Source organism: Parambassis ranga, chromosome 10 (assembly GCF_900634625.1).
Source record: "Parambassis ranga chromosome 10, fParRan2.1, whole genome shotgun sequence".
Lineage (NCBI taxonomy): Eukaryota > Metazoa > Chordata > Actinopteri > Ambassidae > Parambassis > Parambassis ranga.
The window spans coordinates 841,105-981,963 of record NC_041031.1 but is presented as its reverse complement, the minus strand read 5'-3'; the positions used below and the strand labels follow the sequence as shown (position 1 = coordinate 981,963).

Genomic DNA, 140,859 nt, shown 5'->3' with positions numbered 1-140,859 from the left:
CAGTATCCGCAAATTACTTTGATTTTCTATAACTTCCTAACACATAAACACTTATGAAAATCACATTATTAAGCGATAAACACATATAAACATGAATACTTATATATCTGAACACACTGCATGTTAACACCATGCAGAATAAATTCTTTCACCCAACAATTCCCTCTTTTGAGCTCTTATAAGAGCTCACAACAAATCTTCCTCGTCGGCACCTGGCACGGGCACCTCTGCTGCCAGCAGAGGCATCTGATATGAAGGAGAATGAAAACCTGAATCCTTCTTTTCAATTGCTGACACAATTAACCTGTAACCTAAACAGTGCACACAGGGAATATAACAACAACAACCACATATAGTCAAAATACCCAAGAATGCTGCAAAAAAGTGATTAGTGACATACCATACTACCACCTTCCAGGGTCCCAGCACCCTAATCAGCCAGTCGTCCAGGGGGTTATCTATCCCTGAGTGCTCATGCAAGTACTGGAAAGAGTTCTCAAACCTTCTAAAGCTTTAGTGACCTTACCGTCGGGAGCAGTGTTATTGGGAATGAAAGTACAACACATTTCATCAAACATAGCACATACACCTCCTTTCTCTGCCAATAACATATCCAAAAACATCCGGTTCTGTACTGAAATCAAATCCCCATGCATCGTCTGGATATATTGGGGCAGGTTCAGTGTACAGGTGGGGCCTCGCTGATGCACAGGCAACACAATCTGACATATTTTGCTCCCTCACCTGTTTTACCATCCATCTGAACCAAATATTATCATCCTCATATCCAGTAGATAACGTTAATACATCGAACGGGGTGAGTTTAGTGTAATCATGGACTACAATGTCGGGTTAGGAGTCCCAACATTGGCCAGGCACTCCGGAAGATTTAACATAAGGGTTGTGGTCCAGGCCAGTAATTGATAACATAATGGGATTCTGCATGCAGCTCCAATCTCTTTGTATATGGAAATACCCACTGAACAAGATCCGCCCGCCTGAGGTGGTTTTAGCTTTTTTAGGTGCCCAATTTGTGTGCTGCCACCCCAATCCACAAACATAGACGCCCTACTGTCTCCACGACACATTATGTCCCCCGCAGTTGATTACTGCGCACAAATCAAAGATAAAAGAGAACTCTGAACCCTTATAGTAGTCTAACTCTATACCTCCCCTGTTTCTCACACATACATCTCCTCCTGTCCCTGGTGCTCTCCTCACCCTGCGTGTGCTGGGCCCTGGATTTGACTTACCATTGGATCCTGGAAAACTGACAAAATAAGTACACACGAAATTATGTTACACAGAAAAAGTCAAAGATACACTAACTACAGACATGAAAACACAAGCTCCCAACACCCTCCAGTTACCCCACAGTCCCATCTTGTCAGCCGGAGTCTTCTTGACACAGGAACTAGAACCTCTGCTCCTGAAACTTTAGACCTTCCTCTCAACAGCTGACCTTACTGATGACTGTGGTTCGTTTCCTGGTGGGGTGATGCGCTTAACTTCGCCTATCACCCTTAGTTGGAGTGATGCGCTTAACTTCGCCTATCACTCTTAGTCCCACGCTGATCCTGATGATTGCTCATGTATGTGTATTCACCGTCTCATCCTCTTCAACCAAGTAGGGTAGACTACCTACTGGTCACACTCTTGGTTTCAGGGGATTATTCTGCCCCTTTTATTTTATCCTCCTCCTGCTGCTGTTGGATGTCGCTCAGCGTTCTCCCTGGTTCTGTAGCTGGGGTGCACTGGCTCCAGTGATACCAGGTGTCTCCTTTGCCTTTCAGCCGCACCGCGTGGGAGGTGCGCTCCACCACCTGGTAAGGACCTGTCCACCGTGGCTCCGACCACTTTCTCTTTATCACCTTCAGGAGGACCCACTCAGCTGTGTGTGGCTCCTTCTGGACTCTCCATCTCTCCTTTCTCCTGTAATACAAATACTAACACCAAAGCTTTAAATTCATTATATTATGGTTTATATTAATACCATACTGCATACTTCTTCAGTCTCAGCCGGCCAGCTGGTCCAGGAAACTGTCGACCTGTAAGAAGCTCATAGGGTGTACATTATATGGCGTTATTAACAGAACATCAATACAATAGATAATACTTGAACCCATATAAATTTGGTCTGTGCACAGATTTTAGCCAATTTTTGTTTTAGGTTGTAGTTTCATCCTTTCCACTTTTCCCTGTAACTGTGGTTGATATACTGCACCATACCTATGTTTTAGGCCTAAAGTCTGCTCCACCTTTTCCAGGTCTACTCTTAAAATGAGATCCATTCTGGGAATCCATGCTGTGGAATGTAATAGTTAATCAAACAGTTTATTGTCCGGTTTAAAACTCAAATACATTAATACCTGTCTCACCCTCTTTTTTTCTGAAACAGAACACCATTCACAGCTCCACCTGTTTCAGAAACATCAAGATAAAAAGTAATCTAGGTGAGCCAGATCGGTATGGAAGTTGAGACAATGAAAGAGACAAGAGTACAGGAGGCACAAAACCTACATCAGTAAATGATGAAGACCAGATGTTATGTGGTAGTGTGGCTAACATCTCCTGAGCCTTATTATGCCTCTACTGTATGAATGGCAACCTAATAAGCTTTAAAGGATGAAGAATTCTAAACACCTATCCTCTGTGCCTATTCATTAGAAATAGCTTTACATTTCCTAACCATGGAGCCTAATTCTTTAATATTATGTGTGGTACAATGACTAAGCAAACAAGTGGCACACTATCATCTGCCATTTTGAGCCATTTAAAACTGTTCTGGTGTTAACTATACGTCAGCAGCTACTCCCTCCTCAGTCACAAACAATTTATCTGCTGTGATGGACCAATGTAGTCCCTCTCATTAGGAGGTAGAACCTCTCCTGATAGAAGAGATCCTCACACCTGTCATAGAAGAGAATAACCTACAGGGATCAGTGGACAGCCTATAGAGTCAAAAAGACATTATCCAGGGTTTCCACAGCTGGAATAGACTGAGGAGACCGCCCCCTTAAGGAGACTCAGGTAAAAACGAGTCCAGCAGATATCTTCACAAGACATCTGTATCATAGTGGTTCTCATCAGCCACTGTCCAGTTACTCCAACACTCTGGGAGCATAAAAAGTCTGTCCAGTAAGAAAAGTCACTATTAATCCATCTGGGGAGCACATAATGGAAGTTCCAGTTTTGATCAACAAGTCTCTGCTCATCAAATTCACTGGTGATGAGCTGGAGCAAATGTCTGTGGTGCTGCTAACACAGTTTCACAAGTTCTGTGAATGGCAAAGGTTTCCCAAAAGAAGCCAACCGATGAAATGATGTGAGATGCCGGTGTGATCTTTGACAGCCATTTCCCTGGGGAGGATACCAGGGAGCCCCTTGAGGTCACTGACGGGGCTGCTTGTAGTGACAGTCTCTTTCCCAGTGGCCAGGTTTTCCACAATAGAAGCAGTCACCTCCACTCAAACCGCTGTATCCACCCTTTCCATGCCCCCCTCCCCTACGGCCACCCTCTTTTCCCCTCCAGTTACCTCCTCTATGATATTGACCCCACCCACCTTGATAGTGGGGGCGGGTGACCCAAAATGGGGTTAAATACATATCAAGATTTCCCACAACTAGGGACTGTGGCTGAGGCGGGGGAGCAGGCTGAGGCTGAACCACCCTCTGTGATGCAGGGGTGTATTTCTTCATTTTCCTCTGATATGCTGCTTTCTTTCTAGCTTGAGCTAACTGCAGCTTTAATAATTGTGTCTGCAGCCCTTTCATCTCCATGGTCTCTGTGTCTGTGTGTAAATTCATATGGTGTACAACATGTCTCTCCCAAGCAATAGAGTCACTTCCTGGTAAATCAGGGTCATTTTTCTGGGCCTGCTGAAGCAACAGGGGAAGCCCCTCCTCTGTTGCCTGTCTGTACCAGTGCTGCTGGGCACCAGGTTGACTAGAGTTCACTCCTGTCTGTCTGTCTGTTACTCGCCCCCTCCCATCAGGGACAGTCATGATGGGGTACATCCAAGGAGGTGGGGTCTGAGGCGAAGCAGAAGCTACAGCAGAGGCTGGTGAATAGGCAGGCGGTATCTCCGCCCCTTGAGTTCCCTCGCTCTCTACTTCCTGTTTAATGTCAGTGGTACTACCAGACTCCTTACAATCATCATCTATGCAGCACAGATATGCCTGGTATAGAATCTTACGTCTCTCCTCATCAGCCTGCACTGCCTCCTTCAACTCAACTGTCTCTAACACTAATAATCTAATAATCTCCTCCTCTCTCTCTCTCTCTAGTTTAACTCTATTCTCCACTGTTGCAATCACACTTTTTAGTGGCTTTTATCATCTCCTTTCACTCCCTGCTCTGTCATTGCTGTACACACTGCTGCTTCCATCTCAGCTGCAGCCTTCTGTTGTCCCTCTGGTCCTGCCTGTCCGCAGCAACGGCTCAACATCTTACTCATCTGTTCATCAATTGTCTTCCACGTAGACATGATTACCACTCACCAAATCCTTCTTGCGTACCTGCTGTATGTTAAAAATGTACCTTCTATATGTGCCTTATTCTATCCCTCACTGTGACTCTGGCAACAGAGTCACACACCTTCGCTTAAACACACTTTCACACACACAGACACTCATTCAACCTGCAACACACACACTTAGGCCTACACACACACACTCACTTCTCCGACGGCACGGAGTAAACACCTTTCCTCGACGGCGCGAGGTCAAAACAATTAAACACAATTTTCAATACATAAAACACAACTTAAACAATAGGCTATATATTTTCTTCTCTTTTCTCTTTTCTCTTTTCTCGTGATCCTTTTTTTTGTCTTTATTATTTTGTGATCACTGTGACACTTTTCCTCTGTGTGACCCTTTTTTTTTATTTTTTAAGCTTTAGGCGGTCATCACTGTCGTTTCAGGGGTCATCAAATCCCACGGGCTTTCAACCGAGCTTTATCTATATTTGCGTCCAAATATAGCGGGGGATGCCACTCCCAATGACATAACGCTCATTCACGTTATTGTATTAACCCTTTTTTTATTATTTTTATTTTTAATTGGTTAATATCTCTCTCAGTGTCACTTTTCCTTTTTCTCTTTTACTTCATCTCATTTTCTCTTTTACTTCATCTCATTTTCTTTTACTTCACTTATTAAGACTTACAATCTGCCTCTTACAATTTGAACTCTAAAACACCGTACCCATCCCAGTGACTACTTAATTTAGATTGTCCAATGTGCAGAATTTTGATTAAACAGGTATCTGCTTACCTTGTTATTATTGGCCAGCCAGTAGTCACTCCGTCAGGCAAGATGTCATTTGACCCACACTCCTTTCGTGTCCCTGTTCGGGCGCCAAATTGTCGGGGTGAAAATCCCCTTGTTTCCTTCTGATCACCCCCTGAATTAGTTTGTGAGGAAGGAGCGGATAAATTCTGGTCTCAAAATTATAATTTATTAAACAATGAGGCAAATTCTGAGTCGCAGAGCTCTGGGTTGTTGCACACAAAGAACCAAACAAGAACAACACAAGAACAGGACAACCAACAAGAACAAACAACCACACAGCAACAACGAACAATGCAACAACAACTGGACATGGAATTCACACATTGATATACCCCATGGGCGTTCCTGCCTGCCGGCCCACGGGCATCTACCGCCCCCCTGCAGACCCTGGTTCATACAGCAACTAGACCATTAGTGTTTACTGCCAAATAAGGTAAAACTTCAATTCCTCAAATCTCATAGGTTGTGAGTCCAATCTGGGGGTGACCATAAAACTGGGTACTCAGGAGAAAAACACATTCCTTTAGAATCTGGCTTTTATCAGGTCAAAGGTGCTGCTGTCCTTAGTCTGAATTTATGACCATCTCGTACCAACCGGAGCTCTCTCCAGAGAGCAGAAAAACAACTGATCTCATCTGCCACAGCCTGAACTGCAGAAAACAACGTTATATGACATACTATGAAATTACTTATTAATACATTCAGTATCCGCAAATTACTTTGATTTTCTATAAAACTTCCTAACACATAAACACTTATGAAAATCACATTATTAAGCGATAAACACATATAAACATGAATACTTATATATCTGAACACACTGCATGTTAACACCATGCAGAATAAATTCTTTCACCCAACACTACCCATTCACCTCACTTTGTTGCCCTGCCTACATCACATGCATTGTCTCTGATTGGTTGTCCAATGTGTCCAGAGGGAGTTTATTCTGTGTCTGCTTGTACTGCCCCCTGGAAGTCCAACCTGAATCCACAGAGAGCAGAACAGAAAAAAGTTAGGATGGCTGGTCAGGCTCTGTTGAAATCGTCCATACATCTGTGGTGTGTGTTAAGGTTAGAAAGCTGAAAGGCATATCTCAGATGATCTGTGTACAGAAGCAACTTGAAGGCAACTTCAACAATCCTCTACAGCTTGTTTTCATGCACAGATAATAGCTTTGACATTTCTGATCCTCTGTGTGAGCGCTTCCTCCACACACACGTTGTATCATGTCTTCTACTAATGAAGTGTCTGTGTGTGTTAAATTACTGATGAAGGCTTCCAGCTCAAAGGCCTTTCATCATCACACCTCACATGACTTGAGTTTCATGGGGATACTGCTGAAATAAATGTTTCCTTCATGTGAGGATGAAGGTGCTGATTTTATTTCCCATTTCTTTTCTGTTCTTTTGTTCTCCAATGAGAAGCTTACTAGTCCGTTGTGATTTGATAGAAAGAGGATATCTGAAAAACGTCTTCCATTAAAGTTTAGTTAGGTTGGGGTGAGGTCCAATGACAAGTGGTGTCTCTTTGGGACAGATGAATACATCTTTGAAGGATCTTGAAACATTGTAAGGACATTTTTTAACTGTTTCTTTCCCTTGAATTACAAAGTGCTGCATGTGTTTATCAAGGTTGAAGTTGTATGAGCACAATCTTTACAGTGTACTTATTTATATCTAAAAATCCTTGTGAGATTTAAAGTCCCATTCCCTAAAAGTTTCTATTTAACATTTATTTTTGGCACCAGATCTACCTTTAGCCACAATAACAATAACTTCAATCGATGGTTTCCTGAATGTCCGTTTGGAAAAAGCATCTGTTTATCTATCTTGTATGACTTCATCAGTCTCTCGCATCTTTGTATTTTTCCTCAATGCATGTCCAGGTCCTGTGGCTGCAAAACAAGTCCAAATCATCAGTCCTCCACCACCGTGCCTGACACACTGAGCATGCTCAGTGAGGTCAGTAGGCTCTGACCTGTAGCTCTTGGTTTGTTGTGTTCCTCTGATCATTGCACGGTCTGATCTTGGAGTGAATCAGCTGGGACGTCCACTCCTGTGCAGACTGACAGCTGTCTTGAATGTCTCCACTCGTGAATAATCTTTCTCTCTGTAGACCGTTGAACTCCAAATAGTGTGAAATGGTTTTATAAGTCTTTCAGATTGATGCAGCACCAGCTGCTGCTCTAACACCATTGTTCATGTCTTTCTCTCTGGTCATTGTGCTAACACACACCTGACTGTTCAAAACATCTGTTCTTATAGAGGTCTGTACACCTGCTGATGATCAGCTCATCAAGGACTGACGATCAGCAGCACCTGCTGCAGCTCACCTATTAAATCCTATGGAAGCAGTAAGGGGGGTCGCAGTATGAGCACATTTTTTTCTATTTGGCTTCATTTTTATTAGCTCAGGGAAAATGTTATGAGTTGTATTTGCCTAATACCTATGAGGAAGATGTACTACTGCACTGTGAAACAACGCCCCCGGGATTTTTTTTATATATGGGAAAACACCCTTAATGTGCCAGGATGAGTGTAAATACATGCCACAGTAAACAAATGGAAGGCTCCTCTGTAGAAGGTGTGACTGCTGATTTGAATCCTTCACAGTGTTTTTCTTTGCATGAGGCAGAAAACAATCCCTGAACCTGACTGAACAAAGCACCTCATTCAGAAATCTTGGCATATGACTCAGAAAGGGCCTAGCTCCACTAAACTATGCCCATCACTTACGGTATGTTCGGCTGACTTTGTATTTGTGTGTAAAACTCTAGGTACAGAATTTGGAAAATGTGTGACTTTCACAAGAAATATCATTTAAAACTTTCTCCTCGCTCCTCCAATGTGCAGCAGCTCTGCTTCCTGCCTGCAGGGTTTCAGTCTGTTGCTCACAGTTCCTCTGTAGCAGCTCTATTAGCAGGCTCCTTCAGTGGAAAGCAGAGGATGCCTCGGGCCTGCAGAGCCGCTCTCAACTTTTCTCACCTGCAGATTGAGCGGAATGAGAGGCAGTAATGGAAGGCTCTGTGTGTTATTGTTATAGGAAGGAAAATACAAGATTTAAAAGTAACTTTTCAGTAATTTCCTGTAATAATGCTAGGGTTCAGGTCTGGATAAAGTCACTAGGGGAGCCTGAGGTGAAAATGAGCAATCGGCCTCACTTTAAAAAAGTTACTATGAGTCTTTATAAAGTAGAATTTGGATGATGTTTCCTGCTCCAGCAAACACTAGCATGTTCCCGGCAGGTGTGTTGTTCTGTCTAAATTACCTGATATGAAATGTGTGTAGTCAGGGCTCTGTTCCTGGGCCCTGCTCTCTCTATATAAATGTCACTCTTGGCTCCATTATACAAAGTGAAACACTTTATGAGCCAGTAACTTACTAATGAGGTAACCTCTAAACGTCTGTCCTGCATTTGTTGTCTGTTGGATGGTGTACACATTCCAGCAGACAACAGCCTGATGGCAGGCCAGCATGTTGCATGGAAGCCCAGCCTTGTTGTGTGAACACGTAAACAGTTCCATGATTACAGTAAGGGCCCCCAGTTTCTCACTGCTCTATGCATTATCTAACTGTAGGTAAAATTGCCAGAGGTTCATTCTCACCCTGTCCTTCATAATGTGTGGTCTCACTCAAAGCATCAACAACACACAGGCCTGCCAGCCATGAAACATCGCCTGAAGTAGGGGAGACACTTTTTACACTGTTATATATCTTAAAATGAGTTCATCAGATTGTTCAAAAATACTTACCAAATGAAAGAACAAAGTCTTGGGAACAAACTTTGTATTCATTTGGTTTTGATCTTTTCTGTGCAGACTTATCAGCATTTAAATAAGGGGTGCACACATGGGACATGCTGCCCCATTAGCGGGTAAGTTGTCACACCATTCGTCACACGTTTGGTATGAATAAAACAAGAACACTTCAGTTTAATTAAGATTCCAAATTAAATTCAGCTAGAAAAAGTTTGATTAATCAGTGAACTTGAATAAAAACTGGCCAACTTCACCTCCCTCAGTGACCTCAGCATCACGTCAGGTGCTGTGCGGCCATTTCCTGTTTTTCTGGTGTGATTCCTGACCATTTCTTCTCCTGTGAGTTTTTCTTTGTTCTTTCAAAAATCAATCACAAATTGAACAACCACTAACAGCAGATTCTCTGTGTCTATTATTGCATATACTCAAGTAGTGAGACAATTTGCCCCAAACAGCCATATTTGCTAATATCAGCCATATTTCAAAGTAAGCTTGAAGCAGCACTGTAACTAAAGTCTGGGGAAACACTTGATTCTCTCTTCTAACAGGTTCAAATGTTAAATAATTGATATTTGTGTCTTTAGAAGCATCTTGTGGGAGGTGCTCTGGGAGTATGGGGTCCGTGGCCCTCTGCTGAGGGCTGTTAGGTCCCTGTATGACAGGAGCAGGAGTTTGGTTCGCATTGCCGGCAGTAAGTCAGACCTGTTCCCAGTGCATGTTGGACTCCGTCAGGGCTGCCCTTTGTCACCGGTTCTGTTCATAATTTTTATGGACAGAATTTCTAGGCGCAGCGAGGGACCGGAGGGGATCTGGTTCGGGAACCATAGGATTTCATCTCTGCTTTTTGCAGATGATGTTGTCCTGTTGGCTTCATCGAGCCGGGACCTCCAGTGTGCACTGGGACGGTTTGCAGCCGAGTGTGAAGCGGCTGGGATGAGAATCAGCACTTCCAAGTCTGAGGCCATGGTTCTCGACCGGAAAAAGGTAGTTTGTCCTCTCTGGGTGGGAGGAGAGCTCCTGCCCCAAGTGGAGGAGTTTGTGTATCTCGGGGTCTCGTTCACAAGTGAGGGAAAAATGGAGCGGGAGATTGACAGACGGATCGGTGCAGCCTCCGCAGTAATGCGGTCGCTATACCGGTCTGTTGTGGTGAAGAAGGAGCTGAGCCGGTGAAGCTTTCGATTTACCGGTCAATCTACGTCCCTACCCTCACCTATGGTCATGAGCTTTGGGTAGTGACCGAAAGAATGAGATCGCGAATACAGGCGGCCGAAATGAGTTTCCTTCGAAGGGTGGCTGGGCGCTCCCTTAGAGATAGGGTGAGAAGCTCAGTCACCCGAGAGGAGCTCGGAGTAGAGCCACTGCTCCTCCACATCGAGAGGAGCCAGCTGAGGTGGCTCGGGCATCTGGTTCGGATGCCTCCTGGACGCCTCCCTGGGGAGGTGTTCCGGGCATGTCCCACTGGGAGGAGGCCCCGGGGAAGACCCAGGACGCGGTGGAGAGACTATGTCTCTCAGCTGGCCTGGGAACGCCTCGGGATTCCCCCAGAGGAGCTGGAGGAAGTGTCTGGTGAGAGGGAAGTCTGGGTGTCCCTGCTTAGACTGCTGCCCCCGCGACCCGGCCCCGGATAAGCGGTTGAAGATGGATGGATGGATGGATTTGTGTCTTTAAGCAGACGATGACAAAAAATATTCAGTTGGTATTTTTTACTTTCATATGTGAAAAATGGGTGCTTTGCTTTTCCCAGACAGGATGTGACATCACATTATGTTTATACACAAAACTAGTATTCCACTTTTGAGTAGACCGCCTTTGTGATGAAGTTACAGCAACTTACCCGTGTGACAACAAGCCCCGGTCTCCCCTATATATATATATATATATATATATATATATATATATATATATATATATACTCTCACCAGTTCAGTTTGTTAGTGATAATGCATAGTGTTCTTCAAACAAAAGTTTCACACGGGCAACCCGAAGCCTTTGTGGCCGCTGAAAAGCTTTAACCCTGAACATTTGCTCAGTCCTCCTTTATGGAAGGAACTTGTGGGGAAATGGACAGGTGTGTTTTCTGACATTCAAAATGCGAGTGTGGAGGCTTCTGACGTCATGATTTGTCTTTCTGTTTGTTTGTGTTGTATTTCCTGTTTTATTTTGGTGGCTCCGTTGCCTTGTGTGTCTTGGGTTATCTTACTTCCTGTCTTTGTTCTCTTCCCCTCTTGTGATTGTCTCCTCTTAGCCTTTCATGTCATTTGAATTTGTTTTTTTTAATCAAACATATAGTTCTAGATAAAGGCTCCAGAATTAAATTTACATTTTTAGCTGCTGCCAGTGTTGCACAGCAGCCAACAGGAGAACATGTCATTTGACCAGTTTTCACCCATGATATCACAGGAGTGATTAAATAATAAAAACTTACATGTTACACAAACTCTCTCTCCTTCAATTAGTTACTTTATTGTGAAAAATAACTGTAAAGTAGGAGGACCTCTTTTTCTTCTTCTGTTGCCATGGTGACTTGTAGTATTACGGCTCTATTAATAATGTCTGTTCATAGTTGTGGTGTATGCGCTCAACTCAGAGTCAGCCTACCCAGAGTGAACTGAACTGGCACAAATTAGTTGTAACTCGGGGTAAATCAGCAGAGTTCACCTTTAAACTCAGAGTCTTTCTGAAACCGGCTCCTTTTGTGCCTTTTTGACCATAAAAGCTCACTTACCTGGGTCCTCATTTTAAAACCTTCAGCAGGGAGGTCTGGATGTACGCTGGATGGAGGGGGGAGAGACATGTTCATTTAGTCCAGTGCACATGTTGCAGTTTTTATCCATGTTTTTCAATTTAAAGCTTTTTCATGTCTAAACCTGATAACTTTACGTGGCCTTCAACTAGTCTGCCCTTCAAAGCAGAAGCTTTATTACACTGTGTTGATTGTGCACAGATCTTGTAAATATGTGTAGGTCCTCTAAAAACAGCATCTACCTTCAGATAAATGGACTGATGTGAGTAGATTGTCACATGTGATAAAAGGACTATTTTAGGCAGAGGTAGGTGTCCTGCTAGGTCTAAAGGTTGGGGGCCTTAGAGGAGAGAGGGACGAGGTGGAGGAGGGCTGGAGGAGGGCTGGAAGCACACAGAGAGTCATGATGTCTTGAAGGTCAACGCTGCCGCCTTCCTTCGGTCTATAGCTGTGTGAAGAAAACAGCAGGAAGGAGAACTGTTATTGGTGTGTGTGTGCGTGTGTGTGTGTGTGTAGGGAGCTTTGGTGTATAGTGCATATGCCAAAATTGATAGCAGATTGACCAATGCTTAGAAAATCCATCATAGAAACACTGTTCCCCTATGATTTATGCGCCTGATCACCAGGTTGCTTTGTTTCAATGCTCAGCCCTGGGTGCTAAAGCATGACATAGCATTGCAGCAACATGGCTGTGTCTGACACTGCTATCCATCTGCTTATATGGTCTGATACCACTGCTGCTGTCAAGTCATCAATAAAGATGACTCTCAGAAACAGCCACAGACATCTTGGCCATGACACAACAACCCCCATGTGTGATTGTTTTATTTTATCTTATTTATTTTATTTTACCCCAATGCTTCTTATTACATGTTACTTGTTTTATGTATGCACTAAATCACCAAGTCAAATTCAATGTGAAACCTCTTCACTTACACAATAAACACAAGTCTGATCCTGAGCTGGAATCATTCAGTGTCATAGCTTTGTCTACAGTTTTCCATGCGTGTCCATGTGTCTAACTCCTCCTCCCTAATGCTTGACAAGCTGGTGGGAATGTAACTTGACGTGACCGTGTTTGATTGGTTCAGTCACTGTGCGGTCAGATAAAGTTAATTAGTCTGTGGTGTGGTGTGATTGTTTAAAGAAACAGTCATTACTACTCATGCTGTTTGATATTCATGACTGGAATGGTAAAACCCCCTCTGCCTCTTTGCTGCTGCAGTGGGCATGTTTTCCTGTCAGCTGATGTTACATTCAGACATTCGGACATATTTTTACCTGCTTTTCAGGATTTCAGATTGGGTCAGTAAAGTTGTCTTTACCTTTGTCTGCTCTGCACTCTGCATATGTTAGGGCGTTGCATTGTCATACCACACACACACACACAGCAGGGAGGGAAGCACACCAGTGCCTATTAATGAGATGAAAACCATACAGCTAGTGTGTAAGGTTGCATGATATTGAATTAAGCATGCTGATATTGTGAGACTCATTTTGCCTAATTGCTGATATAACTATATTAACATTTCTTTCAAATATATCAAGCCTTTCCTGGAGTGATTTTAGCTCATAAATTGGTTAAACTTGGAAAGTTAAAGGAATGGCAACTTTGAATTAGTCCACTGGGGGCACCACGAGTATTTAGACATCATCTGATGTCTTTGTTGCCACTATTTATTATTTATAATATCTGTCCTAACATTGTGCATCCCCTGTAAAATGCTTTTATATAGTATTTAGCAGTATGTTTTTAATTATTTTGTGAGAGTGTGCAACAGTTGACTCAGAATCATCAGCTGACATGCTAACTACAGCTTGCTAATTCCCCTTAGTGAATTGTTGCGTTTGCTGATTTGCATTTCATTCATCTAGGCTCTGTTTCACAAAGCAGCAGGAGTGGAAATGCTGAGTATATTAAGCCTAAATAAAAGACCTTGGTTTACCATTTCAAAAAGAGTCAACCCCAAAAAAGAGGGGTGGGTCCAGCCCACTTCAGGAAGCGAGGGAACTTATAATCAGTCTGTTACCACAGTAACTTAGTGATAGTGGTTGGTGCATTGACATCAACTCATTGCTAGTTACTTCTTCACTGGTGGAGCAATAGATCCACTTCCTACATCGTATTTCCTCACTTCCTCTACACTGACTTAATAATCCTATGAGCCAATAAACACACACAGCTGTAGGTATAATTATAGCAGAGCACATCCTCCGAGCTATTCAAGGTACTGAACATTGATTAAAAATTGCTCCTTAAAAATACCAAGTGCACATTAATTGTAAATGAACAGAAGAAAGGTACATTAGTTGTAAAATTCTAGCAAAGGAAGAAACATGTATTGTCTTTCATATCAGCATTACACAGAATTGTTCCAACACCACTCACTTTAATAACACTGTGCTTCTGTTTGCCTCCTACAGGTTCAATTTAGCCACTTGCCATGATCCATTTACCCCACACCAGGGGCAATTTCAGACTTAATAAGATGAACCTGTGCTGTGCAGAATTAGCACACACAGACACACAGGTAGGGAGCTGCTGTGCACTTAGCTTGTGAAGCACTCTCACTACAGGTACCTGCTTCTGTTCTAAATACTGAAAATGGCCAAAACTGAGCTATCATGACAAAGTAGCTGTACTTCCTGGACCCTGCTGTGTGCATCCTCCGTGTTAACTATATAATATAATGAATACAGACTGACAGTCAGTAAGTCTTAATCTTTCTTAATGAAGCAAGTAAGTGTAAAGCTCCTCCTATTCTGTTCTCCACTAACCTGCTCATTTAAACCCATACCTGACTAACAGCCACACAGCAGCTACTTTATTCCATTTATGATGGATTGACACACTAAAAGTCTCTGTGTGCACATTTAAAGAGCAGAGCTTGTCTTTAAAAAACAAATCAGCCAATGAGTTGAACTGGTATAAGATAACACTAACTGTGTCTACAAAAACCACATCATTACAAAATGCAAAAAGCTCATTTAATACATTCATTTCATTACAGGAAAAGTTTAGCTGGAATAATATATGACACCCTATCCAGAGGAGTTTTCATTATGGCACTCAGGATATCTGCACAAATTCAATACCAAGCATGTGGAGCAGGGGGTCACATCTCTGCTGGTGCTGCTGGTGCCACAGCTGGTGCCACAGCAGGAAGTCCTACAGCACTCACTAGAAAGGTGGAGGTGCAGCTGAAATGAAGATCAGCACTTCCAAACCTGAGGCTGTGGTCCTATCCTGGAAAAGACAGCATGTTAACTCCAGGTGAAGGAGGGGGATCTGGGAAAAAGGGACAGGGAGATCGACTCCAGACTGGCTGCAGCCTCTGCAGCACTGTGGGCATTTTTCTGGGACACACTGGAGAAGAAGGAGCTGAGCCCGCAGGTCCAGAAGTTTGCATTCCTATCCTCACATATGGTCATGAAATCTGGGTAATGACTAAACGCAACATGGATTTTCTCCATATGGTGACTGGGCTAACTCTCCCACATCAGCTACGGAGTTCTGAGATCTAGAAGTAGTGAAGTTTTTCCTCCTCCACACTGAGAGGAGCAAGCTGGTTCAGGCATCTAAAAACTGCAATTGAGGTGGTGGCTATATTTAGGTTTCACAGTAGGCCTACATGTGTTTCAATATTTATTAATTATGGATAGATAAATAGGCACGACCATAACAGAAATCACATCCTGGCACTGCAGCTGATAGAAATTTGGTGCATGAGACCCAAACTGTGTCCCTGACAGTACTGATATCATTAAACCATGTCTGAGAGAGAAGAGACACTGAAGAACGAAGCCAAAGCTGGAACTACTCTCAACTGGATGCTGACCACTAACCTCCAGCACAGAGAATAGCTGTGTATACACCTCATTCAATGGGCTATGGGCTGTTTCAGCCACAGCCATCATTCATTTCTTATTTTTGTTTTATTTGTTTATTTTCTGTTTTATTTGCTGTTTATAGCTGCTAAAGTTAAAAACAACTGCTCAGGGCAGCCCTAGTTGGCAAACAGTTTTGGGAGGCTTAGCCAGTCTTGGATGCTATTTAGTCACTGTTAGCTGTTGCACTTTTATATTAATATCACTGTGGAGATTATTTCAGATGCAGAGTTTATTTTGTAGAGCATGACTTGGCTAGCATTAGCACTGCTTTCGGGCTATGGAACCGAGTGTGAGCCATTCAATGTAAATCTCATGTCAAACATCTCAGTCCCATGATAAATGTTGTGTACAACACATTCGAATTCAACGGACATGTACAAACGTCTGTTGAAGTGCCAGATCTAATATCCATCTTCAGAAAGGGCTCTGTACTAGAACAATCCAGATGAAGGCCTTCACACTCTATATAGCTTGTGAATGGGATTATGAGCTTGACTCCAGGAGCAGCACTCCTGACTGGTCAGAGGCCAGCGCTGCCATCTAATGCCACCCTCAGTGGCCCACACTGGCATAATGCCACCAGCCATCCCACCAGGCTTCATCTGAAACCCTCACAGTGTGTGTGTGGGTTAGTGTATGCATTCAGTCACAGCGCAAGCAATTTCCTGCCGCAGGATGCTGTCAGTCCACCTGATGGAGAAATACAATTAAGTTTCATTTTTACATTTAGCTCCAGCTTTTCAGTGGGGCTAAATTGTCAGCTGCCTCCTCACAGCATCAATCTGTTCTTTGTTGTTGGTTACCTCAACAGTCTTATATTGTCATTTCTTTTTTTTCACCAAACAGCTCCAGATTTTTCTGAAAATATGATGGCCATTGTGCCCAATTAAGAGATGCACACATGTCCAATTTTTTTAATAATATCCATCAGCCGTTTCTTTTTAGATTGTTCTGTTTATGCTGTTTGAAAATTGTTTTTTGGGGAAAAGGTTACTTATTTCCCCTCTTTTCATTTCTACAAAGACAAACACATTTCTTATGAAAGTCTGAATCGTCCGACTTTGATCTACAGTTCTCACTTTGAGAATTTTGACATAATGAAAGGACTATGCTTGCTGCCCACGCCGCATTACTGCTGGCTTCCTACTTGTGGAGTGTGTGTGCATATGTGTGTGAGCCTCTGAATTCAGCCGTGAGACAACAGTGCCCCCTGCAGCTTAAAGGAGAGCAAAGGCGTACAGTGTAATAAATCTATCTCTATCTATACAGACAGCGTGTGTGTGTTTGGTCCTTTGTATGCACCTCTCACTGTCTCTACAGTTTCTTCCTTAATGCGTTTTGAAGCCGGAGAATCATCAAAGTTAAAGCGTTAGTTTACACACTGAAAAAGAACCTGTGTACTTTGATGCTGAGATGGAGGTGCAGCGGCTGTATGGATTCTAGTTATGGATATTCTCAGGGTGACAGCTGAAAACAAGGTGGCAATAAAGACATCATCAGCCCATAAATGATGCAGGCACCACCCCCTGGATAAAAATAAATACATTTGGCAGCACAGTCAGGTCTAACACCTTCATGCAGCTCTGTCTGAGACCGGGGTTCATCTGTAATGAGCTGCCATGCATGAAGCGCCTGTAGTAGAAGCCTTTAGCGATCAGCTGAGGCTTATGGTGAAAGTGATGTTCACTGCAGTTGGATTTTTCTCACATTTTTTTATACAGAACAATTTGCTTGCAAAAGCATTTTTAGTGCTGAATTTGAAGCTGAGCTATCATGTCACAATGTGGCTACACTAATCTGGATTTTCTATTTTAAAGGCTCAAGCTGTAGCATCAAGAACAACAAAATCAGACTAATGACTGTCACTGTAATTTCTGATGATTTATCTCCTGTGTTCTGATTGATTTGAATTTTAAATCCCTTTTGTATTTTAATATTTGCAGCGCGTGTGTTGTCAGATGGATAAAGACGTATTCTTAATTTGCCGTACAGGTTTTCTGAAGTTGTAGCACAGTGATGCTAATTAGCATTTAAGTACTAGAAACCTCCTAATTGACTCACCATTGAGTGAACTACTGATTGTCTGTAGTAAATGAGTGGAGAACGATGTAATGTCAGCAGAAAACCAACATCTTCATCCCGTCATGATTTGCTTTTCTTTCTTGACTCCACCAAAGTGATTCATTCTTACCGAGCACATAAAAATAGGTCACAGACATAAAGTTTTACTTCTAAAATATGGTAAGTAATTTATCAAAGGCTGCTTTCCTAGGAGAAATGACTGCCTGTGACACTATAATGAACACTGGGCAGCACAGAAGTCGTTTTTTTTGTATGAAATCATCAAAGCTTTAAATGGATGTCATATATTCCATCATCACCCATACACATACACACAAAAATGTTTTGGTGTCTATATTCAGCTGGACTGGCCACTTTGATGGGCAGGTGCCCTCTTAGATAGGGAACTTTTGGCTTACATGGCCGCCCACCTCAGCTATATTTATGGTCCATCTTTTTGCTCATATCTGGATTAATAGGGAGTTTGGTGCCAAGATGGGGACTGCTCCACCCACACACTTCAAAACCTGAGTGAATTCACGGTCCATTTTTATTCACAGCCCATATAGGAAAACCTCATCCCACTGACAAAGCTTGTGGATTGTTTCTCCTGCGGCATCAGGGGGAAAATAACCTGAATCTGAAAACCCTGTGCAGCAGGTTCATAAGCATTACCTTCAGAAACCGACCAAGGAAACTGTTTGATTGACTGGAGGTGATTGGAAGAATCCTCTGTCATTCACCATCCAGGGTCTTCTATCACACAGATAAGCAAACTGCTGGATAGGAATCAAGCCGAAAAACATCCACATCTGAGGCAGTACTTCCTTGTGGGACACTGATCGGTCCAACATGAACTTCTCTGAGCTGGTGCTCTCACAAACCTTACAATACTTCAAATGCCTCACAAAGTAAGAAGTGTGTTCGTCATGCTACTGTTTGATTAGGATCACAGATTGGATTAGCCAACCACCACAAAGATGTGAACAGTAATTCAAGTGTCTGAAACCATGCCAGATTTATAAAACTGAGATTTCACCTGGATGTATGATGTAATGTAAAAATATGCCTACAGAACCTTTTGAAAGAAGTCAGAGTCTTAGAACAATAACAACTAAAATGACCTTTTCTTGTTGTCAGATGAGCAGTTGTAGACACATTGTGTATCCTTGGAAACTAAATACAGTTGTTGGGACAGGACCCAGCTTTGTAACATGCATCTGAAATCGACGTTTGGTGCAAGACTTCAATCCCAGGCCTCATCTGAAAGGCTAATGTCAACTTTAAAACTTTCCTCTGTTACTATCAGTTAAGTAAGTCATAGATTTGCATCTATTAGTGTCACTACAGTAGAGAAGTGCAGCTCCAGTGAAGGATGGTATTAACTAAGATCATTTATATTAGAATTACCAGTTTACACAATTTAATATTCTGCTCTTGTAACATAGTCAACCCATCACATACTTCAGTGACAGAGTGTGGAGGAGCCCACAGATTTGTGGAGCATTTTACACTTCCTGGTTTTAAGAGGTTCAAGGTTATAGAAAAAAAATGTCTTGAATGAGCCTTCTAGGTGGCTGTGAAAAGTTTGCAGACAGGCCACACTGTTCAGGCTTTATCCAGAAATTTTCATCTCCCAGCTATTCAAGCCAGATTCCATGCTGACTTGAGCCAAAGCTAATGTGGCACTGCAGGCTGACATTAACCCCCAGTGTGGGGAGTGCCCAGAGCATTTATCAAAGATCCAGACTTAATGAACATTGATCTGGATTCGGCTGACTGACAGCAGCTGTCTGCACTCCTGCCTTCAGCTTTGTCATCAATACTATCACAAACTCTAACCAGGCAGCTAAGAATGCTCTGAGAAAGATGATGTACTATCTAGGAACACCCCACACAGGTAGGATAATACATACCAGTGTTTGTCCAGCAGTAGTGCTACTTTTTCATACCACGCCGGTGTGACTGTATTTAGCTCTGGTCAGTATGGTCATAGATCTGGGAAGGTACAGTATGTTTAGTCCTGATCCTGATCCTGAGAACCTTTGGAGTGAACAGGTTTCATTAGAGCAGGCTGGGGAGCTAGTTGTATCAGATCCTTTGTCTGGTTTCTGGACATGCACACATAGTTTACATGTAAACACCTTAATCACTTACCACCACCGTGATGGCTAGCTGTATTTATAGTCATCATAAAAGTAAAGCAGGAGAACAACAGTTTGATCACTAGACCTGACATTATAAAGTCAGCTTGTTAATTATTTGCACCCAGGATCTTCTATTTATATTAATTGGCAGGAGGTCAGAACTTGCTTGATTTCTTACAAAAAAAGAACTATTTTAATCATGCAGCTTGGAAACTGCTGGTTATCATGAAGTCAATTCATATTTCAGTCACATTTGTAATAGCATGCTCTGTGTCTGACAACAGAAATAATATATACTGAGAATGAGGAAAGCTTCATCAGGACTTTAGCTGCATTACAGTACATTTATGTGTGCTGAGCAGTCCTCCTCTCCCTGGTACCCTTCCAACAAGTTCTTGATAGCATATGTAACTTACATAGTTGCTAGTATTAAGGTATTAAAGTGCACATGGAGTGTATGGGTCAAAAAGGAAGCTCTCAGAAGCAAACCACTGAAACACTCCCTTTAGCAGCTGAAGTCAAACTGAGGATGGGCCGAAAAATGTAGCCAACATGTGAGTTAGAACAAAGACATTCAGAGCACCTCATGAAGCACTTAAATAAGATGAAGCACTGATGTCCCACAGGGGGTGAACCCATCTTTGTACTTATATACCTGTATAACAAATGTGGTTTGGATTTCTCTGACTTTTATCTTGTGTGTTTTGTCAGAGGAGGTATTGCTAGTAAAGCTACAGAGGCTGTAGTATTTTGAAACGCTTCCAACTCGAGCTTCACATACACTTCAGAAGGCTTCACTGGAGAGTTCTGTCGGGTCTGGTAACCATTTATACATTAATTGAACTAAAAAACATGCTGTAAGACCTAACCATGATGACCTCAATAGGCTACATAAGGAACTTTATTTATATAGTGAGTCACAGTGAACTCTTGCTGCAAATACATAATGAGACCTTGTGTTCAAAGGACTACATGAATAAACAGTAGCTGCTGTCTGCTCCAACCCCAGAAACAAAACTCAGAGCTCACACAAATGTCATTCTCCCTTTTTGGTGGTTGCAGAAACACAGAAGCCATGACTAACAGTGAAAGGGCACGGGCAGTGTGGAGAGCAAAGGGTAGCATTTGAACTGTGCTGACAGATCTGCTGCTTCACTGACGCCTGAGCAAATAGACGATCACTCAGATGAAAGTGCTGTGTGATAAACAATGAGGTTTTTGAGGTTGAAAGGCAAAATGAGCTGTGAGGATGGAAGGGCAGAGGACGGCTGTATGTGAAGTGATGGCTGGAGGGGGCCGGCATTAGAAGGCTCTCTGGCAGGCTGCTGGGTGGAGTGCGCCACAGAGACAGAGTGCAGTAAGAAGACTTCAAGGTGTCTGCTGTGAATGTGAGACATTTAGTTGTCTCTGTGATGAGACACAGAGTGATTTTTTTTTCTTCTGGCACATTAACTGTCAGCCAGTCCAACACTCTGCCAACAGGCGCATGCTGAGAGAGAATTACACACTTTGATGTTGAAAAGAAGAGCGGCATTTTAACACAAACACCGTTTCAATGTGTGTGTACTTCTATCACTCATGTTGTGAAATGTGTTTCTAAAGTCACATTGTGGGAAACAGAATCCCCATAGGGACAAACACAAAGTCCACATGATGTCATGGTTCTCAAACTGTGGTGCCAGAAATCTTGAACAAAGAACTAAAATGAAATGTACAACCTCCATAATAGTTCAGTTTCCAAACAAAAATAAACCTGTGTGAGTCGACTGTAGTGTTGTGTTTCTTTGTCTAAAGAAAACTAAAGCAGTCCAAGAACCATGACTCAGGCCTGTGTTAGGCTGATGGCCAAAGCACAAAAGGATTGTGTTGTTCCAGCTAATTGAAAGCCCACAATCCACACACAAGTGGTGAACAGCAGCTGTGTTTAGAGCTAGCCAAAGAAACGACACATCAGGTAAAGTAGGCTGCCAAACAGTTCAAACACCGCCGTGTCACTGTGGGAGTCAGGCAGACTTGCGGGTTATGTGTGAGGATCTTAACAGCCCATTCACACAAACATTTTTCCCACTCTTTCATTGTTTACATGACTTCTGCCTTTGTGAGCTCCAGGATGCCATGTGGTTCTGAGATAAGTGGCGCATACGCACCTACCATGTTTAACAAAAACATGACTGCAATCCACGTTCTTTTTATTCTTTGTGGTCCATTTCAAGAGGTTTTAGCAGTGGGCAGGTGCTGGACAACATGATTGGTCTGCAGCTTTATATACATATAACTGTGATGCACTGTGTGTTCTGACACATTTTGCTTGCTTGCAGTCTAATACATATCCACTGACAGCTGCCATGGTAATCAGGTAACCAGTGTGATTCACTTCACCTGTAAACAGGTGGTCCAGTTTGACCTACATGATAGTTAATACAGTATTTTTCTTATAAATGATTCACTCATTTTTCACAAGAATGTTTCTTCTGTGTCCCAAAGGAGGTAGGACCCTGTAAACAGACAGGTCCAGCACTGGGGTTACATTTTGTATAAGGTTTTCTGTAAACAATTACAGTGACCTTTAGTTGCCCATCCAACTCAGCAGCACTCATGGTCCACCTTGTTTGCCATAGTTGGGTTAACCAGGAGTTTAGGTGGACTCAGACAAACCACTGGTGGTGACATGAAATCCCACATGTTATGGAGGCAGGGGGTCTCAGTTCAGCCAGGGAAACTAGGGATTTAGTACAAGCCAAGAGTGTGAATGTTATCATAGATGACCTCTCTTCCTGGCACGTGTCTCGTACATTTCCTGCCATCAGAACTTCACACCGTCCAACTTCACTATCCTCCATCATAGGGGTCATAGCTGGTTCAATAAAAGTCCTTTTAGAACTTTTAACTCTTGTTTTACTTTGCTGGATATTTGTTTGCACAGTTGTCATGGAGACTACTTTCCTGGAGCTCAGAGAAAAGCTAAAGTCATCTGAACGGCTCATTAATGCGTATTAACCTGAGACCTACATATGAGTGATTGGTGATGAACTGTACCCCCTCCGCCCACGCTCCATGTGGATGAGAATACACATATCATCTCTCAGATGTTTTATGAGCATTGCAAATCTATTCAGTTCCTCATTGTGTTGCACACTGTCACTCCCCAGCAGACTGTCACAAATCAATCCCGTCTTCCTTACCACAGCGCCTCATTGCTACTCTCCTCCCTGCCTCTCTCCCCACTGACACAGACTTCAAGACGCTCCGCTCCCTCACTCGTCTCTCCATCCATCTCCTCCATCTCTGCAGACTGGGGGGAGGAGTATATGAGTGCCATTTTTCAGCTCTGTGCGGAAATGATTATTCATCATTACTATTGACATTCTCATCATGGCAGCTGTCATCAGCAGTGAAGTGGCAGCTTCTGGAGTTCCTTCAGTCAAATTCACTTAAACAGCTGCTGTCCAAAGTAGAGCTATACAATATATCACTGACACACTCCTGCTGCTTCGACAAACTTCCCTGCAAGTGACTCTCTCAATAAATATTTAAAACAATTACAGCAGAATACACTTGGAATACCAAACTGCAGAAATAAACTAGACTCTATATACTGTAATGTAGTAAAATAAAACATTCTGATTAAATGGTACACCCGTCTAGAACCAGGTTGGACCCCCCTTTACCTTCAGAACTACCTCCTGTACGACAACCACCACAACAAAAAGTGTTTGATTAGACTGACATCGGCTGACTGTGAAGGCCAGAAATAGAGACTTATAAGACCCGGTCGCATTTTTCCAATCTTCTAATGTTCAATGTTCTTGAGCCCAGTGTGAATTGTAGCCTCTGTTTATTGTTCTTAGCTGAGTGGCACCAACGTGTTCTTCTGTTTCACGGTGTGTTCAGAGATGGTATTCTGCAGACCACCGGTTAAATCCAGCCCTTATTGGACTTCCTGTTGCCTTTTTGTTCGACCATTCTCCTCTGACCTCTGGCATCAACAGAGAGCTGCTGCTCATTTCTTTTTTTCAAACCATTCTCTGTAAACAGAGATGGTTGCGTGTGGAAATCCCAGCAGCTCAACAGTTTCTGTCACATTTCTTCCCCATTCTGATGCTCGCTTTGGACTGCAGCAGGTCGTCTTCACCATGTCTACATATGTAAATGCGTAAATGAGTTCCTGCCAGGGAAACAGGTGGAACTATACTAACTAGTATGTTCCATCTTTCTGTCTCTGTCCTGTGTTTGTGTGTCTGAGCTTGACTGCATGAGTGTAGGCAGGAGGTCTGACCACAAGTTGTTCTACATTAAGGTTCTGGTTGAACCTCTTACTCTCCTTATCCAGGGTCCTCCTGATGGCAGTAAGCCACTAGGTGGGGTCTGTGTTAATTTAGGTGTCCTTTTGCTCTTTACCAAGTCTAAATCTCGGCCTCCCTTTTGTCTGTGTTTGCACTATTTCTATGAACATGGCACTGCCATCATGTCTGAATCACAATGGAACATAAGGCAGCTAAGTGCTGTTATAAAAGACCCGGTTAATCATCCTGTGAATCAGTGTATTGTAATAATATCCTGTTGTATAACTTTTAAGCACATTTTAAGTCCATAACATTGTCCCACAATCTCTGCCTCATCTGCCTCGAGCTCATAACATTAAACCTTTATGTGATGCTGGTGGCTCTTCAGGGTTTATTTACTGATCACTCCTAACACATGATTCTGACACATCGCCCTCTTGTCATCACAGCTTTTATGAAGAAGTAAGACAAGTAGCAATAAATCACCAGACTGCATTTCACTTCACCCTGTACATCCTCGTATATTCATCACATCATAGCAGTGTTATGACATGTACCATGCGAGTTTATCTGAAGCAGCATTCATTTGAATTTGTTTACATTTTTCTTCTCTGTGCCACAGAAAACACTGAAGGATTGCTGTAACTGACAGATTTTGCACAAGGTTTAACATTCAAATTGCATACTTTTGTTTCTGTATATAATTTATATTTCTATTTGCTGTAAATATTGTCTATACTGTTTATTTTTAGAAGTATATGTTTAGTGTGCTGCGTGCCTGTATATTGCTGCTGGAATGGTGACATTTCCCAGCTTGGGATGAATAAAGTATTTCTATTCTGTTCTATTTTGTCAAACTGTTCACATTCACGTAATTATCAGTTTAATGAAGAAACTGACTGCTGTAAGGTTTTTCCCTGAACCACTGCCCTACTGTCCAACATATTGTGTGTAGGCCTTTTCCACAGCCTTCCTTTTTTATATCAATGGTTCATGCTTGTAAGGTTAGTTTTCAAAGCAGAAAATTATTATTTAGAATGAGTCACTCAGCCTTCACACTGGCAGTTTTGACAGTAAACCAAAAGATACCAAACAAATAGCACATAGGTAATGTCATAAACTGATTGGACAGCTTTTGATTGACATGTACTTTGTAATAATATGACCATTTCCCTCCTCTTTGCTCCATGTTTCTTACGACACCACATCCAGTTCTGTTAGTCCAATATGACCATCAACTTACGATAATTCAGGAAAGAGAAGACAGCTAAAGGTTATGGAGGAAGCTAAAAGGGACAGGACCAAATAGTCTGAGTAGAAAAAGATGCTTCAAAAACAACACAAGGAATAAACAAACTTTTGTTTAGAAGAAATATTAGCCCACAAAGTTGTTCTGAAACGATCAGATCTTATAGCACATAGATTTTCTCCTCCCCCTCAAACTGTGGAATGTCTTACTTTTTTTGCCATGCTTCATTTGCCTGAGCCGAGCCCGCTTACTTTTCATCTAACTCATTAAGGAACTTATGCATGTCAAGTTGTAAGTGCTGTCCACGCACACAGCCGCTGCCTCACAGCTTCCCAGTGTTAAGTGTGTGCACCCAGGCTGACACTGCCACGTCCCAGAGCAGCTTTTTAATTGGAGGTCCTCAGCTCTGATCTGAGACTGTACACCAGAGAAGCTTCTGAATCGACTGTCTGACTCACTGCTGAAGATGCTCTTTCACCGCTGACAGCAGACACTCTGAACGCTCCGAGCAATGCTCTTCAAAGGATTGTATAGCCACGAGGAAACAATGAAACAAGTAATGCTGGCATATACTGCATGAGCATAACAAACAGTACAGTTTTACTGGAGGCTCAGTCAAATCTCCTGCATTTTTTGACACTTCTGTGTTGGCTTCATCTCTCAGAGGTTGCAGCACTGACACCACATAGCCTAAATGTTTCAAACCCCCTCAATTGTTGTCTTGTCCTGGAGGGAAGCATGTCCTACATCCAACCTCATCTAGAATTGACCAAGTAGTTCGTAGAACGTCTTAACCAAGTAGTTTTTAATTCCTTAAAATGCAAAAGTGATATCCAGGTGATGTTCCCCACAGGTTCTAAGTCAGCAGTACTACAGAGGACAAAACCACCAACTCTGGAGCAAAGGCATAAGCATCATCCAACCCTCCTCTCTATCTACATCTGCCCCATGTCCTGGTCATTCACCTTAAACAGGGTTGTTTGTCATATCAAACAGTTGTGCTGTTTATGTGTAACGATGTGTTAGAACTGACAGTAAAAACTATGGACAGAGCTTCCGTGACGTCACCCATCTGTTTCTGAAGAGCCGGTTTGAGGCTCGGTGGGATGCTGTTGGCAGCGTCACGTCCACCAAAACTCCAAATATAGACAAAGAGGGGGAGCACGAGCAGACTTTAGAGGGACGGGCGATCATGGAAGCAGGAAACTCACGCTGTGATATGTCAACTGTCTGGCGCTCAACCAGCAACGCCCATAATTATGCAGAATTTAAGTCCGAATATAATTAAAATGAGTGAGTTGTAAAACAAATTCACCCCCTGTACAATTGACACTAGAAGAGAACCTATCATTTGAGACCAGAATGTTTTTTTGTACCAGGGTGCAAACGTTCATTTCTGCTGTGAAGTCGGCCATTTTAACATGGGAGTCTATGGGAAATGACTCCAGCCAGCCCCCAGCAGCTGCGGCGTGAACTACAAGTTTTTACACTTCCAAATGGGCTTCAAGTTTGAGCCCCTAAGGTTTTGCCTGGTCATAATGAAAAATCTTCTGAACATAGTGGGTCTTACTATTAGAAGATACAACATTATATAACGTTAAATGTTTAACATCAAGTAGGCCACTAGTGCTTCCATAAAATAAGGTGAGCTGCAGCAGGTGCTGCTGATGATCAGTCCTTGATGAGCTGATCATCAGCAGGTGTACAGACCTCTATAAAAACAGACATTTTAACAGTTTGCTCCTCTGGAACATTCAGGTGTGTGTTAACACAATGACAAGAGAGAAAGACATGAACAATGGTGTTAGAGCAGCAGCTGTTGCTGCATCAATCTGAAAGACTTATAAAACCATTTCACATTAGAATTAAGTGGAGACATTCAAGACAGCTGTCAGTCTGCACAGGAGTGGACGTCCCAGCTGATTCACTCCAAGATCAGACCGTGCAATGATCAGAGGAACACAACAAACCAAGAGCTACAGGTCAGAGCCTGCAGACCTCACTGAGCATGCTCAGTGTTAACGTGACAGCACAGTCACAGTTTGTTTGAAGGGTTACCAGGAGACAGACTCTTCTGTCTAAAAAGCTCATGGAAGCAGGACTGAGGTTCACTAAACTGCATCTGAACAAAGAACAGCACTTGTGGAACAATGTCCTATGGACACATGAGACCAAAGTGGAGCTGTTTGTCCTAATGATCACCACCATGTCTGCTGGAAACCAAACACACAAACACCTCATACACACTGTCAAGCACGGTGGTGGAGGACTGATGGTTTGGACCAGGACCTGGACACCTTGCAGTCACTGAGTGGACCATGAACTCCTCTGTATACCAGAGTGTTCTAGAGACAAATGTGATGGCATCTGTGGGACAGTTAAAGTTTGGTGGAAACTGGGTCATACAACAGAACAATGATCCAAAGCACTGCAGCTAATCTACATCAGGATGGGTGAAAATGGACTAGTCAAAGTCCAGACCTCAACCCAAAATGTTGCGGTGGGACATAAAGAGGGCTGTGCATAAGTGAAGATCGAGTATTTGGCGACATGTTTTTTTTTGGGGACCATTATTGTTAAATAAATAATGGCAGGGTGTAAAGTTGTATTCACCTGATACCAAGACACATCCGATTATTATGTATTAATTAAAAGAGGGGTACCAACACACCGGGTAACTGTATGCATTTTTCAGCTTATAACAAACTATATAATTAGCCAAATCATATAACATTTAACCCATTAAAGGCTTGCTCTCTCCTATGTCAGTAACGATTGAGCCTGACCTCTCCGAATTAATGAGCGCTCCGGGCAAAATGATACAGTTTGTTGGCATTACAGAACCAGTAGTTGGCACCGCTGAATGCAGCTAAACGGTTTGTAAAGCTGATGCCCACTCTGGAGTTTGGCAGACACTACTAGCCCAGGGAAAAAATAAAAACATTAAACAAGGAGCTCAGTACATTCATCTCACCCTGCAGGCGATGCTGCCTCAACATCTTGCCATCTGGCATGGACTCAGGACCAGAGCACCTCCACAGATGCCTGTCTCAGCTGCTTGAAAGACTCAAGTTGTGTAATAATCATGAAAATTATATCCCTGTGCATGTTGAGGGGGAAAAGCCGCAGCATGAGTAACTGCACACATCCCATTTCCAAAAAAAAACCCGGCTGGATGCTAAACCACACTCCAGAGCAAAGAATCAGCCTCCACACAAAGGTCCCCCATTCAATGTAGACCCCAGCTGGAGACTCAGCCATGATATGCAAGTAGAAATACAGTCACTGGCACTGCATTTATTGGACACTGCACTCATAACTGGCTGGACTTCAGTCTCCCACAGAGAGCCACTACAAATGAAAACTGATTCTGCCTGGAATTCTCTCCTCTGAGTTCCCATGCTTGTTGAAAATCTCCTCACAAGCCTGCAAACCAGTTAAAACTGTTGCTCTTGCTGCTGAAGCTAGGGTTGTACGAAACATGGGAGAAATCAGGCCCAATATTTACTACCCACTGAATAAAATCAGTCTTCCCTCCTTTTCCAAGAGTTTAAATGGAGGCAACTGGACTGTCTTCCCTCCATTTTCTAAATCTGCTTTGTTCTGTAGTACAGGGTCATGGCAGGAGCCTATCCCAGCAGTCAATGAGCAAAGGCAGGGTACACCCTAAAAAATTCACCCAGAGAAAACCCACACAGGCACAGAAAGAACATGCAAAATCTACACAAAAGGCCTCACAAAATGATTTACTTTTTACTTTGGCAGAAATAATGGCAAAGATCAAGGCAAGCCGTGGCCATTGTTGGGGACAGTGCACAATGCAAACAAGGTGCACATTAAGGTGTCTAAACCTTAAAAGCTGATGATGAACACAGTTTCACAAAAGATGCCTGAAGTGCAAAAAAAGCTTGATTATTAGACTAATCACGAAGAACAGAAAGGTCAAGGTGACAGGAGAAAATTACAAGTCACACAGCTACAAGGGGAGGCTAACATCTAAACAAAAAAAGTGTTTGAAGTGGTGAGTGAGTTAATCAACCCATATGGATGCAGAACAGATCAGGGACGGCAGGGACATGTCCACACTAATATCCAGGCTTTGTAGTTACAGTGATCCATACATGCAACTTCAGAGAGTTCAGCTGAGGACAGGATTGATCAGAATCTAACAGCGTGATGTGTGGACTCATTATGCAATGATGTGTCTCCTTCCTAATGTAGCAATTGTAGCCGCACAGCGACTTCATTAAATGTTCTCTGTACATGTGACAGGTCTGACAGGAACTGATGGAAAATACAATACAACACTGTCACATGCAGTCCTCATTTCTCTGTATTTTAAACTCATGGGTATACCATTATCTCCCTGCCCTCCTTTGTCTCCCTGTTGTGTATCATTAGCACAATAAATAATGCATTACCTTGTCAGTGAATGGTTGAGCTAAAGCATTTTGAAGCTATGCAGTTTATGATGTCATGGAAAGTCACAAAAGGAGTTATGCAGTAACAGCTAGCTGGTCTTATTACAATAATATAGATTAATTTAAATTCAGATGGTTACAGGATACAGGAAGTATGAGTGCATTAACATGATCTTATAGCTTGTACTTTAACATATGGCTAACATACTTTAACAATGTGTAGCTTGTGTTTTAGAAGCATGTGAATACATTAGTATGATGTGCACAAATGTGTTATGTTTGTAGGTGTAAGTGTAAGTTACCTTCCTAACACATTGCTAACATTAGTTTATGTATATATCAAGGGAAATCTGTTGTTTTAGCAGCAAGTATTTTGTTAGCATTTCATCCCCAGGTCGCATGTTGTGGTGCAAATGTGAGTGTGGATTTAGTTCTGTCAAATATATTTGATAAGTGCTGCCTCTTTCAAATCATGTCCTATGCAAACCTTCAGATTATGATTTTCATCAGGTGACATTTAAATGATAGTATGAGGTGGACTCTGACCTCTGTCTAAAGGATGTTTATGTAATTTAGGGATACAGATATGAAGATTAAAATTAATCCAAGACAACAATTTTCAGTCCTCAAAGAATAATACTTGAAAGAAAAACACTTACTGAACATGGGTTACGGCTAAAAGTTGATTTTACACCCCTTCAATCAAATAATGAATTCATTTTCTATTGTCTTACTCATTCTACTGGATTATTCTAACTGTCACTCATCGGGCTAATCCATTTTCCTGCAAACATAATTTATTTTTGTTAAATTGTTTTCACTCCACTTCCATGGGGAGCAATGAACAGCCAGGACTAGAATACTACTATGTACTTATATAATACTTATATTATATAATAATTTTCTCACGTTCCCTGCTGCTTCATGATCAGTCTGTTAATGAGTCATGACATGAAACACATTCATTGAGCTCATGTACACAACCTGCTCTGTGTCATCAGTCCAGGCTGCTGTGGGCATGTTTTCTTGGCCACTTAACAGCAATCAATTGCAGTCTGAATGCAGGCTTTCTGAGGAATGTTGAGTACTGTGCTTGTCCTTTTATAGCCACAGATTCTAATGGGTGGTGCAGAGTGTGTTAGAGCACAATCTCAGAGGAAGGTTTCCATCGTGTCATGAAGAGAGCAATAAAATGGCCATCCCAGTGTTAAATCAATGTGTTGTTTACAGACATTCTACCTGGACCTGCAGGGGGCAGTCACAAGATTTTATTGAAACATTCCAATCAACAAACATTAGATATATTAGGGCCCGAGTACAAACCTATTGAAATGCAAGGGGTTATAATAAACGCTTGCATTTCAAGATGCAGTATGCCGTGCTCGGGCCCTAATTATTCCCTATTCTTGTTCCGCCCACGGGATCCAATTTTGAACATGCTCAAAAACTCACCAAATTTGGCACAAAATTATCCCCCGATGAAAATCACAACCTGACACTGTCGCCATTGCCGGGCATGGCCCCATGGCTTTTGCAGCGCCCCCTAAAGTTTGAAAATATTCACCACAACTGCTACAGACATGAAACTCTGTACACTGACGTACCGCCTCACAACAAGAAAAAAAGCCTCTTGGACGAAAATTCCACGATGTACAGGAAGTCCGCCATTTTGAAAAAAACACACAATATTCCATTTTGCACTCCCCGCACTTTTGCGAACTCCTCCTAGGGGAATTGCTTGATATGGCTGAAAATTGGTGCACTTGCCCTTAAGAGGTTAGCAGAGGTGGGTAGTAACGTGCCACATTTACTTTGTTACTTTGTTACGTACTTTGTTTGTTTACTTGAGTAACTTTTTGGAAGAAAATTACTCATATGAGTAATTTAAATGTCTGATACTTTTTACTTTTACTTGAGTACATTTGTGAGCAAATAACGCTACTCTTACTCTGCTACATTGGCCAAACGTGGACTCGCTACTCATTACATGCATCTTTCTGCCTCAGCCCAGTGAAGCAGCGGAAGAATACCTCTGAGCAGCTGTGACCACCTGACCATGTTCCGCCAATCAAACTAGACCACAGGCTCCGCATGACCAATCAGACGTACCCATGCTGCAACTTGCATGCGCACACAAACTGTTTGCAACAGAAGACCTTATTTCGACAAGAACACATGCAGAGACAGTGGTGATAACCACACGAAAAATGGCAGAAGCAAGCGCCAGGACAGAAGAAGAGGACACGAAAGAAGACACAAATGCAGACGAACACCCCTGGCCTCACATTGGCAGCATGTTCAGCTTGCACAAACCTCAAAAAAACAGCTTTCTTATGCGGTGCCTGCTCTGCCTTCCAAAACAGACTTCGACATCAAACAACACACTTTAACACCCATATAAATATATAATATAATCTCTTAATGTTTTCAAACTTTAAAATCTCATTGATTTTCTCTCTCATTTCTTTATACAGAGAGTTAAAACTTGTGCAATACATTTATTTAAGTTTTGATACAAAATGACAAGAATTTACACATTTTATTTATTTTACTTTTGTCTGATTATTATACAAGGAATTAATATGATGTTACTTGAGTAGTTTTTTCACCCAGTACTTTTTTACTCTTACTTCAGTAGTTCAAATATTTGGAGGTCTACTTTTTACTTTTACTTACGTAAAATTATTTTAAAGTAGCTATACTACTACTCTACCCACCTCTGGAGGTTAGGGACCAAAAGTGATCAAAAAACGCAGCACTTCGTCACACGGTCTGGCTGTGGCGCCGCCACCATAAATAATAGATAAATAGATCTTTTTGTGGCTGTGTCTCCCTCATATTTTATCCTATGTGGATGAAACTTTACAGTCATGCTGAACATCTGAGTCTGCACACATTGATATTCTGATACGCTACAGTCACTGCGCCACCCACTGGCCGGAGGACCTTTCTTTTGTATATGTGTATTTTGGTGTACTCTTCTGCCCTGCAGACCACAGCCCATGCCAATACCAGGGGAGAGGAGCGGCGGCTGCGAGTCCCACGGATCGCAAGGAGTGCGAAGGCCCGTCATTGCAGCTGCAATTACTTGCAGCTTTAATTTGTATTAGACTCTTAGACTCTCCATCCATCCATCCATCCATCCATCCATCAATTGATTAATCCATCCATCCATCCATTGATTAATCCATCCATCTATCCATCCATTAATCTAACCATCCCAACTTATTACAGCTAATACAGTCTGGTCCTGCTACATGAACCTCTAGGTGAGACAGCGATTGGCATATCTCTTCAGTTTCGTTTGTGATTTTCTTTCTCTTTTTTTATGTGTCAGTGATAAAAATATCTTGTCAAACTCTCAGCCAGGAACATAAAAAACATGAATTTCAGGTGAAGACAAACATTTTTGCTGTCTGAGGTTGTCATACACCAAACCCTGAAATGGTTTGGTGGTCATATTCAGATCGATCATATTATTTGAACATCTGACATCGGTCATCTGAGCAATGAAATGCTTAAAACAAGACAGACAGGCAACTCCTAGCAAACTTAAGTACTAACAGAAACCAAACCAGAAACAGAAACAAATTAATTAATTAATTAATTAATTAATTAACAAAATATCAAAAATGTCAAAGAATATTGCACTATAAAAATACTATGTTCAACAGAAGTGACAGAATATATATATATATATATATATATATATATATATATATATATATATATATATATATATATATATATATATATATATATATATGCAAATGAGTGAGAATGGGAATGTGTAAATGGTGCTGTGCAACAGAACTACTGGTTAAGTAGTGTAATGGCTGAGGGGAAGAAACTGTTTTTTGAGTCTGATGGTCCAAGAGCGGATGCTGCAGTAGCGTCTACCAGACAGCAGCAGTGAAAAGAGTCTGTGGCTAGGATGAGTGGGGTCTGATTAATATCTGAGCTTTCCTGAGGCAGCATGTGTTGAAGATGGTTAGAGTGACAGCCGGTGATGCACTCCAAGTCCGAGCGACTTGCGTTCTGCAGCAGAGCAGCTACTGTACCAGGTGGTGATGGAGCCAGTCGGCACACTCCCTATGATGCCCCTGGAGAATGTGCAGAGGGCAGAGGTGCTCAGTCCAAATCTCTTCAGTCTCTTAAAGACTTAAAGACTTTTATGTGATGTCTTTGCCACTGCAGCGGAGGTGGAGGTGTGCACATCAGCGTGGACCAGGTTCTCGCTGATGTGCACACCTAGGAGTTTGACAGAGGAAAACCTTTCCACATCTGATCCCACAATGAAAATGGGGGCATGCCCTCTTTCCTTACTCTTTCCTTCCTGAAGTCAATGACCATCTCCTTGGTTTTGCAGACGTTGAGAAAGTGGTTATTGTCTTGGTACCATGTTTTCAGGGCATGATCTTCCTCTGCGGTCATTGTGGGAGCATGTGGGGCATCATCTGCGAACTTCAGAATGGCATTGGAACTGTACTAAAATAAAAACTAAATTAAAATTTGCTGCCCAAATTAACACTGGTGTAGAGGAGAGGGCTGAGAGAACAACCTTGAGGGGCACCAGTTCTCAGCATCAGTGTGGAGGAGGAGAAGCTGCCCATCTTCACCTTGTGGTCTGTCAGAAAGTTCAGAATCCAGTTACAGACCGATGAGTAGCTACAGTCCCAGGATCTTGAGCTTCTGAATGTGCTTCATAGGCACTATGGGGTTGAATTCTTTCTGTGTCCTTGGTGTCCTTCTGCTCCAAGTGGGAGAAGACAGTGTGCAGTGTCAGGGTGATGACACCATCTGTAGACCTGTTTGTCCTAAAAGCAAATTGGAAATACTTTATGATGGTAGAGATTAGTGCAATAGGGCGGTAGTCATGTAGTGGGGGATTTCATGGGAATGTGTCATTTGTCATGCGTGTCAATATTGTGAGTGTAAATGTGTTGTTCAGCATGGGACTTCATGCATCATGGCAGCTAAGAAAATGTAGGATAAGTTGAATGTGTGTGTGTGTGTGTGTGTGTGTGTGTGTCCTAGGCCATCCCCCTCAGCTTACACACCTGTGTACAATAACCTCATAAGCTGAAGCCATACATCTACCTCAGCATTACTTAGCCTTCATCAGCATGCTGGGCTGGCCACTCCCACATCACCTAAACAGCCTCCTGAACTCCTGTTCTCTGCCTACCATTTTTTCCATGATGGTACATAGTGCTTTTGTAGTTACCATCAGTTGTTCACTACTTTTGATCTCTGAGTTGATTCAAGAATGAAAGAAGCGGTTACGCGAGGAGAGAAGTAGGCCCCGTCCACATGGACACAAGCGTCGGTGTATACACAAAAGTATCGTATGAGCATTTCATCCACACGGATCTGTCGTTTCAGTAGTAAATTTCACAGTTTGTTAGAAGCGACGGCTCCGAAAGGCAAAAAACAAAAGAACTTTACAACCACAGAAATCAAAGCAACTGTGTCCAAGGTGGAAGCCAGAAAAGGAATACTTTTCAAGAGAGTCTCCTCAGGGGTGACAAAGTTGATAAAAAAAAAAACAACAAAGAAATGCATTGCAGTCCAAAAGACAAAGAAGGAGACTGGTGGAGGACAATTCTTACGTATTCCTTTATAAACTAGGACTGTTGAATATTTGATGACATCATGACAATGATGAGGGTAAAAGTGCCAATTTCATGGTTGTTTAATACATTTGGCCCATATAGTATTAGTTAATGATGAAATTAATGATATTTAAAAATGTTAATTAAATTAATTCATTTTATTGAATGTGGTTGGGGCACAGTGGTCCAGTGGTTAGCACAGCAAGAAGGTTCCTGGTTCGATAGCCTGCCTTTCGATTGACTGTCTGTTCTCCAGGTACCCTGGCTTCCTCCCACATTCTAAAGACCTGCTTGTTAGGACAGTTGGTCACTATAGTTGCCTGTAGGTGTGAGTGTAAGTGTGAATGGTTGTTTGTCTGTGTTTGTTGCCCTGTGATGGACTGGTGCCCTGTCCAGGGTGTACACTCACCCGTAGATAGCTGGGATAGGCTCTAAAAATTGTAAAATATAATGTATTATGTGTATTACTTGAAACACCCTTCTTTGCATTTAAAAGACAGCCCTCCATTCAGCACTGCTGTTTCTATGTTTTTCATTATGTCTAATCCCTGTGTGTCCAACAGCTACCTCGCCTGAAGCCTTCATCCGCTGCCAACCAGCTCTGAAGGACTGGAATGACATCAGCCCAGCCTCGGTACAAAGCTGACGGGTGTGGATGAAGGTGCTCAGAGTTTAAAGCAAGGCATCATGCATAGAGAGATACAACAAATGAAAGCCACACAGAGAAGAGCAGGCAACAAAAAGATGGCAGAATGAGGGAGTGACGTGAGAAGAAACATGGTGGAGGGGCTACTGAACGCAACAAGGACAGAGCACTTATGTTTAGAGCAGTTTGAAGCAGTTTATTCAGACTTCCAATTCTTTGATCCTGGCTCAGCTAAACAAGGTTACTTCACACCTCAAGTGTTTTGCGGATTTGAGGATATTCTTCAGTTCAAACTGATTAGGTCAAGGAAAAGTTAGGAAAAGTTCCCCGGGAAATCCTGTATCACTGAACTGTACATGGCCCCACTGGGGTCATGTGGTAATAAGAGATGTTTCTTGTAAAATCTGTGGTAGCGCATGAATATGTTGAGAAGATAAATGAATAAAGGGAAACAGGTATAAGGCCTCATTAAAGAAAGCAGAAAATGTATTCCAATTAACACTGTATGTAGCACAGGCTATTTAAAAAAATGAACGTAGAAAAGCATTATAATAATATAAATACACACCACTGAAACCATCTCAATCACACAAGTATGTCAGCCACAGGCCGAATTATGCAAAGTGTTGAAAAAATGTGTTAAAATAACAAGTGTGAGGTATTCAGTGTGACATTGTTTAACCTTTTTAACTTCAGTTCCAAATAGCACAGTGATCACACTTTTTTAATCAAACTCTGTATTTATATAGCTATTCTATATCCATAATCATCTAATTGCGCACACACTTGAACGACATATGTGTCACATATGAAGCTTAGTACAGCTTCTCTGACACATCCACACAGATGAATGTCACATTCAGTCCATAATCAGCAACATAGGAACAACATGGAACTGTCTCCTGCTGCAGTTTCAGTTTTGTTGTGATGGCGTGTTATAGTCATGCATGGATGCATAAAACACCAACATATAACTGAAAGAGAGTAATCTCAGTGTGGATAGAAATGACAGATGTCTTTGCTGTGTGCATGCTCGCTGCTGAGCCGGGGTGTGTGAGCGTTGTGTGAGCACAAAATTGCAAAGAAAGTAATGTGCAGGTCTGATCATCAGGCGAGAGCGAGAGGAGAAACAGAGGTGAGTGGGCAGATGCATCACACTTCACTCCCTGGATGAGAGCTCCATCAAACAAAACAGCCACATGGTGGAAAACCTCTAAAATAGTGCCAGGACCCCCTCATCCCTGTGAGAGAAAGGTGACGATGAGTAGGAGGAAGAAGAACGAGTCAGAGAGGCGATCCATAAAGTCTCTCGTTTAGAGAAGAAAGATGCTTCGATTTTGTGGGGAGTGGCGTCCTGAGTGGCTTTTGCAGGGCAGAGAATAGCAGTCCTCCAAAGAGTAGAGTAACGATTCACCGTGAGCGTCCTCAGAAACAGGCGAGAATGAGGTGGGTGTGAAAATGTGCAGTCCTATCCTTCTTATGGTTGAAGATACCAGAGGCAGGCTGTGTAGGCTACAGACAGGAAAGGGTAAGGAGGCGAGTGGAAGTTAAGAGTACCCACTGGTCACTTGTGATCTGAGGGAACATATGCAAATATTTTCTCAGGATTACACACAGGTTGTTGTTCCATTATTGCAGTTTCTCTTGGGGCACTTAATGCTTTGTATCAGGCATCAGCTACTGCATCCTGCTGCAGAACTCACCCCATTTGTAGCGTGGTCTCAACTCAACTCAACTCAACTCAACTCAACTCAATTCAATTCAATTCAACTCAATTCTTAGAGTAAGCATCTGGGTTACTTAAAGCAGGCGTTTTCTTGCCTGCGTTAAGCGCATCCATTTTGTCACTGTGGTGTCTAAGGTGGCCTAGTATTTCCTGAAAATGCTGCAAACTGTTGTCTTTCCAAAACTGTAGAGGTCTTTTATTTCCTTAGGTCATGTTGAAGGATCAAATGCTAAGAAATGATCACATGACTTGAGGGAGTCATATCTGATTTCAAACTCGTCAATTAACGCCCCAAGTCAGTTTGTCTTGTCTCTGTCAGCATCAGCATTAGAAACCATCCAGCAGAAGTGTGAACTGTCCAATGGCCACCATGAGTTCATCCTTCATTCTCCAGTGGTCAGCGTTTCCTTCTGAAACCTAACGGATGTGGTCTTCAAAATGTTGCAAATGACAAGCATGAAAGCACTGAAACGCTCTGTCCAGATATGCTGCTAGTCACTCTTATCACTTGGTTGCATTGCTTGATATTTTCAACAGTGTTTCATGCCTCCAGGCAGACTATCTGACATTATGAAACTCACCCAGTTTCACAGAGATGCCATTTTCTTCACAGAGCTTCTTCAGTGCAGATTTTTTTGCTCCACTTTTTTGTAAATACTACAACTGCAGCAGCTTGACCACAGAGCGATTCAATTTCTCACAACGAGGAATGTTGCGGTCAGCTGATTTTGCACATTTCTCCAGTGTGAACATGGTGCACATGGAGCCCACCACCACAGCATATTGACAGAGTGTTGGTACAATGCCGTTGAGAGCAGTCCTGTCAACAGTCAACTGTGTCGTCCAGTAAACCAAGCCTGTGTCTTCTCGGCTAGCTTGTTTATTAGCAATGGTGAGTGCCACATTCATGTGCTCCTTGCGCTCATCGTTAGCTTCAGGTCACGGCACATCTTGGAGCCACTTTTCTAAAAAAACAAGTCTTGGGCTCTAAATGCCTAAATGCCTGTGTTTTTGTGTGTAGTTGACAAACAACATGTGTAAGGTTAGTTGAGATAGTGGTGAGAATGTGACAGTCAAGTACGCAGATTCGTGTAGTAACACGCCTGTTTATAAAAGGCTGTACACCTGCTGATGATCAATTCATCAAGGCCTGATCATCAGCAGCACCTGCTGCAGCTCACCTAATTAAATCCTATGGAAGCAGTAAGGGGGGGGGGCAGTATTTTAACGTGTTTTTTTATTCTTTTTAGCTTAATTTGTGTAATATATATATACTAATATTCATTACAATCACAATCAGATTGATCATGTTTTTACATAAACAAACAATATAAAAAGTGGGGGTACATTTTTTAACATGACTGTAGCTTCAGTTCTCAGAGCTAGAAGTTGAATCTGACCCACAATTAAGGGTCTGTATTATTTCTTTATTCTGTATAATTTAGCCTTCATTATTAATAATAACAATAATAATAATAATAACAATAATATTAATAAATTACTATACTGTTGTTCATCTACACATGTAGTGAAGTTTAAAACTAGAGGTTTTAAACCTGAATTCAGCCATTTTTGTTTTTACATATAAATCAGGAGATGGTAATACACAGATAAACATGAGGGGAACTGACTACTGTACAGAAACATGCGTAATTCATTGTATTTATTGCACTATAAGATCAGTTTTTATACTATAAATTTCAACCAATTATGCCCATGTTATACATCCAGTCATTCCACAGTCATATAAATGCTATGCACCTGCTGTTATAGACGCCCTCAGCTCTCTCCACACCCCAGCTGTGGTTCTCTCTGTTTCAGTTGTGCTTAAACTCCCAGTCCTGACTTTCCATTCCATTTAACCTGATCAGTTCATTAGGAAAATGAAGCATGGGACCCTAATGAGGGCTTCTTAATGAGGGAGATCAAATCGCTTCTGTGAGCTCTGTGTTTAATTAGGAAGGGAGAGAGGGCAAGCTGAGAGCAGGGAGATGTGCCTTCAGTGTGTTCACACACCAACACTTGTTCATTTATTTTAGATATCCTGCAGCATGCCACTGAGATCTCTCTGAAAATGAGATTTATACATGAGGTGCTGAAAGTGTGATTGTGGGCATTGTTTATGGGTTAGTGTGATCATGTTAGCATGCTGATTTTAACATTTAGCTCCAAATACTGTGCCTACATTTGGACACAAAGAGCCAACACATTAGTGTCATTTTCCAGTGAGCCTGTAGAGCGGGGAGAATTAGGATTCCCTGTGACTTCCAGTTTGCTCATTAAACACACAAACAGGCTTCAATAAAATAATTATATGGTGGTTTTCACACACAAACCCCAGTCAAAATCTGGAGAGCCAGCCCTACTGAATGCTGTATTCACACTTTAGGGAGCTGGCAGCATGAAGTGGTGATGTCTGCTGCAACGGAATCATACATTTGTGTTCTCAGCTCATCCAGATGACGATGGAAGATTTCAGTGTCGTGTTGTGGACGTATAACGGAGCTTTAGACTTCAGACTGAAAGTAGAGTCTTTTCCTGTAGTTTGAAATGCTCAGAAAGAAAGACGTGTTCGTACTGGGTTTATCTTATTGCTCTAAAGAACTGATAGAAAACTCAAAGGCCTGCTGTGTTCTGGACTGTCAGTAAAACGTTCACTGCACAGGCCAGCAGGGCAGGTAGGAGGGTCTTACAGTAGCAAGAATTGTTTAGCATGTTGATGTGGCCTGATTCCTCACACAGGGAACCGTGCAAAGCACAGCGACAGAGATCATATGGTTAGAGTGGGTCAGCTGGTTATCAGGCACGTTTCTCACTTTGGTAGGTGCAAATGATAGATGCCAAATTTTGTCTGAGGCTGCAGTTTAGTCTTAAAGGGTTTTAGTTATAATTGATGTATGGTAGAGTTCAGAGGTACTTTGTTATACTTTGGCCTGGAGGAATTCTATGATTCCATTCTAACACTGATCATTAGCTTTAAACTAACACCTGCATTCACAGTGATATACGTTTTCCTCAGTGCCAGTCCATAGACACGGCCAGGGGAGCAAACACAACCAAACATTTCAGAGTTCAGTCAATGTGCTTAGCGTGTGTTCATGCAGGCCAACAAAGCATCCATCTGCATTATTACTACAGCTGTTTAGAGGATTCAGTTTGTTCCATTAGAGAGATTCAGAAGAATAATGAACTCATGGGAGTGAAACTTTGTGTGCTTGTACAGCGTAATTCATCTTTCTTCCTCTTCTTTTTTTTAAACTTCTTCCTGTTTTTTCCAGCCGGTTGGTTTGATAAACAGCCACTTATGAAAAGGAGAGGGTAGGAAGGAAGAAGGAGGCACACACACACACACACACACACACGCACGCACACACACACGCACACAGACACACACACACACGCACACAGACACACACACACACAGACACACACACACACAGACACACAGACACACACACACACGCACACACACACTCTCACATTCACACTCACACACACACTCTCACACACACTCTCACACACAGACACACACACAGACACACACACACTCTCACACACACTCTCACACACAGACACACACACATTCACACACACACACACGCACACACGCACACAGACACACACACACACACACACACAGACACACACACACACAGACACACACACACGCACACACACACACACACGCACACAGACACACGCACACAGACACACACACACACAGACACACGCACACACACACACACACACACAGACACACACACGCACACACACACGCACACACACAGACACACACAGACACACACACACGCACACACACGCACACACACACACACACACACACGCACACACACACCCACAGACACACACACACAGACACACACACACACACACACACACACACAGACACACACACAGACACACACACACACACACGCACACACACACACACACACACAGACACACACACAGACACACACACAAAGATGAGAGAGAGTTCTCATCTTTTAAACAAGAGTAAGTCTGAAGGCTCATATTTCATTAAGTGCTTATTATGAGGCTCTGTTGTCGGCCCTGCAACCTGCTATAATCTGTAAGCCATTACCGGTGCCTAAAAATAACCACGTTAACATGCACAGCTGCCAAGCCAACCGGCAAAATTTTAATAAACGTCATGTAACTGCCGCAACAATCAGATTTAATGGGCTTGAACCGCGGCGGCTCGGCTCTGCCCCACAGCACAGTTTGCATAAAGAACATGACACACAAACCCAATAAGGGCAGAATATTTGTTTCTTTTACATATTTCATTTCTAAGGTGCTGTTGTGTTTACAGTACTTCACATTTGGCTCAATATCGCTGAACGCTCTGCTGGGAAACATTGGTGCAGGGTAAAGTGAGGTGATATCAGGAGGAGAGCACGGAGCAGCACGGAGGGCCAGGAGACCCAACACGGTCGTTTTTATGAGGTGCAATAATAAAAGCTTTTTTATTTTTCACACGTCTTAAATTCTTTGGAGGCACGTTGAATTTTAATTTGATTTTATTTAAATAAAAATGATGCATGAGCTACATAAATTCTATTCATCTGCAAACAATGGATAACATTTTATGAAACGTTTTAATATCTGAGAGCAGAGAGGTCATATATCTTACAAGGAAAATATAACAGAAACCAAAATAATGACCCTCTGCTATGGAAGAGATCCCTTCATTCTGTGGCTGTTATTTATGATTTCCTGAGTTACAAAGGACGCCTGTAGTCACATCATATTACCGTATCTTGTTACTATGACAATCCTAGCACCTAAATGATCCTAAAGTGTGAAGGTAATGTTAATGTCCCGCCTCGGCTGCAGACTGCCTGATTTTAGCTTCTATCAAACGTGTGATATCCTGCAGCGTCAGTAATGGCAACACAGCTTTTGTTCAGGTTTTTTTTGTTGCATCTCAAAACACTCAAAAACCTTTCTGGCACAGTTTCGCTGTTGGTTACGAGTGATGGCCCATTTTCAGGTCTTTGAATATTTGTACTTGTATCAGACCCACTTCTAGTAACTAAATATTTTTTGTCACCATGGTGACGTCTTCTGAATGTAACGTGCATTCTCCATGGTACTGTATGCATGCACAGGGTCAATGCATTCTGGTAGAGTCATATTATACATTAAGAGATGGGGTATGTCCTCTACTTTGCACAAATGAATAGTGTGTGGTGTGATTTATCTCCTCTCGAAGCCTGTTAACTGATGTTATCAGTCTAAACTAAAGATCCCGAGCATGTCCTGTTGTTTTCCTTTAGAATTTGCTGCTGTAACGACTCATTGCCATCAATGATGACAAGCTGTCTTGGATCAGATGCAACAAATCAGACCCAAAACATGATTCTACAAAATGTTTCACTCATATTTATGAATTTATCAATTCTAAGGGGTTCAGAAACTGCCCAGCACAGCTGTATATGTATATGAATTCATTTGAACTTGATTGAATAAGCAGAAAACTGGAAGTAAAGAAAACACATTTGTTATTTCTTTACCGGGCTCGACCATGACCAGAACAACTCTGAACCTGTTTTTGCTCCATAAGTGCATCATTGGAGTGTTTTCTTCCTTCATGCTGTGGATGTGTGTGTGAAACTGCAGCCTGCCCTTGTAAAATAATCGGTGACAACTTGCGAAGGCCAAACAAGTGCTTGCATGTTATTCTCAGGGGGAATCTAAGTGTTAAATAGCAACACAGACCTCGGTGATTGCATTCACCTTTTTCAGCATAACCCCGTACGCAGAAACAGGCCGTTTCTCTCCTCCCCTGACACTCCCTGACAGCGCGTCACCCTCCAGCACCAAAGGAATCTACACAACACCTCCAAATGCATCCTCAGAGCTCATCCACTCCACACATTGATTCCAGCTGGTTTTGTTCCTGACAGCCCTCGCAACCTCCTGCAGCAACGGCCATGGGCAGACGGAAACAGATGAAGACATCAGTGCAGAAAGAGCGATAAATCAAACGATGAATCAAGAGATGTGAAGGCTGGAAACACCGGTGACACACCAAGTGAGGAGCCGGTCGGGCAGGAAGGAAAACATGTGAATGTGAGCAGAGGGCCAGAAAACTGTGACATGCAAGGTCGGCCTCTTCGTGGCCTCCATCCGACGCTTTTAGAGAATGCACCCTTTCAACTGGAGATGTCAAGCGGAAAATTCCAGCCGATTATAAAAACCTATTGGGAGAATGAGAGAGTGGGTTCATCACTGGCTTTGTGTGGCAAGATGTAGAGGCACTTCAGGTCTTCTGCTTTTTTCACCAGACCACTCAGCAATCTCCCACTAGAGAGCAGGAAAAATCAACCCCTATTCCGGCACAATATCCAAGAAACCTTGGCACACGTTAACTGTGCGAGAGGAAAGGGCAAAACGTTGTGATGACAACATACCACACTGTGTTGTATTTGAGGGATTTGTTATCAAGCAAATGTGGCTTTTTGATGGTGTTAGACTGTTTCTGAGATTTATCAGCATAGAGGTTACCAGCACACCACCACAGATGTACCGACGCTGGTAGTACCAGTAGCATCTGAGTCTGCCTAAAGCTCTGATTGTTCCATTTACAGGCAAAGTCATGGAACATGTAAGTGAAGCTGCGGTGGGTGGGCAGTCACAGAAACAGGAACCTTCCAATCTAACTCTTGACATTATTAAAACACGCGACTTAGATGAGTCGAGGTTGCTGCTTCGCTAAGGTCAACAGGTTTAGTGTTTCGATACCAAACTGTAGTCACACAACTTCACATCTGTGCCTCAGCCGAGTCAGCCCATACACAGACCCTAAGTCTGACACACACCTAAAACCTCTTGCAGCTGTGAAGCTGTATGCTCCAGACTGCTGGACTGCTGTCCAAGATCGTGAGTGTACTGCCTGTATGTATGTGCTAACACACACAGTTTTATTTCTCAATCCTGAGCATGTGCTTGGATGCCTTGGTAACCCCCGCAACAAACAAGTACCCAGATGTCCACACACATTTGCGACCTCCCTTCGTTAACATAAATGTCGGTCAGGTAGACACCTGCGTGACTGTGTCAGTATCACACATTTGACAGGTGTGCTGGTCCACATGCTCTGTATTTATCTTTAAATAAGCTGAAAAATAAGATTTCTGTCCACATGCACACTGCCCTAGTGCATGCTGGGAAATGTTTTCAGTCCTCTAATATGAAGCTTTTCAGCTTGTGTTTATAAATAAGCAGGTACAGGATGTGCAGGAGCAGATGGATGTACCGAGGATGAAGCAGACGCACACAGCTATATTTGCTGCATATGTTGTATGCAGCATTAAAAATGAGACATATGGTCAAACCTGCATAACAACAGCCCCTGTCCATCACTACTACCCATCTGAGAGGCATTTTCACTCCTCCATCAGCAGTGAGAGGTCAGGAAGAGGCAGCAGCGCAGATGGAAAAGAGTCTGTTTGAAACCTCACACAGGTCAGGGCCACCTCGTAGCTCCAGGTGGAGTCAGGAGAGCAGGCAGCAAGTCACCTCCACCACTACTTCTGCCTCACCTCTATCCTTCAACCTCTTCTTTTAGTTTTTTTTCTTCTTCTCACTCTTCTTCCACTCCCTTAGGCAGCACCTTCAGTCCATCAACACCTCTTCACAGAGAGAGGGAATCGATGGTGCTCAGGTCTGAGCGGTGGAGGAGGCATTGATCGCTCAGTCCCACCGACTGCCCTTTCTCTGTCTGCTCAGGAAGCTGGGGGGCAGGAAGTTTTAGGTCTGTTTCATGACATTTATCTAATTTTGGACCACTAGAGATTCAGCGAAGAAACATAACACACTGTATTTATCTACAGGACCACCGGAGGGGCTGGCTTCATGAAAGCCTCAGCAGTATGCTGCTATAATCCCTGGATTGTTGCTTTAGTTACTGAGGGACAGTGAGCATGTGTGAAGCAGCAGGTTGGTTTCAGGTTGCAGTGAATTTACTATTGCCTCTTTGGCATGTCTTTCAGATCCCACTCAGGCAGCAGGTACATGATGATTGACTTATTGATTGAAATATGAATTCATTGTGAATTACATATTATGCATCAAGTGTATGAAGGTTTTTTATATTAATACATTACAGACAATGGTGAGAATGAGTCAGCAGGAAGGTTCTCCTGATGAGTCGGGTCCTGTTCAAGGTTTCTTCCTGTTACAGGAGCTTCTCTTACCACTGTGGCTCCTAATTGCTCTGATTGTAAAATGCGCTGTATGAGCTGAATTGAATTAAATTGAATTAAATTGAGTTACTGTTGAGTTCAATGGTTGAAGCATTGTTCCATGTCAGTTATGTCAGTTTCCGGTTTTTTGCATTCAGACAATGGTACAGTCACAGAGAATAGTGTTTTAATTATTATTTTAATTTGACAAAAATCAGTCGTATGGTTACAATCCCTGTAAATGACTAAAATACTATATGGATAAAGAAAATAGAATAAATTTGCCTAAATTACGCTGACCGGCATCTAAGCCCCCTTCTCATAAAAATACTGTCAATCATTATATTAATTCGATTTAATTTCACATAAAAACTTGCGTATTATTTAGGCTTTTAGTGTTTTTATTAATTGATTAATTGTATGACTGAACACTGCTTTTATACAAATATTTAGCATTGAAATTGGACAGAAAATCTGAAATAAACAAATTTAAGTTTAGGGACTTTGAGTTTTATGTGATAAAATTGTAAACCATAAAAGATGCTTTTTTAAATTAAAATACTGCCATTACACTGGTAATGGTGCACATACATAAAAATCTGTTAACTATTTTTCATTTTAATTTAGATTTCAAACACTTATTATACAATATATATTCAAATAACCTATTTTTATACTTCAATTTTCAATCGTAAGGATACACTTTAATAGGCATGTAATTTTACAAATGTCATAAAGAATGAATGAGTCGTGTGACATTTTGGTAAACTAATCACATGACCACTTTTGTTTGTTTCTGTAGGAGCTGTGTTTAGGTTCCTTTGGAATCATGATATTCAGAATATTAGTTGTAATAATAGAGGGGGGGATAGTGCCAGACATTCCCCTCTGTTATTAATAAAGTGACTTCTCTCATAATCATCCTTCAGCATAGTCACAGATTTTTGCCAGACAATGTCTAAATTCTGCTCCTACTCCGCTGTTAGCTGCTGGCCATACCAACAGCTCAGCCTTAATTCCAGTCCATTGAGGGCTCTGTTTGTGTGTGGACCCCACACTTTGATCCCTCAGCCTCTGGATCACAGCTACATAACTACAGGTGGGTAAGAAGCGAGCAGAGATGTGAAGTTTTACTGATTTAGCTGTTCTTTTGCATTGTGTTGGCTGACATGACCCCGGATTACCCAGGCCTTCGGGAGATTATTAAACTGTCTGGATGTCTGGATGTCTGAAATGACTGCTTTGCATAAGCAAATAAAATTACCATTTGATATTAATGTCACTTGGGGAGGATTTAAGATTCACTCCTGCTTCTTATTATCATCAGGGGACTGGCATTTAGCTCCTGGAGCATCTCTCACCTCTTAAAAATGTGTTTATTCGCCGAATGTGTTCAGTGCAGAATTCCCAAATTAAACAGGAAGAATGTGAAAAGTGAATTGGGGGGGGGGTTTAAAGATGAATACAGTAGCACCATCTGGGTGTTGGGCTCACTGTAGGTTCAGGTACAGTTTCAGCATGGTGCTTTGGTGCCACCTAGTGTCTGTATGTATATAGATAAGGCATTTAAACCATACAGCAACCCAAATGTACACCCTCTTTAATCTGCACATAAGAGTCAGCCCTGTGGAACATCATTAATTTATCAACGTGATTTCCATTGCAATAAAAATGAAGTTTTCATTAATTTGGGATTTTGTTTTGCTCTCATTCAAATGACTGGGTGAGTTCTCCAGTCTAATCCGCTTTAGCTAATATTAGCGCACAAGTCCAAGGCCTAAATGTGCACGCATGAGGAGACACAGCTCAGATCCCTACTTAAACTACATTTAGGAGGATAAAAGCCCTGCTCTGGGTAATAACCCAGAAATATTACTGAGATTGGACAAACCGGCCCCTCAGTAAAAGAAACTCACGCACGCACAAACAGTTAGCACGCTCACTTCTGCTTTCTCAGCAAAGCTTTGTCAAACGAGGTGCAAAACTGCTGAGGAAATGGTGTGCTGTGTTTCAGGTCTTATCATGGCTCATACATTATATGTCGATGGAAGCACAAGTCACAACCTTTCCTTCTCACATCTCCATATAGTGTGATATCAGCACTGAACAGCAACTTCTATTTCTGTTCTGCATCAGCCAGGCACTTTTGTGCAGCTCTCTGTAAAAACCTCTGCATTTACACATTATCGACTCGCTATGAAGATTAATTACACAGCCCCAAATGCTGCCCTATTTCCTCCTCTCAGTGGATTAATTCAAGTATAGAGATGGGTTTTTTTAAGTTATGGAAGAAAGAAAGAAAATGTTTTTCTTAATGCACAGATGTTGAGACTACACTACCTCTACATTAAGCCTAGCAGTTCATTTCAGCAAATACCTGAGCATGAGGACACACAAGGTCACAGCTACAGAATAGCATGTGAGAATTAGTGCTGTTAATTCATTAAACATCAAATCAACCCTGACTCACCACTGCCTTCTTAGCTAACAACAGCTGGTTTATCCAAACCTGTGCTTTGGTAGAAGGGCAGTAATTTACTGCAGTCAGTGCAAACAATCCAGCACAGTATGTCTTCTCAGTCATGCACTTTTCTCACACAGCCAGGTAACCATATGTGCTGTACTTAAGAGGAAGAATGCAATCAAATTATTCATTTGTTTTTTCAAAAAAAGTGCTAACACCTTTCCGTTGACAGCCCTATAAGGTTATAAAGTTCCTCCATCATTTTATCAGGAATGTCTGTACACCTCTCTGTTAGGTTTAGACATCAGAACAACCGTACTTTGACAGGTTTCATGACTACCTGCTTACATGGTAACAGACCTCGTTAAAAACAGTTCACAGGTAGATTTTCTTCATCTCTTACCGCCCTCACTGTGTCTGTCATCATGTACACTGATCATTTCAATGCAGAATAACATGCCGGGTTCCACTTCTCCAAGCCAAGAACCAACATCTCACGTTGCAATGAGCAGAGACTCAACAGAACTGGCCTGTTGAAGACTGTTTACAGTCCAGCCTGCTGCTGTGGTGTGATGGTGTGGAAAATATTATGCTTCTTGGCACTTTTAGGTCCCATTATTACCAACAATCATGGTCAGAATCCTTAATTTCCTAACAGCTTCTTCCACAGGTAATTCAACTTTTGTGAAACACCTTTGGGATATGGTAGCCACAGTCACCACCACAGAGGAGGTGAGGAGGGAGTTCAGTTGCCTACGCCTGAACTCTGTGATGAAGTCACTGGACAGGCTGGTCCTGAAACACCCACGTGCCATCACCAGCCCCGCATTGGAGTGGAGGAAGCCATCATCTACCTGCTGCACAGAGCCCACACCTACTTGGAGGAGGCAGGCAACACTGTTAGAATCATGTTCTTTGATTTTTCCAGTGCGTGCAGACGGAACACCGTCTCAGACACTATTGTGAGCATAACTGGGGCACCCCAGGGCACAGTGTCTCCATTCCTGTTCACACTCTATACATCGGACTTCAGACACTGCTCACAGTCCTGCCACCTGCAGAAGATCTCGGATGACTCTGCCATTGTGGGCTGTACCAGCAGAGGTCGGGAGGCGGAGTATATGAGTGTGGTGGACAGCTTTGTGGAGTGGTGCGGACAGAACCACCTGCAGCTGAATGTCACAAAGACAAGAGAGCTGGTGGTGGACTTCAGGAAGCACCAGACACTCCCTAACCCGGTCAGCATCAAGGGTACCAACGTGGACATTGTGGACAGCTACAAATACCTGGGTGTCCACATTGACCACAAGCTGGACTGGTCCATGAACACGGATGCAGTGTACAAGAAGGTACAGTTGCCTGTATCTACTGAGGAGACTCAGGTCCTTTAACGTCTGCCAGACCATGCTGCAGATGTTTTACCACTCGGTGGTCTCCAGCTTCATCTTCTACGCTGTAGTGTGCTGGGGCAGCAGGATGAAGGCGGCCGACACCAACAGACTCAACAAGCTCATTAGGAAGGCTGGCTCGGTACTGGGAGTGGAGCTGGAGTCTGTGGTGGAGGTGACAGAGAGGAGGATACTGAGGAAACTCCTCAGTATTCGTAACAACACGTCTCACCCCCTGCACGACACACTGCTGTCCTACAGGAGCACATTCAGCGCTAGACTGAGACTACCGGAGAATATTCATAGTTCACTCAGTATACTGAGTATAATAACAGACCAAGTTTGTGAGGCTCAAAGACGCACGGGGACTCCACAAGGGGCAGTGCTCTGTCCTTTTGTGTTCACTTTCTAAAAGGAATGCTACCGGAGGTCTTAGGCCTGACAGTGGTCAGACACCAACATTAGGACTACTGCTGTGTTCTTTTTTCTCTGGCCCCCCTAATATGACCACCTGTATTTTAAATTTCTCTGTACTACTGTATTCCATAGTATTATTGTTTATGACACTAATGCTGAAAAAAACTAAAAACAGTACAGTTCTAATATAACCAACAGTATAATACTACTGTTAGAGGTTTTTTATTTCATCATATTCATAATGTAGGATGCAAGTACACCATATATCTCAGCCAGATAGCTCGTGGTTATTCTAGACTCTTTAAAAACTGATGCTGCCAAAACACACTGATTTGCCTCATTGTTGCTATTGTTGCATTGCATGTTCCATTGTCCAACTTTTACAAAGACAATTGAGCGTAGGGGTCCAGAAACATATGCACACTATGTACACTGAAGGGTGAAAGTATTTATTCTGCACGGTGTTCTCATGCAGGGTGTGTTCACATGTGTAGGAGTGTGTCCCTAACATGAAGTATTCATGTTAGGGACATGTGTATATGTGATTTTCATAAGTGTTTATGTGTTAAATCAAAGTAATTTGAGGATACTGAATGTATTAAGAAGTAATTTCATAGTGTGTCATATAACGTTGTTTTCTGCAGTTCAGGCTGTGGCAGATGAGATCAGGTGTTTTTCTGCTCTCTGGAGCTCCAGTTGGTACGAGATGGTCATAAATTCAGACTAAGGACAGCAGCACCTCTGACCTGATAAAAGCCAGATTCTAAAGGAATGTGTTTTTCTCCTGAGTGCCCAGTGTATGGTCATCTCCAGATCGGACTCACAACCTATGAGATTTAAGGAATTGAAGCTTTACCTTATTAGGGAATAAACACTAATGGTCTATTCGCTGTATGACCCAGGGTCTGCAGGGGGGGGGGGGGGGCAGTAGATGCCCCTGTGGGCCGGCAGGCGGGAACGCCCCTGTGGTAGAGCTCTGTGAATCTGCCTCATTGTTCAATAAATTGTAATCTTGAGACCAGAATGTATCCGCTCCTTCCTCACAAACCACACAAACCAACTCAGGGAGGTTTAGAAGAAACAAGGGGAGTTGTGAGTCATGTGCACTGAGTTCTGACTGGATTAAATATTAAATATTCATATTGTGACTTAAAGTTGAAAAGATGAATCAAATGAAATCAGCAGAAAGAACACACAAGGATTTTGACTGCTTCTCTGGTTTTTGAATACACAGTTAATGTTAAAGGTCGGGTAGGAGATTTCCTTCTGATGCACTTTTTGTTCAATTAGTCTAACTTCTTGTAACTTTATAATCCGATAGCAACCGATTAGTTCGGCAGTTTCGCTTTAAAACGAAGAATATGAATCATCTGAAGCTATAAAACGCTAAAAACATCAGCCAATCCTCCGGGTGGACCCTGTAGGAGTATTGGCTGGTTGTCACTCTCTTCCTGCTCTGTGCACCAGAGAGGTACGTGCATGATGGCTGAAGCCACAGACCGCAGCTCATCTTCAGGTGATGCGTCCATGTGATTGGAGGCGTGGCTTCAGGGTGAGCTCTGAGAGAAAGGGGCGTGTGTTTACTTTAAATCTGGCTGACTCTCTGAGTTTTAAAATCTCCTACCCTACCTTTAAGATTCACAGAAATCCGGATAAGGTCTGAAATGTGACCACAGACTTCTGCAACTAGTAAGTCTTTTAGGAACAAAGGGATCTGTGGCCTTTGTTCTTATTTATTCAATCAATTCTGAGCTATATTAAAAAATATTTACTACTTACTCTCCAAATAATAAATCTACACTTACAGAAATATCTGTACAGGGCAGAATCTTCTGTCTGAGTGACAGTAATGCACCATGTGATATATAACCCATTCCAGAACACAGATGGCTTAAAAGCACTGCGGCCCATCTAGAATGCAGGTGTTGGTTTTAAGCTCTAGAATATAGATTCTCATTTTAAAGCACATGCTAGACCACAGACACTGATTATGGTCACTGTAGCCTGCTGTGAATGTTAGTTTAATGGCATGGGGAGTCATTTTGGAACACATTTTACATCAGTGTAAGCCATACTGCAATGAAGATTTTACAGTACTACAGGGCACAAAGAGAGCATAGAGCACAAAGCACTGTGGGCCAAGCAGGGGCGTAGGAAGCATTAAAACTGTGTGTGTGTGTGGGGGGGGGGGGGTAGCTACGCCTGTGGAAGCCATTCTTCAGTGCTGTTGTGAGCAGAACACTGTTGAAATTCTAGAACATGTGCTTGTTGTAAGGCCCTGTGAGGCGTGCTAGAACATGATGGTGTTTTTAACACTGGGGCCATGACAGAGCACAGGCGCTTATTTTAAATCACTGTAGCCCATTCCAGAATGTGAACATAGATTTACGGTAATAGCATTGTAAGCAATGCCAGAACACGTGTGTTGATTTAAAGTGCTAGGACATTCTAGAGCACTGATTTTAAAACACTGTAGCCCATCCAAGAACATAGATGGTGATTTACAAGGGCCATTCTAGAACAATCATTAATGATCAGTTTAATAATTTAATGATAGTTCATTAATAATTGTTACCTCTTCCACACAGTTAGCCCCTTTAGAGTCGTTGTGGCTAAATAACAGCACAGCCAGTGAGCTGGAGTAAATATAACACTGCACATATACACTTTGACTGGAGCTTCCAAAATAGGTAATACCAGTAAATAGCCACCAGGTGGCAGCACAGATACAGCATTAAAAAAGTCCCTGATCACACTGCAAGGGCCCTGATGTGCTCCTGATGTGGCTGTGGGGAGACATCAGAGGAGATGTATTAGCAGAATGCTCTGTAGCATCACAGCAGGTACAGCAACTCTGCTTAACTTGAATGCACATTGTGCTTTATTTTGAAAGCTTTAGACTTAGAGTGGTGTGGAGGGGTGAAAAAGCGCCTCCTGTTTACCTTGGTGACAACTTGAAACACTTGTCAATATGAATATGTGTCATGTACCTGCCTGACTTGGTAAAAGCCATCGATGAGTTGTTCAGATGTGTTCGTATAAAGAAAACAGACCATTGTAGGATACATTTCACAAGTAGCCACATAACCAGCTTAACACATTTCAAGAGAGGCAATGGATCTCCTGGAGAGCATGCTGTGCATGAAAACAGATTTACAGCTTCTGAGCACGTTATTTTCCGCTGCTCTGACGTAGGTTCGATATCTGTATGTAAAGTGTACACAGGCCATGCAGCCTTGAAAACCCTGTTTGATGAGTAATTCACAGAAACCCGCCCTGGGTTCTGACCCTTCACCGAGTTATATAACAGCCTTTAAACAAACCTTAGGTCTCTGCCCACAGCAGGTTATGATCGTTGTTTAGTTTTTGCTCATGAGAAGTGTTCCTGGTTTTACTGAGTCCTGTCACGTCCTTTATTGAAGACAGCGCGGCGGGTCCAGGCCGGGCTGTTCTGATGCGGTTCAGTTCTGTGCGACATAACAGGAGAACACAGCATGCGGAACGGGCGTTGATGGGCATGCTACCTACGTCAGCAGTCGTCATCCCGTCAGGGGGAGCGCACTGAGTGCTGATTGGCTTGTTTAAGGGAAGCTGGAGGCCACTTCCGCCTCCCCGTGTGTGCGGCCGGAACCACTGATGACAGCAGGGGGGTGAGTGTTTGTGTCCTCCGTAAACTGAGGGATCTTCCGACTGAATATATCCACAGAGCAGCTCATGTGTTTCCAGCGACAGGCGTTCGTACGAAGCGTTTTGAATAGCGGCTCTGAACACAGTTTATCGCTCGGACAGAGCATCTCGGACCGGTCCATCAGGGAGCGGCCCCCCAGCAGCCGGTGTTCCGTGATGTAACGTTTGCCGGCTTCAGAGGTACGAAGGTAAAGTTCAGGCCTCGTGTCAGTCACGTTCTGGAGCGTCTCCTTTGTGGGCCCACACAGAGAACACTGCCGGTACCACACGGTTCTTTCCCAGGCGGCACAAACAGCATGAACCCGGCTCGTCGCTGCTCGGCCCTGTTCGGCCAGCTGTGTGTGTCCAGGACAGTGTCAGCCCTGGCGGGACCTCCGTGCTGTCACCCCGGTGTGGGAGAAGGAGGAGGGACCGAGCGGCGCACCCCGAGTGGACCCCCCGGCACCGTGACGGCGACAGGTAGTGTTACAGCTCGATTACACCGGGCCGAACTCTGTTCGGAACTGAAACACATGAAGCGGTTCACTCGGCACCGTTTGACGTTTTCCACGAGTCACAAGGTTTGTGAATGGAGCAGGGCCGGTTCTAGACCAGGGCCGGTTCTAGACCAGGGCCGGTTCTAGACCAGGGCCGGTTCTAGACAGGATGTATGAGGGGCAGTCCATGTGAAGGGTTGTCCTCTGGTCTTACAGTGACAGTATGGTCCTTGCTGATTGGGTTGTTAGCTGTATCCAAAGCCTGGGGAAGTGGACTGCACTTTGTCAGGCCTTTATCTTCAGACCTGTCCAACCTGTGAGTCCCACCTGAAGACTAAGCTTCTGCTGGTGTAGCACTGAGGCCCGCAGCCCCCTGACCACTATAAGGTGGATCCCTCAGGGGAACTGAAACATAAACATCCTTAGTCCAGATTTTATTCATCAACAACATTTATCTGGATGGTCTCATTCTCTAAAACATGTAATCTAAAGTAAGTTTACAAAGCTAAAAGGTCTTATGAATAAAAGTATCAGTAAAATAAATAAAGCCCAGCAGACAGGCTATAGATCATGTGATGTTTCCTCTTTTTATTATTTGTTTTATGTGTATTTTTTAAAGCACTCTACTCCTGTCCACTTTACAACCACAGCCTCCTGTTTCCCTTTGTAAAAACTTCCACATAAAATGGAGGCATTGCAGGGTCTGTGTCCTGCTGGAGCTGGAGTGGAAATAAAGTAAGCTGGCTTTGTAGAAACTGCAGTGGTGATCTGAAACAGATCAGTGTAGAACTACAGTGTGAGGCTTTAGCAGGGCTCTGTCAGACAGTCTGTCACATTCAGCGGACGTGGACACGTCTCTGTGCTTGTTGTAGAGCTGGGAGCATGCTCCACGAGAACAAAGAACTTTCTCCTCGCTCCCGAGGTGGCAAGAACAAGAACAAAGTTCGTTTCGGCGCGGAGTATTCACACTGGCCGAGATGCGTGTGTGCAGCTCCTTCAATGTCTTTCCTCTCCGTAACCACTGAAACCTGTCACTACACCGTTAGACCACGTGCTGACTCATTTGCATACGGACGCTGATTGGATGTTTACTCAGGGTGTGTGTGTGTGTGTGTGTGTGTGTGCTGCAGCCTGTGAATACACACAGTGGACGGACAGACGCGCTAATAAAAAGCCCCTTCTTGTCTACAGATGATCATTTTGTCAACGTGTAATATATTAAATTTGTGAGGGCTACATCACCGGGTACATCATACGTCTACATCATATTTAAATACTCGCTGGCATTAGGGACCTCAGCACAACGTGCAGATAATTTGATAAAAATTAGAAAAGGAAAAAAGGAAAGAGCAATATTTCCTAAAGTGCATCGCAGTGTATTTAAAACACTACCACACCTATCCAAAGAGCGGAGACATGCTAATTATCGATAGATTAATTATCTTAGATATTATCTTTGATGAATTTAAATGCATGGCATAAACACAGCACGTGGCTTTTCACCTTTATAACGCAGTGTTTGTCCAAAACAGGACAGAATGTCTTTTGCTCACAGATATTCAATCATTTTCCTGAACAAACAAATAACAGGATAAAAAGCTTTAGTTGGTTTGTTTGATTGGGTTGACTCATTTTTGCAGAAATATAATAGTTCACAAACCTTAAAGAATTATTGTATGCTCCAAAACAGGATTTCTTTTTTAGCCCTTTATGCTATCACCTCTGAAGCTGCTCTCGCTAGTGGAGCTATTTATTCCCCTGTAACTATGACACAGGATGATCTTCATGTCCTGGTCTGTGGCTCTAAGCTGTTACCGCTGTATTAATCTGTTCCACTGTCCTTTCTGCCACTGCAAACTGTGACACTGCATGTCTTATGTCACAGCAGCAATACTTAACCTTACACTGGAAGAGAGATCGGGTCTGAGAAAAAGGAGCTTATACCTGTTGAGAGGTGGTAATACCAAGGATGTGCTAGCTGATTTAATACCAAGGATGTGCGAGCTGATTTAACTGGGCGTTTGCCTTTCAGTGGTTGTAGATTCAGCTGCTGTTGATGATTCAGTGTGTCCTGTTCACACATGCAGCTCACAGCAGGACGCTGTCTGTGCCACACATGCTGTGGCTGCTCCAGATGAAGAGAGCAGGAGGCCAGCAGGAGGACAGGAACTCCTGGGGGAATAATGACATAAAAACATGTGTGCAGTGTTAAGGCAACATACAGGCGGGCAGAGGGCCAACAGTAAACCCCACAGCGTGACAGAGTAACTAGCTGCTGTGACACGTGACATTCACCAAAGTTAGAAGCAGGGAGCCCGTGGGTTAAAAGCCCATCTGAGTCAGGGTTCATTCAGACTTGACAGATCTTCGTGTCACTGGGAGACATGTTAGGTCTCTGGGTTAATGCCTGTGCTCAGGTCGCACATGCACTCTCACCCAGCCTGGGTTCACTGCTAATGGTTGCTTCAATGAGGTGCTTTAACAGTTTTGTGCCGTGGCTTCTGGAGGCTAAATCCGTCTCCTTGCTGGTCTTGCTGGCCTGCACTGTAATGGGATTGGTCAGAAGCAGTTGTATAACTGCCCAGTAAAGAAGAGCAATTAGGAAGCTGGCTTATAAAAAGGTGGCCAGATTCCAAAACTAAAAGAAGACGGTGAGGACTCATGTGAGCATAATGGCTCAGGACAGCTTAGAGGTGTAACGCCTTATATCCTAAACTACTAGTTTTTGCTTTAAAGGGCATCTCATCCACCATGCTCAGCTCACACATCACCCGTTTATTCAACTGAGAAGGCTACGTGTGAGGGAACTGTGGCCTGCAGGAACTACTACCAGGTCTTAGTGTGGCCCACAACCTAGAGCATGTCATGCACCAGTTAATGCCCTCTGTGTGTCTCCCTTAGTGTAATTCAACACTTCCAAAGACAGCTCTGTTTCTGATTGGTGTCACATACTGGCAGAACAAATCCCCCATTCACTTGCAGCTCTGATCTAATTTGTGACTCTGGTATTTTAGCTCCTAGGTATGTGGTTACCACAGCAGCGCTGGAGCGATTTGAAATGTGATCAGTGTGTAACTCACATGTGTTACTTTGCTCAGACCCTGCATCGGACCCGTGCCAACGTGTGCGTTCTGTCCTCACAGCTGAGAGCCAGTGTTGTCATTTCTGCTGCGTGGATTGTCAGCTGGGCTTTCTTTTGTTGATACGTACTGTGGCACATGTCGTTTATGTGTTGGCAGCTAAATTAAGAAAAGGTTTACTCAGTCTGAAGTCTACACTTCTGTTGACTGAGTGTGTGTGTAATACCCTCATTTCTAATTTGGGAAGTCAACTTTGGACATCTTGAGGAAAACAAAGTTAGTCCTTCAGAGACCTGCTATGAAGGTCCTCCTTTCCTGGGTCTTTGGACAACTATAGACCTCTGTGGCACAGAAGAATAGCATTTATCTTTTTTCATACACAGTTAGAATATGGTTAAGTATAGAGGTTTGTGATTTAAGGCTTTCTTCTGTCTTACTTGGTGGTCACACAGTGTGACATTCCAGTTTACTAAGTCTGCTCTCTAGACTGCCTACGCTGCACAGCTCTCATTCTGTGGTGTGTGTGTGTTTGTGAGTAAGGGGGAACATTCTTGAATGGTCAGTCACTGAGTCAACTCCTTCATCGCAATCACTGGTACTGTCTCATGAGAGTCACATTGTCGCTCCGTACCCACGTCCAGCATATTGTCTGCTCCGGCACAAAGAAAGGCGAGCGAGGGATGACGGGCAGGACAGAGCGAAGAGCTTTAGGCCGATAGTCTTTGGGCAGATTGGAAACCGATTGGAAACCGTGCACACTTCCCTTCATTGATTTTGTACCATGTAAGTATCTTTTGTTGGTGTGTGTAGGAGGTCAGAAACCTTATTGTTTAATGTGCTGCAGCCCTGTCTTCTGAGTGGATGGACTCAGGTCTGTGCCTGTTTTCAGGTTTAGATTTCACACACCTTGCTGTGATTAGAGTTCTGTGATTTCTTTTGGTTGAGTAAATATATTGTATGGCCGTAAACAGGCTGTATTATTTACCACTGCAGTGTTTGATTATGAATTTCTGTGTAAAACTCCCCTACAGCCACACAATATATGGCTGTATATGGCAGCATATGCTAAATAATACAGCCTGTTTGTCCAGTGCTTCGGTTTTGCCAATGTGTCACTGAGTCCTGGCAGTTTTGAGGGGTATGTCCCAAGGCAAAGATGGAAAACGGCTTTATTATTTAATAGTGACTGGCAGATGCTAAGTATTCTCTTCAAAGCTTCTCTTTGCTAGGGTGTGCACCATTTGGGTCTGTGGAACAAGCCACTTTCCACTGACGTTAGCCACTAGCTGCTAGCTCCAACCTCAGCCCATTGATCAGCACTGAGTGGTAACCCTGACAAAAGGTACACTTATAGAGCAGGTAGCTTTACTGTCCTCTGCTCTTCTTCTACAGACCAACTACTTTCAGTTAAAGTCAAGGTGTGTCACTGAGCCTTTGCAGTCATTGTGAGAAGTGGCTGAAAACAAAGGACCCTGTGTTGTTTTCATTTTATTTGTGTCTTGAAGCAGGGCTACTGCATTACAACATTCAGTAAATTGACATTTCTCAGCATTGTTGGCCAGCTAAGTAAAGTCACTTTTAATCTGTGCAGTTTGTTTTCAATAAGAAACAATGGTGCTAGTGTCAGAACACAGAACATGTTGTTGAAGCTGTGCTGTATTAGCAATGACAAGCCCACAATAGCAAGATATGATACATTCTAAAGTAGACTTGAAATGTAATAGATGGACAAACATGTTTGTAATGATGGATACAGTGCTAAAAATCCAAGGTTCTGCCTCCAAATGTTGGCATGACTGAAAAATAAATAGGTGAATGGTTATCAAATCCAAAAGTGGCACTCGCTGACACAAAATCAGATGAGTGAGTCCACTGGTGCCACTGATGTAACCAATGCTCTGTATCCTCACTCCACTGAGAACACATCCCCTTTGTGCGTACGTGTAAAAATACATACACACTATGGAGCCCTGCCATCCCCACCTGTTGGACAACGTGTCCATTCTTATCAAACCCGGCAACATCCTTATTCTGACACACACCTACTTACACCTACGCACCCCCACTGTGGCTTTTACCCTCCTCTGCCTCCTTCCAGTTCTTCACAGTCAGCATCTGTCATCACTATGACAACGGTGATACTGAAGAAACCTCATTGGTCCTTGTGTCTCTCTCCATGTCTGAGACAGGCTTACCATGTCTCCTAGCTCTGTAGAGGTCATTGTCACTGAGCCAGCAGGAGGGAGAGGGGGAGGGAGGGGAGGTGAGACAGATGAGTCATAGCATTGATGAACAGAGGGAGGGAGACGGGCAGGAGTGAATGACACAGACACAGAGGTCTGTCCTGCTCTTCAGACACACAAGCAGAGGGACGAAAGCCTTCGATCAAACATGGAGGGCATGGGTAAGACATGGATTCTTACTTCTAATGATAGGAGCAGTAGAACTGAAGTAAGAGGCCCTGCTCTCCAGTGTTAGAAATGCTGCTTGTTGTCCAGTCAGAAAGCAGCCGGTTAAACAGGATGGTGGGGTTAGACTGGCACCGGGGATGAGATAAGCAAGTGCTGTAGGATTGGACTCTCCTGGTGTACAGGATAATAGCCGTTGCCTTCAGTGGTACTGCTTCTGTCCATCTTCTTTCTATCTATACTTTTTTACACTTTCTGAAGCTACTATCCTGCTTTGCAATTTCATTGGCGTATTTGACTGGATCACTGTCAGATCTGGACCATCGCTGTCAGATCTGGACCATCAGATCTGGACCATCAGATCTGGACCATCACTGTCAGATCTGGACCATAGCTGTCAGATCTGGACCATCGCTGTCAGATCTGGACCATCAGATCTGGACCATCGCTGTCAGATCTGGACCATCAGATCTGGACCATCAGATCTGGACCATCACTGTCAGATCTGGACCATAGCTGTCAGATCTGGACCATAGCTGTCAGATCTGGACCATCACTGTCAGATCTGGACCATCGTCAGGTTGTCATAAGAGGGTTTGAAGTGATGCTTCTTCCTGCTGGTTTTCTGCATGCACTGATCCTCCAGCACTCATGCCTCCAAGTGTATGATGATGCTGAGCTTAAGCACAGTTTTGCTGTTTTGCTGTTGTTTCAAAATGGCCCTAAATCTAATTACAGGCCATGTGAATGCATTTAGCGGGGGTTGTGAGGTTATGTGGTGGAAAACTTGTCCAGTGATTTCAATTGATGGGGTTCTGAATGCCTTTCAGTTCCAAACTGTAGATTTTATGTGCAACCATTAATGGTCACACTGCTGAGGTTCTGGTTTCGGTTGGTTTGGTGCTGTATGTAATGAATGCTTTAGTTAGGAAAGGTGTACTCTTTGTCCTGTGTCTCTCAGTCTGTCCATGCTGTTCAACAAAGGAGACAGGAGTTAAAATGTGACTGTGGATGTCTAGTCGGAGTTTACTCCCCCACCTGGATGTACCAGTTAGTAAGATGTAAAACTGTTGAGCAAGCGGCAGCTAGCTGTTACAGATTGGTGCACTCAGAGTCTTCAATGACCTCTTGTTTCCTGTCCATCAGTTTGTCCAATGGGCAGCAGCAGCAGCAGCAGGCTGTTTGGTACCCTGGCCCAGTCGCTGAACAGCGCCCCCTTGGCCCAATCGGACCCATATTTGGAGGAGAGCCCAGACCCAGACCTAGACCAGAACCTGGCTGAGGTGGACCCGGACCAGCTGCTCAGAGAATGCGAGGAGGCCTTGCAGGGGCGTCCGGCACGGCCACACCGTGATCTGGTCTATCCGAGAGGCATGGCACCATACCACCACAACCACAACCCCTCCATACGGGTCATGCAGTGGAATATACTGGCACAAGGTAGAGAAATACAAAAAGTACATATAGAAATGATTAATGGTACAAGTTCACTTGGGTTTATTAGTAAATGTTGACAGATGTGAATGTGTGTCTTTCTAGCTCTTGGAGAGGGGAAGGATGGCTTCATCCGCTGTCCACTGGATGCCCTAAACTGGCATGAAAGAAAGTACCTGATCCTGGAAGAGATCCTCACCTACCGCCCGGACATCCTGTGCCTGCAGGAAGTGGACCACTACTACGACACTTTCCAGCCAATCATGGCCAGCCTGGGTTACCATGGCAGCTTCCTTCCAAAGCCTTGGTCTCCCTGTCTGGATGTGGAGCAGAACAACGGCCCCGATGGCTGCGCCCTCTTTTACCGCCGCTCCCGCTTCTCCCTCCAGGCCACAGCTCACCTGCGGCTGTCAGCCATGATGCTGCCCACCAACCAGGTAGCTATAGTCCAGACGCTGAACTGCCGGATGACAGGCCGCTGGCTGTGTGTGGCTGTCACCCACCTGAAAGCTCGTAGCGGCTGGGAGAGGCTGCGCAGTGCACAGGGTGCTGACCTGCTGCAGAACCTGCGAAGCATCACATCCCGTGGGGGCAGTCAGACGGAGGCGATGGGCGCCGTCCCTTTAGTAGTGTGCGGGGACTTTAACGCGGAGCCCTCAGAGGATGTTTACCGACGCTTCAGCTCCTCCCCTCTCGGCCTCAACTCTGCATACAAGCTGCTGAGCTCTGATGGACAGACAGAGCCTGCCTACACCACGTGGAAGATCCGCCCCTCTGGAGAGAGCTGCAGCACACTGGATTACATCTGGTATACCCATGATGCTTTGAGTGTGGAGAGCCTGTTGGACATTCCCACTGAGGAGCAGATTGGCCCAGACCGCCTCCCCTCATACCACTATCCCTCTGACCATTTATCACTGCTGTGTGACGTCAGCTTCAGGGAGGAGCCCCACAGGCTGATGTAGGACAGCACAGGACCGAAGGAAGGACTAGCTCTGCTACTTTTAGTCATGAAATACATGAACTAAAAAATCTTATAGGCTTGAGTTCTGTGGAGATCAGTGTATTTATTGAGAGCTGCTGTCCTGACGAGGAACTACCTCTGACATTATAGCTGACTTCCTGTACTGTCTGTTTTAGATGCCAAAGAGTCTTGGCATGTCCTCACAAAGGATTTTATTTACAATCAAAACCCCACATGAACCTGTGACTTCCTGTAATGTAGAGGTGAAGTCAGACTCTCACCTCACTGCTGGTGACAGTAACTTAGACCCAGAGGTGTGTTGAATGACCAGAGCCTTCTGGGGTTTTCTTTTTACTTAACTTCAGCTTAAAGGGCAGCTAGGAGATTCATTTGCTGAAGTTTGAACCCTGGAAACCAACTACAGACATTTATTAGGACAATTTCTTTCTGCTGTCTGTGGCTGGTAACCGCTAACATAGTACTTTTAAATTATTTAACATCGAGATATCACGAGTTTGTAATCATAACAGTGTTGTTTTGACTGCACTCAACACAGTAAAGTATATAAATAATAAAGTCATTATTTTAATTGTCCTGCATCATCTCCTGATTCTGAGTCTTCTGGTTTTACACACACCATGGAAAGGAGCCTCTCATACTTTTTTGGCACCAGAAACCCAAAATGCCGTATGTATCTATAGGATCTATAAGAATGCATTAGAATATTATAGCACTTTCAGCACTGATGACCTGAGAATCAGAAAACATATCTAGCAATGGATCCCAGTTTAAGGGTGACTTAAAATAAATGACTTAAAGATAAAGTCATAAAAAGTAGACACTTCAGAACTGGTTTTCTGTTTAAGGAAGGTGTTCATTAAAAGTTTTATTAGAAGCATATATACACAACTCTAAAGGGAAAAAAACACTTTTTTAGATTACAGCTGCTAATTTTTCTCTATGCAGCCACCGTCTTACCTCAGACCCGACTTCTCCCATGCAGCCGTGCATCTATGTGAAGATGAAGACGTGATCTCAGGAATTTGAGTCAGAATTTTTCATGTGACATCAAAAACATTTTGGCTGATCATTACTGTCGAGCAGCAGGACAGCGCCTCTCTGTGGCCACTAACAAGTGGGGATAATGATTCAGAATGAAACCACTTGAGACATTTAATTCACATGTGTCTTTTTATAATACATATTTCAGTAAAATCTACTTCAATACACTGATAGTACAAGAAAAAAATAGTATATTATACTTCAAATGTGGAGCACACCTTTAGTTCTTTTACCTAGACACAGACATCCTCGCACTCCCTTTGTGGAACAGTAAAAAAAGAGCAGAACGTGACAGTGCTGTGGGGTAACAGAAGTCTGCAGACAAACCATGAAAGACTGAAACAAACTACATCTGTACTGATACACACCTGCTCAGTATCAAAAATGCTTTTTACACTTCTGTTTACAACAAAGTCTTGTCAGGCTTTTATATTAGGTTACAAAAGACTTTTCATTTACAATCTAAGGCTGCCCATGTCATCTGAGCTCTGAAGGACCTCTGTGTGCGCCTGTCCCTTTGATCCTCTGTGGGGGCAGGCGTTTCCTTGGAGACCCGGCTGACACTGAGCCAAACAGGAAGCAGCTCTGCTCTCAGGGGGAGAGTGAGGTGTGGGATTTGCACTTCCTCAGCAGTGTCCACAGTTACTTCCTGAACCACCCCACCCTCCCCGGCCCTGGCTCAGGATTGGGGCTTTCAGGATGATGGGGCTTCTCCTGATGCTGCTGGCGGGACCGGGGGAGGCGGGGCCTCAGCTGCTGCCTCTGATTGTGCTGCTGCTTCTGGCTGACTGCTGGAGGGTTTTGGGGTCTGGGTGGGGGTTTTGGGAGGGGCGGACTGAGGCTGGCTGACCTGGACAGAAAGCTGTGGCAGTGGCTGGGCCACCGCCGCTGGTTTGGCCAGGATGAGCTGCGGTGCTGCCCGGCCTGCTGCTAGCTGGACTGTAGGAGCTGCTGCGGTGGTTTTGACAGTAGCCTGCGCTAGCTGTGTAGCGACAGGTTTAGCCTGGATTAGCTGCGTAACCTGGCCTGATGAGTTGGCCTGCATGAGCGTGGCCAGCTGGTTGGCTGGGATCGTGATGATGGTGATTTTCTCCCCTGCTTTGGAGCCGGCAGGCAGCATGGTGGGCAATGCCTGGATCACCAGTTTGGGGGGAGCGCTGGAGGGGGCGTTCGCTACAGTCACTGGGACTCCTGTGGCGGTAGTTAGGATGGGGGAGGAGTTTAATGTCACCTGACCTAGCGAGTTGGTCATGACCACTGGCATGGCTTGGAGGGGCCTGCACCAGAGGAGAAAGACAGAAGACAGTTCAGGGACATCATGCATACAGTTACCTGACATACAACATGAATTACACAAACTAACAACATAAACTACAACCAAAGGTGTCAATGTCGACTCACGGCTCACTTTCAAAGCACCTGTCACCACTGTGTGATCAGGTGTGTTTGTGTGTTAAATGGAGATCACTCAGATGAACTCCCCTGATCTCTTGGTCATCATCTATTAAAGCAGATGATATTTCTGGACAGTTTTGTCTAGAAAAGTACACACACAGTACCACTGGTTACCCGTATCCAGTTGCTGATGGTTCTATTTTGCCAGAACTGCAAGATGAACTTTTGAAGAATCGGCTGCTACACCGTAGAATCCCTTTACCTTCAATTTATTTGATTTAATTGCTTATAATGTGGTAACTAATGAATGTGGTCTCTGGGCCTCTCAAAATAAAAGCACAGCTGTCATGCAAGATCACTCAGCAGTCTGAAGGTTAGCTGTACAAATACCAAAGAACAGACCTCACAGACCTGGTGCCCGGGTTGCCGGGGATGACAGTGACATAGGTCTGCTGAGGCTGGGTAGCGGTGGCGGAGTTGGCACCCAGGCTGGCAGGGCCCTTCTGGTGAACCAGGTGCTGGCCGGACACCATGCCCTCGCCGTCATCCACCTCCTCGCCTTCATCCTCGTCATCAATCACCCGGATGTTTTTGGGCATGTCTTTGAACTGGTAGGCCAGCCGCTGACCTTCAACTTTGGCGAGGATGCCACGCTGGTAGTAATACCTGCACAAAGGAACAAATCATGGTTGATTTTTCAAGTTGTGTCCCATGTTCGACCGGTATTGTGATCCTGGTCCATTAGTATGCCGACCTCAGAGCTCGGCCCATGGTCTCGTAGTTCATGTCGGGTTTGTTCTTGTGCTTCCCCCACAGCTTGGAGACGGCCTTGGAGTCCACCAATTTGAAGATGCCCTTATCTCGCTGCATCCACTTGATGTATCTGGGACATGTGTTTTTATCCTGCAGCAGCTCCAGCAGAAACTCCCACAGATAGGTGGTGTTGCCTACAAGGACACAGTACAACGGCATGAAACCCAAGTCCAAATTTAAAGAGGAGTGCCAGTGAGTTCCAGACTTCAGAAATGAGGCTGAACCTTTTCCCTCCCTCGGTCTCTTCTTGATGCCGAGGTCGAAGGAGCCGTTGGAAGCAGGCTGATGTGTCTTGGGTTTACGTCCACCTGCATCCACACAGACACACACACGAAGCCATTCTTAATGTCATTACTCAGAGATTACTTTACTGATCTGAGAGAAATAAAAGCAGCACTGACCTCCTCTTTTCTTCTTGGCAGCAGGTTCACAATCAGGAGGGATAGGGAAGGACTCTTCCTCGATGGGGCCACACTCTGTGGACACCTCCACCACTGTCTCCATCATCACGTCCTCTGCTGGGGGACAAAACACAATGATTGTCTTGCTGCTGCAGCAGATGTAAAGATCTGTGATTGATCTGTATTACTGCCTGCAGGAGTGTGTGTATACAGCTGTGTAACTCTGATTAATGCTCGATTTGTCCATGCAAAGCACAGGTGTGAAGTATAATATTGTTATTATTTAAATGCTCCATTAAGTTGTTTAGAAGAAGCTACATGTTGGGTTGAATTTGTTTTGTTACAATACGTCCCAGAAACACACTCCACACACTCGAACATGTCACTTTGTTGTGGTGTTCTATGACACAAAGAGTCAGTTTTCTGCTATGACTGCAGTGTGTTCATTGGTCACTACAGTATAAAGTCCTGCGCCTGGCAGGACTTTATACTGTAGTGACCAATGCCCTAGAACTGTTTGGAACTAGAGGGTTAAAAAATTCAAGAAGGGATTCAAACAAGTCTGGATTTGACAAAGATTGGATGATGGCTGTAAGTCCCATCCCCAGGTGCATACCGTGTATGACTCGTATGCTCCTGTGTATTACAGGAAATGCGGTCGAGGTGTTACCTGTGTTGCGCTCATTGTGCAGTCCTCCAGGGGACTCCATATGCAGAAGAGCTTCAGCTGCTTCAAATGTTTTGTCAAAGCACACATCAGGACCCGACATTTCCACTGAGGAGCAGACAAAAACCTATCAGCACACACACCTACATGCTCACTGCAGACACAGTGGGACCTGTGGCCGAACACAAAGCAAAGGTCCTGTGTGGTGAGAAGAGGTTAAATAGACGATAGTTGGAGCGCTGCACCCTCGTCTGTTTTGAAACGTTAACTTCCTTGTTTGAGGACCGTAGAGGCAGTCTGTTCCTCCCTTCCTGTTTCCTGTAATCTGCTACAAACACTTCATAGTTCCTGGCAGCAGAGGGCAGTCTACATCAACAAATCTACACAGAGCACTTCTCATTAATGAGGAGGATGACACAAACACTCTAATTTCCTGCTCCAACATAATAATCCATAAATTCATCCCAGATTTACAAAGGTTTAATTCTCACCAGTCTCTCCCGCCTCGGTGACCACCTCCTGCTCCTCGGCCACATCCTGCATCAGGTACGTCTCATCATCATAGACCAGGACCTGGGCTGAGTAGCACTCCTCCACCTGGGCGCTGGGAACCTCCTCAACAATCACAGCCGGACAGCCCTCCTCCTGCAGCACCACTCCTTCCTCCTCCTCTTCCACATCCTCCTCCACGATTACAGCCTCTACATCCTGCTGGACAACTTCTTCCTCTTCCTCCTCCTCCTCAGCCGGATGCTGCTCACACATAATGAGAAAAATGACTTTTGTGCATTTGTAGTAATGCTGCAGGTGTGATGTATTCACTTCTAGGCCTGTGGTCTATGAAACTGAAATTCCCATTTGCCCTGGATTGTAGAGTCTGACTTGCTCAATTGTCAACAAAGAAATATGTCAAAGCATGTATCAGTGTCTTGGATATCTGTTCTTGGTGTCTCCTGGCAGCAAATCAGACATAAAATCTTAAAATCTCAAATCTCCCACCTTGGTTTCTTGGCTTGTTGGTTTCCGTGGTTGGTGTGTGATCAGCATTGATACTTTTTGATGCAGGGTATTAACCCTCAGGCTATTTTTTGATAGTAATTCCTCTCCTTATGTTTGTAGTCATTGTAGGCTCAGTTTTGGTTGCAATATAAAATCCTGCAGTTCTATGCACACAGCAGAATCCTGTGCAGTGTAACACAGTTATGAAGATATAAATCCATTATTCACTGCATTCTGCACATCAGCCAAACACTCATGACTGCTGGTCATCAAGCGAGTCTATCTGAAGTTATTCAGGACCAGAATGTTCAAGTTAACCAAGTCTTGCCAAGACGTAGCCTGAAAACGATCGTTAGCAACCAGTGTTAGCACTTTCTTCAGCTATTCAGCCATTCAACAACCCTATTAAAGCTCTCCAGCATCATAATGTGAAACCAGCAGGACCAGATGTAAGGCTGACAGAGAGGTCCTACTACAGCTTCATACTGTATGTTGGCGATTTAAACACGCCTGTAGCTAGAGCGTGACTGCACTGACAGCAGCTTACCTGCTGGGGCTCCTCCACCACGGTGACATACTCCACTATGTTCCCTCCACCGTCTGACACTACCACAGAGGTCATCACTCATTCCTACCAAAATAAATGCACATGGGGTTAGGATGGAGACGTGTATTGTGTGTTTGTGTCTATGTGTCTATGTGGTTATGTGAAAGTCTCGGAGGAACCTGCCCTCATGACTGAAAGGCAGTAATGTGGAGAATCAACAGTACCTCACACTCGGTGTATTTTACTTCACAAAAATGTCCATTATATTAATATAATTATATCCGGATTAGTAAGAAATGAACCTGAACTGCATCCAATGTGTTCTAGGATACGGAGTGTGTTTACATGTGAGTCGACTGGATGTGATGTGGTTTTTACAGCATTCTGTTCTGTATTGTAAACAGAGCATCCTGTTTGTGGTAAATCACCGTGTACAGATAATCAGACACCTGGATACTGTCTTGATCATATGAACAGAGATAAGACTAACCTGTAAGTGATACTTCTCTGCATACACCTCCACACACACAGCAACAACCTGCGCTACACTCATTCGTGACGTTTAGCTTCACTTGGTAAAATGTGCAGATCGGACGGGCTACAGTAACTACAATGCCATCATGAAGTAACGGTTTTTCTGACAGCTCGTTGTTTGTAGTCATTACATTCTCACGATGAGGGAATGTAAATAAAATGTGTCCGCCTGGCTAAATGCCAACACTGAAACTGAAAGTATGGGCTGACCTGCTGCTGTGTCCTTACGGTGCTGCACGGACACAGGCTAATGTTTACATTCTGAGCGGGATGTCTGCGCTCACTGAGCCTCGAGCTGCCACTTCAAACTTAGCTCATGTTTCCACCACAGCAGAAGGTCCGTTTATTTACTACAGCTCTCCGCGTGGGGGACCCCACTTACTGCACACCACAACAAAATGACTGCACTCTCCTTTAGAAATGATACTGCTCTCAGCATTATAACCGAGTATCAGCTAGCTAGTTGTTAGGATTGATGCAGTTAGCAGATAGCCAGCTAGCTAACATACACACCGCCTATAAAACATAATAACACGTACTAGGTTGTCACTGACTGGCTAACGGATCAAATACAGCACCTGTAGTGGGAGTGGTGACCCCTCAGAGCCCGCTGATATGTTAGTACAACACATTTCCTTGCCTTACCTTGTTTTGCTTTTGCTAGCGAAAAGTAAGCTCCACGGCTAGCGTTGGCTGGGCCCAACGTTAGCTAGCGTTAGCCGAGTTGACGAGGCCAAAACGCTGACTTCGTTTACATAAACAAGTGTTTGGAAGTCCTTCGTATGCGGGAAATCCCCGCGCGAACACCTATCGAAGGCTGCACTGGAAACAATGGGGTGTATGAGGACACAGGCCCAGAAGTCGTGTTTTGATTACTGCTCCTTTCTGCTAGCTCGTCGTTTTCCGGCGCGCCGCCTCTTCGCTACAAACGATCCAGCGGGTCTGCTCCTCCTCCTCCTCGTCCTTCCTTCAGGTTTATTGGCGGGTGATAAATAACTGTTTTGCGCATTGCTGCCATCAAGTGGTGCGGAGTTTGCATTACAACATTCAGATTTACTATATGAAAAGCATTGCTCTGAATTTCTGGAGAATCAGAGCAAGTCCGAGCTGTGCCTCTGTGTGTCAGCCTGTCACCATGGTAACAGCAGAGAAGACCTCAAAAACCACTCCAACTCTGAGAGCCTGGCGCGTGGAAACGATTCGGAATTAGAAAATTCTGAATACAAGTTTGATAGAGCAGCATCTAATGAGCGTTTTAAGACTAAAATGGAGTCTGTAGCTTGAGATTTGTAAGAGGAGATACATTTGGCAGGTGACCCTCGTTGAAGGGCTCTCTGAGACTCCCATGTTAAAAATGACACCGAAATTGCTTAATACTTGAAAAAAACTTGACCCGGAAAGTCCTCTGTGAGATGAACATTTTGATAGTTGAACAGCTGAAATCGATCAATGTATGCTGAAGATAGGCTGCGCCAAAAAACGTACGGAAGAATAACAAAGAAGAAGAAAGAGGGGGAAGAACAAGAGTTTGATTGCCTAGCAACAGCAATCAAACCAATAATACTCACCTTACAGTTACAGCTAAATAAGCAACATCCACTAAAAAATAAAAATAAAATCTCCCTGTTTTCCATCTGGATTGAAAAATAGAAATACATTTTTTAACATAGTGTGAACATCTTGGCATTATAATGGGTAATATATTTGATTTACTTTTATATGCATTTGATTGTTATGACACCATCCATTGTGCTGGGCCTCCTGTGTCTTTACCACATTCAGAAGTAGATTGTTTTGTGAAACCTTTTCATGGTAAAAATATGACAGACTCATGTTTTCATCCCTCTTTATTTAGCAAAAACAGGAGAAAGTGTCACAGTTTCTGTCCTCTGCTAAATCAAAGGCCTACTACAGAAAGCAACCTACCAGCACAGGGGACAGTCCTTTGTTCCCTCTAAACATGCACAATAACAACTCATGTTCCCTTCTTCCCTCAGTGACACAGGTCTGTTTTCACCCAAGCCAACAAAGCCAGAAGCTCAGAGTAAATACAAGAGCCTTAAAAGCATTTCATCACACGTACTGCAACACAAACACCAACACACCGATGTCTTTATGTACTTGCTGCAAGCATTTAAATTACATACCAGGATTGACAGCTAGCAACAAAACAAGAAAAAAAAGGATGCTGCTGCATTGATTTCCCTATCGTCTCCCTCTAAGCTACACTTAAACATCTTTAAAATCACAAGTACACTGTTCATGATCCTTACCGTTTCCTTCCATCTGTCAGTGGCCAAGGAGGATACAGGGATGTGAGAAGGACAAGTGTGCAAAAGAGGTTCCCTAATAGTTCGTACATTCAGACTTTCATAATGTAGGAGGAAATGTGAGTGCTGGTTTTTACAGGTGTCACACCATCAGTCTGAACCTGATACAAGCAGTGATTGCGTGTCAAATTAACAAGATTTGGTGAAAGAGCTTCTGAAAAAAGCTTGTGTTGTTGGCTTTGCACCGTGATGGCATCATGAGGAGGTCTGTAGTGTTGCTTTGTAAAACAAGGAAAACTGAGGTAGCAAGGAGGCTACATGGGCTCAGGTTAAAGCGTTTCTTCAAGTGACGAGTGTAGCAGAAGAAAAAACCCCTGAGGTCGGGCGGGCTGAGGAACGCTGCTGGTTAACGTACCCGTCACCAGAAGAGACAACACTGTATTGGCTGTTCTGTGTGTTTAGGTTTAAGGGTGCGGCGGTGCATTTTATTTTCATACTGGAGTGATTTTTACTTTGAGGCAGTAAAATGTAACAGCGAGAGCTGTAAACAGATAATTCACAGAAAGTTATAGGAACTGTCATTGAAGTACTGACCGGGCTCACCTGGAACTTGAAAGTCAGTGTCACAGTAACGGCTGATAATACATCAGGTTTGAGGGCTCCATGAAGCAGGCATTGATCTAAACACTGTTTGGAACTATGTATTAGCTCCCTAATGTGAAGGGTTAAGGAGGAAGGGAAACGGAGAAAGGCACATTCTCTTCTTCTTTAGCAGGTAAGTCATCATTCAGGAGCTTGTTCACTGCAAAGGAAAGCACAGAAGTTTACCAGCACTGAACACGGTCTCCATGTTGCATGTTCCTGTTCTTCCCTTTTGACAGTGGACACAGAGGGTTAAGTTTGTCCACAGCCTATACACTATAGTTATCAAAATATTTAAAGGCTCAGTACCTTTTGATGAAACTACTGCATTTGCATCCTAAGAAGACGCCGCTTAGCCTGAGTGGTAGAGTGCAAAGAGCCACGTTAGACTGATCTAGCAGTCAGGTTTCATTGTATATCTACTCTACAGAACCAACAGGAAAATTAGATACAGGTCCAGATATGATGATGTGTGATGGAGAGATCAGTCTGAAATAAAAACCTGTCGTACCTCAGAGACAGGGGCGTCCTCCTCCTCTGGAGCTGGGATAACTCTACCAGTCATGGGTCCCACTCCCAGCACCTTGGGCCTCTTTTCCTCTTTAGGTGTTCCTTCAAGAACAACAACTATGTACTCTCTCTTGGGATCTTCTGCCGGAGTCTCCACGGGGGCTGCAGGTGCTTCTTCTACAACAGGACTGGCTACTACTTCCACAGCAGGGACTGCTACAGCTTCTTCCATGACTGTAGTGGTGACTGGTTCTTCAGCTAAAGCTGAGGGGACATCAGGCTCGGGGACTGATGCCTCAGGTGGTGCAAGTGCTTCTGAAACGACCAGGGCAGCCTCTACAGGTGCAGGGGCCTCTTCTACTGGGGCAGCCTCTACAGGTGCAGGGGCCTCTTCTACTGGGGCAGCCTCCACTGGAGCAGGGGCCTCTTCTACTGGGGCAGCCTCCACTGGAGCAGGGGCCTCTTCTACTGGGGCAGCCTCCACTGGAGCAGGGGCCTCTTCTACTGGGGCAGCCTCCACTGGAGCAGGGGCCTCTTCTACTGGGGCAGCCTCCACTGGAGCAGGGGCCTCTTCTACTGGGGCAGCCTCCACTGGAGCAGGGGCCTCTTCTACTGGGGCAGCCTCTACAGGAGCAGGGGCCTCTTCTACTGGGGCAGCCTCCACTGGAGCAGGGGCCTCTTCTACTGGGGCAGCCTCTACAGGTGCAGGGGCTTCTGTGACAGCTGGTGCAGCCTCTACAGGGACAGCCTCCACTGGAGCAGGGGCCTCTTCTACTGGGGCAGCCTCCACTGGAGCAGGGGCCTCTTCTACTGGGGCAGCCTCCACTGGAGCAGGGGCCTCTTCTACTGGGGCAGCCTCCACTGGCGCAGGGGCCTCTTCTACTGGGGCAGCCTCCACTGGCGCAGGGGCCTCTTCTACCGGAGCAGGGGCCTCTTCTACTGGGGCAGCCTCCACTGGAGCAGGGGCCTCTTCTACTGGGGCAGCCTCCACTGGAGCAGGGGCCTCTTCTACTGGGGCAGGGGCCTCTTCTACTGGGGCAGGGGCCTCTTCTACTGGGGCAGGGGCCTCTTCTACTGGGGCAGGGGCCTCTTCTACTGGGGCAGGGGCCTCTTCTACTGGGGCAGGGGCCTCTTCAATTGGTGCAACCTCCACTGGGGCAGGGGTTTCTTCAGCTACTGATGCAACCTCCACTGGGGCAGGGGCCTCTTCTACTGGGGGTCCTTCAGCTACTGGTGCAGCCTCCACTGGCACAGGGGCCTCCCCGACGGGTGCATGGACCTCTTCTGTGGGTGCAGGTTCTGCTGGTACTACTTCCTCAACAGGCTTTGTCTCAGCTGGTGTGGGCTCTTGAACCTCTTCAACAATGGATGGTACCTCTTCTTGAACTTCAGCTGTCTTGTCTTCCTGTAGAGTAGAGGCAGCTGCCAGCACTGCAACACAAAACCCAGCCATCCAAATGTCACTGATGCTCAACTTATATTTGCCACAGTTATCTCACAAGTGGAGGTAGTTAGCCAAGGTGAAGTAATTGGAAAAGCGTGACAATCTTTTGGTGATAAAAGGAGTTCTTGTAAATGTCTGGGGCGCCATGACTACATGCAGGTACATTATCAAGCCCCAAAGTGGACATCTGCCCATCTGGATGATTATTAACTATTGTTAACGACGGGAGGCCACCAGGCAAGTCTTACAACTGAGGAACAAACCGTCGCTGCTGTTTGAAAGGACAAAACTTGCAATCGCCATCATAATTAACACAATTAACTAAAAATCTAGGTCTGCTGCACAAAAATAAAGAGCTGTGTATGAAGAGTGAGGATGTTGGAGGCAGGGGTGGTGAGGAAGGAATACAGTGCATAGGGTGTTAGACTCATCTAAGGTAAGATAGCGAAAATAAAATACTTTTTATGTGTAAAAATAAATTCTGAGGATTAAAAAGGAGCCTAAAATGGAATGGCTAGTTATGTAAAAAGACCAATTCAGACAAATTAAAGACGGCAATAAACCTTTCCGTTTTGACAAAAACTTTATTGTATGGCTGGAAGAATTAAACCTTAAACTGTTCACAGTGCTCATCGTCCAGTTATAAGCTAAATAAAATATGATCACATATCGTTTTAATTACTTGGTAATTTAAAGTTTTCTCTGACTTAACGCTTCACATTAACACTAGAGGAAAGGAACACACTGCAGCAGTTACAGAGGTTGTACAGAGTCTCAGAGCCATTTTGTGTCGCTGCAGGATATACACAACTGTATGACAGTTTAACGATCAGCTCTGTGATAGCTGGCACAGCAGGACATTACAGAAGCTTGGAATAAAGAAAAACAGTCTCTGGGGCTTCACAACAACCATTGATATCACAGCGTTCTACCTTTGATTTAGCTTGGTGTAGTGCAGTGACTGGATATCGTGTTTATTGTCGATCTGCGTGAGTGATCACATTTATTTCTCCCATAACTGCAAACGAGCGTCACACCAGGACCTCACTGCCACTTTGGAAATGTCTGACTTTGGTGTGCAGCTGTAACTCCTGCCAAACAAGTATGTACGCCATGCATGGGATCTATGCTGCACACTGGAAGTCATTCATACCTGAACAAACACGTGCACATAGTGCTGCCCTTTTATAACCACTCCAATAAATACAAGAGCAAATATACATTTTTTGAAAGACAAAAGAATTCTCAGAGAGGTGAACCCAGACCCCTGAGGAGTAGCAGCTAGCCTCTAGTGGTTCCTAAGTCAGTGAGTGGAACTGAATGATTAACTGTTCCAGTGCTGTGGGGAAGAAAGACCTGTTGTCCAGAGCTCTTTAAAGTGGCTTTGAGATAGTCATGTGTGTGCGTGGTAGTGTGTGTCTCCCTGCAGTGAGTATGTGGACCCTCAGGCCTCAGAGGCAGCTGCCTCCTCCTCAGATGAAGAAGTCGTACCATTGCTTTCGGGCTCTGCGACTGCCTGGGCGGCCTCCTTGACGGCTTCGGCCACGTGGGCCACATCTTCGGCGATGGTCTCCACTTCCTGTGCTGCCTCGGCAACCACCTCAGCAGCCTCGACAACCGCCTCGGCGGCCTCAGCAACGACCTCGGCTACCTCCTCCACTACCGTCTCTGCAGCGCCAACCTCTTCTGCACCAACCTCTTCGACAGCCTCCTCAGCTGCTGCCTCCTCTCCTTCACCTGGAACACAAGACAGGTACAGGGGTGAATATTTGCAGAAAAGCCTGTTTACATGCTCAAGTTGAGGTTGGAGTGTGTGTTTTTACAGACACATGCAGTCTGAACTGCTGCACGACAGATGACACGTCACAAATGTGAGACATAACTTAATATTCACAAAAAACAACAAGTATATTAAATTAGTAGCCAGGTTTCCATCCAACAATGTACACATAGTGGGATCTCACCAACATGACTAAGGTGTCCATGCATTTGCTGATGTGTGTATCGTCTTGTACATCCTTTGTGCCCTCATTTCACAAGCTGTATCCAAAAGAAGCCCAGGAGGATGGAAACATGGCTACCATCAACTACAGCCTTCCTGTGTGTTTTCAATGATCCTGAGGGACTACTTCCTGACACGCCACTCCAAACCTGAAGCAAACCCACAGCTGACATTCACCACATTAACTGCATGCAAACTCAAAAGACAGGGAGGACGGCGAAGACGAGGGGGGGGGGGGGGGGGGGGGTGCAGGTTTAGGTGCAGGGTGGGGAGGGGGGGGGAGTGAAGTTGAATCTTGGCTCTTACCATCCAATTAACAACTATGGCTTATCTGGAGCTCTGAAAGTGAGTGTGACAGTGAGACACCGAGGCAGCCGAGGTAGGTTGTGCGTCTTTAATCTTTAAACCCTCCGACATTTACTCCACGTTTACACCGTGAACAAAAATACACCAAGCTGTGGGACACAGGACCATGGCTCAAACTGGACTCTGGGGCTGACAACTGTGAGTGAGAATAGCCTCCATATCGTCACATTGGTTTATGAAGGCTCCGTCTCTACCTCTATGTAATTTATTAACACTTTAAAGGGGGCATATTATGCAGCTTTGATATTGTATTTGGACACAGTTACCTAACACTATTGTGAACACAAAAAACTGTTTTTCTTCCCTTCCCTCATTTATCAAGTCCAGTCAGTCCGGTTTGCACCCTGGTAAAATCTGTACACCTGAACTTTGGTTTGATTATCAGGTGTATTCGTTACATTAGTAGGGCGGTTTTGAAAGGGAGCCTTTCCACTATTCATGCCAGTGTATGAAGGCTTGCAGTTCACCTAGAGGGCGCTCACTGAATGACGTGAACGGAGAAGAAGGTCCGACTGATTCCGGCCCCTTACATGATAGCTATTGAGTGGAAAGCAGTATCTCACTTTTGATTCATTTGGTTTTAGCAGGGTGAAAACCAGGGATATGTGGATACCGCAGGATGAGCCGTCATGAGACAAACTAGCCACAAAGGTGCGTAATATGCCACCATTAAATGTCTACAGAGAGCACAGAGACCTTTAGCTTCTGTTAGTGGAGGTTATCAGCACTCACAACACTGCATGCCAATGTGTTAGCATGGATGACTTTGTGTCCACATGTTGGTCATCTGTCTAATATTGCACACAAAGTACTAGGTGTTAAAACAGTACAATAATGGGCTCGACAAAAGAAAACCTGCGTCAAGTCCAATCATCTTCACAGATTTACACGTTAGCAATTAGCAGCAGTTAAAAAGTCAAAAAAAAAAGAAAAAGGTTCTTCATAGTATAGTCCGGGGTTTAGGTGTGTAGAGACAGTAGAGAAGGAAAGGAGGAGAGGGATTTTGATTTCCTGTTCAGATCCAAAGAGTCCAGTTCTAGGATGAATATCCATGCGGCCACAGAGGACCTTAGCTTTAGCATTACACTGGAAAGAGTAAAGACACAGAAAGTTAGAGAGAAGAGAAGAAATGTAAAAAAAGCTATGTTTAATTCACAGAACACCCTCAGTCTAGGCTAGCTGTGGATAACAGGTCGAAAACTGAAGCTCCTTGCAAGATGCACTGGTGATGTTAATGGCATGGGGTTCTATGTGATACAGTTAATTATGGCATGGTTGACTGGTTTGTCTCATTTAGAGAAGACAGAGGGAGAGAAATGAGGGGCCGAGTGGAATAACAGAGGGTTGGTGTGGTAACCAGGGCCAGGCCAAGGAGAGGTGAGATCACATGGGTGGACAAAGCTGCCAATGTATGCACAATAACTACACCCTAGCTTGATAGAGGGTCATGTGTGATACACATTTGTGTCCTAAACTGGCACACTCCTGCCTGAAAGCTACTTGAGCAGGTTAGGAAGCATGGAAGCCGTTTCCAGCATCGTGTCAATTTTTTTTTACACAAAGCGGCGAGTTGCACTCTTCATGTCTACATTTATTTATCAACACATGCATATCTGTTTGTTTTTAGAAGCTGAAGACAGCTCCCAGGTGACAGGAGCTGTGTAGCATTTCTACCTTTTTTGTTTTTTTGTTATATAGTAGACAATATTTACATTTCTATTGACTTCTTTACGCTAATGTCATCATTACAACCAGTCCCCGTTCAGGGTGTGTTCACTCTTAGAGAGCGATACTTTAATAAACGGGCTTCAGTCCACGTCTAAGTAACGCCCCGTACATATCAAACAGGATGTCATATCACAAAATTGGAAAAAAGGAGACCTGTATGCCTATGGAAAAAAACGAGCAGACAACAAGCAGCTTTTTAACATCTGGTCTGAAAACTGTACATCACAGCCGACACATTGACAGCACACCGCTCTGCTGTTGAAGGTCATATTATACGAGCTGTCCCATCACGTTAACCATGTGCATCTGTTGGTTCATTGTTAAAATGTGACTCAACAGACACAGCGGAGGACTGGATGTAGTTATTAATCTTTCCCCATGTGTATTTTGAGTTTCTTTCATTCTGTGCTGTACACGCTGCATCGGACCCCGTTACACTGACCAGGTCTGCATTCAGAATTGGCTTCGTTAGCGTTACTCTAACCTATTCACTACTACAGGATATTTCAGGCATTTGCTGATGTTGATCTGTCTCTTTTTTTAAAGCCATGTTCCTTCTGGTGTAATTACAGTTGGTAAAACATACAGTGATTAGTGTGACTGGGAGATTTTATTACACTTTTCATTCAGGATCTTGAAAATATTAGAAGGAAAATCAAGTCCATGCTTTTAACCCACACCAACATTTCAGTGAGCATTCAGAGCCGTCAGGCAGTAACAATGAATGAAGTGTGTGTGATGACACCACTTACCCTCTTCCTCACCTCGACCTGCATGCAAACAGAAACATCAGTTAGTGTCACATAGAAACACACAATCCCCCCACAGTAAATGAAACTTGCTCCAGAAACATTGCATCAACACTCCCAAACTACTCGGAGCAGCAGCTCTGCTTGGACCCAGCCTCAGGTAGACAGACACAGATCCAGCTCTGATTACCGACAGCACACAGTCAGTGTGTGGCTGCTGAGAGCGTCAGCATGCAGGCTCTCCTCATTCCCGACATGTCGAGCTTAAATAAACTCATCTTATCCATCTACAGCACAACAGAGGAAGCTAAGCATCAGCTAGCCAGAACAAATAAACATCCATCTATCTGATTCCAAGCACGCGTGTCATACATAAACAGCAGAGGCTATGAGAGCACAGACAGCAGACAGGGCTGCATTCATGCATTATTAGTCAAAGCGCCTCTTCTCAGTCTCAGATCCTATTAAATAGAAACATTCCAGGAACTTAACAGATTCCAACACATTCTTCCATCTAAATTCTTGTTAGTATCTGTTAAGACTGTCGTCAGCTGGGTGTTTAGGAAATAATCAAATCCATCAATGTGGTACATTCCTACTATAAGACATGTTCTTCAGCCATATTTAACACAACTGTGTGATGAACCTGTTATTACAGGCAGAGTGATGTATGCGTTCAGTGTGTCTGAACATCACTCACTTCTGGCAGTGGTAATCATTTAGGCTGTGTGAATGGACTACAACAAACAATGTCCTCTGATGGGCAGTGACTCTTAGAAACTAGGAATTTCATATTTAAGAAAACAGCAGTCAAGTATTCTCATCAAATGTCTGAATGACATACTGAACAGAGATGTTGCTGCTCATGGTGACAAGTCATTGCAGGACACATGAGAGTCCAGCATCAGAGTCCAGATATGAGGTCTGCAGTGGAGTGCATGTGTTATCTGAGCAGTGATATCAGGGTTCTTCCAGTCACACTTCAGTCATGTTTCTCTATGCCTGTATGGACACTCTCTGTTCATCACTCCTGTTCTTATTGGAACAGATGTGCGGTTCTAAACGAGATATATACAGTATCTCTCTGTGGCCATGTGACTCTGAAGAGAACCTAGCAAATCTGATGCACCGTGTAGCTAGGAATCCCAGACGGACAATGAGGTTGGCAAAATGCTCTTTATACAATGCTACAACTTCATATATTTTATTCACAAGGGACACTGTATTCAAAGAACTGCATTCTGTAACACAGAGGTAGACCTTTAGAATGAGGAGCTTCTTTTAGGTTGCTTACTGCACATCATTCTCTTCTCTGCCCCTTATGGGTTAGGGTTAGCTTAGCTTTAATATAGAGGCTGCAAATGCGTCCGCAAACTTTAGACCAAAAAAAGCAAAGTTAGAGAGAGTATGAAAGAAAAGTGCCGTGCTGGATCACTAATCACACTTTACTGCTAACCTGAAACAAGTCTGCAATGAAGACAGGGTGGACATGGCCCTGCCCTCCACACAATGTGAGGCACCAGGACCTCAAGACAAAAGCTGTCGTTACACACGGCGAGTAACTAACAGCATGTGATGTTTTAATTACTAGAGGATTATATCAAACCACTGCCTCTTCCTGCTCTGTGCACCAGAGAGGTACGTGGCTGAAGGCACAGACCACAGCTCATCTTCAGGTGATGCGCGTCCATGTGATTGGAGGCGTGGCTTCAGGGGGAGCTCCGAGAGAAAGGGGCGTGTGTTTACTTTGAAATCTGGCTGCCTCTCACTGAGCTTTAAAATCCTCTACTCTACCTTAAATGGAAGAGTTCCGACTCCCTTTGTAATACTGAAGCTAAATGTGCTGTGTATTGATGATAACATGACATTAGGCTTCTGCAATGTTAAATCATTGTTTCAAAATCCCAAGTAACTAACATCCTTCATTCTAATTCAGGTGTGCCACTGGGATGGGTCCGGGGACCAGCCCTACTCTTTTTTTATCTGTCAACTCTTTGTAATGCAATGATGGACACATTAATGTTTTTGCATTGTATGAGATGCATGCAGCTTGAACTGAACGTGCTCCATGGGCTCACTAAAAAGCCTACTTTTGACTGCAAAAACATGTCACGCACTGCAGCACAGCACAATCGAGGGAAGGATCTGGGGCCTCATTTATAACCACTGCATGCCATCTTTCACATCTAATATTACACGAATGAAACTAACATCAAGCAGCATTAAATAATTGCACAGTATTTGTAATAGTATTAATACCTTTAATACAGGAGTGATTGTAAAACCTTACATTTTATCTGTAATGTTTATTAATCGCTGTATTTGAAAGTCACACCACTTTGCAGCAGTACAATGACAAAAGGCTTTCATTATGTGTGTTACCACACACACACACACACACACACACACACACACACACACACACACACACACACACACACACACACACACACACACACACACACACACACACACACACAATGGAATTAGACAGGATGTGGAGCGTTTACTTCTTGTATGAGCCCTAACGTCTGTGGATGTTTTTAGTGTATTTCTGCCTGGTGTTTATGTAACATTTCGTATAAATGGGGCCACTGAGCAGACCATTAGTATATTATGCTTAGGTTACATTGGTTTAATGGCGCTGCGAAAGACTTACTCTTAGGTGGCCAAGGTTTGGGTGTCCATTCCGACTTGGGTCTGGCATTGATTTCTGCAATGCGCTCATTGAAGCGGTCTTTGTCCGTGGACACAGTGTGGACTGCCTGTGGAAACAGAGGAAGAGCTTATTGAAAGGTAGAAGAACCCCTCTAGGAGGTAACAGTACCACACTGGTTAGTGTGTGTAAATGTGAAGACACTTACATATGACAGACCAGCAGCGAAGGCTCCACCAACCAACAGGGCGTACACGATGTTCTCCCCAGATCCACCGGGAACCGACGACATGGGTCGCCTCTGCATCACTGGAGAGCATTAAAGTTCATGTTACATCCTGCCCAAACGTGTCCGACATCATTTCATAGCATTGTGTCACAACAAAGGCTTCATTAGCAGCAGTGATAGGTAGCTCACTATAGACACACTCTGCCGGCTCCGCAGTGAACCTGGAGCAAGGGACTAACATGCTGCAGAAATCCATCAGCCCTGTGAGTGGGAAAGGGACTGGAGTGAAAGCACTCTGCTCTCTGCTCACACCGTGCACTCCGATTGGATTTGGAGTGCCTTCAGAATGCCCAAAATATGCTTGTAACACTTTCTGCATTCTACACTTGTGTGAAAAAGGACATCGAGCCTATGGAGCAATAAAGCCGAGTGCTGGAGGATGTCAGCACACTGCTCCCCACACCACAGGAACACTGGCTCGTACTAAGCTCACTAACATACCGACGCCATGTTTTGATGGGTGCGCTGGGGACAGCACAGGTGTTAGTCACCGTCAGCTCATCTGTAGGTGGCTCCCTTATGGGTCGCTAACTGCAGATACTGAGGTCCTGCCAGTAACAGGGAGCCAGAGCCCACTGCTTCCTGAAATGTATTAACAGGATATTATAAAAATATGTGGCAACACATCTTCCCCTGAACATGGTCAGAGAACAGCTGCAGATGATGATGTTCTCCAGGAGAACTAAAAAAGGCCAGCATGAGATTTTGAATGATAACAGCAGCACCGAGTCTACACCCAGGTAGTGGGCCACAAAGCCCCGTCGTGTCCAGTGTTGTGGGTGTTAAACTCCTCATGCACCCAGGAGCTAATCCAGAGATCAAGTCCCACCACCCTGTTATTTATACCACCTAATCTGCTCTCAAAGGCAGGAGCGGGCTCGGGCTGAAGTGGTGACAGTCCATGACCAGGTCTGGAAGTCACAGGATTACAGCATGATATCCTGGGTAAGCTGTGGAGTGCCTGTGACACCGGGCTGCAGAATGACCCGGAGTTCAAAGGTCATCACGATAAAGATTAGGATTTACTAAAGAATGTAAAGTGTTATTGACACACACCTGAAGGCCAAACTCAGTACACCTGCCTTCTCTACATTCCTTAACACGTAGGTGTTGCACCTAAAATGAATAAACTCACTACTGAAAAACAAAATGGCGACATGTTGAACAGGAGTGGTGATTGAAGGAGTACAGCATATCCCTCCAAGCTGCTCCACGTCTCTCCGACATGGTGACACAACACTTCCGCCATGATGGCTCCGTCACGTCACCTGCCACCAACACGAGAAGCTGCCGCCACCGACCGGCGCGTGGCGCAGTCTCACTGCAGCAGCTCGTGCCTCTGCACTCTTTACGTTTGAACACCATCGCTCGAGCGCACCACGTGACCGTCAGCGGCAACCATGTTTCCACGCCACATACACTGATGAAGGTCACACGCGCCGAGACACGCAGCGCGACTTCAACACAAAGACACTAACATGACGGCACCCCACGGAGAAAGCGCCGCCGCCACGCTCCGTGGGTCGGGGAGGCTGGCGGTGGTCGGGGCGTGTTTCCAGTGATATAGAAGCTGTACTCATGTTTGAACACTGGCCCGCACACCGCGGACTGTAGGTCTCATCTGGAGGAAGTCTGCTGCCTTCACTGACACGCAGAGACCGTGTACATGAGACCACGATAAGAGACCGTGTACCGTTAATGTAAGACTGGCTGAGACACCTCCACCAAATAATGACAGAACTCAAATGAACCGTTTAAACCGCTCCACGCAGGCCGCAGGGCGCAGTCCGAGTGAAATGGCCGCGTTGACCTTCACGTAAAGCGGCAGCCATTGCCCCCGGTGCAGGGATGCAGAGGAATCCACACGAGGACACGGTGTACTATTACACGGGCAGCAGTCAAGAGGCCACGGCAGCGAGCGACAAGGAGAGACACACACGCGTGTTTGTGCTTAGTAATGAACAAAATAATAAACTCACCATCCCGGGGCAACCTGGTGGCTGCCGTCCGTGCCAAAGGCCCACACCTCTGCCAGGCTGCTCTGCAGGAAAACATCGCTGCTCTCCGGGGTACGCTCACACTGCAGCCGCTTCACACACTTCTGGATGAAGCTGTGCGCGGAGGAGGTGGAGGAGGAGGTGGAGGAGGAGGTGGAGGACAGACCTGCCCTCTGCGCGTTATGTGCGTGGTGCGGCCGTACGGCGGGTATGGAGGATAATTAGTGTCAAGTAGCAACAGAAGGAGAGCAGTTGGGGGGTTCATAGTGCCACATTGTGGCGTATCAAACACAAGCTTGGCCCGCTTTAAAGTTAAAGAATGGAACATGGAAACGCAGAGATGTCTGAACTACACATGTCTCTGATAATAGTGAAGCTTCATGGTAAATGGACCTGGCAGCTAATTTACCAGAGTAAACTGTGGACCGTAAAGAAGCTGACATTTGTAGTTGGCGTGTCATTGTTTATATAAACCATATATAAATAAATACACAGAGACAAAGCCAGTGTCCTTTCCACAACGAAGCATAAAGGCGGCGTAGTCCTCAGGCTGTTCACTGCTAAACCACCTCTAATAGTCATGTGTTCTGTGCAGAGGGTTAATGCCATCAGTCACTGTATCTGTAGCATGATATGACTGCTGTATGAGCACAGTATGGTCGAATAATATAAACCTGTCATACATTGATAACTGCATCCCACCTCTTAACGTTGGTTTTTCTAAGTGAGGGTATTTATAAGTCTAAAATCACATTCGTGTTGTTTTTTTCCAAAAACAGAACAACCTAAAGTGAGAATTGACACTGCTGCTTCTCCTCTACTGTGGCACTAAACACCCTCCATACCTCACAGGGTTTCAGGCCTACACCAGGAGAGGTCAAACAGCAGGAGGACAAGATGTTTACTAGAGTATGCACTATTTTAAATTCTTTGCATGTTGTCTAGTTAATTAAAAAACATTGATAGTATAGTATTATATACACATATAAGGGTGTCCTTTTTGGAGGTCAGATTCTTTGCTGCAGTGACACACTAATAATCTGCTAACATGAATAAAAGTCAAGGAAAATCCAAACATAGTTTTAACTTCATTTTGGTAACTATGAGAACATGGACCTGAATGTGTCCCGTGAGAGAAGGCCATCCTGTCCAAAGTCCACAAGCTAATCTCAAACAAAAGACATCAATATTGTTGTTGTAGCCTGTGTAGTGGTATACCGCTCAACTTTAAGGAGATGACATGTGATCATACTGTTGTTCAATAATGTGAAATAAACATTAAAAAAAGAAACTCCACTGGTGATACCAAACTGAGAATCAACTGTGTGAAACGTACAGAGGTGGCTCTGCCCCTTGCAGTAGAGGGCCCAGCGTGTAGAGCCCAGTCTAGGCAGTTGATTGGATGCCCTGCACCTCATTGATCAACCCTCAGATGTTCACCAGCTGACTCCCCCTGCTGGTCATTCCTCATAAATGCCAAAATGGCAGAGTCTTGGTATGACCTGACGGTGTTGGACTTTAAGTCTGAAATAAGCCAAAACAGGGCTTAAGTAGTTTAGCTGATCCATGTGTCATACTCTGAGTTAAACTCCCAGCCCCTAAATTCACTTCTGTATGTTCTGTATGTGCCTCAAACATCTGGTTGAAAGTGTGTAACATACTGTGCATTTCTGTTTATAGTCTCAAAGCCGATACAACATGATCACAATTAGTATTTCATATCATCAACATTTATTTTACATATAATACTTGATGAGGAATCATCAACAGGGAGAAACAAGCAGACCAACCAGGTGCATCCTACAGACGGGACCTATGACCTGCAAACCAAACAGACAGTGTCAGGTTTCATTTGTTCATCCACATACAGAGTTCATAGGTTCACACAGGATGACAGAAAGACGGTTTGATGCCATGTAAGTCATCTCTGACTTCTGTTGGCCTTTAGCACTGTCTGGTAGAACTGACTGATTAATTCCAACCTCTTCTTCCACAGATGTTTTAGACCATGATATCAATGTAAATATAAGACAGATGTTTTCTATGTAAGGTTTCATAGAAGCTCTTTTCTTTTAGGCACACTAACATGCTGGTATAGAGAAATACCTTGATATCACCCAACCCTATTATTTAGGACAATATATAATGAATCATGAAACAGCCATATATGGTGAGTCAATATTTAACTTTGATTTCTCCAATAAATGTTTTATGCTGTGGCCAGAGTGGTGGGACCACAGAGGGGGACAGGAGGGAAGTGGACAAACTGATTAGGAGCTCTGTTCTGGGCGGTCGTCTGGGCTCAGTGGACCCAGTGTTGGCCAAGCTGTCAAGCATCTGGGGCAATTCCTCTCACCCTGTACAAGACAGTGGAGACCCTGCTCCTTCAGCTGCAGACTGCTGCACCCACAGTGCACGCCAGCAGTCAGACTGCACCACATCCTTAGGCTAATACTGTGTGAGTCTTGTTCACATCTTGTACATATTAGCATAGCCTACTGTTTTTTAATAATCACTTTGGAATATCAACAGTGATCATTTCTCTCACTACACTACTAGTCCCACCCACAGTGTAATATTCCTATTGGAGTCTTTTTACTTTCTACTTTATTTTTCTGTTTTACAGTTCACTTCATATCTTTTTAGTTCCACTATTAGTATGTGCCGTTGTAATGGGGATCAATAAAGTCTTATCGAAACACTCACCTGCCATGTTTCAGACTTATTCCAGGCCATTCCTCACTTTGTACTCATGCACATCTGTGCTGTGCTGCTTGAAGAGCTGCAGGTGGGAGAGACAGGATCACAAGAGATTTGCATCTTCAAGCTGCTTCGATATGTAAGATCAGTTCTGTTGCAAATTCTGCACTCCGAGCCTAAAGAGATCATTAACTGAACATCGGTGATCTAAAGTCAATAAATATGCTGATTTTGAACCAAGCAATCAAAGGCACTACTTTGCATTTTAAAAAGAATATGAACTGGTTTAGAACAGAGTAATACATGTACTTTTTAGACGATTGTATGAATGAATGTTGGACTAATAACCAACCAAGCTGTACCAAAGATTCAGTCTGTCGACCTTCATCAGTAACAAGGAAACTGATGATTGCTAGTTTGTGCCTTCTACTAGGTTAAACAGACATGTTAGCAGACAGTAAACACGCTGCATGTGAATCCATGTGGTCATTTACCAGGGCCCAGATGAAAGCAGAACTTCCAAAGGCAAGACCCACTCTCAGCCAGTTGGGGTTGGCCGTGTCCGGCTTGGAGCTTGTGAATGCAGACCTTGATCCGGCTGAAAAACGACATCAACAACACAGAAAACACTGAATGAGCAGCTGTTTGCAGCAAGAAGAATCGATCTGACGCGGGGATAATGGAGCCATGTTTCAGTGGGCGAGGGCTGTAAAATCACTTTATTCTACAGCTTCCAGATGAAGGCCGAATTCAAAAATGACTTCCAAGTCACAGAAAACCGTTCAAACAAACACAAGTGAAATGGTTCGTTTTCCGGTAAAGAGAATAAGATCCGCACAGATTTGAACGGCACCTGGCGTGGACGCGTCTATAGTCCATGGAAGGGTAGAAACTGAATTATGGCCTTTAGTATCAAACTATTATGAAAATGTGTTAGCACTGGTGGGAAGAACATCTGCTGGGTGCGCTGGGTTCAGCAACACAGCCACAAAAACCCCTACTTAAAACACAGAATCACCGGAGCTGCGCTACAAGAATGCTAAAGCTAAGCTAAGCTAAGGTCAGGCTTCAACCTACAGCGTTCTCACCGTAAACAGCGAGATACTACGAGTGTTCTTTAAGAGCACACCAGCAGGTTCATTAGTTTGATCACCGCCTCACCTCTACTGATGAAAGCAGCTCTGGACAACAAGCGGTTAAAAGTCATTTTAGCTCCGGAGCAGCTCCTGTCATCCGATGGGCGATCCTGCTGCTCGGCGAGTGATTAAACCTCCTGACAGGTCTGACAGATCACAGAGAAGTCGAACTAAGGGGACGCTTGACTTTTGTGTATAACCTCAATAAATATGCTGATTTTAAAGCAAGCACTGTTTTGCGTTAACAAAAAAATATATGAATTTAAAAGTTGATATTACACCAAATTCCTTTTCAAAATTGAATTTTAATTTAATGTCGTCTTTATGAAATCCGATTAATCTGCCTATCTATATTCACTTGCATTAAACAAATTCAATATATATATAAATAATTGTATGAATTGAGAGCTATGATTTTCTTTCTACTTGACTTGAATTCAATGCGGTTTGATTAATAACTCACAAAATGTTGACATAATGTGGACTGTAAAATTCTCCGAAATGTAGCGCAGGCTTTATTTGATGAATTGCTGAATACTGTAAAAACCGTTATTGTTGTCAAACTCCGGTTAGTCCGCGGAGACCCGTCTGACACGCAGAGCAACCTGACCCGGAGGAGAAGCACGTCGGCCATTTTGCTCGGAAGGGGGCCTCGGCTTCAACACGTGAGAGAGAGGAGCCTGAAGAGACCGAACCAGTCCAGGATCTCTGCCTCCAACAGGATACTATTCATGTGTGAATCGACAGAGGCGTAGGAAGCCAGCACAATGCCCACGATCACGCTACCACCGAAGGAGAATGCTCTCTTCAAGAGAATTTTGGTAGGCAAACATCCCTGGGATAACGTTAGCTTGCTAGCTAATGCTAGTCTGCCAAGTAGCCGTCAGTTATTGCAGTCAGAGCAAGAAGCTAGGAGGCTAGCTAGTGAATTAAGCCAGGATTCAGTGTGCGCGGTGTTTCTAAAGCCTGGAGAACGGGCTGTAACACGGTGGGAGCAGCGCGGCGGGTCACCATCAGTCCGGTGGTGGTGAGCTGTGCTCTGGCCTTGCAGCACGTCCAAAGTGTATCAATGACAAAGCTGCTTAACACATGACGGACAAGTTCAGCTGTAGCAGCGCTAGCTGTCGAGTCAGTGGTAGTTTGGGAACTTATTCCGCGGCGCTGTCGGTGAAGTGTTGCTACATAGGTCTGTAGTTGTCCTAATAGTTGTTAGATCTGGTACATGCAGCTCCTCCGGAACATGCCGGATGTCACACCGAATGCTCCTTTACAATATCGAACACTGAACAGGTAACCTACTCCTGCTTCTTTAAGCTGGATCCATACTCCGCGAGACAAAGAGCGGAGAACGCGCTCCACGGGTGGTAAGAGATACAAAAAAAAGGTCTTTTCCGCACTGAGGTACCATACTCCGCGAGACGCGTGTGTGCAGAACTCCTCATACGGCCCGCCCACTAAACTATAAGGAAAGACTTTACTGAGTTTTTTAACACACCACAAGGACTTGTGCCATGGCAAGAGGGCATTATACAGAGAGGGTGCCTGCAACAGCGTGAGATGTCCGGCGATGAGTTGTGAAAATGCGACATTAAAAGTAACAATAGCAAAGATATACAGACATTGTTAACGAGCCTGTTATGCCCGGGTATGTAGGAGTATATAGAATGGTAACAGTCACCATCTGGTATGTGTGAATGGCTGTCTGGAGTTATTGGTGACAAATCACCCTGACTTGCCTTTCTTTCTTTCTTTTATTGCTCATCATGCAAACCGGTATGGTCTTATCTAAATCTGTTGAATCAGTGCTGTTTATACACCTACCTATATACCTGGAGAGGCTCTTGCGCTTCTCCACTTTCATCACGCCCACAATAAATTCTGACCAATCACAGCATGGTTGCCGCACAGCCTTGAAAGACAAAGTTCGGCCCGGACCCTGTGCACAGGAGTGCGGATCAGCGGGCGGTCAGAGACAAAAAATGACGTCATTTTGTGGGCGTAACGTCTGCAGGGGGGAAAAATGTCTTTGTCTCGCGGAGTATGGATCCAGCTTTATACCATGGCATACAGTGAACCCCTCAGGTCTTGTGGTAAGAACCAGGCGCCGGCATGGACACTCACCGATTACCCGTCCTTCCCTCCTGTCTCTGTAACACTGCTGTAGTGTGTGTTGGCAGCACGGAGGGGCTCTGAGCTCCTGCTGCCTGCTCTGTCCAGGCACATCCACCTGGCCTTGTCTGATCATCAGTACCACTGTCCCCCTTTGGCAGGACGGTCATCAGGCCGTAATGTGCTGCTTCTTCGCCCGCTGCATGAAGGACTTAGTTTGGATGCAGCAGGCAGCTTGTTGTTCCCAGCCACCCCTGTGCTGTAACATTGCCTTTGTCTTGTGTCCTACCTTGCAGAGATGTTATGAACACAAGCAGTACAGAAACGGCCTGAAGTTCTGCAAACACATCCTGGGTAACCCAAAGTTTGCCGAGCACGGAGGTAAGCAGGGAGTGGTGTCAGTCAGGTCCTCTTATGGCAGAGTGATTGTTTATTACACAGGATGCTAGCCGAGGATCATTGTGTAATTTTGTCTGGTTTATTTTACAACACTGTGTCACTCTGTACACACTGACATACTAAAATATACAGGATAAGGAAAACCCTGCGAACACACATGCACAATGTGGGCTCAACGCCTTGTTTCATTAAATAAGCACTGACGGTGATCTGATGATGACATACTTGCCTTTCAGCAACAGTTGTTTCACATTATAAAGCCATAACATGTTTATTATAAGGACTTGTGCTTCGCTGCTGCTCGTGCTTGCTCCATAGCATCATCTAAATTATGACCTCTGTGACTCTCAGCACTGTACACCTGCATGTACTCTAGACCAAGCTGACACAACATGAACACAAACCATTCCCCTCTGTGTTCTGTAGATCAGATCTTAATGAATACAGATTGTGATTCTGTGACAGACCAGTATTAGACTGACTTAGTGGTCAGGTTAAACACAAAGGAATGCTCCATTGTTTTAAACATCATGAGAATAGATTAGGTTACTGTTAAAGACAGCGCTGATGGAACCTGATTAATAAAACGGATCTGGAGGCTCACTGTGCTCAGTCTGGAAGTTTAGCTGTTCCCATTCTATTGCATTATGAACAGTTTCTTTGATATACTCTGTCACTGGAATACTTGGATGCTGAGGATTCCCAGGCCTTTCCTAGATTTGATGTTTCAGTATTTGAATCCATTGCATGCATTTTAATCCAGAGTGTAGGCTGCCAGCCTGACTGTTATCAGGCAGTCCGTGCTGGACGCAGCAGAAGGGTGGAGTCTGGTAAACCTACTTCTTTTACAATGAGACACATGAGGACACTACACACATACTTCCAAGTGTGTGGAGACATGAGATAAATCGGTTAATATGTTCACCCTCTGTAAAGTGTTACCTCTTCATGTAACAACAGTGGCATTGTTTTTAACATTCTGTAGGTTTTTTGCAGACTACAAGCTTTTATAGTGGTGAAATGTTTGGCATCTTCCTTCTCTCAGAAACACTGGCCATGAAGGGTTTAACCCTCAACTGTCTAGGCAAGAAGGAGGAAGCGTACGAGCTGGTGAGACGAGGTCTACGCAACGACCTCAGGAGCCATGTCTGTATCCTTTCATCGCTGCTAGCCTTTGTCTGACACATGGCTGTCACATGGCTGGAGTCTGCTGGTCCACTGTATGATCGGTCCATCTTTTTGTGCTAGTCCAGCCAAATTCTCACCACTTAACCTTAATATTATAGGTTTGTTATTAATCTGTTAGTTTTTGCAAAGATGTGTGTCTTCCTGAACGGCGTCACCCCCACAGGCTGGCATGTGTACGGCTTGCTGCAGCGCTCAGATAAAAAGTACGACGAGGCCATCAAGTGTTACCGCAATGCTCTGAAGTGGGACAAAGACAACCTGCAGATCCTCCGAGACCTGTCTCTGCTGCAGATCCAGATGAGAGATCTAGAGGGCTACAGGGTGAGAGATGTCTTACAGAGGACGGTGCTGCTGCACAAGACGCTTGCACCTGTGTGACGGTTCTGTTTCTCTGCAGGAGACTCGGTACCAGCTGCTGCAGCTCCGCCCAGCCCAGCGGGCCTCGTGGATCGGCTATGCTGTGGCTTATCACCTGTTAGAGGACTTTGAAATGGCTGCTAAGATTGTTGAGGAGTTCCGCAAGACCCAGCAGGTGGGCTTCCCAACACTGTGTTATGTTATGGTACTTTGTTGTGTTTAAAAAGGTGAAGACAAAAAAGATGGAAGTATAGAGAATAAGCTCAAATATGTGGACTGGATAGACGAATACTGCTTAAAGCAGCAGGCTATCCATTGTAACTAACGGTGAAGAATCATTTATTATTACAGGTAAGTTTCTATAGTTTCATTTTGACCATCTTTTAAAAATGTATTTTACAACATACCTGCAAGTTTTGGCATTCGGGCAGTTCCCGTTCATTCCATAGGACTGTGTATAGTCTTCCTCTTACTCCTTCTTCATGTGTACATTTTTGTCCAGACATCTCCAGACAAGGTTGACTACGAGTACAGTGAACTGCTGCTGTATCAGAACCAAGTTCTGAGGGAAGCCGGCCTGCACAAGGAAGCCCTCGATCACCTCAACAACTATGAGAAACAGATCTGTGACAAACTGGCTGTGGAGGAGACCAGAGGTGGGCGGCTGCTGTGTGTTTAGCCAGTCAGGTCTCCATGGGTAATGCGCTGTATTTGCTGTAACATTTGTTTACATGTGTCTGTAGGAGAGCTGCTGCTGAAGCTTGACAGGCCTGAGGAGGCATCAGAGGTCTACAGTAGACTTCAGGAGAGGAACCCAGAGAACTGGACCTACTACCAGGGTCTAGAAAACGCCCTAAAGCCAAGTAAGAGCCTCTGTATCAGGCCAACGTCACATATTGTAACACTGCTGCAGGATGCTGAAAACTGTGTGTGACTCTTCAGGCAGTGTAGAAGAGCAGCAGAAGATTTATGAGGATTCCTGGGTGAAGTTTCCAAAAGGCTTGGTCCCCCGAAGACTGCCTCTTAATTTCCTCACAGGTAAACACAGTCACAGCAGTGTTAAATGTGGACACAAGTCATGACACAGTCTACAAGTAAATGTTATCACCACCACCATTCATCTGGTGGACCACAGCTAGCAGCTGCCCATATGTGGCAGTTCAAATCTCACTTTGTTGTATGTGTTACTGTGTGTTGTGCTGGCCAGGGGACAAGTTTCGTGAATGTCTGGACAGCTACCTGAGGATGAACTTCAGCAAAGGCTGCCCACCCGTCTTCACTACTCTCAAATCACTGTACACCGACAAAGCAAAGGTCAGCAGCATGGCCTTTCAAACGTGCATGTTGAAATACCCGCCTCCTTCAAGCCTGTAAACACGGCTCTCTCCTCATGCAGGTTACGATTATTGAAGAATTAGTCGTTGGCTTTGAAACCAGTTTAAAAAGCTGTCGAATGTTTAGTGAAAACGGTGAGTACTGCGCATCCAATTATTGTACACAGTCCACGGAGCCTGGTGCTGAGTTGTGACTGTAAATGTGTGTACAGATGATGGGAAGGAGGAGCCCCCCACCACCCTGTTGTGGGTACAGTATTTCCTGGCACAGCACTTTGACTTCATAGGCCAGCCCAACCTTGCTCTAGAGTACATCAACGCTGCCATCGACAGCACGCCCACACTCATCGAGCTCTTCCTCATCAAAGCCAAGATCTACAAGGTTCAACACAAACGTAGTATGAACACACACCGTGCACTCTGCTCCATCTAACTGGCGTCCCCTTCTCTGCAGCATGCAGGCAACATAAAGGAAGCAGTGCGGTGGATGGACGAGGCCCAGGCCCTGGACACCGCTGACCGCTTCATCAACTCCAAGTGTGCCAAGTACATGCTGAAGGCCTGCCTCGTCAAGGAAGCTGAAGAAATGTGCTCCAAGTTCACTCGGGTGAGGAAGGATGGGATATGTCTCTAAATGGACGTCTGCTCGTGAGATATTGTGTCTTTTCTCTTTGTTTCCAACAATGTGAAGTAACGGTCCAGATGTCTCGTCTCTGTCCTCCTCACCTCATTAACTGTCTGTGTGTATCATAATTTGTGTTTGTGGTTTCAGGAGGGGACATCTGCAGTGGAGAACCTGAACGAGATGCAGTGCATGTGGTTCCAGACGGAATGTGCCTTGGCCTACAAGGCCATGAACAAGTTTGGAGAGGCCCTGAAGAAGTGCCATGAAATAGAAAGGGTGGGTTTATTCTCTGAATCAAAGTGTTTAGGTAGTGTTTAGAGGTCTTAGTATGAGGCAAGTACAACTTCAGATGAACACTGTCACTGTTTCATGAGTTGAGGCCAAAAAGAAAACAGTAAAAATATGTCTTGGCCCTTCTGCTGCTATAGGATCTAGTTAGATAGTGGATTCGGGCCTAATACTGAAACCCACTACAATCAAATGATTTTGTATTATACAAATAGAAAGCAGAGGGGCACTAACCTTTGAACGTGGCTATGTTTTTGTCTCAAAGTGCTGTCATTTACATTTGTCTCATCTCCTGTTAGCATTTTGTGGAGATCACTGACGACCAGTTCGATTTCCACACATACTGCATGAGGAAGATGACCCTGCGCTCCTATGTGGACCTGCTGAAGCTAGAGGACGTCCTGCGGCAGCACCCCTTTTACTACAAAGCTGCTCGAACCGCCATCCAGATCTACCTGGCCCTGCACGACAAACCACTGACCGACGACAACAAGGAGAGCCAGGCAGACACCGGTCAGACTGTGTGTGTGTGTTACAAACTAGTACCACTCCTGGTCACAGAATGTTTAACCAGACGTTTGATATTGTAAATTACAACACTACCAAGCCAAAAAGCTATGGGTAGCATGCTAGTGTGAACAGACATTACTTCCAGGCATTACTTCCTTTTAGACTTGTACAGGATAAAAACGTCCTGAGATCTGAAGAAGGCGGCGAGGTCTCAGTTCTAAATAACACTAGTCTTTTCACCCACATGCATTGGTATTAAATATTGCATATGTATGTGTACAAAGTGTTTGATCAGAGCTGTCAGATGACGCCTGATGTTGAGTTTGGTTGGCCTTGTTTTATTTCACTTCATCACTACAGGATACACAGAACGTGATCCAAGTAATGACAGAAGATATTTGTTCTTTGTAGAGAATCTGACGGACAAAGAGCTGAAGAAGCTGCGCAACAAGCAGCGAAGAGCCCAAAAGAAAGCCCAGTTAGAAGAGGAGAAGAAGAATGCAGAAAAGGAGAAGCAGCTGAAGAACCAGAAGAAGAAGAAGGAGGATGATGACGAGGAGATAGGAGGGCCGAAAGAGGAGCTGATACCGGACAAACTGGCCAAGGTAGGCTCATACTGACTGTGTTGGTGCTGGAATATCAGATAAATAATGGGAGATTACTTGTGTCTTTTGCCAGCCTGAGAATCCTCTTGAAGAGGCAGTCAAGTTCCTGATCCCACTCAAGAACCTAGTGCGTAACAAGATTGAGACTCACCTCCTGGCCTTTGAGATCTACTTCAGGAAAGGTCGGGTGGATTTGGCCAGTGTGTAGATCACACACACCACCTGCACTAAGGTTGAACTAACTTTCCATGTTTTCTATAGAGAAGTACCTGCTGATGCTGCAGTCAGTGAAGAGAGCTGTAGCCATAGAGCCTTCCAACCCATGGCTGCACCAGTGTCTAGTGCGCTTCTTCAAAGGAGGTGAGCACAGTGCACTAAAGAACTGGGGGGTAGGGGTCGGTGAGTGCTCTGCACTGCTCCTCATTAAGCTGTGTTCATGGTGCTTGCAGTGAGTGAGAGTGCAGACCTGGCAGAGGCGGTGAGGACGGTGCTGAAGCAGGAGATCTCCAGGCTGTTTGGAGAGAGCAACCCTCAGAGCTTCAACAAGAACTACCTGAGCCAGCACTCCAACTCCATCCCACACCGGCTGGCTGGTACACCACACACACAGACTTACACTAGAGTTGCACTAATTCCAGGTCCTAACCATGGCAGCTAAGCTTAGGTGAATACTAACCAGACACATGAAAGCAAAACGCATCGTCTCACTTCTTTATAGTGCAATGTGTGTAGTCACATAAGGTGCATTCAGTTGATGTCAAGACTGAGCCCTAGCCTTAGCTTTCTCATTGCATTGCAACGTTTTTCGGGGAGGGCCAGATGTGATAATGTGAAAGTCTCCGAGGCCAACAGTCCCAGATGGCATCATTTTAAACAAAATAACATTTTAGCCTCCAGATGAACGGATCAGAACATGTTGTCTAAATTTACAGCATAAGTGTAAAACATTCAGAAACTGTGTGATAATTGAGCAACAGACAAGTTAGTGACTCTACTGTAAAGGTGACCATATATGGCAGGTCTGGTTTAGGAGCAGCAGCAGACCTTAAATTGGCCCGCGGGCCGTAGTTTGGACGCTCTAGGCTCTAGGTGATTTGCAGCCAGTAAAGTGACATGAACAGGTGGAGAGGGTCTTCTAAAACGGCTCCTTTTTGGAGTGAAGCATTATGGGAACTCAACCCAAGCTCCCACAAGTTAGCATCCTTAATGATGGCTCTGTTTGCTGGATGCTGATTGGTTAAAAAAGTGACCAGACATTTCAGGCACTGCCCCGTGTGGCAGCAAACCGTTATAACAGAAGGGACATCTGTGTGGCAACCTTAGTCCTCTCTTATTCAGAGCTGTTGGATGAAGCTAAACAAGTGTTTTGCAACTATTCTTTGTGCTGAAAGTGTGCGTGTGTGCTCTGCTCCCAGCTGCGAAGATGATGGTGTACCTGGAGCCTTCTTCTGACAAGATGGCCTGTGAGATAGCTACGGCCCTAGATGAGTCTCTCTCCGGAAGTAGCATCCAGGTTTGTGTTGTCTTATCAGCGGCTACATTATCAATCACACCTGTGCGTCAGCAATAACCGACTTGTACGTGTTCGTGCTGCAGATCTGCACCGAGGTGCTGGAGGCCCTGCGTGACGGCCAGCTGGGCGACGGCCAGCAGAAGGCCGCAGAGGCTTACCGTGCCGCCTGCCATAAGATCTACCCCTACTGCCTGGCCTTCATGCCTCCCGGTTACCAAGACAACAGCACCACAATTAGTGCCAACGGTGATCTGTCGGCAGGAGAACACGACGACATGGCGAACGAAATGTAAGCTCGGAAAGAAGAGGGGAGGAGACAGAGGAGGAGGTGCGAGCACACAGCCAGACGCCTTAGTACGTCAACACACCCAATACCCCACCCTCTCTTCCAGTCCCCAGGCTATGGCTGCAGTGAGTCGCCCCCCCACATTGCACTGATCTAGATGGACTGAGCGCCACAGGAGAGATGGCAAAGGGAGCTGGCACATGCAAGAAGATGATGCCCATGTAACTTTTTTAAACCATAAAAGGCCCTCAGAACAGTCGTTCTGTAACTGACAAAAATACGGATAAATACAGTACGGAGAGGCAAGAGAGGATTCTGGGAAAAGTGGACATTGGCTCACTAAGACGGCTTCTGTAAACACAGTCTAGGTTTTCTATAACTCCTGTGTTTTCACGCCATGTCCTTCTTGTAGGTGCATCTGCTTCTCACGTTTTTAAAAGTAATTTATATATTACAAACTGACTAAAGGATTAATAAAACAATGTTTGCAAAACCAAATGCTGATGTTGATGATTGTCTGTAAAAACATTTACACAATTTTCTGAGATGTTGTTCTGAGCAGCTGCAGTTCTCTCATCCAACCACAAGAGGGTGCAGTCTGCACCCAACAAGACCTTCCAGACTGGACTGAGCGAGCTGCAGGCCCTACAACAGTGTACATTTTTATTGAATGGCAAAAGAAGTGTTTCAAATTCTTACATTCTTTTACTCCACTATCTTCAAGATGCTTGATTTTAGCCTTTTCTTAGCATGGGACCTTCCATCTTGGCACGTTTCAAGCTACACAGTCATGGGAACCCAATCAGCAACCTGTGAGAAACTACTGCTGGTATCTGTGGGTGTGTTTCTGGTTGTAATGTCATCGACTATCAGCCTGTGACAGACATAATTAACATTAAAAGGTGCCTGTTCCTTCCAAACGGTTTCCAGGACGACGTCCCACGTCAATATGACGAGCCATGTGGTACATCAGTGATTTATATACACTGCTCCAAAACAAAATAAAGGGAACACTTAAAGAACACAATGTGACTCCGAGTCAGTCACACTTCTGTGAACTCAGCCTGTCCAGTTAGGGAGCAGCACTGATTGTGAATCAGTTTCAGCTGCTGTTGTGCAAATGAACAGAGAGTAGAGGTAGCATGAGGCGGTGTCTACAACCACAGAAGCTGCTCAGGTAGTGCAGCTCATCCAGGATGGAACATCAATGAGAGCTGTGGCAGGAAGGTCTGCTGTGTCTGTCAGCACCGTGTCCAGAGCATGGAGGGGATACCAGGAGACAGGCCAGTACACCAGGAGACATGGAGGGGGCCGTAGGAGGGCAACAACCCAGCAGCAGGACTGCTACCTCCTCTTTTGTTCAAGAAGGAGCAGGAGGAGCACTGCCAGAGCCCTGCAACATGACCTCCAGCAGGCCCTATGTTTCTGCTCAGACTGTCAGAAACAGACTCCATGAGGACGTTGGGCCCTCATACCACCTATGAGGGCCCAACGTCCACAGGTGGGGCTAGGAAGAGATCATCAGACCCATTGTGAGACCATATGCTGGTGCAGTGGGCCCTGGGTTCCTTCTGATGATGACAATGCTAGGCCTCATGTGGCTGAAGTGTGTCAGCAGTTCTTGCATGATGAAGGCATTGATGCTATGGACCGGCCTAATGAGGGCTGAATCATAGGTTCATGAGTGTTTGAATGTGCATAAAGACCTTACCGTACAGACACTGAATGCTGAGAGAGGACTGTTCTGCCAGACTGCATGTATCCAGAGTCTGGATGGGGATCAAGAGTGAAGGTGTTGCGTTGGGCACTGTGTTATTATAATGGCCCTCAATCGTGATGCTGGTGTGCTGGCTCTATAGTTTTACTGAAATGAATTAACTAGTCAAACTCAATCACAAGGATAAAGCCTTAAAACATGTTTTGCATTTCGGTTTATTGGCAACATGTAAAGCATATAGCTTTGGTCTTCCTGCTGAGCTGTCACAGTTTGGACCTCTGCATGTCTGTGTCCTGAGCCTCTGTCTGTCCAGTGCTCTGTGAGCTGAGAAAGGTGTGGTCTTGGTTCAGGAAGGTAGTGATGAACTCTGGGAAATGTCTCTTTAGGACCACCTCCAGGAACATGTCTGCTGCTGTGTGCAACCGCTGCTCTTCCCTGAAGAAGAAACACAGACAAGATAAGATCATTTCATATGATAATACATATTACCATTGATATTAAGTAAAAACCGCAGTTAGAGAAAAACATTTTTAAAAATTATTATAGTGGTTTTTGTATTGGGCAAATACAGACAACCGAGAATGTCTTTCACTGTGCTGTTATTTATTTAGCAAACATGAAGAAAAAATAAATACAAAATAAAAAACATAGTACCACAGCTTGTAGATCCACCTTTAGCAGCAATAACCTAAAAGTAATTTCCACCAAGCTTTAACTGTCCCACAGATGGATTCACATTTGTCTCAAGAACACTCTGGTATACAGAGGAGTTCATGGTCCACTGAGTGACTGCAAGGTGTCCAGGTCCTGGTCCAAACCATCAGTCCTCCACCACCGTGCTTGACAGTGTGTATGAGGTGTTTGTGTGTTTGGTTTCCAGCAGACATGGTGGTGATCATTAAGACCAAACAGCTCCACGTTGGTCTCATGTGTCCATAGGACATTGTTCCTCAAGTGCTGTTCTTTGTTCAGATGCAGTTTAGTGAACCTCAGTCCTGCTTCCATGAGCTTTTTAGACAGAAGAGTCTGTCTCCTGGTAACCCTTCAAACAAACTGTGACTGTGCTGTCACGTTAACACTGAGCATGCTCAGTGAGGTCTGTAGGCTCTGACCTGTAGCTCTTGGTTTGTTGTGTTCCTCTGATCATTGCACGGTCTGATCTTGGAGTGAATCAGCTGGGACGTCCACTCCTGTGCAGACTGACAGCTGTCTTGAATGTCTCCACTTGTGAATAATCTTTCTCTCTGTAGACCGTTGAACTCTAATGTGAAATGGTTTTATAAGTCTTGATGTGCAGCAATTCACCAAGGACTGACGATCAGCAGCACCTGCTGCAGCTCACCTAATTTAATCCTACTGGAGTAGTAAGGGGGGGACGCAGTATTGAAGAGTTTTCTTGGCTTCATTTCTGTAAAATAAATAAGGACAAAAGTCATCCTGAGTGTTTTCACCCTGCAATTCTACCGCCCCTCAGCTGAGTGTTTGCTTCAAATAACAGTGCAGGACTCATTAAGTTGGTATTTTACTTCCTGCAGTGACACAGGAAGTTGCAGGTAGAGCTTGTTCAGATAAAGAATAACCATAAAGCATAACCATAAAGAATAACCATAGAAAGCGGATAACTAAGCGCCCACACATATATCCATATATTAAAATGTACTTGACTCAAAGGTCCACAGAGTGATTCTCTTTATCTCCGCCCCATCTTCTATCCTCTATTACAGAAATGAACCATGTGTTTCTGATACATTGCTCCATGTACATCAGCACAGTCCACCATTTTCTAATCTTTGTTAAAATCAAGCAACACACAAAGGACTAGGATGTCCTCAGTGTGCTGATCCCTGTCCCTGGACAACTCCAGCTCAGTGTCAGTGGTCTCCATCCACTGACACCTGACACCAGAACACTTGCTGGCCCTCATAGGTCCCTGCCTCGATGGCCCCGTCTTCCACTCTCTCGTCAGCGCTGTCATCTGTGACTTCGTCCTCATTGTATTGGGAGCTGTATAAGCTTTCGTCGTCCACGACTGGCATCTGTAGACCTTTGGCGCAGGCCTCCACGAGGGACTGAAAGCCTGCGTGTCCTTCGTCAGCACTGTCATCGGTGTCTTCATCATCATTTTGGAGGTCGAATAAGATTTCATTGTCCACATTTGGCATCCGCAGCTGTTCCCCGCAGGTGTCTGTGAATTCCTTCTGCTTTACCAGAGCACAGGAGTGTGACGTCGTTATCCCCAGTTTGCTCAGCCTTTTAAAGACGTCCTTCTTTGCCCCGCCATGCTGCAGGACACTGTCTATATAATATGCAAAAGCAGCCAGGCGGGGCTCCCTTCCCCTTAAAGCTACAGCAGCAGCCGCACAGATGGTGTAGGGAGACTGGTTGGTGATCAGAGAAAGTATGGAGAATATGAACGGTGACATGTGCTGGAGATCTGACAGCAAGTTTGCAAATGAAAACGCCTTCAAATCCGCCACCTTAGTCCGCCACAGCATGAAGCCTTTGTAAGGGTTACACAGAGCTTTGCTCTCATCCTCTATGACTTTGAGGATGATGTGCTTCAGGTGTCCAAACAGCTCCTTGTGTCTGACCAACAGGTTAGCAGCTGTCCTCCAATTCTCCTTGGTGATGTTTTCCACAATCCCTCCTGTGTTGGCTTTACAGACAAACCTTTCAACCCGCTGAGACGGGTAGTGAATGAGGACCTGGAAGACAAAACACAGCCTCCATTAGTGAAGTGTGCATAATGCAATGTTTCCTCTTCTATCTCTGTTTTCTGTTGATCACGTTGATCACGTGGGGCTCCATTCTATCGTTGTACCACCAGTGGGCACCTGTTCAAACCCTGTTTGGACTTCACAGGGTTAAGTTAAGAGTCAGATCCTTGGCATGATTTTTCAGTTGGATCTTTTCATGTAAGCTTTACCATAATGGTATTAGGTCTTTTCTTTATGTGTGTGTGCGATCTTTGTGATATAAATGTAACTTTTTAAAGAGTCTGACTGAGTACCAGCCTTAATGTGTATAGATGCTGATGAAGTGTAAATGTATCGGTCATCATTCTATGAAATCTGTGTGTGCAGACTATGACGTGTTATTCTTTTGATCATGATGAGGATGATGAGGATGATGCTTTTGTTGGGACCCATCCCCACCTCCCAGACTCTCCCTGGACACAGGAAGAACCTGAGGTGGCCTCTCCTCCTGGCTAACGACACATTCTGAAACCTTCAGCTTACCTCGGTCTGACTTCTCCGTGTGGGCATCTCAGTAGTCGGTCTGGACAGCTTCCGAGTTACAGAGGTCTGGCAGGGGGCTGGAGCTGAAGCTGGAGCCGGGGTAGGACTACCTGAGGGCGGACTGGGACACAGTCTTTTACTCGGTGTCTCTGGAGGAGAGATGTCCACCTCCCGCTTCTCTACTTTGATCAACCCCGCCTCCACGTAGGGTTTGACATCGGCTGACGTGGACGCTTCTTGAACGGGCTCTCTCTCTGCTTCTTGCCATCTTCTAAAAACTGCAAAATCACTTTCCATCCTCACAAGCAAGCGACAACACGACCTGCAGATCCGACACGACCTGGACCTGTCTTTAACCAGCAGCAAACCCAGCGCCCCCAGCCGCTCGCACACACTTTTCTCCTTTAGTAATTTATTACACTCGAATATTTTGCGGGTGTTTGAGAGAATGCCTTTAATCCGCAGACTCTCCCTGCAGAACCGGCAGAAATCATCCACCGACATGGCCACTGTTTGGTAAACAGCTCCTGTCCCCCTTTCACTTCCGTGTTGCGTCTTCTTCTTCTCTCTCTTTTATCACGACTGTGACACCGCTTGTAGTGCATTAGCGCCACCTTCTGTAGCCTGCAGACCTCACTGAGCATGCGCAGTGTTAATGTGACGGCACAATTAGAAGACTGAACAAGAACAGTTTGTTTGAAGGGTACCAGGAGAAAGAGCACATGGAGGCAGGAGTGGAGCGGGGCTTATCGTTGACCACAGGTTTACTAGAGGTTGTTTTTGATCAATAATAAATGTGAGAGATATAATCCTATAACAGATTGTCCTTTCTGTCCAGGATGACTCACCACGTGGTTCAGTGTGATATAGTCATCCTACTCAGACTAATTCAAACTTTTTGTACTGAATCCTAACGCCTTCATCAGCTGAATATTACTGTAAATATAATTCACCACAGTCACATGATACTGGTCCATGGTGGATCCCTGGCTGGAGTGTGCTACAGATCTGTCCTACAGAGGCTTACCTTAGAGAAGGACGGAGAGTTCTGAGCTCTACGATGAGATCCTTGCTGAGGTCAGTCACCAGACGCCTGCTCACCACCCTGCTGTCGTCCTCCAGCTGAGTCTGATGGCGGATCCACTGCCACACCTGGCACACACACGTGAGTATGACAGCTGGAAATCTTTGAAGGATTTTGAACATGTTCTTTGAACCTTAATTCAAATTATGTAGGTATAGTCCAACAAACACCGCTGGACCCACCTGTGATCTGGAAATCTCTGCTGTGGCTGAATCCTCCACCTGACCTCTGTAGAAGAAGTGGCCTTTACCTAGAAAACAGTTCTACAGTCAGCCTGCACCGTCCGGTACATTCTGCCTGAGGATTATGTCCATGTACCCGAGAGCCAGGCATCAATGAAGAGGACACCAACAGCAATGTTGTGCTTCAGACCATACAGAGTAACTCCTCCCTACAGAGAAACATAACACATCATCATACATATATACTGGCCCTTTAAGCATTTGTGATGTTTGTGAAGTGTCTTTCTCACTGCGGGCATGGACAGCAGGTCATCCGGAGTCACTGAGACGTCATGTCGGAGCTGGTGAAGCTGGTTGTCACCCTCAGTGTGGAGCGTGAAGAGCTGGAAGAGGGGACACTGGTCACTGTGTATGCACAGAGAGGCGTATGTGGCTCATGAAGCGGTGCTTACCTTTTGCATGGGCTCAATCAGGTTCAGGTCATACACCATGAAACCGTCCACTCCTGCACTGATCTCCAACAGCTTCAGTCTGAGGACGGGGAGGCAACAGTGTCCACATGTCAGGTCCCTTATGTCTGTCAAGGTACACTAGGTAATGTAAACTACACACTTACCCTTTTGTACACACACACACACACACACACAGAAACACACACACAAAAGTTCACTGACATTTCCACACCAATGGGGAAACTTCTGAGGTTAAGTGTCTTGCCTAAGGACACATAGGGCTTTCGGAGGACATTATGATACCACATAAATAAATCAATAAATCAGTGGATGAAAATGAAAGTTGTATTTTTTGATGATTGTTTTTACCTAAAGAACGTCTATTTTATTTTATTTCATTAAACCTATAGATCAGGGTGTCATGACCTGGTGTTTATTTATGGTTTTGTTTTCCTTGTTTTGGGTTTTTAGTTTAATCTGTGTTTAGTTGTTGTTATTTTCCTGTAGTTCTGGTGTTTTGTTTCCTTGGGTTTGTGTTTTGTGTTCTAGTTGTCTAGTTGTCTAGTCTTGTTTTGTGTTCTAGTTGTCTAGTTGTCTAGTCTTGTTTTGTGTTCTAGTTGTCTAGTTGTCTAGTCTTGTTTTGTGTTTCTAGTTGTCTAGTCTTGTTTTGTGTTTCCTGTTTTACTTTGGTAGTCCTGTCCTCCCTGTGTATTGTCTTGAGTTTTGCTTCCTGTGTTTTCCCTCCTGGTTGATTACCAGCCCTGCCCTCATGTGCGTCACCTGTGCCTCGTTGTCTTCCCTGGTCCCCTTGTATATAGTCTGTGTCTTCCCCTTTGTCCTTGCTAGTTCGTCTCGTCTGTGTGGGCTTTGTGTCATTCTATGTCTCGTCCATGCCATGCCATGCTATGCTATGCTCCAGGTAGTTTCTTTGTTCATGTTATGTTTTTGAACCCTCGCTAAGTTTCCTAGTTTTGCTTTTCTAGTTTTGCCACGTGTAGTGTGATTTTCAGTTAGTTTTTTTTTACTTTACCTTTTGACCACGACAAGTGTGATTTTTAGTTTTGTATTGTTTTGCCCTCCTGGCTTTAAATAAAAGACTGTTTTTTGGATTTGAACCGCTCTGCGTCCTGCAACTGTGTCCACTCTCCTCACACAAACCCTGACACAGGGGTGGTTTTTGGCGAGGGCCACATAGACTTCCATAAGAAAAGCAATTTTCTTCAATAATATCAATATCAATAATCAATAATAATCAATAATAATAATATACATTGGAGACCACTGGCAAAGTATCTACCTTTACAGATATGCTCCTGTTACATTTTCATCACTGTAACAGTCTTTTGCTGTCATTTACATTTACTTACGCCTCTGTCCTCTCTTTGTGTGTCCATGTCTACTGAGTGTGTGTCATCTGGTCCTAAAAAAAATGTCAACTGCAGCACCGCGGTAACATCTGAATACCGCACATTTCAGCATAGTCACGCAGCATGTAGTAGTGAAAGTAGGTGGCATGATGCAGTACAGCAGCGTGGAAAAGACACGGAGGGTTGGGAAGATGTTTCCCATAATGCCGTGCTAACAGCGGACTTTTTCTGCCTTTGTTTAATATTGGCTGCACGGTCCCGCGGGCCGTACTTTGCCCAGGTCTGCTATAGGCAGAAGAAACATAGATAGATTACTATGATTACTGGGCCCAATGAGCCCAGGCCCAGGGGGCCCTGAAGCTTAAAGCTGTGCAACTATGTTATCCAAACTGATATCTTTGTGACTATCACTACTATGTATCCACCTGATATGTTAAGAGGGCCCTGTATGTTATGTTATGTGATTCATAGGGCCCCTCAATCAAATATCATGTGGCCGTGTTATTACCATGTGTCTTACCTTATCAGGTAACCTATGATATGTTAAGTCATATACCATGGTTATTCACCTGACTGGACCCACTCAGCCAACACTGGTTATGTGCAGGGGGCTCCAATCAAACAGGTTACAATATAGGATATGCATATATAGGCTCTTATTTATATAACACATGTTTTGGTTACTAACCCCTGATATTGGTTTTTTGTTGTTGCCACAACCTGTGTACCCCAGAGGGGTCTAGGGGGGCCCTTTGTATTGTCTGGGCCCAGGGGCCCATTGACCTGTAATCCGTCCCTGGATAGTGATGGTGCTGATTGGCATGAAAGTGGGATTAATGCAGCTTTTACAGTACAATATCTGTTCTCAAATCAAATGAAACTAACATTTCTTATTTATTGTCTGCCTGATGGGTGTCTCTACAGGAATGACCTAAAGTTCAAATTGTCTCATTTTATGAGGACAGAGATGCTCGTACCTTGTGACAGAGTCCGTCACTCTCCTGTAGGAGTCACTGTGTGGGTCCTGAGGCAGCAGCAGGGCAGCCATGCCACCTGTAGCCAACGCTCCACGCCGATGACACGTCTGAACCAGCAGGTCCATGTAGCAGCGCAGGAACCGCTTCTCCATGTTGACGTACTTGCTGCGGTCAGGCAGCAGGAAGGCCTGTCGGTGACCTGCAGGAGAGACACACCTGTGATCTGTCTTCAGTGATGACTTTAGCATCCTTAAAGGCCGTAGTGTGTGTCTCACCAAACTTGTTGACAAAAGAGGCTGAGTAGTCCCAGATGCCACAGTTGAGTCCTGCAGAATGGTCCCGCAGCTCATAGAGAATCTCCTCCATCTCAAACGCTGCCAACACGTTTTCAATCAGCACTGTTGCCTTGATGCTACCCAGTGGAAGGCCCAGCTACACACAGAGCCATGCCCAAGAGTAAGTACTTTTCATTTGATGTTTTTTGTGATTGTGGAGGGTCTGAGTATTAAGGAATCCTCAGATGAAAGACTGTTGCTCCATTTATACGAGCTTCAATCTGCAAGCTTTAACCTAGAGGAGTTCACGGTCCACTCAATGACCAAATAGTGGAAGACCCACTACAATCTGATGATTTTATTATGGTTTATAAAAAAAGATGGATTAAAAGAACGAGTACTTGCTTTTGAATGTGGCTGTAATCATTATATGTTGTACATATGATCAGAGGATTTTTCTCATGGTTTTACACAATAAACATAGAATTAAAAGAGTGCATGAATGTTCTTGACTGTATGCATATGAGCGACTAAGTTATCATGTGGGGCTCTGCTATGTTAAAAGAACCAAACCCATATTGTACAGAATCAATGTGCAGACCTTGTGTTGTGTCCAGACAAATATTCTGTTCCACAGTCTGGCCTCCATGGAGGTCTCTACCTGGAGAACAAGGAGAAACAGCATCAAGTGATTTGGCCTTTAGAGGTTTTACCACAAGGTCAATATGTACGACTTATACAGGCTAGCTTTAGTGTGTGTGTTACTTTTGACAGGTAGAAAAAGGGACCACTCTTGTATTCAAACAGCGTTTTTCCACAGTGAAACATGAGGAGTCCAAAGTCAAAGAGAGGCCCAGGAACCTCCTTCCCCTCCACCTGGTAGAAGGAAAGTGAAGCATGTGTTACTACACAGTTACAGCCAAGCCTGCAGTCACATCATGTCTCACCATCATGTTGTGCTCCACCATGTTCCAAGCACGAGGACGCAACATCAGCACCGGAGCCTTCGATATGTGTGGGACATCTGCAAACAAACAGGAGGCAGGCTGACCCACAGTGAGTCCTGTAGCGCTTCCTGTATCAGGGATCGTTTGAAGTAAAGCACTTACTGGGGAACTGATTGTACACCGCCTTAATAACATTGTGGATGCCTTTGATCTGGTTGTAATATGTAGGGCAGTTCCCATCATCAAAGTCAACCTGAGGAGACCAAAGACAGGACAGTTGACAGAATACAGGCCCTAGAATGCAACTTGGATTTGTAACAGGGACAATCTGCAGGTTTACAGCTCCTTAAGGCTGGATGTACAAAAACATGGAGCCACAAACAACATAGCCACCAAGCTATAGGTGGAGCAGTGTTTCTCACCCTGCCCATAAAAAAAAAAATCACACTCACTGTTGGAACCAGCCTCAAGTGGCCACTGAAGGAATTGCAGTTTTTGGCACCGCTTTACTCTTATAACCCATAGTTTCTCCTCAAGGTTAACATCTTTAATAAAAAAACAAACAAAAGGGGGCTGCCAGACAGTACATTTGCATAAATAGCCTTACAGAAAAGAACGTAGTTGCAGAAGTTAAAATAAAGTAGGTACCGTATAAAAGTCGGGTCAAGCATCACACCTGACACTGAGCCAAATTCTCTGAAATTGGTACTGTTCATTAGGTCTGTGCAGGCGCAGTCTTTCCATTTGAATAACCGATACCCTCCTGCTGAGCCAATGAACAAAGGTAGGTGGTGCAGTAGACTTCCAGGTTAGGAGAATGAGTTTTTTAGCCACCACCATCCCTAGGTGCACAGCAACCTGTGTATCATCGTCTCAGCAGAGGATGACTAGATCATGATTGGGCGGAATGACTCTGGAATAGGCTTTTGACAACTGCTCAAATATAGCGGACCAAACATTTTGCAATATAGGACAGAACCAAAAGAGTGGTGCTAGTGAACCCTCAGCAATCACATATAGGAGACACAGATGAGAAAATAGGATTAAGCTTTGTCTTTGAGTAGTGGCCTCTGTGCAGCACCTTGTATTGAATCAACCTGTAACGTGAGTTAATAGAGCAACCGTGGACCCGAGACAGTGCCTCCTCCCAAAGTCCAAGTCTTTAGCCCAAGCCTCCCTGATCAAAGATCACCAAGTTAGTAAAAGAGCCTACAAGTTTTGATGTCCACTGTTCGGAGTCCGAGGACAGCAGGACGGTCTCAGGGAAAGGATGAGTGGGGGAGGCATTTCATTCAAATTTGGCCAACAAATGCGTCAGATGGATCCTTCACGGCCCAACACATCCAAGTATTCATTGTATGCCAGTGACAATTGGATTGTTTTTACATTAGAATACAGCAGACTTCATAATCTGAACTCTAAACAGGTGCAGCGCACCATGATAAACTGCAGTGCAACAAGGTTACACTGCTGAAGAGAAAACATTTCAATGTAAATCAACTGCAGATTGCTAGGCTATAGTAGCACTGCAGCACTATAAACAGAAAGCCTCCCTAGACCATCCCATAAATAGCCATTAATGCAACCATAGGCTGACTCCTTCAGAGGAGACAGCCCCTTATGGGAGGTCTATAAAGGCTGAACCTCTGTAGGCCAAGTCCTTGAACTGGGACAGATCACTCGTCGTATCTTGACAAATATCTTTTTACCCTCTTCCACTGCCTCACTAAGCTTTTCTGTATGAGCACATAAGACAGCTCTCATATGGGACCGTCTCAATATTAAACTCCTGTGTGATTGTTAGAATGGTGTATTAAGGGATTGATAGCCTCAGCGCTGAGGTGTGGTACCTGTATGCCTTGTGCAGGTGACTGCAGAGCTTTGAGGAAGCGCTGGGTATCACAGGGGGCCAAATCCCCAATATCCACGTGTCTCTTTTGGAGCCTCGGAGGGACAGGCAGCACCCTCCAGTCCGGGTCACTCCTGATGTACTTGGTGTCTTCCAGGAAGGTTGGTAGGTCACCTGAAAGATCAAGGTGGGTCTTTCTGGACACTCTCAGCTGCAGGATCTGAAAAAAAGACTCATCCTAGCACCTTCATTCTGTCACTAAGAAGGTTGATTTGACAGCTGTCCTACCTGATCCACCTCCTCATCAAATGTACAGATCAGCTCGCGCAGGAAGAGGAGAGAGTCAGTAGTGAAAAGTTGGGCATACTCTGCTTCCAGGCCTGAGGGTGGAGAAGACAGCTCCATGCTGACAGGATTCTGGGAGTCTGAATGATGGAAAACGTGGTGACAATTCTAGGAGCCTGAGAGAAGTCAGAGAACCTTTAACATAAATGAGAGGACGCCACATGGCAGTGACCACCAGACCAACAGATCCTCACAGAAAATAACAGCAGTCATTTTCCACATCACTGTGCCACATAAACCAACACAAATGATTTGTTTTTTGCCACTTTAAGACAAGACAATAAATCATTGAACAAACCTCACATGTTTATTGTGGTAACGTTGTATCTATTACTTTACTTCACTATTACTACGGTAATATTTTTTTTCCACATAACTTTCTGGAATGGCCATCTTTGGCCTTCAATCCTATAAACAGGATGATTTTATTTAGACTTAAAATAGATTTGCACATTTAAAGAGCTACCTAAGCAGCTCAAATCAAAACTCAGGTAAGACAGAATAACATGCAATATTATTGCACATATAATTTGTTAGAACACTGGATGGGATGGCTGCCAGGCATTTTTAACAAGCTTGTCTGTTGGCCACCACCGGTCCAGTTGTCTTGGATTCAAGCTACTATTCTGGTCATCAGAATATTTTAATTACATGAATGCTACATTATCCCAAATTCCCAGTGTCCTTCAGACACTTCTAATGCTGCAGGAGCCCGAAGCTGATCCAACTGTTAAAGTCTTGTTAGTTTGTAGTTAGCTTCCACAGAACATCTAACCAGCTGCTAATGTAAGTGGGATACTCACAGGCGTGCAGATCACAGGCTTCTGATCACAGGAGTGGACTTCGCCTCTGTACTCACTTTGGCCCCTATTTGAACAGGAAGATGTTTGTTTGTGTGCAGAGTTTAAAGTCCTAAGTGTTGAGCTGACTTTAAACCCTATGTTTTCTAAAAGTATGTATTTGTGATTTCAGATATTACCTGTAATTTTACTAAGATTATCATTTGTAACTGAATACTGTTAGATTACATCTCCCCTGTTCTGGTTCTAACGACCTTAACAAGCTTTACTTTGAAAATGTGACCGGAAGCTGCGTTCACTTCCGTTTCCGCTCTGCGCCGCCATTGACAGCTGCTGTTCTCCGGTTCTTCCATGCTGCAGGGTCGCAGGTTGTGTGAGTAGTGATAGAACCCGTTAATGAAAAGCCATGGAAGACAAGGCACAGGTTCAAGAAGCGATTAAGGTTCAAGGGGAGGTGGTTCGGAGGTTAAAGTCCGAGAAGGCGAGCAAAGAGCAGGTCAGTATGTGTGTGGTGTCATACGGCGTCTGTAACATGCGGTAATAGCATGTCCATTTAACAGAGGGGCTGCTACTGTCAGCTCTAAATACCTAGAAAGAAAACGTATTACGTTGTCCCTACCGGTGTTTTACTTCAGCCTTGACATGGCTAATGTTTAGCTTAACTTTACCTGACATGGTGCGACTAATAAGCCTCGTCGGCTACCCGGCGAATTAGCTAGCTAATGCTAATGCAGAGCAGCGGTGGTTGACTTATAAGTGAGCCCACTCAGGAGCCAGGTTGGCTAATTGTATCTGTAAATGGGCCTTTTCAGACATTTTGACACAGGACCTAGTTTCAATTGTGCCCATTTAACATGCTCAAAGGCCAGCTGACGCAACAAGCTGTCCTAACACAGACACACTGAGCAGACTCGGACACAGATAATAACATCCTAGTAAACGTACACGACCTCAAAGGGACTTCAGATCTGATTAATGATGCAGTTATTATTATGTAGCACAGTAAATCTGGGTGTCTTATCTGTGAGAATCTTTTATTTTGAAATGATGACCCCAGTGTTTGCTAGTGCTCATTGTATTTATGTTGGTCTGTGTGTGTGAAGTGTTATTGAGTGACAGTGACTTGCACCACCCAGACAACACATTGTAGCCTCAGCTTTACTTTATTCAGCTCAGTAAGCAAAGACCGGGGGTCCTCTTCTGTATTAGTGTGGACTCAAATCCTGAATTGATTCTGAATTGACTAGAGACACCATAAAGTGAAACAAAGTGACATTTATCTGAGGTGCAGGTGAAACCAATATGACTGTATACAAATACACTGAGCTGTTACAAAGCTTGAGACATGCGACCATATGTCCCCACACTGGTATCAGGACAGGGCCTATCTGTGTGTGATGATGGAGGATGCTCTGTTGGGCTGGCTGCTTTGATTGACTTGCTACATCTCATGTTTTATCCTTCACGCTGTGGTGGTGATGATGATGATGCGTCATGCCCCGCCCTCCCCTAGTGCTAGGGTTGCTTACTACTTTTCTCCTGTTCTTCCTGCCTGACCCTGGATGACCTGGGCCTGCCTCGTCCTTCATCATTGTCGTCATCGACCTCACCACCTGGGGAACTCCATTCTTCCTGCATGGCGCTTCTCATCTGACTCCCCCTGTCTCCCTGTTGATTGACCATGGGATTGGCTGCTGTGAATGGAAATGATGCTACAACCATGATGCACTCCTGAACTTTTGTCCGATATCTGGACTTGTTTTGTTTCACTTATTTTTCTATGCACTGTGGAATGAACATGCTGGGCGTGTTTTGTGTTCGTGCGTGCTCTGGTCTCGTGGGTTTTCGGGCTGCAACACGTATCCAACGTCTGCACTGTTTTTCTGGGATCACTGCGGCTCAGGTAGGCCTTAGTGTGTGAGGCACTTACAGTTTGTAAGTGTTGTAGTGTGTAAAAGCACTGAACTCTAAATGCGTATCTTTTGACTTGTAGATTGATGAAGAGGTAGCCAAACTGCTGGCGCTAAAGGCTCAGTTAGGAGACGATGGCAAACACCAGTTTGTTCTCAAAACAGCAAAGGTAAGACAATACTGCTATATTCTGACAGACTTTTCTGTTTACACACAGTGGTAAGCAAAGATGGCAGTCAGTGTTGAGGCACCTCCCTAGTCATCTCATTACATTGCTGGGTTTGTTTGTATGGGCTTTCTTTAACCAAGAATTCACCTAAAATACTTTAAAAGATGCAATTTGCTATAATCTAAGAATCAACAATGTCCAGTATTGTGTTGTGTTTGGAGCTATTTAAAGCTTCTTCGTGAAAGTAGACATGTTCACTGCCTGAAAATTCACAGGCTGAGACAGTTCTGTATGTTTTGTATGTGTAATGACAGAAGCTTGGTAAATAGTGTCTCTTTTGTTTTCGTTTTTTATTTCACTAATAGACGAGAAATGCATGTTGTGTTTCACATATACACCAGTGCCAGCACATTTTATTCGTATAATAAGTTATTAAATGTCTATTTTTTGGTGCAGACTTGGAAGACAAGGACAGAGCATAATTTGAAGCAATAACACACATTGCTGTTAATTTCTTTATGTACTAAGGCTGCAACTAAGTCACTCTTCAAATTCAGTGACAGTGATCTACAAACATATGGAAACTGCCAATGAAATACAAATGTTCTTATAAAAATGCAAAAGTTCAGAGGGTAGAGCCTGCAGGTAGAGGACAGTGGTGCTGTTGCGCCTGACTATAGTAACGTTTATGTCAATTTACAAACTTGTTTGTGGTTATGTAAATCATCCTGCGATGGACCTTTTGAAAATACCGATGTTAACCTCATTGAACAAGTTCTGTCTTGTTGAATTTACTAACTCAATCCAAACTGTATTTGTCACTCCGACTGCTGTTGTGTTTACTCCTCATTCTCTGTAGCAATCACTGGTTTTTATTGCAGTGCAGGAGGGAAAATATTTGTAGCACACAAACTTGCCCACCAGTGTACTGGGTCAGTTGCAAAATATGGCATGAAATGAATGCTGCTCTGCTGATACATATTCAGGTGACAGATGCAAATGTCTCCCTTGTTTTTGCTCAGGGAACACGAGACTACAACCCCAAGCAGATGGCCATCAGGGAGAAAGTCTTCAACACCATCATCAGCTGCTTTAAACGTCATGGAGCAGAGACCATCGACACACCTGTTTTTGAACTGAAGGTGGGTACCAGTTCATTCCTTTAAACCTGTTTGACGCTTGCATAACCATGGAAGTCCATTAATGCCTTGTTTGTGTAGGAAACGTTGACGGGGAAGTACGGAGAAGATTCCAAGCTCATCTATGACCTCAAAGATCAAGGAGGAGAGCTGCTGTCCCTCAGATATGACCTCACTGTATCCTTTAAATCACACACACAACTCCAATACACATCACATAGGTTTTTACCTATGTCACCTGTTTGTTTCTGAAGAGCTGTTTTGAGGCTCGGTCACAGGGCTCATGGACGCTCTGACCGCCGCCATGTTGGCAGCATCACAGTCCGCCAAAACTCCAAATATGGACAGAGAGGAGGAGCACGAGCGGAGTTGAAGAGGTCAGGCGATCTTGGAAGCAGGAAACTCACGCCGTGATACAGCAACCGCCTGTCAGTCAAAGCGGCAACGCCCATAATTTGCGTACTTTTAAGTCTGAATATAATTAAAACGAGTTAAATTCATCCCCCCCGTACAGTTGACACTAGAACAGAACTCATCATTTGAGACCAGAATGGTTTTTTTCTCTTCCCTTCATCCAAGCAGAGAACAGTGTGTTCTCCTTTACCTGCCCGCTTTCAGGTGCCCTTTGCCCGCTACCTTGCCATGAACAAGATAACCAACATCAAACGCTACCACATCGCTAAAGTCTATCGCCGCGACAACCCAGCCATGACTCGTGGACGCTACAGGGAGTTTTACCAGTGTGTAAGTCAGCCACTGATTTACTCCTGCAGGGAACCATTGAAAATGTTCTAGTTGTTCTCCTTTAGAACTCTGTGTGACTCTCTGAGTGTGTGCGTGTTTGTGTCCCAGGATTTCGACATTGCAGGACAGTATGACGCCATGATCCCGGATGCCGAGTGTCTGAAGATCGTCTATGAAATCCTCAGTGAACTGGAACTTGGAGACTTCCGTATTAAGGTTTGTTTCTCAGCTGAATAGAGTGAAGGTCAGACCTTGATCGGTCGATATCACCTCTTCGTCTTCCTTCAGGTGAACGACAGACGCATCCTTGACGGTATGTTTGCTGTGTGTGGTGTCCCAGACGACAAATTCCGCACCATCTGTTCAACAGTGGATAAACTGGACAAGGTATGAAGTGCACACTCCAAACCTTCAGGCTTCACATTCAACTCACAGTCAACCTTTGCCAAATTTGTAGATTCATACTCACTTCATGCTGTGCAGAGCCTCAGTTTAGTTTTTCTTATGATGTTTCTCATATACAGTGTTATGCAAAAGTCTGGGCAGGTCTGACAAATGAATCAAAGCAGTTCTGTGCTGCAACCTGTCATCTATAAAATCCCTACAGGTCTTAAAATGAACGTGATTACAAGGGTGCCCAAATGTATGCACTTGCCTATTTTTGTTAAAATGCACATAGGAATGTTTCTGTTGGGCCAATACCGTTATTTCACTACTGAAACGTTTCTGTTTCCATTAGGTTTAACATAGGTTACAATGAAGCTGTCTGCTTCAAAAGCTCAGCAAGTGACAAACGAATGCAGTGTTTTAACACTGTACAGTGGGCGTATTGTGCATATAGTGATGAGTAATTATAACGATCCATCTAAAGATTTCTTTTCTGTGTCAAAAACACAAAAGATTTTGGGTAGCCGTGGTTTTCTTTAATGACTGCACCATAAATAATGTGCGTACAGTGATCACGTTGCAGTGGATTGGTTATGTAATGCTCCCTCAAGTGGGATTACATGTTTGTAGGTCAACCAAAAAACTGGCATCACACTGGTTCCTTTAATAAAAAGCAAATGGGATTTCATTTTTTTGCTTTGTAGATTATTGCTGAAAATAAGCTCCATGGCAAACACATGTTTAATTCATTTTCCAGCAAGACTTTTTTCTACATGTTTGGAGCCTAAATATCAGAATCAGAATTCCTGTATTTATCCCCAAAGGGAAATTCTTTTTTGTTACAGACAAATACAATCAAAGATGAAATAGAAATATATAACACATATCTAAATACCTAGACAGCATTTAAATCCCTGAGTTGTATCTAAAGAACATATTTACTACTGTATAAAAACCTTTACATAGCAAAGAGCAGGACATGAATGTACCAGTATGAATGTACAGTGTCTGAGTGACTGTTACAGTTCAGAGTTCAGTAGTTTGATGGAGACAGGCAGGAATGATTTCCTGTGTCTCTCAGTGGTGCATCATGGGAGTCGAGTCTGTTGCTGAACGGGTTAGGGTTAGACTGCTGCCCCAGCAGACAACAGCATACATGATGGCACTGGCCACCACAGACTCAGAGAACATCCTCAGCATCGTCCTGCAGATGTTGAAGGACCTCAGCTGCCTCAGAAAGTAGAGGCGACTCTGGCCCTTCCTGTAAACAGTGTCCACGTTCTTACTCCAGTCCAGTTTGTGGTCCAAGTACACTCCCAGGTGTTTGTACTCCTCCAGCACCTCCACACTGACCCCTTTGATGCTGGTAGGGGTCACTGGAGCCTTGGTCCTCCTCAGATCCACCACTAGTTCCTTTGTCTCTGTCACATTGAGCAGTAGGTGGTTGCTCTCGCTCCAGGTGACAAAGTTATCCACCTGTACTCCCTCTCATCTCCACCAGTGATACATCCAGCCACTGCAGTCATCAGAGAGTTTCTGGAGGTGGCAGGTCTCTGTGCAGTAGGTGAAGTCTGTGGTGTAGAGAGTGAAGAGGAAGGGAGAGAGGACGGTCCCCTGTGGAGCCCCAGTGTTGCTGATCAGTCTGTCTGACATACAGCTCTGTAGGCGTACATACTATGGTCTGCCAGTCAGATAGTCCACCATCCAGGACACCAGTGGGGCATCCACCTGCATCGCTGTCAGCTTCTCAGCCAGCGGGGCCGGCCTGATGGTGTCAAAAGCACTCGAAAAATCAAAAAACATGATTCTCACAGCTTATCCAGGGCCATCTGGATGAGCTGTGGGGAAGAGAGGGCGGGTGAAGTGGCTGGTCGTCGCTCAGCTGAAGAAGTGTCGTTAACAGGGTGAACTGGGGTCACTGTATCAAATCTGAACAGATTCAGCTCATTGGCCCATTAACTCCACCCCTGCTGCTCGACCTGTAACCAGTGATGGTCCTCATGCCACTCCACACCTCTCTCGTTGTTCTGCTGAAGTTTCCACTCCAGCTTCCTCCTGGACTTCTCCTTGACCTCCTTGGTTTTTATTCTCAGGTCCTTCTGTGTAGCTCGCACCTCCTCCTGTTGCCCGCCCTGAACACCTTCTTCTTTCTGTTTAAAATGTCTTTAATGTCCTTAGTCACCCATGGCTTGTTGTTGGGGAAACAATTCACTGCCCTAACTGGTACAACAGTGTCCACACAGAAGTCTATGTATCCAGTGATGCACTCTGTGATCCCATCAATGTCCTGGCCGTGGGGGTTCACAGAGTGCCTGCCAATCCGTCACTTCAAAGCAGCCCTGAAGTGTCTCGTTTGCCTCGTCTGTCCATCTCCTCACAGTCTTTGAAGGCAGACAAGAGGCACATAGCAGGGGGTGGGATGAATCAGATTATGATCCGACCTGCAAGCATCTAAAGAATATGATGGATAGCTAAAGGTACATTATTAACAGACTACAACATTTAGCTTAGTCCCAGGCAGCCTTTGTAGTCTCATTTAGTGTATAGCCCTATGCTCTATGAGCTGTAGCAGCTGTTCACTTTGACAACAGCAGATTCTGTGAAATTATACCAACCTCTCACTTCTCAAACACTTCAGTGAATTAAATCGAAATGAATACTTCCAGTCAGTCATCATCACTTTCATCTTTCTGCTGCCTGTCTTTCAGATGCCTTGGGAGGATGTGAAGAAGGAGATGGTGAATGAGAAGGGTTTGTCAGAGGAGGCTGCCGACCTGATTGGAGGATATGTCAGCATGCAGGGTGAGATTTCCCCCTGATTTTCAGTATTTTACAGTTACCCTCTATTAATTCTATGTTTTCAAAAAGGAGTATTTTTATTTCATGTTACTACTTTCTCTGTGGACCAATCAGTAGTTACAGTAAGAGACGGATCCTTTTCACAGGGTTTGAATCTAGACGAAGAGTGAGTATTTACCTTTGTCTGCTGTCTTTGCAGGTGGAATGGACCTAGCAGAACGTCTCCTTCAGGACCAGAAACTCTCTCAGAGTAAGCAGGCCTGTGCTGGCCTGTCAGACATCAAGCTCCTCTTCAGCTACCTGCAGCTCTTCCAGGTCACAGACAAGGTGAGGTGTGCTGTTCTTCACTCTGCCCATAGATAGTGATATCTTCCTACACTTTAAATGTGTGACCATGCTTTTACGTTTCCATGTGTTTTTAGGTGGTGTTTGACCTCAGTTTGGCCCGAGGTCTGGACTATTACACAGGAATCATTTATGAGGCGGTGCTGACTCAAGCAGGCATGGCCCCAGTGACTAATGAAGCCCAAAACGGGGCAAACGCAGAAGAGAGTGTCAGCGTGGGCAGCGTGGCTGGAGGAGGCCGATACGACGGCCTGGTGGGCATGTTCGACCCAAAGGGCAGGAAGGTGCCCTGTGTGGGTGTAAGCATCGGCATTGAGAGGGTCTTCTCCATCATGGAGCAGAAGGCTGAGGTATGTGGCAGCCGATGTATCCACTTCACTGAAAAAGTCCAGAGTGTAACAGCGTGTTATAACTGTGTTATTCAGGCTTTAGCAGAGAAGGTCCGTACCACAGAGGTTCAAGTCATGGTGGCATCTGCTCAGAAGAACCTGCTGGAGGAGAGGCTCCGACTCGTCTCTGAGCTCTGGAATGCTGGCATTAAGGTCTGTGTCCATGTTCCATTTGTTGTTCCCTTGTTGTTCCCGATGTATGGGGAGAAGACAATAATATGACTTAATAAAATCAGTAACATCAATGAACATTTTCAAGCTTAATAAACATGAATTAAAGGTGATCATTGCAATTATACAATCAGCCAACCAACCTTTATTGGTGTGGTTAATGGCTTATAGTGAATTTACAGCAGAGCTGTGAAAGATCGCGGGCATCTGATGCGCTGTGTTTGTGTTGTGTGTGTAAATCCAGGCAGAGGTTATGTACAAGAAGAATCCAAAACTGCTGAGTCAACTGCAGCACTGCGAAGAGTCAGGGATCCCCCTAGTGGCCATACTGGGAGAACAGGAGCTGAAAGACGGAGTGGTCAAACTACGGGTGGTGGCTACCAGAGAGGAGGTCTGACTGATGCAGAACACAAACACTGTTACTCTGCACTAATGCATACACACAGATGAAGGACATGCACTACCTCTCTGTCTCCCCACAGGTGGATATTTCCAGGGCTGAGCTCATTGCTGAGATCAAGAAGAGGACCTCTGTGGCCTAGTCCCTTCCCTCTGTTCAGCTACAGCCCCTACCCCATCATCTAGCTGGTTCACTGACTCTACACCACCTTGTACAGATTTCCTGCTTCAGTCCAGTATAGAGCATGTTGTCATAGCAGCCACATGGACTGATGCTGAGTGTGTGCTGCTCATGTTGTTACAGAGCAGGAAGCCAAAAACAAGAAGGTGCCCTGGGAGCGGTGCAGCTTACATCAAGTAACGTGCTTTGAAGCTTCTTAAAGACATGTAGTCGCTTTCGGTGTCCACATGTTCAGTGGCGTGCTCCGGTGAACAGATCATACATGTAAAATTAAACACACCTGATGAGTCCAGGACCAAGGATGAGGCCAACATTTACTTTCTATATGATTAACTGCAGCTCAACTTCTAGCTCTTCTTTCTATATGTATCCAACATGCTTCCTGCCCAGTCTCTGAAATAAACGTTCTGCTCAGTACCACACTCTGCCTACATGCATACAGTTGTGTGGAAGGAATGCATAGAATTTACTCATGGATCACTAATGCAGTTTTAAGCCACACAGACACTATGGTTACACTTAGATTTTTTTAAAAGGTGGTATAACCTTAAAACCTTGCTCTAAATAAGAATATAAATCAGGGTGAATGGAAAGACCTCCTGATGTCAGTTTCCAATGGCAGAAGTGGTACCAGGCACTCTAATGCTGTCTTGTTGCAATGACTCCATGAGTCTTATGATAATCACTTAAATTTGCATGTGCAACAACCCCACTATGACAGCGGTGCGATTCCACAAATTAGATCCATGCAACCTTCCAGTCACATGATCAGTCGCCTGTCGATGTGATTACTCATGATGGACTCTGTTTTTTGTCACACCTCTATTTGACCAAAAGATGACGCAGGTAATGTTCAAGTCTGATAACATGTTGGACTGTGGGTACATCCCATTGGAAGCAGAGCGCAGACTTTTTGCATACAGTCAGTCTGTCGTCATTCTAATAAAGAATAACTGGGAACACAAAGCAACAACAGAATCAAACTTTCGTAACTCCTTTACTTAAAACATGCATAAAACACACTCCAAACAAGACAAACATGCTGGTACTCATGCAACACATGCAAAATCAACAAACTACATATAAGAGCAAATGTCTTTGAATAACATAACATAAGCAGACAGACTGCTGCAGAAGGATGAGCTGTTCAGGGAGTCAGCTGGTTGTTGTAAATCCTCAGCAGGACGTGCTTGGCTGCAGCCTTCCGAGCCTCCTCCATTGTGCTGCTGGCACTGGGTCCTGGCAAGACCATGACCAGACCGCTGTGTGCCACAGTGACCCCAGGAATATGTACCTTATAGGTGAAGAAGAGGAATCCATCTGGCCCGGTGTGACTGTAGTAAATCTCATACAGTGGCTGGCCAACCCCAGTCACCTCACACAGCTTCTGGAGGAATATCACTGGTGATGCTGCGAGCTCTGCATGCTCCTGGCAAGATGAGGAGGAGGGAGAGCAGCCTGGTGTAGGGTGCTGGGTGGCAGTAGGTCCACCTACTGCTCTACAAAACCCTGGAGGAGTGGAGGGACGGAAGGCCAGGCGTGGAGGCGGGACTGAGGGCTTCGAGTTCATTGGCTTTGGCGGAGATGGCAGCAGGCGCTTGGGAGTTTTATCAGTCAGCAGTGGCTTGTCAGGGTTCAGCTTCTCTCCTGACTGCCACTTGATGGAGATGTTCACTGCAAATCGCTTCCTGAATGCTTGACAGAGGAAGGCAGAAAACTTTTATCTTTATAATACAAAGAATGTCTTAAAGGTAGGAGTTTTCATTCTGATGCACTTTTAGTTAAATTAGTGTAACTTCTCTTTACAATCCCATAGCAAACGATGATACTCGATTTTTTTTCTGTAAAAAAAACATCTCCAAATGTCTGCTGGACAAGAGAATGAATCATAATATGAGACGGGTGTTAAAACTACTGATTTTAAAAATGTATAGATGTAGCGTGCGTCATGGTGGCGAGATTAGCATCAGAGCTATAGCAGCTTTAACACATGCAGCCTGGCAAGATGCAACCCTCAACATCACCGCATTGCTGTGGATTATGGGCAATTTCCTGTGCAATGCCCAAATGGACAGCAGCTAATGTTCAGTTGTATTTCTAAGTCCATACCACTGAGCCTGACCAACATTTTGGGGCAAACCAATTCAACCTAATCACTCGTGTATCTGTTCCTGCAACCCTTTGCCCTGGAAACATGTACAGACATGTCTGACAGTATTGGCAGATTACATCAATACATCTGTAGGGTTCCACTCAAAAACAAGAAGTAGCTCTCCTACCTTCCACCAGCACCTTCTTGGCCATAGACGCAGCATGATGGGATGAGAAGGCAACTATAGCAGACACCCCCTCGATGCCAGGTCCGGTCTTCAGGGACACTCTCTCCACCCCTTCTGCCACCAAGCGCAGCACCTGGCAGCAAACATTTATGGATATACTGATGTCAGTGAATACATGTTTGTCATCTTCTCATCTAGCCAAGACGAACGTGTCCCGTACCTGCAGCAGATCATCTTGCCTGGTGGAAGTTGGTAGGCCTCCAACACAGAGATGCCTCTTCTCCGTACTGCGATGGACACTGAGGTGGTAGCCGGGCTCCAGCATATAGCCATTGAGCAGGTGAATGGCCTCGTTAGCTGTGACAAACGAGCCATATTTTGCGTAGGCAAAGCCCCGGTTCTGGCCGCTGAAGTTCATCATGAGCCTGAACTCCCAAAGCGGCCCCACCGAGCTGAACAGAGGGATAAGCAGGTCCTCATAGGCGTCCCGTGGGATCTGGCTGATGAAGACCTCACAGTGGGCTCCTGGGGTGGGGCCATCCCAAACTACACAGGATATGGAGAGGAGAGAGGGCTGGCATTTGTCAGGGGTCTACCTGTGGCTGTATGTCAGTGACTGCAACTATATGGGCCCTCACACTCTGAGGATAACTATACATCTTACTACACAGAAAGGTTTTAAGTCTGGTCTTAAAGGTGGAGGTGGTGTCTGCTTCTCAGACCCAGATTGGAAACTGGTTCCATAGTAGCACTATCATTTGCATGACCTGCCAGAAACTGCTTGAACTAATGTCTTAGTTTTTGCTTTATTATATTTTGAGTAGTTCCTTCCTGTTGTGTTCTTTGCTGCTGTGATAAAACCATTTCTTTCTGTGAATCAGTAACATCTGTCTGTCTGTGTCACTGCTACATGTGTTGCCAGAGGTGGATCACAGTGTGGAGAACTGGTGAATTAGTACCCCTGTAGCACATGTAGCAGAGCTTCAGCTCAGCTCAGGGGGTGCACACGAGCCTGCTCAGCACACAGACATATGCATTTATCCTTTTTACTTTTATGTCTCCTGTATTTTGGGGCATTTGAATATGTATATAATAGAGTAACCCCTTCCTAGAAAACAATTCACAACAAAACTAATCTTCTCCAAACATCACACATCAGTGTAGTGTGGTGTGCTGGAGCTGAGCCTCACCCTCAGGTGGTCCTCCGTACTTCCTCTGGCCGTTAACTTGGGTCAGCTTTGTGTTGGTTGTCTTCAGCCAGGTCTCCAGGGCCTGCAGCCGCTCAAGGTTCAGCACCTGAGGTGAGAGGAGTGCAGTGTGTAGACTGAAACTAAATATACAGTAGCCTTCTTATAATGGGCTCAGAGGTTGGCACAGCTGTGTTCATTACTCCATTCTGGTTGACCAATCACAACATTATGCAATATGATATTTCTAAAATACAGGTTGTTCCCATGAGTAACCACCGACGGCCCATGCATGGCAATGTGACGATTATACATCAGTGACAGGGAAGCAAACACTGGAAACTACATGACAGCAAACCTGCAAGCTGACGTTTTTAAAAAGTCCTGAACTTCAGGACATGGACACCTACAATAAGGGACTCCACCCTGACCAATAGGAAGCGGTCCTCGTCTTCAGAGACATGCTCCAACGCTTGCTGAGCAGGAGCGCAGCAGCTGAAGGTGATTCAGTGTTGATCCTGACCTGACAGGCTGCTTCCACTGTGTCTTTGTTCCTGGACACAAGTGTTCCTTTTCATGTTTTTGAGCAGTGTACTTTCATTTCCACAGGTATAGACAGATTTATTTAAATGTGTTGGTTGTGCCCAAGTTACAGCTATGAAGCGAACAACATGGCGGTCCAAGCATAGGTAGACCTTCTCCACTATACACTGTCAGGAGGTCATTCTTATCAAACAGGCACCTACTTAGATACATACCAACACTTGAGAGGAAAGAAAAAGGTATTTGAAGCATGTTGGACTAAATGAAGGGCTTCAGTGGGTTAATGCTGCCTAATGAGCGCCAGGTGGGCAGGAAAGAACCTGTAACACGCTCCCAGAGTGCAGCAAAGTAACAACGCGTTTTACAGCAGTGACCTGTGAGCGTGGTGCTGGCTGTTGACTTTGTGTTCCGTTGTTGTCAGTTAAAACAAACACTGGCTCACCTGGCTCTGGTTGTCTTCCATCGTCCTCCACCGAAGCTGCTCTCTACACTCGGTAGGCCTTGAGCGCACTTGGAGCCGCCCCTCCCACACATGGACACATGGATGGAGCCACAGACGGACACACAAAGCCCAGCATCCACTGCAGGTTCAGCCATTCTAACGTTGCACAAAGTTAAAGTGACACGAGCTCAGCTGTGTAGAGTTCGCTGTAAAAGTCGTTATTCTCTAGGGTCAATTGTAGGAAAGTGACAACATGTTACAGTGGGACTTCAACACCCATAATGCACCATGTTTGGTACGTTCCTGCGTGCTAGGTAAAGTGAAGTTGAACTCAAAGCGGCTGCGCCCCATAGTGCGCTGACCGTTTGTATAGAAATGTGTGTGTTGTGTTACTTACACAACACGCAGGGAAGTTCAATTGTGTCTCCTTTACAAAGGTGTGAAGCCACTGTATAACTCACAGCGACGTCCTGAGCCCAACTGTGCAGAGAGGCTGTGCGCATTTACGCACATGGCACAGCAGCCCTCTGTCTGTCTCTGTCTCCCTCCCCCCTCTCTCTGTCTCTCTCCCTCTCTCTCTCCCCCTCTCTCTCTCTCCCTCTCTCTCTCTCCCTCTCTCTCTGTCTCTGTCTCCCTCTCTCTCTCTCTCTGTCTCTCTCTCTCTCCCCCTCTCTCTCTCACTCTCCCTCTACCTCTCTCTCTCTGTCTCTCGCTCTCCCTCCCCCTTTCTCCCTCCCCCTCTCCCCCCTCTCTCTCCCTCCCTCCCTCCCCCCTGTCTCTCTGTCTCTCTTTCTCTCCCTCCCTCCCTCCCCCCTCTTTTTCTCTCCTCTCTCTCTCTCTCTCTCTCTCTCTCTGTCTCCCCCCCCTCTCTCTCAGATTGCAGCACTCCTCCAACAATTGCTTCTTCCTTGTATTGCTAGTGCTTCACTCAGCGCCGAACCACAGAATGAGCGCCAGCATTTTACTGTCCTGTGATTGGACTAGAGAGGCTACATGAACCACATTACGTATAATCACCTTTATGTCCTGAACAGTGTCAGAATGCAAATGTTATGGTTGTATTTTCATTCTTTAGGGGATGTTACAGCATGGAACAATAGCAAGACAAGATGCGAAACAATTCTAATTCTGATTTTAAATCAGCAGGTACATGTAATAAATGAAGACAACCAGTGGATGTCACTGTTGCAACATGTGTGGTTTCCCTGCAGTGGGGTATTACATGAGGCCTGTATCAGCATTCTAAATGTTTTAACATGTACACTGCAAAAACACATGTGCCAAAAATGACACGTGCAGAATTTTAACACATGGGCCGAGTGTGATCAGGGACAACACATCTTGTGTTGACTTCAACACAACAGAAGTGTTGCCCATTTCAACACAGAAATTGTGTCATTTTAACATATTATACACAATCAGTGTGTGAGCCATCTTAACACAATGTGTTAGTAAACACTCTCTTCCTGCTCTGTGCACCAGAGAGGTACGTGCATGATGGCCGAAGTCACAGACTGGTTGGGAGGCGTGGCTTCAGGGTGAGCTCCGAGAGAAAGGGGCGTGTGTTTACTTTCAAAATCTGACTCTCACTGAGTTTTAAAATCTCCTCCCTACCTTTAAGCATATCCTTACATTTCTAACAACACCCCTTTCTTCTTATTTATCCAGTCTATTTATGAGTCGGTACACTGTGAGCTATTAAACTGTGCATACTGCTCATTGCGATACTGTGTTTTTAAATCATCCTCTAATGACTGAATACTTCTCCTAGATGTCAGTGTTGGATCACGTCTGTTTTGCCTTGCGTGTGAGGAACCGGCACATCAGGACAACACTGAAAGTGAATGATTTCCAGCTGTCCAGACCGAATGAAACTGCAGTCTGATTTAGATGTGGGTTTATTTATAATAATAATAATATAATAATAAGTCTATATCAAAGTTTTTAAACACTGTCTGGAAGGGCACAATAATACAGCACACGTCCTAAGTGTAAAAGGAAACTTATAAATCAGGGAAAATGACACTTATTTACAATATTCGATACATTTATTTGAATTATCATCGAATGTCAATACATTTCCCTTGGGCTCCTCTAAACAGCTGACGGACATGTACACAGCGGGTCAGGCTATAAAAGAGATGATTGCACTGTCTGAGATTTCATTAAGAAACATATGAGTGGAAGCCGGACCCATGTGTGAGGAGCTGCTGCAGAAGCAGTGCTGCACTGTTCCATTGTCATCAGAAAGAATGAGGAAAGAGCATGCTGCCAACTGTTAGGCATGCATGTGGATGAAGAGCTGTGGGAACCAAAGGTATAAAGTGAAGGTGAACATCCACCGATGCAGACCTGCTGCTGCTTTGTCAGCGACGCAAACATTATTTTCAGAGAGAAAACGCTGATTATACAGCAGCTCATGGCAAACCGCTGCCACACCGCTCACTTTGATTTTCAGCTGAGCTATTTGTTTTAGTTACACAGGCCGTCTCTGTCCTCTCTGACTGTGAGTGTGTGTGTGTGTGTGTCTTGGTCTAGTCTGGCTTGCAAACACTCCTCCGAGAGACAGCGGAAAAAAGAGAGAGATGTCAGTCAAGCTCACAATCCAATATGCTGAGAAGAGAATTAGAAATCCAAGCATCAAAAACATTTCCTTCTTGAAGTAACGGTTTCCTGTATGACTTTATCAGTCTCATTGTGGAAGAGGTTTGGTCCTTTCTTCTTCATTGCTTTAGTTCATTGAGGTTTTGAGGCATTCACTTATGCACAGCCACAACAGTATTTTAGTTGGGTTGAGGTCTGGACTTTGACTAGTCCATCCCAAAACCTTGATTCTTTCATTTTTCACTCATCCTGAAGTAGATTAGCTGCTGTGCTTTGGATCATTGTTCTGTTGTTTGATCCAAAACTGACCCTTTAGACAGAAGAGTCTGTCTCCTGGTAACCCTTCAAACAAACTGTGACTGTGCTGTCACGTTAACACTGAGCATGCTCAGTGAGGTCTGCAGGCTCTGACCTGTAGCTCTTGGTTTGTTGTGTTCCTCTGATCACACAGGGAAGTTCAATTGTGTCTCCTTTACAAAGGTGTGAAGCCACTGTATAACTCACAGCGACGTCCTGAGCCCAACTGTGCAGAGAGGCTGTGCGCATTTACGCACATGGCACAGCAGCCCTCTGTCTGTCTCTGTCTCTGTCTCCCTCCCCCCCTCTCTCTTTCTCTCTCCCTCTCTCTCTCTCTCTCCCCCCCTCTCTCTCTCTCTCTGTCTCTGTCTCCCTCCCCCCCCTCTCTTTCTCTCTCCCTCTCTCTCTCTCCCTCTCTCTCTGTCTCTGTCTCCCTCTCTCTCTCTCTCACTCTCCCCTCTCTCTCTCTCTCTCTCTCTCTCTCCCCCTCTCTCTCTCACTCTCCCTCTACCTCTCTCCCTCTGTCTCTCCCTCTCGCTCTCCCTCCCCCTTTCTCTCTCTGACCTGTAGCTCTTGGTTTGTTGTGTTCCTCTGATCATTGCACGGTCTGATCTTGGAGTGAATCAGCTGGGACGTCCACTCCTGTGCAGACTGACAGCTGTCTTGAATGTCTCCACTCGTGAATAATCTTTCTCTCTGTAGACCGTTGAACTCCAAATAGTGTGAAATGGTTTTATAAGTCTTTCAGATTGATGCAGCACCAGCTGCTGCTCTAACACCATTGTTCATGTCTTTCTCTCTGGTCATTGTGCTAACACACACCTGAATGTTCTTATAGAGGTCTGTACACCTGCTGATGATCAGCTCACCAAGGACTGGTGATTTTGTATCATGTTTTTACACAAAAAGCAGTGTAGTAGTATACGGGGTACTGATGTGCTGATGTGAGCTACATGGCTGTGCTGTGTGTCACCCTGACCAATACATGGCGATCTGCTGTTCCTGGAGGATAATAGTAGAGAGCAGATCATTTTGGAATTTGTAAAGCTGCTCTTTTTAAAAAGCTATAGGCTCTTCAACATTATGCCACATCCACACTATTTCTTCTGCAAGACAGAAAAAATTAAAATGATCTTGTCTGCTGTTTCTGTGTAACGGTGTGTTCGAGTAAAACTTTCACTTGACGTTACAGCAGGACACGTTCTGACTGTCGTGGCTGCTCTTTGATCTGACCCATGTGTAACATCTGGCTCTTTCACACATCCAGCTCCTTCCCTGTTCTGGCACATACAGCTGTGAAAGATATTGCAAATCACTTACTGTTGATTACACGTGCTTACTAAGAGTTTAATTAAGACACCTTCATGTATATAGAATGGTATATGCACCACTAGTTTTCTAGTAGTAAATGAATATGTAATGTGTAAAAGTAGAGTTCATGGCAGCACTTGGACTGTGGGCAGGTGTTCCTAATAAAGTGCAGGCCACAGCATGACAGCAGACCTTTATAGTTATAGCTAACAGTGTGAAGGTTGGTATGGAAGGTTGGGTTAATGACATATTTAGCTGTTTATTTAAATGGCTATTTGAATAAAATAGCTTCTGGCCACATTACATATAGTGGCACAGTAAAGGAGATTCAACATGTTGCTATGGCTACCAGTGGTGACCATATGAGTCAACATGAGTCTGATGTGGGGATGACACTGTAACATTAACGTTCACATAAAATGCAAGTGAAAACCAGGGGCATGTGTTAAAGGACAGTTCAAGGTGGATCTGACCGAGAGACAATGGGATTACAATATCTGAAGCCTCTTATTTGATCAGTTTCCCTCAAACAGGAAGTTTTTATTTACAGCCCCACTTCTCTCTAAAAGAAGAGGAGAGGTGAACAATGGGGGTCAGAGTCTCTCAGATGGAGAAGGAGATGTTAGCCACCTGTGCTTTACCCATAACTATAACATCGCCTACAAACACGCCATATTTTGATCAATGTCTATGATTAGATTAGAACACAAGCTATTCATTTAATGACCATCAATCACGTAGGACTGTAACCTCGAAGGATGGCGTGCAGGTCGCCCGTCTGTCTTCTGTCCACGTGCGGTGAGACATGCCATGCTACCTGTGTGCCTGCACTGAGGACCAGCTCCCCACTGTTCATTCAACTCCCCGTCACATCTGCACATCAAGGCTCACACGGCTCCCACAGCCAGGCTTCAGCTGGTAAAAAAGTCCGTTTACTCATGTCTCAAATGTTTTATTCAGTGACAACCGTCTGCTTGGCAGTTTGTGTATGTGTGTGTTCCTGTTTTACTGTCCTTGTGAGAACCAGCTGGAAAACATTTTTGGGCCCTTCTCACTTTAGGAGGTATGCAGGGTTCAGCTCAGGATTTTAGAGTTAGGATGAGGGGATGAAAGGTTCTGTTGGTTAGATAGTACATATGAAAGTGTGGCTAAAATCATTACTGTTATTGTTGTTGACAACAGAAAACGAAGTAATAAAGTATATTCTACTCTAATCTGTTCTATTCAAAAAGAAAGAAAAGCTGGTATTACCCAGTTCCCCCTGCACCCCCTAGGGCTCCAAAATCCACATAGACCTCTATGTGTCAGGGCTTTTGTTTTGTATTTGGTTGGTGCTTAGTTTTGCTCGTGTTACTTCCTGTTTTATTTTGGTATTTGTTTTGTTGCTTCACTGACTCTCCTCTCGTTTCAGGCGTCTTGACTTCCCCCTCCTTGTGTTCTCCCTCCTCCTCCCAGTGATTACCTGAGTCTAGTTGTCTAACCTGATCCCTGTCCTCCCTGCACTCGGTGCTAGTTCGTCTGGTGGCTTTGGGAATGTGTCCGTGCGCTGCCAGCCTTGACAGAGAGAATCTCCTGGTGACTATGCCTCGCTATGTTTTGAACTTTGAGCTTTGAGCTCTAGAATCTATGCTAAGAACATTGTTTGCCTTACTGAGTTTTTTGCCACGCTACATGTGATCCTTTGTTGTATTTTTAGTTTTTTGCCCTCCTGGCGTGGAATAAAGGCTCTTGTTGTTTAAAACTGCTCTGCTCCCTGCAATTGTGTCCACTCACCTTCACAAACCCTTATGGCACCCTTATGGCAGAACTAAATATCTTTACATCTTCTGTAACTCCCTGCCCACGTCAGCTCCACTCATGCCCATCTCTTTGCCTGTATTTAGATTAACCAGGAGTTTAGGTAGCACGTGCTGCAAAGGATCTCTACCCTTTCCATTTATGGGTGTTAACTCCAGGTCTCAGATTAGAGTTCAGCAAAAAATTCAGGCAAGACCATTTGGTGTTTAAACACGCATTGTTTGCACATTTCAATGTGCTTGAAGGAAGGAAGGAAAGTGTTAGACCTATAAAAGATCTTCATGAATAATCAGCTTTCATTTCTGCATGTAGATCAGAAACACTGTGTAATTATCACCGGTGTCACCTAGTTTCTTATTGTTTTTGAATTTAAAATGAAGAGTTGTGAGACATTCTGAACGTTAAAATGCCGCACTGAATATGTTAAGTAAAGCAAACATAGGCGCAGATTTTAAATTGTGCTTTTACACCCTGACAGTTACCTCCTGGTCCTGTTGAGTAGTTTTCATGCTGGAGCCTTTTATTCATTAGCAGTCGCAGCAGATAGAGAAGGAGGTAAATGTGCTCTGGAGAGCATCAACACATGCAGGCGGCCATGAAGGGGCTGTAAATACTATGATAAAACACTTGCTTGTAGCACCTCTTCAGGTGATTGGTGTTAGTGACGTGAGTGTTAAGATTCTGTTTATGTGTTGGAGAGATCTCCAGTGTATTAAAGTCCTCCAGTCTTAGAACACTTACATGTCTTTTGAGGTATTTGTACTTGCTTGCATTTCCATTACACTATGTTCAATGTCTACTTCACTGTGTCAGTGTGTTATCTAACAGCTGGAACAGGTGTTCATTCATAAAAACTTGATGAATATAAAATGCTTAGTATCTTTAAATTCACATGTTGCAGCCTTCTTCCAGAGCCCCCTGTTTATTTGGGTGGCAAAAGAGATCTTTTTGTGGACATCATACCTTAATGTTGGATTTTATATGAGCAGAGGAGCAGCACAGAAGAATCAGCAGTAAGTAAAAGCCAAGCTAAGAGTGACACACTGCCTGCAGGTGCCCTTCGTGGGCTCTGCTAAAAACTTTTCTATTCCAGCACTGGTTGGTTCCCCCCTCCCTCTCCCACCAAATCAATGTATAGACAATCTAGTCGTCAGGCACGTGTTGAAGGTGTGGGTTCAGTTCAGGAGACACTTTGGTTTCCTCGGTCTTTGCCTCTTCCACGCCTCTTTACTGGACCCAACATTTCAGGAATGGCGGAGGTTGGGTGTTGGCGCTTCAGAGATCTCTTCACAGATACTGGTTTTGTATCGTTTGAGCAACTGTCTAAAAAATGTCTCCTGAGGTTCATGTTTGCAGATACCTACAAATAAGACATTTCCTTTGCTGTCAGATACCAAAGTTCCCTCAGACGCCAGATGTGAGCATTGCTGATGCACTTCTCAATCTACGACCATCATGGGTCATTATCTATGATCTCCATTATCTATAATAAACTGCTGGGTATAAGGCAGGCACCACTCAATAGCATTAAAAGTGCATGGGAACAAGATCTGAATCTCACCTTGTCTGATGGCATGTGGGACACAATTTTTAAGTTGGTTAACTCAACTTCTCCTTGTGCTCGACACTGCTTGCTGCAATTCAAAGTCGTACACGGGACCCATATATCCAAATCAGAACTGTCTTGTTATTACCCAGGTGTAGATCCCTGTTGCGATAAATGTAAGCGAGAGGAGGCTTCACTTATTCATATGTTTTGTAGCTTGGAGAAACACTGGAGGAAAGTCTTCCACACGTTATCCTTAATTGTCAGCTTGGACATGGAACTCAACCCTCTGATTGCACTTTTCGGCACTACAAGCATGATGTGTGCCTGACCCCAGTGAAACACAGAACTATGTATTTTGCCTCTCTCTTGTCCAGACATCAATACTGCCGAGGTGGAGGGATGCCCTCAGTGGTTGATAGAGATTATGTTCTGTTTAGACTTGGAAAAAATACATTACTTTGTTTGTAACTCCAAAGAAAAGTTTTCAAAAGTGTGGGAACCCTTTTTGAAATATTTCCTTCTTTCATCTAGCTAGGGAGGGGCTCCCTTATACTTGTTTCTCTATTACATGTTTTACATTAGCAATACCAAGTGTACAAATCGGCCCTCTCTCTGATGCCCTCAGGACCAATGTGTTGGTTATTACTTTATTTTATTTAGCCTTTTTTATGATACCTTCCTAGATTTAAATCTGACTTCCAGCTGTTACTTGTATTACTCCAGGAATGAAGAACAATTGGTTTCTTTGTTTTGCTGATTCTTTTATCGTAAAGGTCTGGCTTGGTAATGATGGGTGGGCTGGACAAAGTGTTTTGTTTTTGTTTTGTTATGTGCTTATTTTCTCCTGACTGTACAAGGACAGGATTGTTTTTCCTTACCTGAGCTCATGTCAAGGTTGCACACCTGCACCATATATCTGGGGGGAAAGGCAACCCACACCGGGCAAAGGTACAAGAAGGGCTATAGGCAAAAAGGCAAACAATCCAAAACAGACCTGGTCATACATAAGAAGTAACCTTGATACAATGACTATAAACACCAGGAGAGGAAGAGAATTTAGACACATTAGGGTCGAGCTGGTAATCAGCAGGGGGAGAAAGACAAAACAGCTGAAACGAGAGGGACGTTAGAAAACCAAAATAAAACAGGAAACAAGAAACTTTTCAAAGTAAAATACATAACCAAACCGTGGGAGCCTGACAGAGTCATGGCAACAATGTTTTGTTACTAAAAACAATGTTACTGTGTGAAGCTTACAATACAGGTCTTATAATTAGTTGCACTATGCCCCATGAGAGGCCATTTGAGACAGAATTCATACTTTCTTTATTTACTATCATACTATCAAACCTTTTATATTTTTTCTCACATTTACTTGTAAATGTTGTACATTTACTGTCATACTCTAAATGTAGATCTAAGAGAGTATGATAGGATGTATGTGTCTAAAGGTATAATAATAATAACTGTAATGGAGTATGATGGTAAATGTTGATGAAGCTTCTCAGTCATCCAGTTTTTTTGTTCATTCAAGAGCTTGAGGCAGAGTAACTGAACTTGTAGACTTGTTTCTTAATCAGCTTTTTAAGCAGATTTGACACAGTGACCGCAATTCACTCTGCTAACAACTCTTAGCTGTGCAGCAACAACCATCCACTTCACTGCCTTCAACCTCAGCCTGAGTCTTCAGAGGGTCTCTGTGGTGTGGAAGACATCATGCCTCGTTCCTGTTTCAAAGGCACCACGTCCCAGCAACTCAAGGACTACAGGCCCATGGCTCTGATGTCACACATGATGAAGACCCTGCAAAGACTCATCCTAGAGCAGCTCTGGTCTATGGTCTAACCACTTCTGGATCCCCTCCAGTTTGCCTACCAGCATCAAAGGAGTCAGTGTGGAGGTGGTGGAGGAGTACAAACACCTGGGAATGTACTTGGACCACAAACTGGACTGGAGTAAGAACGTGGACACGGTTTACAGGAAGGGCCAGAGTCGCCTCTACTTTCTGAGGCAGCTGAGGTCCTTCAACATCTGCAGGACGATGCTGAGGATGTTCTCTGAGTCTGTGGTGGCCAGTGCCATCATGTATGCTGTTGTCTGCTGGGGCAGCAGTCTGAGGGTGAGGGACATAAACAGACTCAACAGAACCATCAGGAAGGCGGCCATGTTGTGGGAGAGGACCTAGACTCTCTGACAGAGGTGTGTCAGAGGAGGACGTGGTCCAAAATAAAGACTGGACTGTCCCTCTCACCCGCTCCACACTGTGCTGACCAGCTACAGGTGCTCATTCAGCAACAGACTCCGACTCCCACGATGCACCACTGAGAGACACAGGAAGTCATTCCTGCCTGTCGCCATTTAACTACACACCTCTGTACTTTAATAGTCATACAAACATTATACATATACATGCTCCTGTATACCATGCTCTTTAACATGTAAAGGTGTATACATGGTAAATGTGTTTGTTTTGGATAACACTCAGGAACTGGATGTTAATCACATGTTTACTTAGATATTTATTATAATTTATGCTTTAATTCTATGTCTTTCACTTCTTCTCTGTAACAACAAGAACTTCCCCTCGGGGATAAATAAAGGAATTCTGATTCTGACTTTGGACATGGTACCATATAAAAATTGACATTTCATTGGTTTTAAGCAGCTCAACAACGTTTCCTGAACTTGGTCATTGATTACCAACCTTGACAAAAAAAAAAAAAACATGAATGCTCTTTCGTGAGAAGTGGGCTCCAACAGATGGCAGAGGCGATGACAGAAGACATAAGGACTTGAGTTGTGTTAAAATAGTGTACACGCCTGCCTTACACACCCTGCTCCTTGCTCAGGCCTTTGCCTGCTTCTTTTTCACAGTGATGCAGTGGATGGAGGCACAGAGCTGGGGGAAAAGGGGGGGGGCACCAAAAGTCCTTACAAATGCAGTGAATAGTGTGTGTGCTGAGCAGCATACCTAAAGTGCTGTTAATTAGGCTGGGAAGAACTGAACGAACAACCGAGCTGTACTGACTGTATTCAGATCCAAGAGCTGACTGGCAACGGTCAGTGTGTGTGTGTGTGTGTGAGGACGTAGCAGTTGCATTGCGCTGAAGGTTTACCAATCATCTTGCCCCCCTTTTTTCTGTTTCTTTGCCTTAATCGGAAGGGGTGGGGGGCCTTTGAGGCGGTGTGCTGCAGCTCGCTGAAGCAGCGGGTTCAGAAATGAAAAACAACAAAAACACTGATGACTTTTATGGATTTTTTAGGATAATGCCTTCACTGCAGGATGTGGTCCGCTTGGTTCATTGTGCCAAAAAAAAGTTGCAGATGAGGAAGAGAGGGAAAGAAGAGAGTGAGGGAGAGCTCATCCACGAGAGGAAGGACGGTGTGTCAGAAAGTCGACAGAAAGGAACTTAGATGGAAAGACAGACAAAAAGGAGGGAGGACGGAGGGACAACAGAGCAGGCGGGAGGGGTTATTGAGCTGGGAATACGGTGTTTCCTCCTGCCATGGCTGTCTCCTTGTTGTGTTCCCAGCAGAGGAGTTTATCAGAAGTATCTGAGATCTAAGTGAATTACTGTAGCCTATCTCCACGCAGCAGATAAGCAGCTGGGCTGCTTTCAGGACAATCAGATCTGCATCAAGGTCTTTGGGCATTTTTATTGACCATCCAAGGGTCCCTGCGGAGTTAATACAGAGGTTGGAGTTACGTGACTCTGTGTGTGTGTGCAGTTTAAGTCCTGCTCCTTTCAGGTCGTTGCTAAGTTACTCTAGGTTCACATCAACACTTTTTTATTGCCATGAGGAACACACACAGACTAACACATGAGCCCATTGTGCATTGGCCTTGTAATTTCCCACAAGAGGTGGGCGAGTGTTGGTTTGTTGATGAGTGGATGTAGCATCCTTGTGAATGTGTGTCTGGCCTTTTGATTAGACAGCTTTTCACTGGCCTTGGTGCTTCTCAGGGCTAAGACTTACAGCCGCTTGGCAAAGTGATACAAATAGCTGTGAGGTGTTGAGCGTTCCGAGGTGGTTTTTTAAGCGGCCATCTTTCTTTCAGAACGTATGTCTCCGTCTCTGGTGTAAAGTGCCCATTGCTTTGCTGCTTTTGAGAACACATGACATGATTGCATATGCACACACACACACAGCACAGATGGTTCTGGTTTTATTTACACAGACTATGATTTCTTCTGAGGCTTCGCCTCTGTACAATAGGATTTAATAAAATTTGATTCGTACTCCTGAAAGTAATAAAATCTGACATTTAAAAATCATCATACATCTACCAAGTCATTAATAAAACTGTTCTTGTGTCCTGTGGATGATGATTCCTACAGTACAAGAGGTTCCCTTTCTGTGCATTTATTCATATTTAATCAAATTTGACATAATCATGGGGTGTGACTGCTGTGAGTGACAGGCAGGTGCTGAGCCTGTGAGTATACGGCCTACATCAGCTCCACTCATTTTCCACCTCTCTTTGCCTATATGTGGACTATCTGAGAGTCAGCTTTCAATTCAATGTTATTTATATAGAGCATTTTACAATCAGAATAGTCTCAAAGCGCTTCACAGAGACCCAGAGCCTGAACCCCATTAAGACCAACAGTGGCAAGAAAAACTCCCTTCTAACAGGAAGAAACCTGGAACAGGACCCGACTCATAAGGAGAAGCTTCCTGCTGACAGTCGGCCGGGTGGAGGAGAAGAAGAAGAGGGAGACAGGACAGAGAGGATGAAGGAGAGAGAGAAGAAGAAGGAGACAGGACAGAGAGGATGAAGGAGAGCGAGGAGAAGAAGAGGGAGACAGGACAGAGAGGATGAAGGAGAGAGAGAGAGGAGAAGAAGAGGGAGACAGGACAGAGAGGATGAAGGAGAGAGAGGAGAAGAAGAGGGAGACAGGACAGAGAGGATGAAGGAGAGAGAGAGAGAAGAAGAGGGAGACAGGACAGAGAGGATGAAGGAGAGAGAGGAGAAGAAGAGGGAGACAGGACAGAGAGGATGAAGGAGAGAGAGAGAGAAGAAGAGGGAGACAGGACAGAGAGGATGAAGGAGAGAGGGAGAGGAGAAGAAGAGGGAGACAGGACAGAGAGGATGAAGGAGAGAGAGAGGAGAAGAAGAGGGAGACAGGACAGAGAGGATGAAGGAGAGAGAGAGGAGAAGAGGGAGACAGGACAGAGAGGATGAAGGAGAGAGAGGAGAAGAAGAGGGAGACAGGACAGAGAGGATGAAGGAGAGAGAGGAGGAGAAGAGGGAGACAGGACAGAGAGGATGAAGGAGAGAGAGAGGAGAAGAAGAGGGAGACAGGACAGAGAGGATGAGGGAGAGAGAGAGAGAGAGAGAGAGAGAGAGAGAGAGAGAGCTACGAGGAAGACACAGCAAACAGTTTATGACATGAATCACTAGTATGAACCAGACTAGTGAGACTAGAGGAGAGGTAGGGGATTTGAGGGACAGGGAACTGCTCAGTGGATCATGCTTGTGTCCCCTGACAGCATAGCTGTGCTAAAAGTTAAGAGTTTATCGGCCCTGTGATACCTGTTCTACCTGTGGCCGAGGCCAGTGACTGTATCTATACCTATCAGCCCTACATACTATGTTTATAATATATTGTGTGTAAAAGCCTTGGTTCAGCTTCTTTAATCTTAACACAGTCACTAACCAACTAGTTTGTATGCGGTGGACAGTGACAGACAGTGGAGTCAGAAACACTAAAGCAAGAGATGCTACGGGACTGATACTGACCATGTATGAGGATCTTACTGTTATGGAAACCATGTGGTCACAGCGTGCTACTGACATCTTGGTCATTATACGCATGGATTGTTTCATGTCAACTACACAGAAGAAAGCACAAGTAGATACATGTTATTTATCATTGCTACTGTTTCATGGGACAACACACAAAAACTACAACAATAAAAGGGATGTTCCTGCATACTGCCAAGAAAAGACAACCATGAAGTCACATTACAGCTTCTGTCTATATAAGCTGTAAGCTAAAACTCCAGAGAGCCGAAGACCAGCCAGGATATACCCGACCTCCTGATGGACTTGTATTCCCAGACTACAGAGAAAGAAGACAGTGTTACTCAGGAGGACCTAAGACGATATGTCATATTGTTTGCTTCCTGAACTGCTGTGTAAGAATGTTTCCTTTCTTAGAGGGAGTCATAGCAGCACACATGAGGAGCCAAGACTCTCCCCAGGTTTAGACCATGTATTTAAGCAAAGAACACACATGTGGAATAAACCTACTTGCAGTGATGTGCACGTCTTCACTGGATAGATTAGATTACCTTTAAGGTCTTTGTATATAGCATACAATGAAATAATAATTGCCACTCCGTGGTGCTAAAATAAGTCACAGCACATTGAATAAAACATATGACACTAAAATATAATGAAACGTACATAAAATCAAATGTAGAAGCAGCATAAAATGAATATTGCATGTGGTAATATAAAGCACAGTGGTGCAGGAGCATGTGTGAACAGTGTCTTCCATGTTTAAAGTTTGCTGGTTTTTGATCTGGTCCTTGTCTTGTAGCACCTGCCAGAGGGCAACAGCTAAAAGAGACAGCAATTTAAAAACCCCAAAGTCCTTCTAAAGACAAAGCGGGTGTCATCGGTAATGCTCTGGTTAACAGCTGAATCTTGCTGCCTGTACTAATCTTTGGGCGGATATTGGTTTGCAGGCTGCACCAGTCCATGGGCCGCATTGGGGGAACGCGGGGGCAGGCCGTACTTTGCCAAGGTCTGCTCTAGAGCCTCCATCTGCAGCTCCACCATTATGCAGCTTACCATCAACTCATCAGTGATTTTGTACAGTGGTGTTCTGACAGCTACCTCCAGCTCAACACTGACAAAACAAAGGAAATGGTCGTTCACACATCAAACTCACCCCCAGCATCACTATCAATGGTCGGTTGAACAGGTCAGTACCTTTAAATATCTTGGACTCACCATAGACAGCAAATTAAACTTCAATGAACATGTTACCATTACACAGAAACGTTCTGCTCTACTGCTGCCGCTGTTTTTCACCATACTAACAGTAACCAGCAGCAGGGACGTAGGAAGCATTAAAAATGTGTGTGGGGGGTGGGGGGGGGGGCTTCTGTGGGTGGTGATGAACAAAAGTACATCAGTATATTATGAAATATAAAATAATAATATGAAGTAGTTGCGACTTCCTGTGGATTTTAACAGGTTGTTAACTGTTTTACCTACAGAAGTTAACACTTAATGACTGTTTCAGAGACAGATTCAACAAACACTCATTGATTTTAAAACACGGTGACAAACAGAAACTAATTCCAAGTGAAACAACTGTTCTGTCGACCAGACTACAGATGATACAGAGCCTCCATATCTGAGGCCTTCTCTCATTTACAGAGACAAAACACTGGCAAATCTCCCTCATGTCCACCTGATAGAGTTTCCCCGTCATCACTCACCTCAGCAATAGAACTTCCTCCACTGGTCCTACATGATGGCCCTGCCTCTGACTCACTCTCAGAACCAACCCCAAATATGGAGCAGAGAGATGGAGATAGACTGCGCTTTACTTTTTAATTAACAACTAATATAAGTGAGCTTTCATATATCATCAATGAAATAACCTCAGCATGTTGATTTAACACAGTGGTCTTCTCATCATCTGGGTTTCAAAAAGTTGTTGGACCATGAACCAAATACTGAAACACTACAAATACTAACTTACAAAAAATGCATGTCTTTATTTTTACTTGCTTATAAAATTCACAACAAACCTTGTGGATGTGTGGATGCGCTGCCTCATCTGCTACATCAGTGTTTCCCTGTTCATATAATGCTCCACTGTGTCCTGACGGTCCATCACATGTATTTTATCCTTGCTGATAAGAATAGGAGCAGGTGGCTGTGCACTGGCTGGACTGAAGCTAGCAGGCTAACAGGAGCTAACCTGGCCTCATTACAATATGGGTTAATGCTGAAAACAACTCTAACTCTCCGTGTCTTTGTTGGAATCTCCTCATGTCCATTGTGTGTGGGGAGGGAGCAGAAAAGGCAACAACATGTCGTCAGACAAATAAAACCGTCTACTGTAACTGGAAGTAAACAGCAGCTTCCTCCCAACGTTTCTAAGTTGATTTAACATCAACCTAACGTGACCTGTGACAAAACACTAAGGCTTCAGCATGAGCTGGACTTTGTGGGATGACACTGACGTCACCTCCTCCAGCGTCGACCAGCACTGACGGTTCTCTTATGGTTTCTCTTATGGTCTCTTATGGCGTTCCTTCAGACGCCTGGCACAAACCAGATTAAACAGTCCTGATCATCCTCTGAGCCGGGTTTTCACTCTACTCCCATCTGGCCGTAGACACAGAACCCTGGACTGGAAAAAAGCACGTTTCAAGAAAGGTTTTGTCCCCTCAGCCATCACTGCATAAGTCCTGGGAAAGACCCGGCCCACAGCTCGATGTGTTCTTTGTTGCTGTTGTTTTATGTTAGAAATGTGTGTATTGTGAGACACCTGCTGCGGTTATAATGGTGACTATGTGAAAAAGATTATAGGGGACAATAAAGACTCTTCTTCCTAACTGAGCAGGTTCTCTATGGTAAGTCCAGTAACAGGCCACAAACAGCTTCCTTACAGTGACTGATCCTGAAATTTCTCAGGATGTCCAGGCATTGCTGAAATGTTGGTCAACCTGGTGACGCCCTTAGATATTAGAAGGCCCAGGAGCTTGGAGGGGGTCAGATCTGTGGCATTTTCCTTCTGAAGGCCAGTATTAACTCCTGTCTTTGTGATGTTCGGAGGTCAGGTTGTTCCTTCGACACCACTCTGATTGCTCAAACCTCAAAGTGCTCTCTGAACAGTGGAGTAAATGAGAGTAGTCATTCTTGACTTCCTGTCTCTGGAGTGAGAATGTGTGGATGTTAGGAGCAGATGGGTTAACAGGAGGCAGTGAGTCTGTTGTAGGCCCATCAGCCTCAAATTGGGCAAAGAAAGGTTTAACAGCCTTGGGGTGTACACTGTGGTTGGTGCTACCTTTATATTTATGTGCTGTAGTCCTTGTAACACCCACTCTTCTCCTCTCTCTCCTTCATCCTCTCTGTCCTGTCTCCCTCTTCTTCTCCTCTCTCTCTCCTTCATCCTCTCTGTCCTGTCTCCCTCTTCTTCTCCTCTCTCTCCTTCATCCTCTCTGTCCTGTCTCCCTCTTCTTCTCCTCTCTCTCCTTCATCCTCTCTGTCCTGTCTCCCTCTTCTTCTCCTCTCTCTCCTTCATCCTCTCTGTCCTGTCTCCCTCGTCTTCTCCTCTCTCTCTCCTTCATCCTCTCTGTCCTGTCTCCCTCTTCTCCTCTCTCTCTCTCTCCTTCATCCTCTCTGTCCTGTCTCCCTCTTCTTCTCCTCTCTCTCTCTCCTTCATCCTCTCTGTCCTGTCTCCCTCTTCTTCTCCTCTCTCTCCTTCATCCTCTCTGTCCTGTCTCCCTCTTCTTCTCCTCTCTCTCTCTCCTTCATCCTCTCTGTCCTGTCTCCCTCTTCTTCTCCTCTCTCTCTCTCCTTCATCCTCTCTGTCCTGTCTCCCTCTTCTTCTCCTCTCTCTCTCCTTCATCCTCTCTGTCCTGTCTCCCTCTTCTTCTCCTCTCTCTCTCCTTCACCCTCTCTGTCCTGTCTCCCTCTTCTTCTCCTCTCTCTCCTTCATCCTCTCTGTCCTGTCTCCCTCTTCTTCTCCTCTCTCTCCTTCATCCTCTCTGTCCTGTCTCCCTCTTCTTCTTCTCCTCTACCCGGCCGACTGTCAGCAGGAAGGTTCTCCTTATGAGTCGGGTCCTGTTCAAGGTTTCTTCCTGTTAAAAGCAGTTTTTCTTGCCACTGTTGCTCTTAAGAGGGTTCAGGCTCTTGGTCTCTGTGAGGCGCTTTGAGACAATTCTGATTGTGAAATGCTCTATAAATAAATAAAATGTAAATAAATTGACTCTTGGGCTGATTCTCTCATCCAGACATTTTTTTTTCTCACACACACACACACACACCCAGGTGGAAACAATGATCTGCCATCTGCCTCTTCCTCTAGTTTGACCACACCCCTCCCTCTCTGTCACACCCACACCTCGTACACCTGGGCAAACACCCTCGTCTGCTCAAAAAGGGGCAGTCTGCATTGATCTGGGTGGCAGGCAGTATGGTGGATGCTATCGAGCTTTCTCAGAGGAGAATATCAACTTTTACATTTGGGTATATCTATCTTTAGCTGTGAAGAAAATAACTATTCCAATTATCATTACCTGCCTTTAGTGACAAAAAGGTAAAATAGAACTGTGTTAGTGTGTTACTTTTCACTTTTTCCCGAGAGACAGCTAAAAATACTACAAGCACTTCTCACCTGATGAGAACCAATCCCCACTCTCACATACCTCCCTGCTATCACATTTGTAGAATTTTATAGATTGCCATTCGGATTCATGTTTTTTTGGCCAGTCATGGGACTGCTGCTGCTTTGGCT

At 44.5% G+C, this 140,859-nt stretch overlaps 9 protein-coding genes across 26 annotated transcripts; 3 read left to right on the top strand and 6 right to left on the bottom strand.

Moving 5' to 3' along the window:
- Window positions 1-53,957: 53,957 nt before the first annotated feature.
- On the top strand, window positions 53,958-62,962 carry nocta (nocturnin a). Of its 6 annotated transcripts, XM_028416795.1 has the most exons (4): window positions 57,823-57,968; window positions 58,103-58,345; window positions 61,117-61,410; window positions 61,510-62,962. In XM_028416795.1, the coding sequence occupies exons 3-4, from the start codon at window positions 61,125-61,127 to the stop codon at window positions 62,367-62,369; spliced, it is 1,146 nt and encodes a 381-aa protein (XP_028272596.1). In that variant the 5' UTR covers window positions 57,823-57,968; window positions 58,103-58,345; window positions 61,117-61,124; the 3' UTR covers window positions 62,370-62,962. The 6 variants fall into 6 exon arrangements, with proteins under 6 accessions (XP_028272591.1, XP_028272592.1, XP_028272596.1 ...); XM_028416790.1 differs by lacking the exons at window positions 57,823-57,968; window positions 58,103-58,345 and adding an exon at window positions 53,958-54,465; XM_028416791.1 differs by lacking the exon at window positions 58,103-58,345 and having other exon boundaries at window positions 57,755-57,968.
- A 578-nt stretch (window positions 62,963-63,540) lies between these two features.
- Window positions 63,541-69,731, bottom strand: elf2a (E74-like factor 2a (ets domain transcription factor)). 3 transcript variants are annotated; one of them, XM_028417074.1, is made up of 9 exons: window positions 69,432-69,731; window positions 68,253-68,336; window positions 67,198-67,459; window positions 66,710-66,814; window positions 66,040-66,156; window positions 65,863-65,946; window positions 65,580-65,772; window positions 65,228-65,491; window positions 63,541-64,707 (listed from the first exon to the last, which is right to left on the bottom strand). In XM_028417074.1, exons 2-9 carry the CDS (start codon window positions 68,325-68,327, stop codon window positions 64,125-64,127), a joined length of 1,683 nt encoding a protein of 560 aa, XP_028272875.1. In that variant the 5' UTR covers window positions 68,328-68,336; window positions 69,432-69,731; the 3' UTR covers window positions 63,541-64,124. The 3 variants fall into 3 exon arrangements, with proteins under 3 accessions (XP_028272875.1, XP_028272876.1, XP_028272877.1); XM_028417075.1 differs by having other exon boundaries at window positions 66,040-66,153; XM_028417076.1 differs by having other exon boundaries at window positions 64,125-64,707; window positions 65,237-65,491.
- Window positions 69,732-70,615: 884 nt separating this feature from the next.
- Window positions 70,616-83,642, bottom strand: mgarpa (mitochondria localized glutamic acid rich protein a). Of its 6 annotated transcripts, none has more exons than XM_028417069.1 (9): window positions 83,422-83,642; window positions 81,362-81,462; window positions 81,157-81,262; window positions 78,501-78,518; window positions 75,144-75,389; window positions 72,957-73,639; window positions 72,210-72,902; window positions 72,008-72,055; window positions 70,616-71,858 (listed from the first exon to the last, which is right to left on the bottom strand). In XM_028417069.1, the coding sequence occupies exons 1-8, from the start codon at window positions 83,495-83,497 to the stop codon at window positions 72,020-72,022; spliced, it is 1,959 nt and encodes a 652-aa protein (XP_028272870.1). In that variant the 5' UTR covers window positions 83,498-83,642; the 3' UTR covers window positions 70,616-71,858; window positions 72,008-72,019. The 6 variants fall into 6 exon arrangements, with proteins under 6 accessions (XP_028272870.1, XP_028272871.1, XP_028272872.1 ...); XM_028417070.1 differs by having other exon boundaries at window positions 72,210-73,118; window positions 73,176-73,639; XM_028417071.1 differs by having other exon boundaries at window positions 72,210-72,884; window positions 73,275-73,639; window positions 83,422-83,640.
- A 1,505-nt stretch (window positions 83,643-85,147) lies between these two features.
- On the bottom strand, window positions 85,148-87,446 carry ndufc1 (NADH:ubiquinone oxidoreductase subunit C1). Its single transcript, XM_028416329.1, has 4 exons — window positions 87,301-87,446; window positions 86,634-86,737; window positions 86,146-86,221; window positions 85,148-85,259 (listed from the first exon to the last, which is right to left on the bottom strand). Exons 1-3 carry the CDS (start codon window positions 87,344-87,346, stop codon window positions 86,162-86,164), a joined length of 210 nt encoding a protein of 69 aa, XP_028272130.1. The 5' UTR covers window positions 87,347-87,446; the 3' UTR covers window positions 85,148-85,259; window positions 86,146-86,161.
- A 425-nt stretch (window positions 87,447-87,871) lies between these two features.
- naa15a (N-alpha-acetyltransferase 15, NatA auxiliary subunit a) lies at window positions 87,872-96,987 on the top strand. Its single transcript, XM_028416328.1, has 20 exons — window positions 87,872-88,096; window positions 89,681-89,765; window positions 90,829-90,933; window positions 91,135-91,292; window positions 91,369-91,503; window positions 91,831-91,984; window positions 92,072-92,191; window positions 92,271-92,366; window positions 92,536-92,642; window positions 92,725-92,797; window positions 92,875-93,044; window positions 93,117-93,269; window positions 93,435-93,563; window positions 93,875-94,088; window positions 94,497-94,690; window positions 94,764-94,872; window positions 94,952-95,050; window positions 95,140-95,283; window positions 96,106-96,203; window positions 96,287-96,987. Exons 1-20 carry the CDS (start codon window positions 88,043-88,045, stop codon window positions 96,494-96,496), a joined length of 2,607 nt encoding a protein of 868 aa, XP_028272129.1. The 5' UTR covers window positions 87,872-88,042; the 3' UTR covers window positions 96,497-96,987.
- Window positions 96,988-98,405: 1,418 nt separating this feature from the next.
- Window positions 98,406-109,988, bottom strand: ugl (ureidoglycolate lyase). Of its 4 annotated transcripts, none has more exons than XM_028415629.1 (16): window positions 109,903-109,988; window positions 109,727-109,790; window positions 108,867-109,003; window positions 108,580-108,798; window positions 106,892-106,982; window positions 106,730-106,806; window positions 106,548-106,658; window positions 106,384-106,443; window positions 105,783-105,939; window positions 105,508-105,706; window positions 103,164-103,242; window positions 103,002-103,094; window positions 102,848-102,920; window positions 102,712-102,779; window positions 102,473-102,597; window positions 98,406-98,641 (listed from the first exon to the last, which is right to left on the bottom strand). In XM_028415629.1, the coding sequence occupies exons 3-16, from the start codon at window positions 108,981-108,983 to the stop codon at window positions 98,470-98,472; spliced, it is 1,641 nt and encodes a 546-aa protein (XP_028271430.1). In that variant the 5' UTR covers window positions 108,984-109,003; window positions 109,727-109,790; window positions 109,903-109,988; the 3' UTR covers window positions 98,406-98,469. The 4 variants fall into 4 exon arrangements, with proteins under 4 accessions (XP_028271430.1, XP_028271428.1, XP_028271429.1 ...); XM_028415627.1 differs by having other exon boundaries at window positions 108,867-109,058; window positions 109,903-109,981; XM_028415628.1 differs by having other exon boundaries at window positions 108,867-109,039; window positions 109,903-109,970.
- On the bottom strand, window positions 99,200-102,466 carry LOC114442244 (uncharacterized). 2 transcript variants are annotated; one of them, XR_003671326.1, is made up of 3 exons: window positions 101,446-102,466; window positions 99,549-100,911; window positions 99,200-99,467 (listed from the first exon to the last, which is right to left on the bottom strand). XR_003671326.1 is itself a non-coding variant. In XM_028415632.1 (2 exons), exons 1-2 carry the CDS (start codon window positions 101,947-101,949, stop codon window positions 100,078-100,080), a joined length of 1,338 nt encoding a protein of 445 aa, XP_028271433.1. In that variant the 5' UTR covers window positions 101,950-102,466; the 3' UTR covers window positions 99,200-100,077. The 2 variants fall into 2 exon arrangements, 1 of the variants encoding a protein (XP_028271433.1); XM_028415632.1 differs by having other exon boundaries at window positions 99,200-100,911.
- A 25-nt stretch (window positions 109,989-110,013) lies between the features above and the next one.
- hars (histidyl-tRNA synthetase) lies at window positions 110,014-118,779 on the top strand. 2 transcript variants are annotated; one of them, XM_028415630.1, is made up of 14 exons: window positions 110,085-110,219; window positions 111,237-111,626; window positions 111,717-111,803; window positions 112,826-112,945; window positions 113,024-113,119; window positions 113,561-113,686; window positions 113,795-113,902; window positions 113,975-114,073; window positions 116,782-116,875; window positions 117,072-117,199; window positions 117,295-117,567; window positions 117,643-117,759; window positions 118,022-118,168; window positions 118,260-118,779. In XM_028415630.1, exons 2-14 carry the CDS (start codon window positions 111,504-111,506, stop codon window positions 118,317-118,319), a joined length of 1,578 nt encoding a protein of 525 aa, XP_028271431.1. In that variant the 5' UTR covers window positions 110,085-110,219; window positions 111,237-111,503; the 3' UTR covers window positions 118,320-118,779. The 2 variants fall into 2 exon arrangements, with proteins under 2 accessions (XP_028271432.1, XP_028271431.1); XM_028415631.1 differs by lacking the exon at window positions 111,237-111,626 and having other exon boundaries at window positions 110,014-110,219.
- A 725-nt stretch (window positions 118,780-119,504) lies between these two features.
- Window positions 119,505-122,911, bottom strand: dnd1 (DND microRNA-mediated repression inhibitor 1). The gene is made up of 5 exons (XM_028416881.1): window positions 122,809-122,911; window positions 121,827-121,932; window positions 120,857-121,182; window positions 120,637-120,769; window positions 119,505-120,052 (listed from the first exon to the last, which is right to left on the bottom strand). The coding sequence occupies exons 1-5, from the start codon at window positions 122,827-122,829 to the stop codon at window positions 119,505-119,507; spliced, it is 1,134 nt and encodes a 377-aa protein (XP_028272682.1). The 5' UTR covers window positions 122,830-122,911.
- Between the last annotated feature and the right edge of the window lie 17,948 nt (window positions 122,912-140,859).

Excerpts from the sequence above, each read along its gene's own strand:
- nocta (XM_028416790.1), top strand. The coding sequence starts at position 54,303 with ATGAACCCGGCTCGTCGCTGCTCGGCCCTGTTCGGCCAGCTGTGTGTG. Across the intron at positions 54,466-61,116 it reads CGGCACCGTGACGGCGACAG|TTTGTCCAATGGGCAGCAGC; the intron begins GTAGTGTTACAG and ends CCTGTCCATCAG. Across the intron at positions 61,411-61,509 it reads GTGGAATATACTGGCACAAG|CTCTTGGAGAGGGGAAGGAT; the intron begins GTAGAGAAATAC and ends GTGTCTTTCTAG.
- elf2a (XM_028417074.1), bottom strand. The coding sequence starts at position 68,327 with ATGACCTCTGTGGTAGTGTCAGACGGTGGAGGGAACATAGTGGAGTAT. Across the intron at positions 65,947-66,039 it reads TGCCAAGAAGAAAAGAGGAG|GTGGACGTAAACCCAAGACA; the intron begins GTCAGTGCTGCT and ends GTGTGGATGCAG. Across the intron at positions 64,708-65,227 it reads CCGGGCACCAGGTCTGTGAG|GCCCCTCCAAGCCATGCCAG; the intron begins GTCTGTTCTTTG and ends CCTCTGGTGCAG.
- mgarpa (XM_028417067.1), bottom strand. The coding sequence starts at position 83,497 with ATGTTTTCCTGCAGAGCAGCCTGGCAGAGGTGTGGGCCTTTGGCACGG. Across the intron at positions 81,463-83,421 it reads CACCAGGTTGCCCCGGGATG|TGATGCAGAGGCGACCCATG; the intron begins GTGAGTTTATTA and ends AATGCTCTCCAG. Across the intron at positions 73,640-75,143 it reads CGCAGAGCCCGAAAGCAATG|TGCTGGCAGCTGCCTCTACT; the intron begins GTACGACTTCTT and ends TTTGTGTTGCAG.
- ndufc1 (XM_028416329.1), bottom strand. The coding sequence starts at position 87,346 with ATGACTTTTAACCGCTTGTTGTCCAGAGCTGCTTTCATCAGTAGAG. Across the intron at positions 86,738-87,300 it reads AGCTGCTTTCATCAGTAGAG|CCGGATCAAGGTCTGCATTC; the intron begins GTGAGGCGGTGA and ends GTCGTTTTTCAG. Across the intron at positions 86,222-86,633 it reads CTGCTTTCATCTGGGCCCTG|CTCTTCAAGCAGCACAGCAC; the intron begins GTAAATGACCAC and ends TCCCACCTGCAG.
- naa15a (XM_028416328.1), top strand. The coding sequence starts at position 88,043 with ATGCCCACGATCACGCTACCACCGAAGGAGAATGCTCTCTTCAAGAGA. Across the intron at positions 92,192-92,270 it reads AGAAAACGCCCTAAAGCCAA|GCAGTGTAGAAGAGCAGCAG; the intron begins GTAAGAGCCTCT and ends GTGACTCTTCAG. Across the intron at positions 94,691-94,763 it reads TACCGGACAAACTGGCCAAG|CCTGAGAATCCTCTTGAAGA; the intron begins GTAGGCTCATAC and ends GTCTTTTGCCAG.
- LOC114442244 (XM_028415632.1), bottom strand. The coding sequence starts at position 101,949 with ATGTCGGTGGATGATTTCTGCCGGTTCTGCAGGGAGAGTCTGCGGATT. Across the intron at positions 100,912-101,445 it reads CACGGAGAAGTCAGACCGAG|GTCCTCATTCACTACCCGTC; the intron begins GTAAGCTGAAGG and ends TTTGTCTTCCAG.
- ugl (XM_028415629.1), bottom strand. The coding sequence starts at position 108,983 with ATGGAGCTGTCTTCTCCACCCTCAGGCCTGGAAGCAGAGTATGCCCAA. Across the intron at positions 106,983-108,579 it reads CACCTGCACAAGGCATACAG|GTTGACTTTGATGATGGGAA; the intron begins GTACCACACCTC and ends TGGTCTCCTCAG. Across the intron at positions 102,921-103,001 it reads ACCTGCTGTCCATGCCCGCA|GGAGGAGTTACTCTGTATGG; the intron begins GTGAGAAAGACA and ends GTTTCTCTGTAG.
- hars (XM_028415630.1), top strand. The coding sequence starts at position 111,504 with ATGCACTGTGGAATGAACATGCTGGGCGTGTTTTGTGTTCGTGCGTGC. Across the intron at positions 113,903-113,974 it reads TTGGAGACTTCCGTATTAAG|GTGAACGACAGACGCATCCT; the intron begins GTTTGTTTCTCA and ends GTCTTCCTTCAG. Across the intron at positions 118,169-118,259 it reads TGGTGGCTACCAGAGAGGAG|GTGGATATTTCCAGGGCTGA; the intron begins GTCTGACTGATG and ends GTCTCCCCACAG.
- dnd1 (XM_028416881.1), bottom strand. The coding sequence starts at position 122,829 with ATGGAAGACAACCAGAGCCAG. Across the intron at positions 121,933-122,808 it reads TGGAAGACAACCAGAGCCAG|GTGCTGAACCTTGAGCGGCT; the intron begins GTGAGCCAGTGT and ends CTCTCACCTCAG. Across the intron at positions 120,770-120,856 it reads GGCAAGATGATCTGCTGCAG|GTGCTGCGCTTGGTGGCAGA; the intron begins GTACGGGACACG and ends GTTTGCTGCCAG.